A 144179-nucleotide genomic window follows, 5' to 3' on the forward strand; every position below is an offset into this window, starting at 1 on the left:
TGTCATTCTTCAAGCACACACATATACAAACATACGTGCACATCATATACGTGCATGACTGTATATGATGTACCAAACCAACTGATGTAAACAGTGGATGGACTAAATATGTCAGTGCATAGTGAATTTTTTTTTTTTTGTATATGTGCATACCAGTTACAGTGATATTGACAGTGTTGCTTCTTTGTGTTCCTCCATATTCACACCAGTATTCTCCACTGTCAGTTTTTGGATATGCGTTAATAATATTGCAAGGCCCAGTAGTATCCCAGGTTGGAGCACATGTTCTAAGGTCTCCATTTATCTTTTTCATCACTCTCCATCCTCTCAGTCCACGATGTCCCTCACAGCTGATTGTTATAGATTCTAATTCAAAGAACTGCTGTCTGTTTGGAACAACGTCAGGAAAACCTGAATCTAAAACAGAAAATCAAGATGTGTTATTGCTTCTGTCAGTTGGTAATATGGACTTACCAATAGCTGTTTTTAACTTTGTAAGTAAACACAAATGGACAATATTACTATATTTACTGAAACAATAAATGCACATATATGTTATATTTTTCAAGTTTTCTTAAATACGGATTTTTTGTCAAAGTTGTATTGTAATGTCATTTTCATTGTAGCTCTATTTTAGTTTGAAAATAAGTGCAATCATTGCCAAACCTTTCAAGTTTTCTTGAGATATGTTAAACCTATTATTGTTATGTTAGAAATATATCAATATAAATTTTTAACTACTTACTATGTTTTTGAGAGTCACTGAATTCAACGACTGTAACCAACATCAACAGCACATTAATCACTGTAAGGATTGAGAATAACAGTTAAACATTTAAATGTTTTACATATATTTTCTTTATCATTAGTGTTGAGTCACTGAGCAGTTAAAAATTCCATAATGAAATGATGTAAATATATGGGAGTGTTTTTGTTATATTAATTTGCCATTTAATTCCATACATGCTTATTTTAAATAATTAGAAAGATATAGTTAGACAAGGTTAGTACTCACTGAGTCTGATCCCAAGAACTCTGACCTCCATGTTGTCTTTCTGGTGACCGTGTGAGTGTGAGACTGAAATGAGGATGTGTTGTTTGTACGAACTTCCTCTTCCTGTGTTTTTGTCTGACTCACCGACAGGTCTCAGTCTTCCTGAGAGAGAGAGCTGTGCTGTGTTTAAACACAGTTTAAACATCTAGTTTGTTAAAGAATATAATATGGCAAAGGAGAACGCCAAAGTCAAAGGTTGGTTGAATTGAAATTCTTTAAACACAAGTAGTGTGCATAACAGGATAAACAAAGATGTCAAATCTTTACCACATAATGCCACACATTATCACATTAAGAAAAAAGTTTATGCATTTCTTTACAAAATATTACTCTCGAAAGCCTTTAGTTTTATAGTGCTACAGTTGTAGGTATTAACAGTTACGTGATGATCGGTTTCAGATAAAATGAAAAATAACAAAAGTGTCACCTGTCATTGAAAAAAAAAAAACCCACAGGAATAGCTCACCTTTAATGTTAATCTCAAGCTTTAGATATGTTACATTTGTGGAGCCCTTCATCAAAATTGAAAACAGAGGGGTTCATGATGTTTCCTGTTGAGCTGCTCCCAATGGAGCCCCCTTTTTAAGGTCACATTGTTTCCCTCGATCACAGTATAGATATGACAAGTCAAGTCAAACAAAATAACTTTCAAAATAAATGTTCAAATTGTCATGAAATATATCTAAAATATATCACATTTATTACATTTTAAAAACCCCAATACCTTAAAAAAGGTTTTACATTACTGTTTTTACTGAATGTAAAAAACAAACAAAAAACAAACAAACAAACATGCCCCAAAACCATAGTATAACTTGACAGTTACTAAGTTTTATGTATATCATTTGGGATGATATACTATTTTGTGAAATAGTTTATTTAATCCTCTATCCCACATAGCAGAAAGGTCTGGCCCGGATCTAGTGTAAAGCCGGCACTGCTGGCTGACTTCTGGCATGTTAAGTGGTATGTCATCTAGATATGGGCCAGGCCTGACAAAGATGGCACTGTTTATGTGATGGCATGCCACATCTGGCAAGATTGTGGTTTGGTTTATGTGGCCCAGGCTCATAGAAAACAGGTCTGGCCCCGATCTGGCATCAAGCTGGCACTTCTGATTGACTGGTGTCATGGCAGGGTGTATGTCAACCACATGTGGGCCAGGTCTGGCAATGATGGCACTATTTATGTTCCTATTTTAGTTAGAAGACCCAAATGCTATGTTGCAATACTATACTGCTATAGTAGCCAACGTTTCAAATGCAGGTTTGACAGGTTTGTGAGTGTACACTTTATCCAAACCCTAGTGAGGGTTTACTCATGTTTACCACTGGGTGGCTGTAGCTGATCGGAAGCTTATTGGTTCGAAGTTGTGTCTGTAACTGGCCCGTGACTGCACACAACTTACACATTGCCCACATATCGCAAAGAATGACGGCCCTTTGGTGGCCCAGGTCAGGTTTTCCAGAGGTAATCCACACATGGGCCAGCACAGGACCACCAGTGTGTCTGCATCTGGCCTTGTGCTGACCCATGTGTGGGCCACCTCTGGCAAACCAGATCTGGGCCACCAAAGGGCCTTCATTCTTTGCAGTATATGGGCCACATGTAGGCACATTGTGCGGGCCAGATCCGGGCCATACAAATTTTGCTATGTGGGATGTTGCCCTCAGGCAGCAAACCACATTTTTGATGATTATCCAAACCTTAAACTTATTTTTTTTATTTGCTTATTTTGTGACACAAAATACCTCAGTGCTCAGTAAACTGAGGCATAGAGGAGGGTTTGACCTTTGGCCTGTGTGTAGAGCAACAACACAGTGCTAGCTAATGCTAGACTAATATAATTTTTATGCTTGTTTAAATTGAAATAAGTATATTTCAAAATTTTGTCTGAAGAAGTATTTTAGTTGCTTAAAGGCAGATTTAAGCACTATAACAGTGGCTTTTGTTTTGTTGCATTAGGGTAATGTTATGCAGTTAGGCCACTTTTGTTTGGGCAGCAGTGGTAAAGGAGTGATTCTAAATCCTGGTCCTTGTGACTGCTTGTTTTAGGTTTTTAGGTGTTCCCCTACTCAAAAATACCTGATTCAAACTTGCAGGAAATGAGCAATAGTGCATTTTATGGAAGGAAAGATTAAAGATCAGTTGCAGTCCTAAGGCCAACCCTTCTGTTAGAACAGAGCTGGATGAAAGTGACAGGTCTGAGGAACAGCATTGACATCAGGGGTATATTAAATGTGATGTGTTTGGGTAAGCAATAGTGTGTGTATTTAAATGATGGTGTGTGCATGCATGCGGAGACTGTTGGTCACTGGGAGAGGACTTTATGAAGAGAGATGTAAGGTTCCAGGATGTAAAGGTACTCCAAAAGTCAAATAACAGAAATTTGATATTGAATAATTAGACAAATTCAAACACAGAAAAAACACATACAGACTGATGCATCTTGTATGGTATTGGAGGTAACCTGTCCATGAGCACAGACACAACCCCAAGTAATTAATACAGTTCATACAAATCATCCACTAATAGGAAAGCTGCTGGTTCATCAAAATGAAAGTTTAAAGAAATTACACCCATTCTCACTTTATAAAAAGAACTGACCTTTGTTATCAGGCAGTTTGAAAGGGATTATAAAGTCAACACACATTATCGTTTAACAGAGAGTTGGGTTGAGAATGCACATTGTTTTATTACAACCTACTTTTCTTTGAGCTGTGGTGACTCTTTTGACCAGTTCAAAAAGTATGTAGATGTTTATCAAAGAAAGTGACACTGCAATCTTTTTCTTCTGTATTTAATCACGTTCCTCTCAGTTTTCTAGAAGTTTCTTATCACACAATCTGCAATTTTCTTCTTTTCTTTTCATGTTCAATGAGATAACTGTAGTCTACCTAGCATACAACTTTTTTTCATAATTTTTCCCTTTCAGATTTGGGAGCCATTACTTGTAAAATATGCCAGTTGGTCCCATTTAAGCTCAAGTCTATCCAAGCATGCAGTTACCTCCATGAACTAAATTACTTCTCCACAATCTCAAACTCTTTGTTTTTTTCCCCCATTTACAAAGAATAATCAGACTGTGAGAACAGTCATTTGGAATCATAAAATATTTTGTGAAATAGAATAATTAACCTTCTATGGCACAGTTTTGTCCTCAGGCAGCAAACCACATTTTTGGTGATTACACAATCCCTTAAACATATTTATTTATTTTTTATTTACTCATTTTGTGAGACAAAATGTCTCCGTGTTCAGTAAAATGAGGCATAGAAGAGGGTTTGACCTTTGACCTGGAGGTGCAGCAATCCTTTCAGGAGCCCACTCTGACAGACTGCTGCTTACTGCTTTTTTCACACAAATATGTACATTTAAAAACAGTGTGATCCTAGAATCAGGTCTGAGGGTGCAACAGCATTTCCAATTTCATGCCCGAACAACACAGGAAACACAAAACCCGGGCATCAACTGAACTAGGAACACTAATACTAGGAGAGAGCACACAGCCTGGGGTAGGACGGATCACAATACAATGAGGAACAAAGGAAAACTGAAAACTTAAATCCACAAATGAGGTCAGGGAAGAGAGAAAACACCTGAATGGAATGATGAATAAATAAAACAGGAAACCTCGACTGACTACAACACAAGAGCTTGGTACAGATAAAAAAGTAAACAGACTTCATAAGGAGACACACACATGAATAGACTAAATACAAGAATTTGACACAGGTGGGAAGGAACACAAAGAATAACAGAAACTTAACTAAACACGGCACTGGCAATATAAGACAGGAAGTACGGACTACAGAGATGCAACCTTGACACACAGACAGAAATACAAACACAAAGACAAGACTGACTGCATAAGAAGTGATGTGGACCACAGGAGAAAAAGGCTGCAACAGGAGAGGTCACTGGCCCAGAAGTCATGGGACTCACAGCATGAGAGTCAGGAGGTGGGAACTAGTTGGGGCCACATTGTTGGTAGAAGAATCTGTAGGAATGGAGTCTAGGTCTGCTCACAGCCCCGCTGTTGCCCCAGATGGATGGTCATGCCCTGATAAGGGGCCACTCTGTTCCTGAATCCTGTACGCCACCTCCCCCAGGCACTGACAGACTGAAGAGTACCAGAAGGTATTTTCTATCTGACAGATGAAAATTAATTTGTTTTCCTTTTTCTTAACAGTAGACTATATTCATAAACCTGATATCACCCTTCCATTTTTTTTTTCTGGTTGTGAAACTGACACCAAGTAACAGCCAAATTATTGAAATAAATCAAGCCAGATTTTAGTAAAGCACGGTTCTGTTTCATCAGTTGTGATACAAGGTCTGTTATGTAAATATCCACGTGTGGTATCCACAGAAACCTCCGCATCGCAGCTAAAAAGCTCATATAAACCATTTCTACTATCACCAAACACACCGAAAACAACAAAAAATTAAAAGAGCAGTTACAAACTTTCATGAAATTTATTCGTTTTTCTTCACAGATGCTGACAATAGCCTCTATAAACTCATTTCCTGAATACACAAGGTCGTTCACAATGTTTCAGGTAGAAGCAATCAACATTTTCAACATTTTCAGCCCGATTACAGACGTGTGATTGGATGAGCGAGTGTGTTGTAAATTGTTTGTCACGTGCATTTTTTGTCTTAAAACTTTTGATTGGTGGAACTGATGTAAACACCATTATATTAGCGTGACTCTGTTGGCTCAGATGATTAAAAAGAGGGATCAATCATGTAAATCGGCCAATAGAAGCCGAAGTTATGGCCCCTCAGAATTAAAGGGCCGAGGCTATTTTCTAAAAGTGCATTACACAAAGGCAGAAAGATCCAATGTACCTGAATGTGTACTTTGTTCTTCAATAATTATTCAAAAAACAACAATTTTAAGGCATGTACATCAAGTTCAATCATTTCTGTCGTTCAATACCTAAGACATTTCAGCTGACAGATGGTGCCAAAATGCTCCAAATGGAAAAATGCCTGGCAACTAGTTTATTAAAAGCTCGATCACCTTTCACTGTTTCACTTCAGCAGCATCAGTCTTTGCACAGATAATGTGTTGATTCCTGGTTTTCTGGAGTTTATTGTCTACTGAAGCATATTTTCAAAGTGGTTTTATCCAAAACAATCCAAAAATAAATTAGGCAAGGTTAAAATCTCTTTTTTCTATGTTCCAGCCTCAGTAACATTGACACAGTAACATCTGCTGTAATATTTACACCTCTGATGAAATCTCACAAGTTTTCGCTTTATTTTGATACTGAGGCCTCCTGCTTGTGACATTTAATTAATAGCTATTTATTTCTGCTGAAGATATTTGAAAGGTTAACATGAGGAAAGATTAAATAAAAAGCAACTTTTTCTGAATTATTTTCCACAAAATAATTCTATTTATGCTGCAAAGTTCAAAGATTTTGGAATAAATCATGGAATGGAATCATGGAACCGTAAACATGTTTGCTTGTTTTGGCTTGTCTGCTGCTTCTTCATGTTGTGACCTCCTCTAACACTTTGTTACAAAGATTTTCACCATGGCATGAAAGCAGCTCCAAGTGACTCTTATATGCAAGAGTGTTTGAACATGTGTAGCAGGGCTCTTTGACTCTGGCCGGATGCTCAGTGAATATGTGACTACATGAGCTTCACCATGTTTCAAAAACAATGAAATGTTTCATGTTTGCTCTCTGTGGCTCAAGTTATCCTGAGGCGATCGGTTCATCTCATCCAATCGTGGCCACTCATGACAATGATGCCATGCTGCCATGTCAGTTGGAGCCTCCAGTTGTGGACAAGGAGTGGTGGAGACCGGACCTTCCTCCACAGAGCCAGTATGTGCACCGTTAAAACCAAAACCAGGAGGACAACAACATGAAGATGTGGAGGTACGCTGGGAGGACAGAGCTGTTCAAGGATGGCCTGAAAAGCTGCAGCACATTGCACGGTGGAGCTCTCAGTAGAAGGAATATACAGATGTTTCTTCCCAGAGTTATGGGGGCCTGAAGAGAGCTGCAGATATCAGGCTGGTTGTTGGTGAGGTCTTCCAGGAAATGTTTCATATCTTAAATGATGATGTCACACAGAGTTATTCTAGCTTTGATTTTAATTAGTTATGCTGCATTATATAAAGCTTCTTTAAGCCTTCTTAGGAAAATTATTATTTGATAATCCATGTAGTATTTTTATCTGTTATTTATTAAAAAACTTTTTTTTTCAGAGTCAAATGCTGCTAAAATTATGGCGATGACAACAGCGCTGTGATCCAGACCTCTGCAAACAGCAGCTGTGAATGAAAAGAACAAAGTTAGAGGTGAAAGTGATTCTTTATAAAGATCACAACAAACAGTGACGTGACTTATGAACCATGATTTTTGCCCTTTTTCCAAATAAGTTGGAGCTTTGTAGAAAATGTAAATAAAAACAGTAGTGCTGTCAGCGTTAATCTCGTTAAAATGACGTTAACGCCATAACTGCATTAATCTCCGTTAACTAGTTACGGCGGATCGCCCAGTGCGTGGGGCCAGACGGCGTCAACGCATTAACAAGCTAACACTAAACATCACAAATCTCCCACATCTTGAAACGCTCTCTCTCTCTCTTTCACTCGCTCGCTCTGTCTCGCTGCTGTTACCAACACTTCCCAAACTTTCCCCTCTTCCTAAACAACCAAATCCCACATGTTGACTTTTGTTTTTACTTGGTCGACATAGCACATTCTTCCACCGATAGGAAAGAGGTGGCTTTTTTTCTTTCTTTACTGTTCTCGCGTTGTCCTTGCTTTTTAAATGCTTTTTTTTTTTTATCCAAAAAACCCAGTGACAACAGTATTTAGAAGAAATCATGGCTCATATTTTTTTAAATCATAACTCTGGATTTACTGGCCTGTAATTAAAATTTAAAAAACAGTGTATACTTTGAAGTCCAAACTTGTTTTGTTTTAAACAGAGACTCCTGCTCACACACCAGTGTAGACGCCTTAATGAAGAGAGCTTCAGCATGTGGAAACCACAGAGAAGACCTGAACTGTCAGGTCCCAGGGTCCATGAGCAGTGTGGACAGTGTGGTTTTAGCTGGTCTGTGCTGCTGTTGTGTTTCCACATTGTATGTATAGGCAGTTGTGCGTGGGTGTGTGTGCGCAGTGCGGCTGTTTCCTGTAGGCCAGCTGACAGGCACCTGCAGGCCTGGTTGGTGTGGCCCTGCTAGGAGGCTGGCCACACCTGAAGACCTTGCCACACACCTGCTGCTGATCAGGCTCATCGGGGGAGCTATTTAAGAGTATGATGGAGCTCTCACTGATGTGGGATCATTGCGTGAGACTCCACAAAGTGTTTTTAGAGAGACAAGTTCAGTGAGTGTATGCCCACAGTAGTTAAGTGTCCTGACGGCTGCTTCTATTGTTTCCACCAGGAGGAGTGTGGAAAGCCAGAGAGCAGCGAGCACAGGGAGTGCGGACACACGGAGCGGAGAGCACGAGGCATGGACTTATTGGGAAGAAGACACGACACAGGAGTCAGGGGAGCACACGGGAATTAATTGTGTGCGAACGCACTGTTCATCAGAGTCCAGCGTTTGGGTACTAATTCCCCACATCCCCACGGTGTGCAGCTGACCTGGAGCTACAGGCTAGCTCGCTCAAAGAATTCAGAGGCTGAACAAACAGAGCTCCTGCTGTGCTGCGTCCTTTCAGTGCAATACCAGAGATTGACACTAGAGGTCACTGTTGGATTTAGTGTAAAAACAGTAACACTGACTTGTTCCACACGAGTTCCAGCAAACGAACATGTCAAACAGTATTTTAAAACTGATCTTAAACACCTGACATAATTTGAGTATAATTATTTGCTATTTATGTAGATATAGTACAAGTGTAGCATTCATTTGATTTTAAGAAAAATTCATGCAAATATTTAAAAATGAATATGAAGTGAAAATAAGATTTCAACAATTTATTTAAAAAACATTCAGCAACATTGAAAATGTATTAGTTTGTATTTAAGGTTGTAACCTGTTACTGTAATGCACAAAATAAAGTCATGAAACATGTCACCAATATAAAGGCAGCAGAATTTGAAGCATGGATGAAATACATTTTATGCAAGTTTGAACATATTTGACCCTAAAGAAGAGGTCAGAGGTCCAAAGTAACCTGATATTTACAATCCCCATGTATCATTCCCTACACGCTGTCAGTACCAACAGAGACATAGTTTTAAATAAATGGCTCTATATAGCATTATCATTACTTTGACTTTCAGGTTGAGCTGTTGAACTTATCGGAGAGGTCAAAGGTCAAATGTGATATGATATTTTAAATCTTTATACTTTATAAATGTTGGCATTACACAGCACACTATTAATAATCATAGTTTCTAAGTTTTAAGACTTTTTTTTTTTTAGAATGTTAGAAACTGATCCACAGGTTAGAAATAAAATTTTAAAATGAAACCTAAAACTTACAGGCAATCAGTGAAGGGAGGCCAAAACTGGAGTGATATGAGATCTTCTGTTGGTGCCTGGTAAGAGACATGCTGCAGCATTCTGCACAGTCTGAAGATGATTTAAAGATGATTTGTTAAAACAAGTAAAAAACACAACTGGAAAATCCAAATGGGAAGAAATAAAAGCATGAATAATCAGCCTTTGACAACATTATTCTGAGTTTTAAAGTATTCCTTAGATAATAAAAACAGTTCTGGACAAGCCGTTTGGAATGTTTCTCAATCAACATTGAGCTGTCAAATATGACACCGAGGTTTCTAAGGCTTGATTTAACAGGAGGGTCTAAGAAGCTGATATGCTGTCTACTTTCTGAAATCCTATGGTTGGGAGCAATAATTAAAGTTTCTGTTTTATCGAAGATTAGCTGGAGGAAGTTCATGTTTAACCATTGCTTGATTTCTGTCAGACAGTTATTAAAACTAGATAATTTATAAAACTCTCCTTTGAAAATGACTGCTTGAAACCCAGGAGCACAGCTGTCTGAAATGACTGAAGATGAAGCACTTATTCTGAATTTACGTAGATTAAACTGAGTTTGCACCTGTCTGTGTTGAACTGTAACAATCATCAGTTAACACGAGTTTTCAGCTGTTTGAAGGCAGAGTCAGTTTCCTCCTCAGAAAAAATCCTGAAAGTTTGGAGGTGTTTGGTTGATTTTAAGCTTTACAGTCATCATGTTTGTTCTGCACTTTGTCAATCAAAGCTAGAGAGCTCGCCTTTCAAAGGAAAATATAGTAGCGGCTCAAGGAGAGGGGGCACTAGCCCAAAGACTTGTGGTTCATGCTGAAAAAACTCAAATCCTGACGATGACATATCACCTTTGATCATTTGTGGAGTTATGATAGTCAGGCATTGGTACAATGTTACTCTTGTGAGTGAACCACAGGGGTGTCATTACTGTTTACTACACCGTTGAAACCCTCATGCCCCTTTTAGGACTTTTTTTAAAATTTGGCAATCATGTTGGCCGTGTTATAGCTCGTGACATGGATTTTTGAAGGAAATCTTCTTTTTAGTTAAATTTTTAAAATCTTGTGTCCTTTAATCTTACATGTCATCCATACTCTGTTGATGCATTTTGCACCATTTCAACACCTTTGTGCACAAAATTCTACACACACAAAATCTGCTTTTTTTCATAAATCACTAAATCATCTTGAGCCCTTTTCACAATGATCAAACATTAAATTAATTTCAGGATTTTAAGCCTTGAAATGCCAGTTTATTCATTGAAAAAAGTCTAATTGTGTAGTTTTCCATACAATAAATAGAACGAGGATGGGACAGTGGGGGTGATTAGATTCTTGGACATATCAAATAACAGAAAAAAATTTGATTTGATTGTATTATTATTTTTTTTATAGTCTCTCTCGACACAAAAATGCCCCATTCACTTCCATTGAAACCCCATTTTTAAATCTCTCTTGTAATACTCTTGTAATATAAAACCATGCATTCAATAATGTCAGCATTTCTTTTTTAAAGAAACAAAGTGATATTTTATATTTTTACTGTTTTCCATCAGATTCAAACATTTTGCCATTGTAGGCTAATGCATGAATTTCTATTATTTTTGTCACTAACATTATGAAGCCGTGTGACCACCAGGGGGTCCGACGAGTGATTTATATGGATGTGTGTGTAAAACAATTTTCAGATCACCATCTGATTCATCAATGAGCACATTTATTATGCAAACTGCACCAACATTGAAAACCTCAAAAACAAAAGATAAACACAACAGAAGATATGAAGTATGTGTACATTTGAATCTGAAACATCCAGGCTTTGAATATATGATGTATGTGTGTGTTTCCGAGAAAGAGATAAATGGTTATCTCTTTGTGTGTGTGTGTGTGGGGGGGGGGGGGGGGTCTTCTGTGAGATGAGCAGTTTAGAGGATTTAAGAAATGGAAGTCCAAACAGTGAACCCGTGATTTTGTTTTTTGAATGTACATCTCTTTTATTTATATGTGCTCAGTTTTGCATTTTAAGTGATTTGATTATTATTTTGTGATTCTTGCTATTTGATTTTGCTTTGCTCTTGCTAAATTTTTTTAATAAAATATTCTGCAATTAAAGTCTAAAGTGTGGGCATTCACTTTTTAACCTTTTGTGAAACAGTAAAGGTAATGGTCTAAGTATTATTCTGTCACAGTCTGGCTGTGGCAGACTATATGGAGTGATGAGTTGGGCCCAAACATAGACACGTAAAGTGCCAAAACTTGACATAACAGAAGGTGAGCCTTTTATTTAAAGCTGGCAAAAGAACTACAAACAGTGTAATGTTCTGATGACTTCTAGTTGATCTTTTTAAGAAAGAATGAAAGTCACTGTCCATAATCGGTTTAAAGCTGCTTACTTTTTTACTTTTTTTTACTTTTTTGCTCACATCATGTTTACCATTATTTATTTTATACTCAAGCGTAAATTAAACTCTACTAATAATACAAGCACATCTTCCAGCTGATATGAGGACAACAAGGTCAGCAGTTTCTTCCCAACATTACTAAAGTCATAAATATGCTGGTGATACTCTGGTGGAATTGCAGTTGCTGAAATATCATATATTTACTATCCATCCATCCATCCATTCGCTTCCGCTTCTCCCTTTCAGGGTCGCGGGGGGTCGCTGGAGCCTATCCCAGCTGTTATAGGGCGAGAGGCGGGGTACACCCAGGAAAGTCTGTCGCAGGGCTAACACACAGAGACAGACAACCATTCACACTCACATTCACACCTATGGGCAATTTAGATTGATCAATTAACCTATCCCCACTAACATATCTTTGTTCTGTGGGAGGAAGCTGGAGTACCCAGGGAGAACCCACGCAAAAACAGGGAGAACGTGCAAACTCCACACAGAAAAACCCTGGCCTGATGGTGGGAGGTGGAATTGACCTTCTTGCTGTGCGGCAGCTACCATGTCGCCTCATATATTTGCTATTTAAAAAAAATAGTAAATCATATATTTACTATTTTTTTTTAAATAATGAAAAAAATGTTTTATCTTTGTAAGTGAATAAATACCTGAAGTATTATGGAGTTGGCTTACTGAGATGATTTGATGTGGTTATTCTGCAGCATACAATTATTGGTTTATTTTCACTTTTGAAATCTAAAGAGAAAATAATACTTTCACGGAAGAATTTATAACTGCAGACAAAAAAATGCTGGAACCGATTTATGGTGTAATAATTCCAGTGAAATCTTTATTTGATGTCTGAGAATTGCAGGAACAAAACAAAAAAAGACAAAAACAAGAATGATCCAGCCCTAAGTATATATTTAGGGCTGGGTCAGATGACCCTGAACCTGTTACTTATGCCTGGGATGGGGCTTCCCATGATGCACTGTTTCTTCTTCCCTTATCTGTTTTTTTTCACTCACCATGTTTTTATACACCATTCTGCATTTAATTATTATTTGTCATTAATGTAATCTCTGGCTCCTCCACAGCATACCTTTTGTCCTGTCTTCCTCCTTTCACCCTCAAACAGTTGTAGCAGATTTTGATAATATTTTAAAGTAATAAGATTTTCCAAACTATTTTCAAAAATACTTTTTGCTGAAAGAATTATCTTAATTCATCTCATATGTATAGCTATGTAGAGCATCTAAAATTATAAAGCCCATCTGTAACAAGATATCGAGGGCCCCATCCAGAAATTTTCTGTTGCTGTGCAGACTCTTTATTTCACACTTTATTTCCTTACTGCATAATAACACTTTGCAGTGACACCAGCTCAGTTCTTCTCTCTCTGGTCCCACCACACTACTGTTGTACAAATAGGGGAGGCATGATTAGATAACTACTGATAATAGCACCAGCCAGCCTCCCTGGCACTAGCCCTCAACCCACTATACCACCCCTCCCCTGCAGCTGAGCTACAGACCACACTCCACCACTACAGGTTTTTTTTTAATGGATTGTTAACCTGTGGTTGATTTCACTGTTTGATCATTTCTGCAAGTGGTAACTGAACAGACACTCTGAAACTTCTTACTATTTATTATATATAGTAAAAGCTGTCACATGTTGTGCTTGTCTAAGATCAGACAAAATAAAATACCTCAAGCTATATCGGAAATTATGAAAGCACAACCTTATATTTTAGAGAAGATTAGAGAAAAAAATAAGCCTTGGCTAAGCAAGACAAAGACAAAGCTTCTTGCTAGAATATTTCTATTTTGGTATGAAATGAAACCCCAGAAACGATTGTTTGTTTGGTGAAGTGAGTTTGAGTCAGTTCTTTGTAACTCATATATTTCCACGGTAAAGAAGTCCCACGATGAGCAGCAGCAGAACTACCATGATTACAGTGAAAATAGTCCGTACTACCAGGTAACAATGGCAAGAGTTCTGTGAGTAGCTCTGAGCATTTTGAGTGCCTCTTTGAAAGGCTGAAAGAAAGAAAAAAACAAAACATGCCTAATTTACACTTCTTAGAGTTACAAAACCGAACAAGTAGCAGATGGAAAGAGAAGCATTTTAATAGGCACTAAATATTATACTTAAGCTGTTTAATTTTTTAATTTTAAAACATACAGTCGATACATAATCAAGAGAGATGTTCACATCTTACATTTTAAAATTAATAAAACACTATTTAACAGCATTGCAAGAACTGTAAAATTTAGAAAAATCTAGAAAGAGATAGATAGATAGATAGATTTAAATCTGAATTGTTTTTCATAATTACAGTTTATTATTTTTATTTTAATATTTGGTGTTTGAGAATGACTTTTTTCAATTTAACTGTCTTACATTTTTGCTGTGACTTTTCAGGTTTTTTCTTTTTTTTTTAATTGAGCCTAATAGTAAAAAATCTTCACGTCTCACCTCGGACTGCCAGCCAGCTCTCTGGAGATTCTCCAAACTCTGAGATATTGCACTTATAAAGCCCTTCATCAGACTCAGAAACTCTAGTAATGGTCATCTTGCCTGTGGAGCTGCTGCTGATGTGTCGGTCATCTTTGAAGAAATCTGCTATGTGGGCAGAAGGGGCCATGGTACTTCTACAGATAAAAGTCACGACTTCTCCCTCCTTCACAGGAACAACAGGACTTTCCAGGATCACAGCTCCAGCTAAAATATCAACAGACATTACTGAGAGTCAGCTGCTTTGACAAAATGTTGTCACTTTGTTTAATTATGTCATTATTAAAGCAAATGTCTCATCAGTCAATCACAAGACAGCAACTTGGTGTATAGGCATAGGATAATGAGCATCAGAATGGGAGAAAAAAGGTGATTTAAATGAGCTTGATTATGCTTTGGCTCATGACCGTCGCCAACACAATCATCTCTAGGGTTCCTGGAGATGGATCCAAAAGAGAGAAAATATGCAATAAGCATCAGCTCCCTGGGTAGAAATACCAGAGGTCAGACTGATTCAAGTGGATAAGAAAACAAAAGTAATTCAAATACTTACTTTGTTTAATTAAACTGTGCAAAAGACCATCTCTGAATACACACTGAACCTTGAAGCAGATGGGCTACAGAGCAAGAGAAGCCAATCCTGTCAGCTAAGAAGAAGCAAGTGAGACAACAATTTACACAGGCTCGCCAAAATTAGAACTGATCTGATGAATCTGGATTTCTGCTGTGATATCTGGATGCAGGGATCCATCCTGCCTTGTATCAGCAATTTTGCATGCTGCTCGCAGTATAATAGTGTGGGGAATATCTTCTTGGCACACATTTTATATTAGTGCTGACTATGTCCATCCCTTCATGTGTGTGGTGAATCCATCTAACAGGACAACACACCTTCTCACAAAGCATCTTATATTGGTTCTGTGAACAAAAATTCAGTGGAGCCCCTTGTTGCAGAATGGGAGATTCACATGCACATGAAACATCCACTGCAACTGTGTGATGATGTTTTTCATCATGTCAATATAGACATATTATTGTAGGGTCTTTACCTTACATTATAAAACACCTTGAGACAATTGTAGTTGTGACTTGATGTTATATAAATAAAATTTAACTCAATTGAATTGAATAAAATGAATTGAATATAAACCAAAATCTCTAAGGAATGTTTCTAGCACCTTGTTGAAATCTATGGCGTCAAGAATTAAGGCAGCTCTGAAAGGAAAAGAGGTCTAACCCAGTAGTAGCAAAGTAAACCTGAAAAAGTGTCTGGACAGAGCACCTTTTTTTTCTCGTTTGTTTGGGTTTTACTCTAACTTATCTAAGCTTTAATTTTCCTCTGACTAACTTTTTGTAACACACGACTCGCTTTATTGCAGGTAATATACATAGTTTAAATCTCATGTGTTACTTGAGTGAATGTTTTTTTATGAAAATGCATATTACCAGTGACTGTGATGTTGACAGTGTTGCTCCTCTCGCCTCCAATCTCACACCAGTATTCTCCGCTGTCTGTGAGATAAACAGGTTTGATGGCGCAGACAGACGTAGTTGTTGTCACCCAGTTACTGACACATGCACTGACTTCTCCCTTTCGTCTCCTCTTTACAGTCCATCCAGTTTCGGGATTAAGACCCTCACAGTTAATTGAGAGGGAGCTATATTCAAAGAGCTGAAGTCCAGTGGGAACAATCTGAGCAAAAGCTGTATTTGAAATGTAAAAATAACAATGATGATGAAATAAAAAGAAATGAGTTTGACAATATAGTGATATTTTGAAATATATGTAGGTTACTGCTGAATAATAATATGTTAGTGACTTTTTTTCTTTCTTTCTTTCTTTCTTTCTTTCTGCTTTTATGTCTGTGTTTTTCTTTGCTTTTAAGTTGATAATAACTTACACCTGTCCTGTGCATAGTTATGTTGAATTTGTGAAACCACCAACACCAAAAACGCTGTCACTGTAGAGATGAAGAAAACATAAAAGGGTCTTAGATTTTTTTAAATTTGAAGTTTTTTCAGTAAATAACTCCATCAAACAACATGTCATTATCAAATTAGGAATTCAGAAAGGGAGGATAAATTGTAAGGATAAATTACTACATTTTACAAGAAGACAAAAGTACTCACACAGTTTCTTGCAAAGAGCTGTGAGCTCCATGGTGTCTCGCTAGTGACTGTATTAAAATTAGACTGAAATATAACAAAAAAATGTAGGTTAGACCCGCCTCCTACTGTGTGACTGATGGATACCACTAATGCAAAAATAAACTTCGGCTCAGGCTGTGTCACAAAGGGACCCTGTTTTATTATCTTCGCCTAAAACTTTGTTATTTGGGTCAGAGATTTTGAGCCTTATTTCAGTCGATAAAGGGCAGATATGTATGATATTCCAACAACTTTGTTTTTAATAAAGTATGATAGACTAAGGTATGAGAGTGTTAGGTATGAGCTTTTAAAAACTGGCTGCTGGCATAATGGAAAGTAGGACTATTACTATATTATTAGGCCTGTTAGTCTTAGTATTTTTGCAGCTAGACCTCTAGTGGTCTCATAACATGTAAGCTGGTGGCACCTTTACATGATGCAATTCCAAACAAATCTGACTAAGCTATGTAACATGTAGTTAATTTTAGAATGGTGTATTATAACTAAGCCTTGATCTTGTCCTCATTTAACCAAGACTTTTTTTATATACATTTTTTAAATGTTGTGTTACTTTAACAATTAGGAGGTAAAGAGTATTCTTATATTTAAGTGGAAATCCTCAGTCGAGTCCACTAATAAATAAAGCAACTGTATACTAAAACTTGCGACAACGTATGATGTCAACACAGTCTATTGGGAAGACAAATGTAAAAACAGATTAATTTTGAGCAAGAGAGAGACACTTATAACATGCAGCCAAAATTGATAGCCCCTGCCCTTTAAAATCACCTTTTATCCTAGTGGCCTCTTCGTGGTTCCCATTGGCGTACGGGATTCCTGAGTAATTTTTAGCTATCCTCAGTGTTAGCTATTTCACATTCTGTTAATGTGGTCCACTCAGTCCTGACTACCTTAACTCTATTTGCTAACTGTTTGTTAATCTGACTACAGTTCTCCAGTCCAAATGACATTATCCAAGTGTCCAAGTAACACCTCATTCTGAATAAAGAAGAAACAATCTGATGTTGATTTCATAATGTACTTAGTTCTCAATAAAAGTTTTACCTTCCATGTAGTTGAGCCAACTAGCAAAACTGCCAGCAAGCAATCGGACTGACAGAACACTTTTGGTGAGAAAATGTAAAAAAAAAATTAGGTGATTAATTTATTATAAGTGGTCTGTCATTCTATCTCTAAATCTCATTTTCTTTGAAAGACACATTCTTATTGGGAAAAATGCATTTGTATTAATATGCTAGATACTTATAATTAATTTTTCTTATCTAAATAAACTTATTTTCTATAGAAGGTTTTTAAATGTCTTCTCTATTACAAAAACGTATATGGTTACAGCAACTGAATATTTTATTTATCTTTGAAGGTAGGAAACATCAGGCTGGGCACGGCCAAAACAACGAACAAAAAATTCAAGTAAGGAAACTGAACCAACTTTCCTTTCGTGAAAATCCAAAAAATAATCCAGGCCTCTCATTTGTCTCCCTAACCTGAACAGGAGAAAAGGTTTTAAAAGCCATAAGCTTCCTACAAAAATAGCTACCAGATCAATCAACAAAAGAGTCTATTTACAATATTTACAATATATAGAAAAATAACTAATCTAGTTCTTCTAGATACAGGAACTTCATCACACACAGTACATAACTCTGCACGAAGTAGGCGGAGCTACACTGGTCCTAATTTACAGGGAGTTTCATTCAATCGATGGCCAGCCTCCACCTGGAACTTTCATAAGGAAAAAAAAAAAAGAGAGAGAGAGAGAGAAAATTAACAATGCCACCATCAGGAGTGAAAACAATAAACAAAATTATGACCTGGGTCATAACACCCCGGATTTAAAATCAAGCATTTCTACCCCTGAAGAAATGCTCAACCTAAATTCCAACATGGAATAGCGCATCTGACACAATATTATCAGCCCCTCTACGATTATATGATGATAAATATCAAGGTTAAAATCTTGCAGCAATATGGACCAATGCATGAGGCCCTGATGTTATTGCGCATGGGAGACAGGAAATGTTGCAGTGCTAAAAGTAATGCTAAGGTTTCTTTTTCATTTGTGCTGTAATTCTTCTGATGTGTATTGAATTTCTTTGAAAAGCAGCACACTGGGTGAGCAACCTCCTGGAGAAGTGCAGCACCTGCACAATAAGAACTTGCATCCACCTCTAGCTTGAAAGCACAAGCAAAATCAGCAGCAGCCACCACTGGAGCACTGCACAGCCAGGCTTTGGCTGAGTCAAATGACTCCTGACATCCAGAAGTCCACACAAAAGTGTCGGCAGGACTTGACAAATCAGCTAAAGCAGGGGTGTCAAACTCAAATACACAGTGGGCCAAAATTCAAAACTGGAACAAGGTCGCGGGCTAACGTTAATATTTATTGAAAAAAAATCTTCCTCCAGATTTAAGAATGAATCTCTTCTTATGGACTCAAACAAATTTTGCTGAAAAACTGAATATGGAACAAGCAAAGCTTAATACTAAACAATATATATATTAGCTGTATAATACCAGTTGGTCAGCTCTAATAATAATTTGGTATGGCTTTGCGGGCCAAATTAAATTAGGCTGTGGGCCAAATTTGGCCCGCGGGCCAGAGTTTGACACCTATGAGCTAAAGGAACAACCAACAAAGCCCAACTTGCAGAAAGCAGGATAGTAGCCACACATACCCAGAAACTGAAAGCCAGGGTTCAAGCCATTTTGGATTTTCCTGTATCAAATGGCACACTTGCTCTTTTTTTTTTTTTTTTTTTTTTTTTTTTTTTTTTTTTTTTTCTTTTTTTTTAAATGACATCAGAAACAGCAGTATGCGACATTACGTGATGGCAGAGCTTCAGTTCATCCTTTGTCATTTTTTTTTTTTTTTTTTTTTTTTTTTTAATAAATAGGACAGGGGGAATGAATGAGAGAAAGAGAGGGAGAGAAAGAGAGAAAACCAAAGGGGAGAAGAGACGGTGAGAAGGAGGGGGAAGAGAGAGAGAAAAAAAAAAAAAAACTCCTGGGTCACCTGTATGGAGAAAGAAAAAACAAACAAAAAAACAAACAAACAGAGGAGACAGCAAACAACAAAGAGCAACATAATAATAAAGAAAACAAAGCACCATCACAATAAACTAGCTAGTCATAGATATCAATAGTTACTAAATAATAAACGATATTGTGCAGCACGCAAGATAGACAGCGCACAATGTGCTTTGAGGCAGCAGCCAAGAAAGCTGTAGTCCGCGTCTGTGAATACCCGTGTGTACACCTGTGTGCATACCTGTGTGGATCAGCATGCTTGCATTCCAAAGATTTCTCCATGTAACGATCTGCTAGGGAGTGTGGGGAGCCACAGCCCCGTCCTCCAGGGCATGAAGCAGGTATGGAGGAGATCAAGACTCCAGACATCCAGAGGCCCCCAGAACACAAGAGACCAAGGAAGACCAACAGAGGGGCAGCCGCGCCACTGTCCCAGTAAGAGCTGAGGAGAGTCCCAGATGAGGGCTCACTCAGCAGCCGCGGAGCAGAAGCCAGGGGGAGTTGCAGTGACGCGCCCGTGAGCTCCGCCGGCAGCCAGCTGTGCCTGAGTGACCGAGCCCCAGGCCGAGAGGCCGGGGCCACCCCACCTCCGGAGTGGCCCGAGCGAGCCCCAGGCTCCAGGCCCCGATAAGCGGCCGCCAAGGAGTGAGCCGGTGTGTACCCAGACGCCCACCCCCAGACACAAAGAACCACCAACGCACCGACACCTGAGGGAGTCCGCCACTGGCAGGGGAAGTGGTGGTGGGTGGAGATAGGCCTCCAAACCTTGGAGGGCCTGAGATGTCCTCAGAGAGGTGGCGTCTGATACCCAACCTGACATATAGACACAGATATACAGGCACACACAGACACAAACATCCATTCCCACCCTCATGCTCTCATAGGCACTTACTCCACACTCAACCAACATGGAGACAGACATAAAGAGACGCTGTACACACAATCACACTCCCCAAGCGTACTCTACAAACCGGGTCTAGGTACCCTTGCCCCTGGAGGGGGGAATTGCACCCAGACCCAGGTGGCTTTGCGGGCCAAATTAAATTAGGCTGTGGGCCAAATTTGGCCCGCGGGCCAGAGTTTGACACCTATGAGCTAAAGGAACAACCAACAAAGCCCAACTTGCAGAAAGCAGGATAGTAGCCACACATACCCAGAAACCGAAAGCCAGGGTTCAAGCCATTTTGGATTTTCCTGTACCAAATGGCACACTTGCTCTTGACCTACTTGTTTTCCTAGACAGTTGACCACAGCTTTGTTAGACTCACATTTTACACGGTTTAAAGTCAAGCATGCACTCTCTAACCTGGTGAAGAATTCCTGCAAAGTGTCCATGTGCTCTGACCATGTTGATGAATAAACTACAATATTATCTGAGTATACTTTGCAGCTACTGACACCAGAGAGTACTCTATTCATCAGCCTTAGGACATTGGCTGCAGCATTTCATAACCCATATGGCGTTACAGAATACTGTAAGAAGTGGTCCGGTTTCACAAAAACAGAGTAAATAAACAATGCGACCATCAGGTGTGGAGGAGCGAAATCAATACACAAAATCACGACCTGGGTCATAATATAGCATAGAAGATATTTTATCATTACTCTTTTATTCAAGTAGAATAACTGTATTCTTGTGCTAACAATGACAAGCTTGTATTATCTTGTCTTATCGTAATATCATGTGAATTGTATATCAGTGATTGCATCACGTCTCAGTAATTCTATTGTTTCAAAATTGACACACTTTGCTTAAATTTTCTTTTATGAACTAAAGCAAACACTTTAGACAGACTAAATGAAAATACACACTCAGTGGTTAGCACTAACCTTAGAGTGTCTTCTTATAAACTGCATCAGTTCTTGTAAACAGTGTTTTCAGTTGTGTGAACAGGAAGACTGAGCTGAACAAGGTTAAACCACTAAATCTTCAAAACAGACCCTAGGTAGCTTTCACATGAAGGTAGTTATGGACAGTAAATTAAAACCATGTATGTCTATGCAAAAATATATTTAACAGACAAACAACTGAGAAATAATAATGAAGAAGTTTTGTTTTCCACATCCCTATTCAATTTCAAATCTTAGCATCCTGTTGCTCTTGTACAGTTCTATGTATTCCAGGAGTTATAGGCTTTATTGTAGTAAATCCAGCCAGTGCACAGGTTGGTAGCTTCATGTACTCTTGTGGAAAAAAATGTGTACCTCATGATTCAGTAGTTTGTAGACCCTTTCACAGGGCGACTGTGGCTCAGGGGGTTGGGACTCGCATCTGTAGCCGGAAGGTCGCCGGTTCGATCCCTGGGCTCTCTGTCCTGGTCGTTGTGTCCCTGGGCAAGACACTTTACCCTACTTGCCTACTGGTATTGGCCAGAGGGGCCGATGGCGCGATATGGCAGCCTCGCTTCTGTCAGTCTGCCCCAGGGCAGCTGTGGCTACAACTGTAGCTGCCTCCACCAGTGTGTGAGAGTGAATGAATAGTGGTATTGTAAAGCGCTTTGGGTGCCTTGAAAAAGTGCTATATAAATTCATTATCCATGTCTTGCATTGTTGTGGAAGAGTCTTGGCCCACCTTTCTTTGCAACATTGCTTCACTTCATTCAGGTTTGTGAGAATTTCTTTATGCATAGCTTGTTTAAGGTTTTTTATGTTGTAGAGTTACTGGTGTCCTTGTCCTATTGCATGACTCAATTTCAGACATGCTTTACTTATCGGAGTGACGGCCTTACACTTGACTCTATGATGAGGAATTTCATCACCATGCTTGACAGTCTGTATGAGGTGTTTGCGCTGATATACAAAGTAGCAAAACTGATATGCTGATATGCAAAACATGGAGCTGTGAATTATTGCCAAATATTTTAGCTTTTTTTTCTATTTTATCCAATGGACATTGCTCCAATAGTCTTGTGGCTTGTAGTATCTAGGTATGAACACAAAACTGACAACACAACACAATGAAAAAAACCAGCACAAAGAGACTACAAAGCAATCGTACAGTGATTCTACTTTAGAAACACGAACAGGTAGAAACCTAGCAGTTTAACTGCTAATCTGTTTTTTACCTTTTGAAGTCCAGGGTCTGGCTACTGGCCTGGGGTCAGCATTCATTCATCTGGGTTTTTTACTAGCTTAGTGTTAGCATGCTCTCTGTGCAGATGCTTACAAAGAGCTGATGTTCTCCCACCCCTACTTAAATATCTAAATGATCCAGCTAATCCAAACTAGAGTGCGTTTTTGTGTCATTATCAACTACAATAGCAGTTTAGGGTTGTTGAAGTGATGTATTCAGCATCCACCACACACTTAACATTTTATCAAATGTTCAGTAATATATATATATATGGGAGGCCACTGACATCAAGACAAGACTCCTTACTATGCATGTAGGGTTCACTTTAAGTCCAGCACCCTGAGACTTTATGCTAAGCAGAAGGAAGGAGGCTACAGAGTAGTGAGTGTCAGAACCTCTATCCAGGATGAAACAACCAAGATCCATGAGTACATAAAGAAAACGGCCACAACTGGTGCACTTAGTGAATACCTCAGGCAACAGAAACCCAAGAAGGGGAGCAAGAAGAGGAACCATCATTTAAGGGAGTGGCAGTTTTTGATATGGGTGACATGGGCTGTTTCCCAGGGCGGCATCGTGGTGGGGGTGGCATCATGGTCCTTGGCAAAAAAAAAGTTGCTCGCAGGCACCCATACTGCCCCGACATCATGCCAGAGCATTTTTGTGATTGCATGGGCGCCGATTGGTTTTCTATTGCCCATTTCCAGGGCTTAAGAGCACCCTCCTTTTGCGAGGTGCACCTGCTCCTTCCCTCACAGGGAGGAAGGGGGGGGCAGCACGGAGCGGGACACACTAGATGATGCAGACTGGGACCAGCGCAGCTCTGATGACATCCACATGTTTACTGAAGCGGTTGTGGGATTTATCAGGAAACTAGCGGATGACACAGTGGAAAGAACTATCATCCGAATGTTTCACAACCAGAAGCCGTGGGTGGATAAAAACATCCGCGATGCTCTCAGATCGCGCACCACTGCCTAAAAAGAAGGGCTCATCTCCAGTAATATGGTCCAATACATTGTGCGCTTCTTTTTAGTATAAATTTCTATGTTAAAATCTGTAAATTTTGTAGTAAGCTGTAAATCTTATTGCCGGTTCTTACTGTCATTTAATCAGTCGGGCATTGCACAGCAATAAGCATTTCACCACATGTCGTACTGTGTATGGTTGTGTGTTTGACAAAAAAAAATTTGAATTTAAATTTGAATATGCGAAAAGTGAGTGCGAGGACCCTCGGTGAGCCTGCTTGCTGCTGCGCTGAGGTCTCACACACAACCTGTCGAAAGGGGGGGGGCTGCTTGCAAATACATTTCATTCATAATGATGTAAATCAAAGTGTATGTGTGTGTGTGATGCTAGCAGGCAAAACCTAAATGGAACACTATGGACAAGTAGCCATAATATATATATATATATATATATATATATATATATATATATATATTTTAATGACAAGTTACCTTGCTCAGTGATTCTACTTGGTGTAATGTACTGTGAGCGTAGCTTCTGGCAAAGGTTTGTTTTGCCAACTTTTTCTAGTGTAAATGCTTTTTTGTAAAACTATGTTTTGTGAATAGTTTAGACTAGTTTTGCTCTTTCAATAGCCTTCAATAGCATATCTGGCTGAATAAACTTATACTATGATGAGGTATCTGTCGGAGTAGTTATTTTGTGTCATAATTTAATCAAAATTACACATGACGGTCTACTAATCGGTCTTTAACCAAGATTATATTTGTCATTTTTATAAATATGATCACTATTAAAATGTTTTTAATATGTCATAAATGACATTATGGTTAATTTATATTTTATTTAATTATGTATTTTAAAAGATCAACCACATTTACTTTGATATATATTAAGTAGCTTAAATCTACCAAAAGTATATTCTTTACTATTGAACTACTGCTATAATGACTCCGACTCTCCAGCTTTCAGATTAGTAGATTTGTGTCAGTCTTACTGACACTGAGATGAGCCATAAACACAATAGTAATGTTATCCTTTATTAGTTCTTTCTCCTTTCTCACACAGTTATGTGAACAAAGAAAATTATCCTTTTCTGCCCTCTGCTGTCACTCAGCTTGCGATACAGCTACACAGACCAAACATGTCCTTCCTCATAATTGCCATAACTGTAAAAAAAAAAAAAAAAGACTGTAAAAATATCACCCGGTCTGACGGATCTCGTGGTCAATTTTTTGCATGCAGCAAACAGCATGAAGCATGGATCCATCCTGTCTTGTCGGAATTATTTTCTTTGCCTTTTAGCTTCAAGTGAGCATTGTTTAAGCGCCACAGCCAACCTGAGAACTTCAACCGTCTATGTCTATCCCCCATCTTCAGGTGGATGCCTTCAATATGATAACATGCCATGTTATCATACTGGTCCGGGGCACGGTGCAGGTGAGATGGACTCACCTGCACGACATCTACAATCACACCTCTCCAGCTTAAAACCTGTGCTCTTCTTGTGTTGTTGTTGGTGGTGATGTGTAGGGCTGGCAGCGGGAGAACTGCAGCCATTGAATGTAGTGTTACAGCAACCGTGTAATTATTGTAAGAACAAATGATGCTGCGAAGCATGAAAATGCCATCAGGTCTGCCGTGGTGGTTTGGTTATCAAGTTTTTATTATTTATTTATTTATTTAATAAAAATCTTAAAGTGCAAGCAAACCAGTAAACAAATTAAAACAAACAAGTACTGTTGAGAAACTATAATACTAAAATTACAATTAAAATTCTAAACAACAAAAACAACTGGTGTAAAATATAATTAATTAAAATATAATTAATATGTAAGCAACTTAACAACCCCCAAAGCCTCTAAGTCATGTCACGTGACAGTGCAACACCTAAAGACAAGATGGGGGAGGAGGAGCAAAATGTTCCTGTTCTTCGCTGACACGGGAGCGGCGAGTCCAGCAACCTGGCCGTTTCGTCTTTGCCGAAAGCACACGAGCAGAACTTAAAGTAAAGAATCAGTCTGCATGCCAAGGTCCTTGGAACTGATTGGAACACCTGAATTCAATGATCTGGATAGGTGAATAGTTTTGGCCGTATAGTCCCTCTGTCACACGGCATCTCTGCTTCGGTTCAAATGGAGATTTACAAGTAATTTTAGCTATAGCCATAGCAGCAATAGCGCTTAAAACAAAAAGCATTGCAGTATAACTTCTTAGTCTATAATAACCTGCTGCCTTTCAAACAAGCCCTGTTGGTGTTAAGCTGAAGCTCATATGGGAAAACAATTGTCTGAAATGCTCTCAATAGATATTCTATTTTTTTTTAACAAAAAAGAAAAAAGTTAATAACTTCTTCCTTTTCAAAGATAAGTTTTTGTGATTTAACAATTCAAATATTTAGATTGAAAGTCTGCTTGCCTGCATTTGAAAACAATTATTAAAACCAACATTTAAATATGTATTTCTATTTTGTTTAATTAACAAAGATTTATGTCATCTAAATACATAACTGGGTCACATGGTCATGTCTGAAATAATAATAAGACTTAGATTTACAATCAGTAGCACTACAACACAGCCAAAAGAAACAGTATAAGGTGGACATTGTAATGCATCCAAAAAACAATAAAACTTGAAAAAAAAAATTCAAAAGGCTTCAGATTTATGTCTTAACTTTTTCTGTATTCAGATGCATTTTTCTGCTGTCAATAACCTGGAAAAACAAACAAAAATGTGATGTTGTTTGGCTTGCTTTGATATCTACAAATGTCCCATTGCTGTAGTCTGTAAGGCGAAAATTACCTCGGTCTTTCCTTTGATTTGCAACAGTAGCATATGTTGTTTTCTCTGGATCGGATTCATTTGTCCTTTTACAAACTGACAAATAAGAGAAGAACATGACAAACTATATGTATCAGCCACATACACTTAAATACTAAAGCAGTATGTAGACAGATACACTGTAATTACTAAGCACTCAGCTTACTTAAACATGGCTATTATAGTTTCTGTGGTAATGTGCTTTCAGTTTCCTTTTAATGTAGAATGAAGTTCCTGCCACACAATGTTTCTCACTCATCTCAAAATGATCTGTACTAAAATTGCAATATAAGTAGTTCACCACAGTGAGTGCATTTACAAATGACAGCATGTCTATTCTGGTATAAGTAACACTCATGTTTGAACAGAGATATAACGTCGTCGGTTCACTTTATTACCCTCAGGACATCTTAAAAAATAGATGCGATAGATGTGAAATACGTAATAGTGAAAACCAGTGACTGGAATTAAGCAAAAATCTTAATAAAGGGTGCAACAGAAAAATAGTCTAAGTGCCTTTTGGTTTGAGGAACTGCTGTACTTCGAGACCAGCAGGTTTAGGGAAGTCATTTATGGGGTCACACTCTGACCCCACACACACACACACACACATGCACGCACACACACACACACACACACACACACACACACACACACACACACACACGGTACTCTTTGCTTGTATGTAGACGTCATATGTTAATGAACCTATGCATATTCATGTGACCTCAATAAAAGAGCAGTGTTACGGGGGAGCGGACGAGAGCAACTGGGGTCAAGCGAAGGAACGGCATTTGTCCGGTTCTCTCCCGTGCACGAGAAACATGAAGAACTTTGCCTACTTCGTGTCTTGCTTGATGTGTAATTATATTGTCCTCAATGTTCCAGCGAATAGGTTCAAGCTACAAACCTGTCACTAGCCCTTATTAATGAAAAAAATATATTATCCATCCATAAAACATATTTCACATATTTTGTGCTTCTGTCAGCGAACGACACAAAATAACTTAATGCAAATAAGTTACCTCTCTCAATCTTTGGTTTGACTGTGACAGCAGCATATGTAACACTGTCTGAATCAGCTACATTTGCTCTCTGACGTTCTGTAACAATATAAAAATACATTTCACCTCTTAATTCAACACAAGAAGCAATAAATCCTTTGATTAATGGTAAGATGGAGCTAAGACATTATTATTATGGATATTAAAGGCTTTATACACATACAGTGGTGTAAAAACCTGTTTGTCCCTTCCCTGATTTCCTCTTTTTTTGCATGTTTGTCAGACAGCATCTTATCAGAATCAGGTCAGGACTTACTCATTTGTTTTTGATCATTATCCTGCTGCAGAATCTTCAAGTGGGCTTAAGCTTGAGGTCATGAACAGCTAGCTGTACATTCTCCTTCAGGATGTTTTGGTAGACACCAGAATTAATTAATTAAATTTATCACAGCAAGTCTTCCAGGTCCTAAGACAGCAAAACGGCCATCACACAGCCACCACCATATTTTACTGCTGGTATGATGTGCCTTTTCTGAAATATTCTGTTACTTTTACACCAGACGTAATGGGACACACACTTTCTAAAAAGTTCAACTTTTGTCTTGCCAGTCCAAAGAGTATTTTCCAGAGTCCAAAAGTCTTGGGGATAATCAAGACGATTTCTGGGAAAATTGAGAGAAGACTTTAAGTTTCTTTTGTTCAGCAGTGCTTTTCATCTTGGACATTTTTGCCCAGTCTTATTTCTTATGGTGGAGTCATGAACACTGACTGTAACTGAGGCAAGTGAGGCCTGCACTTTTTCGCCATTATAATGGCTGTCATTGTGGTTTGGTGGAGTCCCACAGATTTAGATGTGGGTTAAGCTTTTCCAGTCTGATTGATGCCAGTTATGTTTTTTCTCATTTCTTTCAGAATTTTCTTGGATACCGACATGATGTCATGGCATGGCATGAACAGGTGTGGCAGTAAGTAGGCCTGTGTGTGGTTCACTTTTTCACACAGGGGGCATGTAGATTTGGATCCCCAGCTTAATATTAAACACCTTCATTTAGAAACTGCATTTTGTGTTTAATTACATTTTCTTTGTCTAATATTTAAATTTGTTTGATGATCTGAAACATTTAAGTGTGACAAACACAAAAAAAATAGGAATTCAGGATGAGGGCCAAAACATTTTCACACCACGTTACATTATGCTATGTACATTATACTCTAATACCTACATGCATTACAATAGTATGCTTATTGCTATTTTCAACCACACTATGGTATAAAACAAGATATTATGTAATAAGTACCTGTTTTCTTGTTGTTTTTTCTGTCATTATCACGTTTATCCATGATTAGATCAGGTACCCTGACATCTTCATACACTGAAACAAATAAACATATGACACCAATGTATACACATGTATAGATATAAAGTAATATTAGTAGAGTAGACATAAAAAGATACATACTTTAAAAATAGTAATCTTTACAGTCGATATATCCATTAGACTTCAGGAAAAAGAATTTCAATAAAGTCTAGAGGCTTGAGTTAATGCCTCACTTGAAATTACAACTATGCTTCAAGAGGAGTAATTACTACTACTAGTAATTTTATATAATAGTATTGTTATGCAGTGTGGTTTCTGTTCATTTACCATGTGATTCTCACCTGGTGCTGATGTCCCCGAGAAAGCCCATGCTATTAGATAGAAAAATAAATAAACAGAGAGATCAAATGTGAGAACTACCAAATGTGTTGGGTTTTAGAAGGATTCCTTTATAGGGAAGCATTCTATATAGAATAAAGTAAATCATTTTTTCTATACCTTTATTTTTCCGGCAGTAAAATGCTCCAATAACTACCAGCACAGCTACACCTAATATGGTAAAGACAGACGGCAACAAGACTGAGGGCTCAGTGGAGTTGGGTGTCTCCTCAGGAGTTCTTTCATTATCGGTAGGTATTGTTTCTTGAGGTGTAGTAGGAATATTCACTGCTAACACAATAAAAGCATTAGTATGGCAATATTCAAATTTCCTCCTGGAGATTACCAGTCAAAAAAAAAAAAATCACTTATCAAAACCTCTTAGTATTTATTCTGTGACACTATAATGTTTCATAATTAATGTCATTTTGTCAAACAGATCTTGGCAAAAAAATCAACCTTTTTGTTTTGTCTCAATTGACCTTTTTGTTTTCCAGATTGTCATGCAGGCAATAAATTAAAGATTATTTTACTAGAAGATGAATCCTGGTGAGCCTTGGTTTATATGGTACATTGCAATTTTGTTTTAGCATCCCATTTTTAGACTAATTATTGCGTAAAGCTAAAAGAGCAGAAGAGGGGAAGTACTATGTGCGTGCTCTTTCTTTTATACACAATTATACGTCAAATATGTGGTTATTACTCACCCCCAACAGTCAGCCAACTCTCTGGTGATTTCCCTTGAGATTCAATAAAGATGCACTTGTACAGTCCTTCATTAGACTTGGAAATATTGGGAATGGTTATTTTTCCTACATATCCAGTTTCCAAGTAGTGGCCATCTTTATAAAAATCAGCTGCAAGACTGGAAGGTATTCTTTTTTTCTTGCAGCCCAAAGCAATATTGTCTCCCTCCATAACAGGAAAAGCAGGAATCTCCAGGATCACATCTCCACCTAAAAAAAAAAAAGGACAGCAACAATTATAATGATAAATACAGTGATCCCCCCCCCAAAAAAAACCAAAAAAAAAAACCAAAAAAAATACAAATTCCATTTAATACAAAGTCCATGTGCGAATGTGACTAAAGTGAAGATGACTGTAAAAATATTTTTAACTGAAGGCAATCTTGAGATTTTGACATAATACTGGGATTTTTTAAACTGGCGGTTACTAAACATACTAGTGATGGTGATGTTGACAGTGCTGCTTTTCTCTCCGTCTTCATTTTCGCACCAGTATTCTCCACTGTGTGACTTAAAGGCAGGTTTAATGTACAAAGTTCTTGTTGATGTTTCCCACTGAGTAGAATTTAAACCAAGCTTTTTGATCACTCTCCATTCTGCTGGGCCATGAAACCCCGAGCAGTTTAATGAGATGGAGTCATATTCAAAGAACTGAAGTGTATTTGGATGGACATGAAGATAAGCTCCTTCTGCTGCACAGATAATTACAAAAAGAAGAAGAAGAAAAGAAAAGAAAAGTCAGTTGATATTCACTGTTCAAAGAAAAGTGAAGTGAAAAAGTCACATGAAGTTACACGAAAAGCAAAGACAACCACCATTGTTCAAATTATGAACCTCAGGATAGAAAATACATACAGTAACTACATCCTCATTTTTTTTTACTATTTATATATCAAAAATTGCTCCTTACATTTCTGAACAAAGCACCATTTCTGATCTTCAGCTATGAGCAGAAAGAGTATCATCACCACTGCAGACACAAAAAGAAAACCTTGATCAACACAACTAGTCGATATCAAATTTAGCTTTTAGTGAGATATTTCAACCATTTTCCAACTTTTTCAATAAATACATATTGTAAACACTGACTAAAAGTAGGATTCACGTTTTGATAACAGTAATATATTATGTAATCACACACACTAATTCATAATTCAAACACGTGAAATCTGTGCTTTAAATTTTTACAGTAGTTAAACACGTAGACAAAGGCTGTTTTTGTTGTATTTTAAGATTTTGAAATTGAATTGAGATGGAAAGAAGAATCAGTACTTACTCTGTTTCACACCCAGCCCTGTGACCTCCATGTTACCCCTCACATGTCTCAACATATCACTGAGTAAAAGCACAATATCACAGATGCGAAGGTGCAGTACTTCCTTTTTCCTGTTCAGTGCAGAAGCTACCTCGACTTCTGGGGATTTTTTTTCCTCCACATGATTAACTTTTATGGGGAACAAAGGGAAACTTGTAAATAACTCATGAGAGAATTAAGTTACGTTGAAACCAAGCACACCATTGTTTTTCTTGTGACATTACCAATAAGTTTGATGTGTCACATGGCCCTCTTCCTATTGGAAAAACAAAAGTTAAATCCAAGATGGCCGACTTCTAAATGGCCAACATGGTCACCACCCATCTTGAGGAGTTTGCCCCCTCACATATACTAATGTGCCACAAACAGGTCTTTTATATCACCAACCATTCCCTTGTTATTACGGTGTATCTGTCACGGTCCGCTGTGACAGACCGAGTGGAGAATGCGTGTAATGGACCCAGGTGCGTACACAAGTGAACAGACGGAAGTGAGCTTTAACAGAAGGCGAGCCTTTAATATGGCTGAAAACAAGGTGTGCAAATACAGCAGGGATGGCGTGGCTAAACAAAAACCTAAACTGGGAACAAACTATGGTGAGGCTATGGCTTGGAAGACAACAGACCAGGCATGGAAACACGGAGGGTGGGAACACAGCTGACACACATGAACTTAACGACAGGACAGGAGGAGTGAGCTGAATACACAGACAGTGAATGCAGGCCTTCAAAGTAAAACAGGAAACATGAGACATGAACCGGGGAGACGTAGTACAGGGGGAGGTGACATAACTGACAGCATGAACTTGACAGTACAAGACACACAGACATAAACACACGAAGGGCAAGGGAGACGTAATGCAAGGGTAACATAATTACAAAAAGGACTGGACTACCTTAAAGAACCTAAGCAAACAATAAACATCAAAATAGGTTAAGCATAACACACCATATAAATGGCCCACCCTGTAGTTTCAAAGACCATTTAGAGCGGTATGTAAAAGATTTAAAACCCATTTGCTTATGAATACTTAACTTTCAGCTCCCAAAAAGTTGATTCTGTTCACTGAGAATCCTCAGTGATAGCAACCCCACCAGGTGTGGAAGGCCCTCATCAACTACAAAGGCCAGAACCCCCCAACTTCTGACAGAAGCCTTAAACTCGCAGGGGGGCCTTCCTTTCTCGGTTTGAGACCACCCCTCCCCGACTCCCCCTCACCCACCACACTCCCTCTCCCTCGAGAAACATGAGGTCAGGACGAGACTGAGAGCGCAGACCAACTGGCAGGAATCCTCACCAGGCTGTTCAACCTCTCAATCAGGTCCCACACCTCCAGACTCACAAACAGCTCCTTCCCCTGGGCCATGCGGACTGGCAGTAAACACTATCCCCCACACCCCACTCTTGCCCACCCACCTCACCAATCTGAGCCATTGTTTGAGTAACCCCCATCACTCAGGAAACTCATACAGAGACTTCAGACACAGACTAAGACTATGTGCACTACTTCTGAGCACTTTGAAACTATCTTGTTGTCTAATGTGTGCCTTTATTATTTTTGTATACATTTCTCTTGTTTTGTATATATCACTCTTGGTTGTGTATATTTTTTCTGTTTACTATCTATTCCTGATGTCTACTATTTATATTTTATTCACACACAGTTGGTGTGGAGCACCCACAATTTTGTTGTCCATGTACAATGACAATGAAGGGCTACTCTGTTCTTTTTCTATATGCAATCTCAGCTCTGAACTTCACTATTCACCCCGTGCCCCTCTCCACGCTTCACCCCACCTTATGAGAAAGTAAGACTGTGCACGTATTGCTGTTTATCACCTGGATTTCCCGCCTGGAATTCTCGCCTAACGGCTTTTTTCTCGCTGCAGAGACACTGAGCCTCCTGGGTCCAGTCCCCTGCTTAGCCTCCCTGTTTCCAGCCACTTCTGGGTTCCTGTACCGGCAGTCACCTAGTATCGGGTTCTGTACTACCTCTGTTCTGGACTCTCACACCTCATATTAAATGACTTTGCGGGTTATAGCGTAGCCACATTCATAGAACTGTAACTGTTCATAGCATTGCTTAGTTAATAGTGTTGCTCTTGCTTTACGTACTTAACTATCGCCTGTGCATGGTTTAGGTTTACAGTGTTTAGTGATTATTGTTTTCCACAGTTCTCACTCTGTAAATAAAGCACTGCTTTCACAGGCAGCCTGTGTCTCTGTGTGCTGTCTGCATCTGAGTCCTTATACCTGGTGGCCCCTGTCTGATTGCAGTGCACATACCAAAATTTTGACTCAACATATTAGCTTGGGTATATAACCGGCATTGTCTATAGATGTCCATATCATTAGACAAATCATCATATATGTAGTGACCTAAATATTTAACAGCAGTTTGCACTTTAAGAACAGAGCCCGCCAGAGAAAATTCAGGAATAACTCAATTCTGGTTCTCCTTACTTCTGGCAATCAAAATATTACTCTTCTTGGCATTGGATATCAAACTCCAGATCATATTGAGAACAGGCCGTCAATAATTGTTGAAGGACAGCACTTTATGGGGAAAAGATTACTAAATTATCTGCGTATATCAAATGGTTAACTATGGTATTGCCAATTGCACAACCTGTTACACATCGCAAAAGGTTGATTCTGTTCATCTGTACGTAGCGTTTTCAGTGGCAGAAACATTTCGTCACTCATCCTGTTAGGGTACCTGGGTCGTTGACCCAGTGTTTTCAGTTTTGTACCATTATTTGTGTTCTCATCTTGGTTTATTAATGTTAAGGTTTTGGTTTCTGTTTTGCATTTCTATTTTCCCCGGTTCTTCTTGGTTTATGATTTTGTAGTTCTTAAGTTTGGGTTTCCATACTCCCTCTGTTCTGTGTCCAGTCGGTGTCTGTGTCTGCCCTGGTCCCACGTCTCTGTTCCCTCTGTTACAGTGTCTGCTTGTGAGTCTGTGTCTGTAAGCCCAATCTGTGTTTCCTGTTTTACTTTGAAAGTCCGTGTCCTATGTTAATGTATCTGGTTTTGCGTCCCTCATCTCGTTAGCCCTGATTTGCCCCAGCTGTGTTTCCCTTCTGTTTCTCATTCACTGATTGCTCCCTCTGTGTATTTAAGCCCTGTGTTTTCATCTGTTCATGTTGCTTTCTAGTGTCTTATCATGCTGTGTGTTCTGTCAGTCAGCCTGTTTGGTTTTGTAGTTTTCAATTGAGTTTTTGGTTTTGTTTTACAAAATGTGTTTTGATTACGTTAATTTTCTGCTTCTAACAATGTCCCCAGATGCATACGTTATTTGTTGTTGCGCCCTTCTTTTTTGTCTTGTTAAAATCTCCCAATTCTTTTAATCTTTGGGCTGAAGGAAGGACAATACTCAGTGTATAAATGCTCAATCAACAATCATTTATTTCCATACAATTCAACACTTAAGAGCATTAGAACGTCCAGACGGGAGAGATGATTGCAGAGGGTCACAGCATGTCTCAAAATGGTGACTGGTTACTCAGCTTCTTATAGCCTCTAGTGGCCCCCACCCAGTCGTAAAAGCCTAAACATTCACATTCTTTCTCTGTTACGGCGCCTAAGTTATGACCTCGGCTCCTTGTTTTTCTGCTCTCTGTAAAGGTGGGGGTATGGAATGTGGTCTGTCTCTTCTATAATCGGCACAAGGTCCTCTGCACACAACATTCTCTTCATGATTCAGCAGTATGAAATGTCAAGAAACAGTGTAACACATTCAACAGTGTCAAATAATACAGGTCAATCCAATAGATCTAATGATTTTCACACTCTTTTAAGTCAGAACATAATTCAACTACTTTAACTACAGATATAAGATAACATATGATAACAGAATTATCTCACAGTCTCAAGTAGCCAGTATCGTCGTTGCGCCCACCTTTTTTTCAGGAGTGCAAAAGGCCTCAGACACATAAACGTATGTGCCCCAACTAGTCAGCAAAGTTAAGCCATCAGGCGCTTGATATTTTTTAGGAAAGCGTGAGAACTTCATAGAAGGCGTTTTACAGGTCCAAGGTGTGTTTCTTATGTCTTTTAAAATATACTGATAGCCATCCTGACACAAGAGTATCGTTGTACTGTGTGTCTAATGTTAGAGAAATCATCCCCCTACTTTAGTTCATATGCTAACATAGTGAGAATCTATATCATGCTTTGAAAATGTGATACGTGTAATGTGATCATCAAAGAATATGATTTTAAAAACTTATTCTTATGCTTTAAAAGTATGTCAGACTATCATTAAACACTTATTTGTATGTTATAATGTTTTTCATACACAGTGTGTAATTTTTATACACACTTTGTTCATTGTATCAATGTGTAATTATGTATCTTTGATAAATAAAATATTTAATCTTGTATTTGTGTACTTTTTGGTTATTGAATAAAAATTGGTGACATATTGTACAGATAAACAGAGATGCTTTCATTTCAAGATATAAAAATTTGAAATTTTTTATGTAAAACATAAAAACAACAAAACTTAAGACGTTAAATATGGCCTGAAGAAATTTCTGAATATCTAGATCATTGGCGTTTTCCATCTGAGAGTCTACAAGGCATACGCTGAGGCTGTGTTTTAGAAATACAAGATGGTAACATGAGACATGTTAACTTTGAGAACCCTAATTTAAGGTGTGAGAAGTATATGCATCACAGAAGTTAAAAAGGAGCTACTTCTCCCTAGATTTGTTCAAATAAATTACAAGTGATTTGCATAAGTTTGATGCATAATACAAAAAATTTAAAAAAAAAAAAAAAAAAGGTCCATGAAATAGTTCACATGACCTATGCAAGACTTGTTCGGAATCTCAAATGTTAAAGAGGCGGGCCATCCTAGCCATTTCACTAGTGCCACCTTTTTCCATCCAACTTTTTTTCTAGCCAATATGTTTTCAATTTTAAATGTTTTGTTTGAATCAGCAACCACACGTTGTATCTCAGGCTCATATAATGTCCCTTTCAACACCTCTCCTGCGAGGTCCGCTAGTCTGTACACTGGTGGCTGTCTCCCTATGCGTTCCTTGACGGTAAAGATCTCATCGGTGTAGGTCTGCTCATATTCTTTTCGAAACACGCCTCTCAGTTTTGATATTCGTACAGTGTCACCAACATTAAATTTAAAACACGTTTTCTTCTGTTGCTTCGTCTTGTACAGCGTGTTCAAGACGAACTTCTTCTCCTAAAGCACTCCTACTACAACTACTAACAACCACTGATCAAAACCTTTTACACAGTCATCTAACAGCTTTGACAAATCATCCATGTAAACATTAAACATAAGAGGAGACAAAACACTCCCCTGTCTAACCCTATTCCCTACATAAAAGAGGGCAGACACACGGTTACCCCATTTTATGTGCATGGACTGATGGGCATACCACAAGGACAGAATTCTAACCAAAGATTTGGGAAACCCTTTCTTGTATAACTTACAGAATAACTCTTTAGGATTTAGATATCCATCCCCCATGCCTTACTACCTTTAAACGTTTTTAATTGCGTCTTAAATTACTCTTGATAACACTACAACATCTTCTTTATTATCAGTTTTAACACAAACTAAATAAAACACATCACAGTAATGTTTATGCTACATTCGAGTAATTTCCGCTGAGCCACTAACACCATCAATATTAGCTGGTACAGAGTTCTTAACACTATTCACTTAAAAAAAATTCCAGAAATAACTATTTACTTTATTAGTCTCCAAATGCATTCCTTTTAATAAAACATAAAACATACTTAAAATGAGTATGTGTGCTTTTCCTATGTTCAAATAGAGGGCCATAACGTCTCTGCCCTGACTCCACCCAAGCCTTAAAGGATCTTCTAAAGCTCATTAGCATATGCAGTGGGATGCAAAAGTTTGGGCACCCCTGATAATTTTCATGATTTTCCTTCATAAATCATTGGTTGTTTGGATCAGAAATTTCATTTAAATATATCATATAGCAGATGAACACAATGATATTTGAAATGAAGTTTATAGGATTTACAGAAAGTGTGCAATAGTTACTTAAACTAAATTAGGCAGGTGCATAAATTTGGGCACCCTTGTCATTTTATTGATTTGAATACCTTGAGCACTAATTATTGGAACACAAAATTTGTTTGGTAAGCTCATTGACCCTTGACCTACACACACAGGTGAATCCAGTCATGAGAAAGGGTATTTAAGGTGGCCAATTGCAAGTTTTTCTCCTCTTTGCATCTTCTCTCAAGAGTGGCTACATGGAAGCCTCAAAACAACTCTCAAATGACCTGAAAACAAAGATTGTTCAACATCATGGTTTAGTGGAAGTATAGAAAAAGCTATCTCAGAGATTTCAGCTGTCAGTTTCCACTGTGAGGAACATAGTGACGAAATGGAAGACCACAGGCACAGTTCTAGTTAAGGCCGGAAGTGACAGGTCAACGAAAATCTTAGATAAGCAGAGGCGAAGGATGGTGAGAACTAGTGATGGGATTTCCGGCTCTTTTTAGAGAACCGGCTCTTTCGGTTCGGCTCACTAAAAAGAGCCGGCTCTTTCGGCTCCGAACCGGCTCTTCAGGTTGTTTTGTTGCTTCAATTAATTTATTATTAACAATAATATAAAATTATGCACAAAAGGAATTACTAATGTAAAAAAAAAAGTGGTTTTATTTATATATGTTTATATAGAAATATATGCGGTGGCCCCTAGAGACAAAACACGTACAAACTCCAAAACACATTTCTAGCATGAACTGAACTTCCAAAACAGAGATACCCAGATCACTTAAATTACACAATTGAAAGCATATGTGTATTGTTTGTGTATTTATACACAAGCATTCATATATATAGTCAAATAATTTAAAAAAAAAAATGTTCATTTACCTGTTATTACCACACACCAAATCCGGTCGTTGGTACTTGCTGGCTTGTGTAGCCACTAGGTAACAAAAGCTCAACACTGCCCCTAGCATCCTGGAGCACTTCTGTTGTCTTTTATACGAGTCTTGGAGTTTGTACGTGCGTCGGAGTTTGTACGTGTTTTGGAGTTTTTACGCGTTTTTACGTGTTTTGGAGTTTGTACATGATTTGAAGTTTGTATGTGCTTTGTCTGTAGGGGCCACCGTAAATATACTTTTATTTATTCACTCCACATAAAATGTAATAAATAAATCATAATACAAAAATCAACTATTCACATTTCAACTTTTAACTATTTAAATTTTTAGCTTTTTCCTTTTACAAATTTAAAGTGAAACAACACAAAACACTGCAAACCACAACACAATTAAATATAAATTATAATATGAAAACAAAAAGAACATGCATATTCTCTGTCATATGGGCTTGCATGACTAACTTTCTGAATCCTTTATCATCTGCAACTGAAAATAGCTGTGGATGATTACTATACCTTTCTAATGTGAGGTTGTTGTCCCTGGCTCTTTCTCTGTCTCTCCCTCCCGCTCTGTTCCTGTGCTACTGAATGTAACTACCGCCCCTCCCCCCTCTGCCGAGCATAAAGCACAAGGCTTGCATGTGGAGTGAAACGGAAAAAAAGTGCCAGAGAGAGAGAGGGTGAGAGAAAGGAAAAAAAAAAACCCACGGCTCGCGATAAGGAGCCGGCTCTCGTCGTTCACGTCAAAGAACCGGCTCTAAGAGCCATTTCGTTCGCGACCGACCCATCACTAGTGAGAACAGTCATAATCAACCCACAGACCAGCACCAAAGACCTGCAACATCATCTTGCAGCAGATGGAGTCACTGTGCATCATTCTACCATTCGGCGCACTTTACACAAGGAGATGCTGTATGCGAGAGTGATGCAGAGGAAGCCTTTTCTCCGCCCACAGCACAAACAGAGCCGCTTGAGGTTTGCTAATGCACATTTGGACAAGCCAGCTTCATTCTGGAATAAGGTGCTGTGGACTGATGAAACTAAAATTGAGTTATTTGGGCATAACAAGGGGCGTTATGCATGGAGGAAAAAGAACACAGCATCCCAAGAAAAACTGCTATCTACAGTAAAATATGGTGGTGGCTCCATCATGCTGTGGGGCTGTGTGGCCAGTGCAGGGACTGGGAATCTTGTCAGAGTTGAGGGACACATGGATTCCACTCAGTATCAGCAGATTCTGGAGACCAATGTCCAGGAATCAGTGACAAAGCTAAAGCTGCACCGGGGCTCTCTTTCAACAAGAGAACGAACCGAAACACTGCTCAAAATCCACTAAGGCATTCATGCAGAGGAACAAGTACAACGTTCTGGAATGGCCATCTCAGTCCCCAGACCTGAATATTATTGAAAACCTGTAGTGTGAGTTAAAGAGAGCTGTCCATGCTCAGAAGCCATCAAACCTGAATGAACTAGAGCTGTTTTGTAAAGAGGAATGGTCCAAAATACCTTCAACCACAATCTAGACTCTCATCGGAACCTACAGGAAGCGTTTAGAGGCTGTAATTTCTGCAAAAGGCGGATCTACTAAATATTGATTTCATTTCTTTTTTTTGTGGTGCCCAAATTTATGCACCTGCCTGATTTTGTTTGAACAATTATTGCACATTTTCTGTAAATCCAATAAACTTCATTTCACTTCTCTAATATCACTGTGTGTGTCTCCTATATGATATATTTAACTGACATTTTTTTTTATTGTAACAACCAACGATTTATACAGGAAAATAATGACTATTACAAGGTTGCCCAAACTTTTGCATCCCACTGTAACTTCCAGTCTCATTTAGCTTTATACATTTTAGTCTTAGGCAGTGAGCTGCTCGACATGAGTAGGGACTCCACAATATTCTCATATAAGGAACACAACTCAGCCGCATGTTGGGGATTATTACAATTAACATGTAAATGCATCTTTCGGTAGCTCAATCCTATCAGAATATACCAGAAGATCCTCCTCAATCAGGTTAGACCAATTTTCCCCTCAAATATATTATTAATCGAAGGCAATTTGCCCAAATTTACAGATAAAGAGATACAGGAACATGATCAGTAAGAGCAAGATGCTAATTAATGCTCATAAACTCTAATGAGTCCTGAGCTGTGCAGATACAATGATCTAACCATGATGTTGTGTGCCATGCTTCTCTAATATGTGTGTAGCTATTATCAGGCAAAAAGACTTTACTGGAGAGATTTAAGCCATTATCAGAGCAGCACTGCAGTAAATGACTTGCAAATAAAGATCTACCATCAGATACATGACGCATTCCGACGCTTGCCCCAACCTGATGCAGAAGCCGGGTCGCCTGGATTCCACCAGAGATTCCACAGGAGCCGATGCTGCTATCTACATTGGCTTACTCTAACCCCATTTAGCTACCCCTGGTGCTTGTCATGGGTTTTCATGGTGTTACAGTGTGAACATTTATGTGCTTTTTGTACTAAGGAGTTTTTGTTTTCTGTTCTCATACTGATCCCCTATAAGGAGCTCAGTCTGAGTAGAGTTCTCTTTTTTTCTCCTCCTCTTGCCTACTGTGTTGTACATTTCACTGTTTTTCTTTAATGCTACCTGTTCTGACCTGTCTCCCCAGTGTGATGTTTTTGTAATGTGTGTGTATGATTGGAAGAGGTCCAATTTCACTGCAGGCAACTGCTAGTGACAAATAAAGCTTCATCATTGATTGATTGATTGATTGATTGATTGATTGATTGATTGATTGATTGATTGGTAATTTATTTCCAACATGTGAACAATATACAAGTACATTTAGAAAAGAAATAAGAGAGAAAAAAAATACTATACAAATTACATACAAAAAACCATTCTGATTAATTTACATGTTCCTCATCATCATCATCGATCAGGGGACGACGGTTGGGCACGCAGGCCCTTTTCTACTGTTTAGTAAGCCGCCAGTGCTGTCGGCTCCTGTACGTCTTCATCCTCCCATCTTAATATTCTACGTATTTTTCTATTCTATATTCTAGTTTTTATGTTTTTACAATGCTGTCTCCCTGATTTTTTTTTGTTGTTGTTGTTTTGCAGATTTGTCACACGTTTCAGATCAATCACAATAGACGAAGATAACATGAGTAAATATAAATTGCCGTTTTAAATAATGATTTCATCTATTAACAGAAAAAAATCTATCAAAACCTATGTGGAAAAAGTATGTGACTCAAAAAAAAAAGTTGTGCCACCCCCTTCACCGCCAAGTTTTCTTTTCATCTTTTCTTTTATATTTACTTTTCCTTCTTTGCTCCCATTTATAAATTTTATGATCATTTAGTTTTTATCATTCTCGTGATAATCTGTCAAAGACCACATCTACCATATTTTCCTAAAAGATTCTCTCTCTGGTGTGTTGATTTACCTCCTGTTACTACGTCTAAAGGTCAATTCTAATAAACACAGTTAAAATTAAAGGCAGCTATGTTGTTGCTGCAACATATCTGATTTATAGCAGTCTCAGATTTAATATTATCAGCATGTTGATGGGACTGAACAACAGACAGCCTTCCAATTTCCTACATTTTTTTTAAACTTTTTCTGTGTGTGTGTGTTTGGGGGGGGGGGTTGTGTGCTTTTTCTTTTTGTGCGTTTTAATTAGCTTACAGCAGTTCGTCAATTTGACTTTGAGGAAAAAGTCATAGGTTAGGTATGTATCTGTATTAAATAATTACTCAAGGGTGATAGCAATTAAAAGAGATAGTGTGGCAGACCACCAGGTGGCTCCACTCACACCCAAGGTCAAGGGAAGTGCTGGGGTGGAGGTTTTGGCGCTTTTTGTATGTGGAGTTGTTGTGAAGCTGTGAATAAAGAAGTTGGAGTGAGACATATTGAGACCTCTCCTGTTGTCTTTACATTCCTCCACAATAGCAAGATTTTATAAATGGACTTTGACCAGGCAACTTACTTTCCTCTGAGGTGAGCTGACATTCTGCCACACTCCATGGTATGTACGTATGATTTGATAAAATTCCTGTTAATGATAATTTGCAATGACAGTAATACCTAACAATGCATAACAATTCATAATATCTTACAATTTATTTATTTATTTGTATTTATTTATCTCTTTCTATGTTACTATTAGTTTCTGATGGTGGTACACAGTGATTGTTTTTACAAAAACGGCATTAATACAGATAATTGATATTAAGTATACAGTGCAATTTATAGCAGATACGTTGTACAGTAAAATGACTGCTTACACTAGTGATGGGTCGTTCGCGGGCCGGGTCTTTGACGTGAACGACGCGAGCCGGCTCCTTATCGCAAGCTGTCACGTGGTTTTTTTCTTTGTTTTGTTTTTTTTCTCTCAGCCTCTCTCTCGCACTTTTTTCCGCTTCACTCTGCACGAGAGTCTTGTGCTTTACGCTGGGCAGAGGGGGGAGGGGCGGTAGTTACACTGAGTAGCACAGGAACAGAGCCAGAGGGAGAGACAGAGAGCCAGGGACAACAACGTCACATTAGAAAGGTATAGTAATCATCCACAACTATTTTCAGTTGCAGATGATAAAGGATTCAGAAAGTTTATTCATGCAGGTCCATATGACAGAGAATATGCATGTTCTTTTTGTTTTCATATTATAATTTATATTTAATTGTGTTGTGGTTTGAAGTGTTTTGTGTTGTTTCACTTTAAATTGGTTTAAAAGGTAAAAGCAGAAAATTTAAATAGTTAAAAGTTGAAATGTGAATAGTTCATTTTTGTATTATATGATTTACATTTTATGTGGAGTGAATAAATAAAAGTATATTTACGGTGGCCCCTAGAAACAAAGCACATACAAACTTCAAATCATGTACAAACTCTGAAGCACGTACAAACTCGAAAAACACGTAAAAACTCAGAAGCACATAAAAACTCAAAACATATACAAAAGACAACAGAAGTGCTCCAGGATGCTAGGCGCAGTGTTGAGCTTTTGTTACCTAGTGGCTACACAAGCCAGCAAGTACCAACGACCGGATTTGGTGTGTGGTAATAACAGGTAAATGAACTTTTTTTTAAATTACTTGAATATATATGAATGCTTGTGTATAAATACACAAACAACACACATATGCTTTCAATTGTGTAATTTAAGTGATCTAGTAGCTCTGCTTTGGAAGTTCAGTTCATGCTAGAAATGTGTTTTGGAGTTTGTACGTGCTTTGTCTCTAGGGGCCACCGCATATATTTATATATAAACATATATAAATAAAACCACTTTTTTTTTTACGTTAGTAATTTCTTTTGTGCATAATTTTATATTATTGTTAATAATAAATTAATTAAAGCAACAAAACAACCCGAAGAACCGGTTCGGAGCCTCTTTTTAGTGAGCCGAACCGAAAGAGCCGGATCTCTAAAAAGAGCCGGAAATCCCATCACTAGCTTACACATTTCCTGAATGCTTCAAAAATCCAAGCTAAATAATCCCTTAGAAAAAGGAAAGACCTCCTAAACACATCACTGTGTCTTTTTCTTTTATTCTTATTTAAGTAGACTTTGCTGATCTCTTTAATACTACATCAATTACATTTTTTGTTTTTTTGGTTTTTACATAAGCCAAAAATGAGGACATGTATCTTTTGCTGGGTTTTTCTTTGCATCCTGTTGTATTCAGGTAATGTATATTTAACATACTTGTAACAACTTGTAAAAGTTTTCATCAAGATCTAATGGCATTACTAGTACTACAGTATTGATGGTTTTTCATATGCTAAGACCTACATAAATCTTAAGCACTTGCTAACATGATTTCTTTGATAACTATGCTGTATAATTATGTGCTTACATTTCTACTCTAGGTAATGGGATTGGCCTCCACACTGCAAATTGTGTCTATTTTAGAATAGCCTCTTATATAAGCATTATGTCTAAAAGATATGTAAAAAAGAAAAGAAAAGAAACTGACATGATATTGTTTTAAATCTGTTGGGTTTATATTACCATGCACCCACTTCGGATGCTACCAGTCAATACATTGGGTGTTATTATCAGAAATCATTTCCATAGATATGGGCCAGGAGGGACCTTCTCTACCTCCTAGTGTGTTCATAAGGTTGTTCTCATCCATCCAGATGGAGGATCACTAACAGGAGCGTGGAAGACTCCAGAATCCACTCTGGCTGGAATCCGGTGGATATGCAGTGTGTACAGGTAAGACCATTTAAACGGACAGCATTTATAGAATGACTATTAAAAGTCAGCAAATGTCAGTAATGTTAATGTGGTTATGTTAGTAATACACCGAGTGCTAATATAACAGCTTTATGATGCATTTGTAGATATTATTACGTGTTTTACCGTCTTTATGGTGCTAGCTTAAAGTTACGGTGTAAACGTTAGCTTATATTGGAGTAAAGCTGTTACTGTTTAAACGATGTTAGGACAGAAATATTAGCTTCTGTCATGACTGATGAAGTTACTAGTTAATAAAGTTTCCAGTAAAGTGTTTAATCGCAGCCAGATCGCAGAATCGCAGAATCAGGATTGAGTCAGGCTGCATCAGCTGAATCTGTTATTTGTAAATATCAGTATGTTTTATTCAGGTGTGGAGAAAATACATAAGAGTGCAGTGAAGCGACATACCAGATTAATCCCTGGCCAAAGGTATCGTACTTAAATCAGACTACTGATCCAGCCACATCAGCCTGTTGTGAGGTCTGTTTAAAGTAGATTAAAAATGAACTGCAGGTTCCTGAGAGGTGGACTGTGAGCACAGAGACACATGTTCATACATACAGCTGCAGCATATGGAACGCCAGGACTGACATAATGAATTAATTAAATACACATACATAATTAAATTAATATTTTTGACATATTTAATTAATTATTGGAACATTTAATTAATTGTTGCCACATTTACATAATTAATTAATGTGTATTTAATTAATTAATTTTGGCACACTTGACTCCTTCAGGTCTCACCATGAAATGATTTTATCTGTCAACCTCACCGATCAAACTCAGGGGGCGGGGTTAACACTGATCGAGTCAAAACCATTGCTTTGGCCTGGTGGGGAATCGTTTTTAGAAGGCATTTCTGCACACAAACAACCGGCATGTGGAAACTAACTGAACTGTACTTTGAAAAACCCTGTTTGTGTGTCACCAAATATAGTTTTAATATTTTTTAGCCGAGAATGTAGTGGTTTAATCTTCAGATATCTGGTCGGTTTGTCAAGATAGAGCCTCTTTACAAAAGTGCGTCGATGATTTCGGAGATGTCTGCCCAGCTCAGTCTCACGGCAAAGCATGGGATAGACCCGCTCACAGACACAGACCTTCAAAGTAAAACAGGAAATTCACAAACACAAACTCAGGGAGACAAACAAAGCACCAGGGTAACGACACAGGAAATAAACCTAGAACTGGAAACCCTGACAATGAAACCTACATACTAATAAAGATAACCATGAAGAAATTAAACATCAGATCAGCTAATAATAATAAACATAATGCCAAACACAAAACGCTGGGTCAACGACCCAGCACCATGACAAAACCATTTTGAGCTCCGTAATGCCCAGTGTTTATCTGATAAACATAAAGGAATGTGCAGCAATGAACGTTAGAAACTGGTCCAACCGGTGTGTCTGTTTTGCAGTAACTGGTTGATACTTGTCTCAGTCTTTGTTTCCTGCTCGGCTCCAGTGACTCATTTCACTTTAACAGCGACACTTTGGATTAGTTTGGATCACTGTGTCTGAGTCTAGGGTCTTTATCTGTGGTAAGTCTTTATGTTTATTTGTTTGTTTGGTTTCTTTTTTGTTTGTTTTGTTTTTCTTTTGATTTTGAGTCAGAGAACAAGTAGGAATCTGGTCTGCCACAGATCTGGTTTGCCAGAGGTGGCAAACCAGACCTGGGCCACCAAAGGGCTGTCATTCTTTGTGCTATGTGGGCCATGTGTAAGCACATTGTGTGGGCCAGATCTGTGCCATATCAATTTTGCTATGTGGGAGACTGCTGCTGATTCGTGCAACATAAAAACAACAAATTAGTTGAAAAAGTTTTTATATGAAAATGTCTTCAGCTGCTTTTTAAAAGAATCAATGGAGTCTGTACAGCAGACATTGGGGGTGATTAGATTCTTGGACATGTCAAAGAACAGAAACAAAATTGATTTGATTGGATTATTATTTTTTTGTATAGTTTCTCTCAACACAAAAATGCCCCATTCATTTCATGTCAGCATTTTTTAAAGAAAAGTAGTGATATTTTACATTTTTACTGTTTTCCATTGTAGGCTAATGCATGAAATTCTTGCCTTTTTGACACTTATATTCTGGAGCCGTGTGATCACCAGGGCGTCCCAAGAGTGATTTATATGGATGTGTGTGTGAAACTATTTTTAGATCAACATCTGATTCATCAATGAGCACATTTATTATGCAAACTGCACCAACACGGAAAACTTCACCAACAAAAGATAAACACAACAGAACACATGAAATATGTATACATTTGAATATGACACATCCAGGCTTTGAATCTGTGATGTATGTCCGTGTTTGGGAGAAAGAGATAAATGGATCTCTTTGTGTGTGTGTGTGTGTGTGTGTGTGCGTGCGTGCGTGTGCGTGTGTGTTGTCCCGATTCTTTGTTGATGTGCTGAGAACAAACAACCAATACTCAGAACAGGTCCAGTTAACAACAATAATTTATTTTAGTACATATATGTGGGACATCCACACGACACCGCCCAAAGCGTGGTCCGGTGGATCCCAAAGAGGAAGCACTTTGATACACAGTTGTATACGTCAGGGTTCATGCCTCTTCATGTGTAAGCAGAGTATATTTATCATCCATCAGTTACAGTTAGAGACAGCTAGATATGATTCCTTTTTTGGTGATCTTCTACAATTACTTAAAAATCTATCTTAACTGCCTCTCTCCTTGCTGTTTCCTGTTCTTAATATGAGGCCTATAATAGTCTATGACACATCCTGAGTACATCCTGTTCTGCACAATTTTCAGTCTTGCTAAACAATCTAATGACCTATGACACAGTTTATAACTCAAAGGTGGCCTTTAATATATTGACCTGTTATTAAATGCATAAAACAAAATACACGGCAAATAAGCGCTAGAAAATATATTTTCCCAATAGTGTGTGTGTTGGTGGGGGTTGGGAGAATTGGGTGTGTATGAGAGAGCATGTATGTAAATCTGTAAATATGCACTGATCATTTAATGGGGTGAAAAAGATCATCTTAGCGGATATGTTTGATGTATGTTTGAAGAGGTGCTTAAGCCAAAACATGGCCTCTTATTCAAAAAGAAAAACTGATGTTAGTGTGTATATGTACCTGGCTTGTCCTCTGAATGAGGCAAATTCAAGCACATTAAAAGGTAACCAGACAGCACGTGTGGAAAGCGATATTCCAGTGTTTCTCTTTAAAAACCACACACCAATATTTAAAATGGCCAGTTATGCCGTGAGAGAGCTGAAGCTCTTTCACTCAGAAGAGAGAAACATTTTAAAGACCCAATGCAAATATACCATGTAACAATTTTTTACACCCTTATCATTTCATTTGATGAAATGGGTCATCCAATTACTGAAGTGCTGCTCTTAAATACACACACCAAGAAAACTGTATGCACTATACACAGTGAGTTATATTTGACACCTTTCACGGACATAATGTCCTTGTTCACAACTCCTAAACAAGGAATTCACAGCATGTAGGATGTTGAAGCACATTCATCATGTTAAAACACAGCTTTGACTTAAATGAACAAATGAATCAAATTGAAAGTTTAACGAAATTCCAACCCGTCCTCACTTTATGAAAAGAACTGACCTTTGATATCAGGAACTATAAAGTCAACACACGTTATTGTTTAACAGAGGGTTGGGTTGAGAGTGCACATAGTTTTATTACAACCTACTTTCTTTGAGCTATGGTGACTGTTTTGAGCAGTTCGACAGGTATGTAGACTTTTACCATAGAAAGCTAAGCTGTAATCTTTTCCTTCTGTATTTATTTAGATTACTTAGCCTCAGTTTTCTAGTAGGTGCTTATAATACATAAAATCACATTGATCCCATTAGCATTAGCAGTTAACAGAGGCACAAAAAGGGCTGTGAGTGTCAAGAAGTGAAAGTAACATAATTATTATTTCTGGATACTTGTACATTCATAAATATTTAAAATGTGTATTTTTAATTACATGCTGTTATTAGTTGCTACTTCGAGAGTTTACAATTTAAAATAAAATCTATATCTTCTGTCAGCATTTTATAGACAGTAAGTCTATTAATTGCAAACAGGACAAAAGAAACCATGACCTATGCACAGACACAGCTTTTTGGTTGAGGAGGACCTCATGAATATACTGAACTCAATGTTACTTGTGTCTCTTGTCTCTCTACTTTCATCGCTCTATTATTTTGATCTCTTTATAAGCAGTTACTGGTAAGAGTAGATGTTGAAATCAGACAATGAAAATGGGACAGAAAAAAATCACCAATGTTTTATCACTGTTTATCAATAAAAACTTACTTTTGTGCTAAATTTCACAGACTTAGATGTAGAACTTGTATTGTCATTGTATAGTTACTTGCACCATTAAATTATGTAACAAGACCACAATGTGTGAAAATAAAAGACAATATACAAAAGAAGAAGTAAGAAATATATAAACACTATGTACACTCAAATATAATAAATAATAAATAAATAAGGGTGGAAGGGCTATGAAAATTGCACATCTGCTAAAATATTGCACAAAGGAGAAAAAAAGGGAGACCTTTGATTTAGTAAAAAGTGCTTTTGTTATTTTGCTTGTAGTATAATGACTTCGTAAAGATGAGTAACTGGGCTGTGTCCAGATGACATGTTTGCTCTCATCAAGAGCTAAGAAGAAAAAGTCAACAATTCCCAGTTTGTCTTTCAATTGAATGTCCAGATTTCCTGCATTGTTCTTGATCTCTCTTGTTACTGTTACTCCTGGAAAGGAGCGCATTTCTAAATGATTAAAAATAAATTTTAACATAATTAAATACTTTTTTCAAATGTGATATTACCGTGACAGTCTAAAAGTCAGTCTTTGACTGTTTCATTTTTTTCTATCAGAGAATGGCTTAATATAAAAAGGTGTGTTGCTATGCCCCCCCCGTCCCCTTTTTTTTGTTGCAGACATCTAGAATGAGTCCTCTAAAGAATAAACATCTCTTGGTTTTGCATCATGTTGTTGTCGTCCTCCTTTTTCTAACACAAACTTGTGGTGGTAAGTTGCACACAAACAATTATAAAATCCACAATTTAAAGTGCTTACCTGTAGTCTTACACAGATGATGGAAACACACACTGTAACAGCACCAGTTTATTTTGATGTAGTTAAATAAATCAATTACATATCTTGCTCAGACTAATCTTCACAATTACAAAACTGCTGAACTGTATGTGTCCCTAAATTTGTTAGGTCAGCATCAGATGATTGGTCCAACTCAGCCAGTAGTGGCCATGATTGGTGATGACATCATTTTGCCATGCCACCTGGAACCTGCTGTGGATGCTGTTGACCTGACTGTGGATTGGTCCAGAACTGACCTCAAACCTAGATCTGTCTATGTGAGGCGAGAGGGTGTGGAGCTTCTGACTGAGCAGAATCCTTTGTACACAGGAAGAACATCACTCTCTGTCAACAAACTGCAGTGTGGAGACGTTTCATTGAAACTCTCCACAGTGCAACTCTCTGATGCAGGAACATACAAATGCCTTGTACCTAAATTTAATGCAGAAACTGTGGTGACGCTTGCTGTAGGTAAGTTTCATTTAATTTAGATTAATTTCTTCACTTTGCAATTTAGATTTGAAGGAAGACTTTAAGCAACATAGATATTGAGGGTCAAAGGGCACTCAGAATGACAAGAGGGATAAAGGAAAACTTGGGTCAGCTACAATAGAAAGTGGATCAGTGGACAGTTAGATTGAACAGTTGATGTCACATAGCATTGTGCCTCTCTATAAGCTTAAAAGGACAATTTGAGTTAAGGTCAATAAGAGAGAAATTTGGGCGAACTGTAACTATTTTAAGAATCTTTTTTTTAGATATATATTTTGGCAACTACATTTGAATATTTTGTCTTTCATTCTTTTCTTTGCAGGTTCAGTTTCCTCACCAGTCATAGAACTCACCAATGTCAAAAATGAAATGGTGTTAGAGTGTAAATCTAATGGCTGGTATCCAGAGCCTCAGATGTTGTGGGTGTACGGTGAGGGAAAACCCATTTCTGTGGAACCTACAAAGATTGTCAGAGGTTCTGATAGCCTCTATACTGTCAGCAGTAAAGTGACTGTGGAGAAAGGACAGAGCTACAGCTTCACCTGCAAAGTTCAACAGAAGAATATCAGTCAAATCAAAGAGACACACATCCATGTTTCTGGTAGAAATGCTTTTTTATCACTCACATTAATTTTCAGTTACAGAAAGTAGAATCTAGAACATTTTGTCTCCTTATATTCACAGGTGATCTCTTCATGGTCCAGTCTAATACTGCTGTTCACATTACCGTCAACTTGGCTGTCTGTTTAATAAGCGTCGGGACAGCAGTAATCCTAATATGGAAATGTGAACAAAAGAAAACCAGTAAGTTCAAACTTCATAGCACTTTTTACCCCAACCTCAAATTATCATCAGGCCTTTTTAATGTCTTGTTTTAGTGTAACTGCCTTTAAAATTAAGGGCTAAGAAGTACAAACGTGATTCAAATAAAAATGACACAAACACATAAACAGTTATGTTAAAGACGCTCGAGGGAAAACAGTGGATGGAAACTGCAGAAATTACAGCGATTTACTAGCAAAATTGGAGGCTCTCAGCAACTTTACTTTTATAAAGGAATATAACCCTGTGTCCTGTGTTGTAAAGAGATGTGTTAAGACATGCAGAGTTGGTCCCATCAGTGCAGACTGACTGAGATTGATTGCAATATCTTGACTTTCTGTCTGCATTTATAAACTAAGTGTCAATTATTGGCAAGTGGTTGCCCGTCTGTCGGAGAGTAACTAGACTTAGTTTAAGTCACGCTGTGATTATTTGTTGGCAGTTTGCATCCCATTAGCAACCTGTGCAATTGCCTTGTGATCAGAAGTGAAGTATAGAACACCCTCAACCTCTAGAAGACCAACTGGTTGCCACAACCACCTGCTGAATGTGTAGAAATTCCACACAAGGAAGTTGCCTTCCTATTGTTTTCCTCTAGTGTGACTGAGACATTTTGGGGGCAAAGGTAAAAATATTTGAGGAAATCACCCGACTGTAAAATTATAGTTATAGCAACAATATAAATGAAAACTTTTTGTGTTTTATCCTTGTTGTAGGAATTGCGGCCAAAATGTCATGTTCTCACTCGTTTACTCATATAAACAAAGCACTGAAAGAAAATTAAATGTAAAAATTAGATATGCATGTGTGTGATTTTGAATAAAATTGGCCAAACCTCTCTGATTCACACGTAGCAGTTTCAGTACATCTAATGTTATTTTAAATATCCTTCATTAGTGATTTCTGAACATCTATTTTCACTGAATTTTGAAATACATCTGAAAGTCAGTCCTTCTCAAAAGAAGACTTTTGTTCTAGACTCTACATTGTTGTAGGGTGGTAACCATAGTGTCAGTCTCTATAGTAATGCTTCAAATGTTTAATGTTTATTTCCATTTATATTTGATTACTGGTATAGTATATTAATACTGTCAACACATGTGAACACATAAAAATGACTAATATGTTGTCCCTATTTTCCAAATAATTTTTTCCTGCAATTTTATTCACACAGAAATCAGCAAACATGATGAGGATGAAAATGAACTACGTCAAACAGAGATGGAGGGAAAATTACAGAGAGAATGTGAGGAAAAGAAAAGACTTGAAGAGGAGTTGCAGAACAAGGAGGAAGACTTAAAACATGTCAGACAAACCATTGAAAAAGTGATGGAGCAGAAGACATTTCTGAAGAACCAGAGAGAAAAACTCCACAAACTACTGCAGGAGGACAAGGCAGGGATGAAAGAGGTCATGAAAAAAGAGACAGAAACCCCATTCCTTGACAAAGAGAAAAAAAAGAATAAGCTTGTAGATAAAAAAAACTGACCTGGAAAAGAGAACAGAAGTACATGAAGAACTGTTAAAGATGACAGAAGAGCTAATGGAGGAAACAGAGAACATTATAATCCAAATGACAGAAAGAAAAGGAAAGCTAGAAAAAGACAAGGAACAAATTATTAAACACTTGACAGAGAAACAAAAAAATTAATATATTTCTCTTAATATATTTCTTGCTAAAGTCACACGTACAAACTGTCGTGTTGTGTGTTCAGTTGTGAACCTAAAACCTAAAACCCGTTTTTTTGCTTTTCTTCCTCAGCAAAGGACAGAGCAACACGACAAATAAAACATGGATTTTGCTGTTTTTTTTTTTTTCTCTTGCTGTCATTTTGCAATGTGATGCCTAATGTTTCTTTATTCGTTTGCTTTAAATTTATACTATATATGTTTAAACAAGAAATGCAGTTTGACTGTATTTTATCATAGGAGATTTTGTTATGATAAAATGTATAAACATTTTTGTGATCCTTTAAATCTTTTGAAAGTAAGAATTACACTGTGAAAACAAGAAGAAAATATGCTCTCTGTATTGTCATGAGACCTGCGGTAGAAAAACTCCCCCCCTGGCCGCCTCCACATCACAGCTAAGAGATATTGAAGGTCTTAATAGTCAGACTTATGTGAGTAAAAGTGATCAAAGTTCTAAAACAGAGCTTTCATCTATTTCCTAATAATTAAACATGTTATTCTTAATCAAGATAAATAAAATACAAATGTAATCAATATATTAATCACAAACATAGTTTGAGTAATTGAAATAACTGTTTTAATGTCTGAGTTTTGTGGTGAAATGTGTGAGTGCTCATCAGCAGCTTCAAAGCTTTAAAAATTAATTTTAAAAAACAGTTAATTAGCAGAGTTTAAAACACAGAAAAAGTATTCCTCTGTATTTTGCTGTTCATGAGCAGCTTCAACCGTGGCAGTTTTGTGTTTCTAATAACAGGCTTCACCAAGAATCTGACCTTGGTGTGTGTGTGTGTGTGTGTGTGTGTGTGTGTGTGTGTGGTGCAGGATGGGGGTGAAAGTGACAGCCTGGGGCCAATTATATTAGAAAATGTCTGACTGCAAAATGTATGATTCAATAAAATAAGTTATTAAAATAAATAAAAAGTAAAAAAGGTTAATTAACAGATTTTAAAGAAAGTATCCCTCTGTATTTAAAATGAAGAGGGATTATGCTGCATCAAATGTTCATGTTAAAATGTCCCTCAAATTCTTCATGTTAAGAATAACAAAGAAAATGCAATGAGTTGATTTTAAAGGTTTAAAAAGTACAAACTTTGTGTTAAATCATGTAAGTCAGACAGACAGAGAGTGACAGATGTGTGGTGGACAGCGGATGATAAAATGTCAACAACTTGATTGGATGTCCAAAATGTGAATATGTGATGCCCAGTAGGAAAGGGGGGAGAAAGGGTGAACAGGTATAAAAATGGGGTGTAAAGGAGACTCTGGGTTCTTCCCTTTTGTCTTCTGTGAGATGAGCAGTTCAGAAAATTGGATCTAAGAGGTGAAAATTCTAGCAGGAACACTAAAAAGGGTAAAAGGTCCAAAGTGCGAATTGATTTTGGAATTTATATCTGCTAAAATATCTGCTCAGTTTTGCCTGTTAGTTAATTCGGAAGGATTTTGAGTTGCATCATACTTCCACTCAATGCCCAGCTGCTTTCCTGTTGGGTGATTATCATTAACTCAGAGCATGGGGATAAGTGCATCTTCAGATCTAGTTGCGCTCATCCTTTCTCCAACGTCTCTCCACCAAAGATAAGAACAAACTCAGCATTAGCTCAGAATATGTTTTTTAGATAAGTATAGTTTTAGCCCTGCGACAGACTGGCGACCTGTCCAGGGTGTACCCCGCCTCTCGCCCTATGACAGCTGGGATAGGCTCCAGCGCCCCCCGCGACCCTGAAAAGGATAAGTGGAAGCGAATGGATGGATGGATGGATAGTTTAAGTGTTTTGATTATTGTTATATTGTATACTGTCCATCAACAATATAACGGTGTTTACTTTTTGCTCAGATCTTTTTTTTTCTCCACACTTACCATGTCATTATTTATTTTACACTCATGCATACATTAAACTCTAATAATACAAGCACATCGTCCAGCTGATATACAGCATAATTAGGTCAGCAGTTTCTTCCTCCAACACTTCTAAATATGCTTGCAATGCTGGAATTACATTTGCTGAAATATCCTATATTTGCTATTATTTAAAATAATTTTATAAATTTTATGTTTGTGAGTGCATAAATACCTGAAGTATTATGGAGATGATTTGATGTGGTTATTCTGCAGAATTTAATTATTAGATTATTTTCAGTTTTGAAATCTAAAGCAAAAATAATATAATTGTCATAACTGCAGACAAAAAAAATGCTAGAACTGATTTATGGTGTAATATGTCCAGTGACTTTTTTTTTTACTGTATGTCTGAGAATTGCAATTAATTATAATAAAACAAAAACAAATGCAAGAATGATCGGCCCTAAGTATATATTTAGGGCTGGATCAGATTACCATGAACCTTATGTTACTTATGCCTAGGATGCTAGGGGCTTCCTATGACACACTGAGTGTCTCTTCTTCAATTATCTTTTTTCCAGTCACCATTAATTATTATTTGTTATCAATCTAATCTCTGGCTCACTTCCACAGCCTTTTGTCCTGTCTTTCTCCTTTCACCCCCAAACTTTTGAATTTATTACGTATCATTGATTCCCTATATTAGTATGGAAGTTATGTTACTATCATCTGGTTGTCTTAAGCCCCTAGGTTGTTCAGTTTTTAGTTCTCTGCTATCAGATCCCTTTTGTTATTCACCCCCTGAGATTTAGTCTCCCTTGTTGGTTCATGTAGTTACTTGTCAGGTTTCATGTCTGTCATTTGTTTTCTTGTTGTCAAGTTCATGTCATGTCTGTGTCTTATGGTTCCTGTTTTACTTTGAAGAGGTTTTGTTTTCTGTGTTCATTGTTTTAGTTTCACTTCCCCCTGTGGTGTCCTCACGCTAATTTGTATCAGCTGTGTCCCCATGTGTTTCCCGTTCCCTCATCGCCTCCATTGTATTTAGTCTGTGTGTCTCCATTCGTTCTTCGTCACATGGTCATAGTTAACGCATCATAATTCATAGTGATAATGGTCATCATAGTCTGGTCACAGTGTCATAGTTTATTCAAAGTTTTCTTTATTTAGTCTTAGTCTGCACAATCTAGTTGTTGCTCAAGTTTGTTTCTTGCCTTGATTTATGTTTCATGTGTATAAACACCAAATAAAGCTTTTTGTTCGAGTTAATTCCATCTTCTTGCCTGTGTCCGCACCTGGGTCCTCCACACACACTCTGGCAGACCGTGACACAAACAGTTGTAGCAGATGTAGCTTGGTTGATTTCACTTCTGACTGTTTGATAATTTCTGCAAGTGGTAACTGAACAGACACTCTGAAACTTCTTGCTATTTATTATGTATAGTAATAGCTGTTACATGGGCTCCTCTAAGATCAGGAAAAAAAATTACCTGAACTAATACCTGAAATTATGAAACCATAACCTTGTATCTTAGAGAAGATTAGAGAAATAAATAAGCAAAGCAAAGCAAAAGTTTCTTGTTAGATTTTTTTCTATTTGGTAAGATATGAAACCCCAGAAATGATTTTAATTTTCTGGTGAAGTGAGTTTGAGTCAGTTATTTGTAACTCATATATTTCCACAGTAAAGAAGTCAGAACTACCATGATTACCGTGAAAATAGTCCTTATGACAATGGCAAGAGTTCTGTGAGTAGGTTTGAGCAGTTCGAGCAGTTTTGTGAAGGGCTGCAAGAAAACAAAACATGTATAATTCATTATTATAGTTTGTTATTTTTTTCTTTTTCTTTTAATATTTAATGTTTGAGAAGTACATTTTTCAGTTTTACTGCCTTATAATTTTTCTGTGACTTTTAAGGTTATTTTTTAATTGAGCCTAATAGTAAAAAAACTTCGTCTCACCTCGGACTGCCAGCCAGCTCTCTGGAGATTCTCCAAACTCTGAGATATTGCACTTATAAAGCCCTTCATCAGACTCAGAATCTGTGCTGATGGTCATCTTGCCTGTGGAGCTGCTGTTGATGTGTCGGTCATCTTTGAAGAAATCAGCTATGTGGGCAGAAGGGGCCATGGTATTTCTACAGATAAAAGTCACGACTTCTCCCTCCTTCACAGGAACAGCAGGACTTTCCAGGATCACAGCTCCAGCTTAAACATAAGCACTACTGAGAGTCAGCTGTTATGACAAAATGTTGTCAATTTGTTTAATGTGTTCATCATTAAAGTGAATGTCTTATCAGTTAATCACAAGACAGCAACTCAGTGTATAAAGGCACTGGATAGTGGCCAAGTTTACCTGAAGCTCAAACTGAGCATCAGAATAGGGAAAAAAAAAGTGATTTAAGTGAGCTTGACTATGCTTTGGGTCATAACCAACACAACCATCTTTGGGGTCTACAGAGACTGATCCAAAAAAGACTTGTTGATGCCAGAGGTCAGACGAGAAAGGCCAGACTCATTCAAGTGGTTAGGGAAACAAAAGTAACACAAATAATTACTTGTTTCAATTAAGCTATAGAAAAGACCATCTCTGAATACACACTGAACCTTGAAGCAGATGCGCTACAGAAAGAGAAGCCTCTCCGTGGGTGACTCCTATCAGCTAAGACGAGGAAAAGTGAGGCCACAATTTACAATTTGATATCTAGATAGAGGGATCCATCCTGCCTTGTATCAGCAGTTTTGCATGCTGCTTGCAGTATAATAGTGTGTGGAATAATTTCTTGGCACACCTTTTGTATTGGTGATGACTATCCCTTTATTTGTATGATGAATCCATCTAACAGGACAACACACCATGTAACAAAGCATTTTAGACTGGTTTTGTTACGAAAAATTCAGCAGAGCACCTTTGGGATGTTGCAGAATGGAAATTTCACATTCACATCAAACAAATCCACTTTAACTTACAATAAGAAACGCCTTGGGACAATTGTAGTTGTGACTTGGTGTTATAAATAACATTGAATTGAACTGAATTGACTATGGACCAAAATCTCTGAGGAATATTTCCAGCACCTTGTTGAAATCTATCCCATTAGGAATTAAGGCAGCTCTGAAAGGTAGCAAAGTATACCTGTCCAGATAGGGCACCTTATTTCTCCCGCTTGTTTTAGTTTTACTATAATTTCTCTATGCTTTAATTTACCTTTACATTTCAGATTAGATTTATTGCAGCTAATTAACAAAAATATATTTTTTTACATAAATGCATATTACCAGCGACTATGACGTTGACAGTGTTGCTCCTCTCGTTTCAATTCTCACACCAGTATTCCCCACTTTCTGTGAGATAAACAGGTTTGATGGCGCAGACAGACGTAGTTGTTGTCACCCAGTTACTGACACATGCACTGACTTCTCCCTTTCGTCTCCTCTTTACAGTCCATCCAGTTTCAGGAGTAAAACCCTCACAGTTAATTGAGAGGGAGCTATATTCAAAGAGCTGAAGTCCAGTGGGAACAATCTGAGCAAAAGCTGTATTGGAAATGTAAAAATAACAATGATAATAAAATAAAAAGAAATGAGTTTGACAATATAGTAGAGCTGGGCGATAGAACAATAAAGATATGTATCGCGATATAACTTTTACTCGATAGAGAAATTAAACTATCGCGATAGACCTCGCCGCTCTTGTCCTCTTAAAAAAAAAAAAAAAAAAAAAAGGTCAGCCAATCCAAATTAAGTAGCGCAGAGCCGAACCAATCACAGCCGCAGCGTCACGTCGCGTGACTTGTTACGTACAGCACAAGTGCCAAGCCGCACGTGTGTTTGTTTGGGAAGCAGCCAGCGGGTAATGGAGCCAGCGCGTAATGGAGGAAATGAGTGTGCCGACTAGAAAAATCAACCGAGCGTGACCGAAGAGAAAACAGATGATGGTTCCAATGCCGGAGAGATTGTCGAACGGAAGAGCCATAGAAGTTCCGTAGTGTGAAGGTATTTCGGCTATTTCAAGTCTGACAAAAAACAGAGTAGCGTGCACTGTAAATTGTGCCGAAAGCAAGTCTGAAATACAATAAACTGGTGCATGCGTCACACTGTGCGCCACGTTATTGTTTCGGTGAAATGAATTTCTACAATACTGTTACTGTTAATTCTACTCTCTGCAGTGTTTAAATGCTTACATATACACACAGTTACTGTCCCTCCACACATACGACTCGGTTCTGCTTCTATGCCCCAGCTTTGTTTACTTTTTCCCACCGAGGCTTCTAGACTTCTGATTGGCCAACATTTCTGCACGGTTAGGAATCTAGCGCCACCTGCTGCTTTGGCATGTTCATAGCAGCGTTTTCCTTCATTTCTGCCTTTATGTGTGGACGGGATTATTTTTTAAAACGAAAACGGAAAATCTCCGTTTTCAAAAATACCCGTGTACGTGTGGACGTAGCCTCAGTCTCTGACTGGAAGCGCTAATTCGTCATTCGGCTTTTGTCAGACTAAAATAACTGTTAAAACTGTTTGAAAAGCTAAGCTATACAACAAGGAGAGATTGAGAATTTCCTTTTAGTTCTCAGTTTATTTGATATTGACAAAAGTTAGTCAGTTTTCTCTGTTCTTCTGTAAAACAAACTAAGATTTATTTTTAGAATTAATATTTTGTTTCTAAGTGGAATTGACAATTTAGTAGTCTGTTTTGTTTGTTCTGTTTTGAAACTTAAACGCTTTAGCGGCTGCCTTTTGTGTAGTTTGCAATATTTGCCTTTATTTATCTGAAAAAGTCTTATGTTCCTTAAGTACATCTACCCTGTTGAACTTATTATGGGAAATAAATATTTAAATAAAAATATTGATTATTATTATATGCTGATTATTTCACATTTTACTTGTGAGCAACGGCACATTTAAATCTTACAAATATAGTTATTTGGCTTATATCGTGATAGATATCGTTATCGCCTGAAATGAAAAAAACATATCGTGATATGAAAAAATCTCATATCGCCCAGCTCTACAATATAGTGATATTTTGAAATCAACAACACATATGTAGACAACTGACCCTAAAAACTTGTTTACCACTGAATAATAATATTTAATGACTTTCTTTTTTCTTTATGCCTTTATGTCTCTGTTTAGTTCTTTTGTTTTTGTTGTTTTTTTAAGTTGATGATAACGTACATCTGTCCTGTGTGTAGTTATAGTCAATTTGTAAAACCAGCAACGCCAAAAAAGCTGTCACTGTAGAGATGAAGAAAACACAAAAGTGTCTTAGACTTTTTATTCTAAGCATCATGATTGTAAATAACCCCATCAAACAACATATTATTATCAAAACAGGAATCCTGCCTCCCTATAAGTAATTCAAACTGTAAATTGTTTAATATTTTACGGATAAATTGCTACATTTTACAAGAAGACAAAAGTACTCACACAGTTTCTAGCAAAGAGCTGTGAGCTCCATGGTTTATTGCTACTGCTGTATTAAAATTAGACTGAAATATAACTGAAAAAATGTAGGTTAGACCCGCCTCCTACTGTGTGACTGATGGATACCACTAATGCAAAAATAAACTTCGGCTCAGGCTGTGTCATAAAGGGACCCTGTTTTATTATCTTCGCCTAAAACTTTGTTATTTGGGTCAGAGATTTTGAGCCTTATTTCAGTCGATAAAGGGCAGATAAGTATGATATTCCAACAACTTTGTTTTTAAAAAAGTATGATAGACTAACTAGTGCTTTGTTAGGTATGAGCTTTTAAAAACTGGCTGCTGGCATAATGGAAAGTAGGACTATTACTATATTATTAGGCCTGTTAGTCTTAGTATTTTTGAAGCTAGACCTCTAGTGGTCTCATAACATGTAAGCTGGTGGCACCTTTACATGATGCAATTCCAAACAAATCTGACTAAGCTATGTAACATGTAGTTAATTTTAGAATATTGTATTATAATTACGCCTTGATCTTTTATTTAACCAACACTTTTTTATATACTTTTGTAAATGTTGTGTTACTGTAACAATTAGGAGGTAAAGAGTATTCTTATGTTTAAGTGGAAATCCTCAGTCGAGTCCACTATTAAATAAAGCAACTGTATACTAAAACCTGCGACAACGTATGATGTCAACACAGTCTATTGGGAAGACAAATGTAAAAACAGATTCATTTTGAGCAAGAGAGAGACACTTATAACATGCAGCCAAAATTGATAGCCCCTGTCACGGTTTGGCATGGCAAACCGTGGGGGGTGTGGGGAAGGAGCACCCAGGCGCGGTGCTCTATGTACAAGCAGTGCGTTTATTTACAGTGATGGAACAAAATAACAAATAAATTTCCCTGACTCCTGTGTCGTGTCTCTCCGTGACCAGTCCGTGTCTCAGCACTCCTCGTGCTGGCTGCTGTCTGGCGCTCCACACTTCTCCTGGGGACACAATAGACGCAGCCGTCAGGACACATATAACCGCGGGCGGACACGCGGGCAGCCGGCCGACTGGCCGGCCGGCCACACACAGACACAGACACAGACACACAGCAGACACCTCAACAGGATGACTAACATGGAGTCTCACGGAATGATCCCGCGTCGGTGGGAGCTCCAAGACTCTCTTAAGTAGCTCCCCCGACGATGCCTGATCAGCAGCAGGTGCGTGGCTTCGGGTGTGGCCAGTCCCCAGCAGGGCCACACCCACCAGGCCTGAAGGCGCCCGCAGAAATACACACACACACACACACACACACACGCAAACAGGGAGAAGGACAACAACACCAAATATACAGGGAGTGCAGAATTATTAGGCAAGTTGTATTTTTGAGGAATAATTTTATTATTGAACAACAACCATGTTCTCAATGAACCCAAAAAACTCATTAATATCAAAGCTGAATGTTTTTGGAAGTAGTTTTTAGTTTGTTTTTAGTTTTAGCTATTTTAGGGGGATATCTGTGTGCAGGTGACTATTACTGTGCATAATTATTAGGCAACTTAACAAAAAACAAATATATACCCATTTCAATTATTTATTTTTACCAGTGAAACCAATATAACATCTCCACATTCACAAATATAGATTTCTGACATTCAAAAACAAAACAAAAACAAATCAGCGACCAATATAGCCACCTTTCTTTACAAGGACACTCAAAAGCCTGCCATCCATGGATTCTGTCAGTGTTTTGATCTGTTCACCATCAACATTGCGTGCAGCAGCAACCACAGCCTCCCAGACACTGTTCAGAGAGGTGTACTGTTTTCCCTCCTTGTAAATCTCACATTTGATGATGGACCACAGGTTCTCAATGGGGTTTAGATCAGGTGAACAAGGTGGCCATGTCATTAGTTTTTCTTCTTTTATACCCTTTCTTGCCAGCCACGCTGTGGAGTACTTGGACGCGTGTGATGGAGCATTGTCCTGCATGAAAATCATGTTTTTCTTGAAGGATGCAGACTTCTTCCTGTACCACTGCTTGGAGAAGGTGTCTTCCAGAAACTGGCAGTAGGACTGGGAGTTGAGCTTGACTCCATCCTCAACCTGAAAAGGCCCCACAAGCTCATCTTTGATGATACCAGCCCAAACCAGTACTCCACCTCCACCTTGCTGGCGTCTGAGTCGGACTGGAGCTCTCTGCCCTTTACCAATCCAGCCACGGGCCCATCCATCTGGCCCATCAAGACTCACTCTCATTTCATCAGTCCATAAAACCTTAGAAAAATCAGTCTTGAGATATTTCTTGGCCCAGTCTTGACGTTTCAGCTTGTGTGTCTTGTTCAGTGGTGGTCGTCTTTCAGCCTTTCTTACCTTGGCCATGTCTCTGAGTATTGCACACCTTGTGCTTTTGGGCACTCCAGTGATGTTGCAGCTCTGAAATATGGCCAAACTGGTGGCAAGTGGCATCTTGGCAGCTGCACGCTTGACTTTTCTCAGTTCATGGGCAGTTATTTTGCGCCTTGGTTTTTCCACACGCTTCTTGCGACCCTGTTGACTATTTTGAATGAAACGCTTGATTGTTCGATGATCACGCTTCAGAAGCTTTGCAATTTTGAGACTGCTGCATCCCTCTGCAAGATATCTCACTATTTTTGACTTTTCTGAGCCTGTCAAGTCCTTCTTTTGACCCATTTTGCCAAAGGAAAGGACGTTGCCTAATAATTATGCACACCTGATATAGGGTGTTGATGTCATTAGACCACACCCCTTCTCATTACAGAGATGCACATCACCTAATATGCTTAATTGGTAGTAGGCTTTCGAGCCTATACAGCTTGGAGTAAGACAACATGCATGAAGAGGATGATGTAGACAAAATACTCATTTGCCTAATAATTCTGCACTCCCTGTACATACAATAATAATATAATTCATAACTGCTCAGGGATCCTGGGTCACTCCGACCCAGGACCCAGACAGCCCCTGCCCTTTAAAATCAACCTAGCACCTGTCTCTAGATGCTAGGTTAACCACTGATCAAGTACAGGTTATCAGAAAAAGGTAAAATGAAGATTTCAGGAAGCTTTAATGTCCAAAGTGCAATATCAGTCTCCTGATACGGCATCTTAAATTCGAGAAGAAACTGCAAGAATGTACTTTTTCCTGCTTTTTGGCTCTTGAAAAGGTCTGCAGAGTCCAATAATTAGCCCTAAGCAATACATTCATGTATATTGTACCTGGCACTTATTGTGCTATTGTTTGAAATCGTGCACAGAGCATGAATCTCGCTGCTGCACAATGTGAAACATTTGTCTTTCCTTGTTTTAATTGACAAGCAGGCAGGGATGATCAAAGTTCAGTTAATATATGGAACAAAAAGGCCTATTCAAACAACACTTACTGTCACGACCTGCGGGGTCGGCAAGGCACTGATCAGCAATCTCTCTCCCTCTCCCCTGTTTTGCCGGGGCGGAACTCATGGCGGGTTCACGCCCTCGGCCCACGCCCTCCCAGATCATGCACACCTGGGCCTCATCAGACCAGCTGGTATATCAGAAGGAGGAGATCAGCTGTTCAACGCTGGATTGTTGTGAAGACTCCTGTCAGTACACGTCGAGCCCTAGTTTCCCACACTTCCGCCTCAGAAAGTAACATTTGTCTCTCTGTTCTAGATTCCCCGGACCCGTCCCCGTGTTTCCCCGTGTGGAGCGTGTAAGAGGTGGCTGGTCACTAGCGGAGAGAGGTTGGCGTGAGCGTGTGTGTGATCCCCTTGTTTTCCCTGGAGCCCCTGGAACCTGTCCTCGCACATCTTGTATATAGCACTGTCCTCGCACTGCCTGTAAATACACTTGGTGAAGATTTTTGTGAATAAACTGTCTCTGTTACAACACACTCCGGAGTCCTGCGAGTGGATCCTCAGAGCAACCCGTGACACTTTCTATAAAATCAAATATCTGTGGTACACACACAGGTCATCATGATGTTGATCTTTGGCTCATTTTATGTAAACCCTAACATGAGGTCAGAAGGCAACTTGCCAAGTGCAGGACAACATTCATTTCTCACTACATTCACAAATATTTTAGGAGGCCCAGAGGATAAAACTGTCCATGTGGTGGTTTTACATGAACTTGTGGACTGGAGTCAGTGTGCAAATGTCCTGAATCATATTTCACATAATGGCCAGCGTGTGCAAAAATAGTCTTCCTGGAATCCGGCGAACTTAGAAGTTATTTTCAAGAAAATGGAACACCATATTTGAGCTTCGGTGCTCTGCTGTCACAAAAAGTATCGGAGCACATTCTTTTTCAACTGCAGCTATTCTAACTCTTGTCAAGCACAAGATTTGAATTGGCTTTTTTTACCTTACTTTAAAAAAAAAAAAAAAAAAATGCACATCACCTAATATGCTTAATTGGTAGTAGGCTTTCGAGCCTATACAGCTTGGAGTAAGACAACATGCATGAAGAGGATGATGTAGACAAAATACTCATTTGCCTAATAATTCTGCACTCCCTGTACATACAATAATAATATAATTCATAACTGCTCAGGGATCCTGGGTCACTCCGACCCAGGACCCAGACAGCCCCTGCCCTTTAAAATCACCTTTTATCCTGGAGTTCTCCAGTCCAAATGAAATTCTAATGTCACTGCTGTAAAATCAAGTCGTGTGCATCAATCAACCAATGTCTCGTTCACTCCTGGAATACAGCAATCTTCTCTATATTCATCCATGCAGAGGAGGCAGCTTACAATTGTTCCACTTCATAGTTGATATCCATAGCCAGGTGTTTCAGGCACATGCAGAACAGCAGTGGGGACATAGCATGTCCTTGGTTAATCCCACAATTTATGGTGGCTTGTACAGTTGGCTTGAAGTTAGCCTCCAGTGTTGTTTTCCATATCCCCAAATTTAATTCCTGATCCTTAATCAAGCATTCCAAGAGACATGGGATTTGTTTTAGTAACTCCAGAGAGTGCACGGGACTGGTCTTTTCTTGGGATCCTTGGGGATCAAGATCAAGACCTTCTGCCCTTTGGTTAACCATGCCAGGTGTGTCTCATGCATTAGCAGCTGGCTGATTTGTGTTGTCAAGTGATCATGCAGTGGAGTTCGTTTCTTTAGCCTTTAGGTTGGAATCATTTCAGAGTAAAGAAGAAACAAAGGTTTACCTTCCATGTAGTTGAGCCAAGCAAAACTGCCAGCAAGCAATTGGACTGACAGAACACTTTTGGTGAGAAAATGTAAAATGAGGAATTTCAGGTGATCAATTTATTATAAGTGGTCTGTCATTCTATCTCTAAATCTCATTTTCTTTGAAAGACATTCTTATTTGGAAAAAATGCATTCGTATTAATATGCTAGATACTTATATTTTTTTTAAAATCTAAAATAAACACATTTTCTATATAAGGTTTTAAATGTCTTCTGTATTAAAAAAAACATATACTGTTAACAGAGCAGTAAGTTCACCGTTCATGTGCGTAATTTCCAGGGGGGGTTATGATCCCCCCCGATAATGAGATCCAGCCAATATAACCCCCCAATATAATTTCATCATTCCAGTTTATAAAATTATGAATTATCTTGCATAAATAGCTTGTTAATTTTCTTTAATCATTTTAATTATTGCCAGCAAAACAGTTGCATGTTTAATCATCTAGTAATGTAACCCCCCCTCCTTTGCTGAATACTTGGTATTAACCAACCGGCTTTCTCTACCAAACCTTCACTATTTGCTGTATGTCTGTTTGTGCAGTTGCTGGTGCTAACTAAATGCTTGCTAACTGAACTGTGGAGACATCGGACATGAAAAGTGGCGGCATTGTGCTGTGTGATCAAGCTGCATATTTCAGAGTGTGGCCTTTTATTGTGCGCAGTTTAAGGCACACCTGAGCGATATCAATGCTATCTAATCAGCACCTTGACATGCCACACCTGTGAGGTGGGATGGATTATCTCGGCAAAGGAGAAGTTCTCACTAACACAGATTTAGACAGATTTGTGAACAATATTTGATAGTAATGGGTCCTTTGTGTATGTAGAAAATGTTTCACATCTTTAAGTTCAGCTCATGAAAAATGAGAGCAAAAACAAAAGTGTTGCGTTTATATTTTTGTTCAGTGTATTTTAAGCATCCGTTTGCTTCGACCACACAAAGGCAAATGTGTGTAAAATGTGGAATTCTCTCCATGATAATCGTAAGGGTTGCACAAATGTTTTTCAATTTAAAATGTGCTGTAAGAATAAAATGATAAACCAATATGAAGAAGATGAAAATAACAGAAGTTAACTATAGAAAGAATTATCCTTTTAGTTTTATATTTAGTGGTATTGCTTGTTGTTGAGTATATTGTTTTCTTTGTTTTGTTTAGCTGTGTGTAGGATAGTGTCAGAGTGTATTTTGGTTGTAAGTGCCTACTTGTACTATTACAGATAGTGGGCAGGTGTTAATACGAATTTATTCTTCTTCCTGTTCCTGTTCATGCATGGATACAGTGTTATTTCAATTGAAAGGAAGGTTTGTGTATAGGAAATGAATTACTGCTGTACCATGTGTGAAACAAAATAAAATGAATTGAAATGAAATATTTTATTTATTTTTGAAGGTAGGAAACGTCAGGCTGGGCATGGCCAAAACAACAAACAAAATATTCAAGAAAGTAAACCGAATCAACTTTCCTATCATGAAAATCCCAAAGAAAATCCAGGCCTGTCATTTGTCTCCCTAACCTGAACAGGAGAAAAGGTTTTAAAAGCCATAAGCTTCCTACTTAAACAGTTACCAGGTCAATCAACAAAAGAGTCTATTTACAATACATAATAAAAATAACTAATCTAGTTCTTCTAGATACAGAAACTTTATCACACACAGTACATAACTGCCTGGTTGGAAGCAGGAAGTAGGTGGAGCTACACTGGTCCTAAATTGTAGGGAGTTTCATTCAGTCTTCAACCGATGGCCAGCCTCCACCTGGAACTTACATAAGCGGCCAAAAGAGAGAGAGAAAGAGAAAGAAAGAAATTAACAATGCCACCATCAGGAGTGATAACAAACAAAATTTGATAAATTCACTCCTTTGTTATCATATTTGAATTTGTTATAATAACACCCGCGATTTAAAATCAAGCACTGGATCTAAAATGTAGTAGCCACATTTCCACCCCTGAAGAAATGCTCGGCCTAAATTCCAACATGGAATAGCACATCTGCCACAATATTATCAGCCCTTCTATGATTATATGATGCTAAATATCAAGGTTAAAATCTTGCAGCAATATGGACCAATACATGAGACCCTGATTGTTATTGCGCATGGGAGACAGAAACACCAGGGGATTGTGGTCACTATAAACAACAACTGGGTGGAGCTGGAACTAACATACACTTCGAAATGTTGCATTGCTAAAAGTAATGCTAAGGTTTCTTTTTCATTTGTGCTGCACTTCTTTTGATGTGTATTGAATTTCTTTGAAAAGCAGCACACTGGGTGAGCAGCCTCCTGGAGAAGTGCAGCACCTGCACCATAAGAACTTGCATCCACCTCTAGCTTGAAAGCACAAGCAAAATCAGCGGCAGCCACCACTGGAGCACTGCACAGCCAGGCTTTGGCTGAGTCAAATGACTCCTGACATCCAGAAGTCCACACAAAAGTGTCGGCAGGACTTGACAAATCAGCCAAAGGAACAACCAACAAAGCCCAACTTGCAGAAAGCAGGATAGTAGCCACACATACACAAGGGTACACTTGCTCTGGTCCTACTTGGTTTCCTAGACAGTTGACCACAGGTTTGCCAGACTCACATTTTACACGGTTTAAAGTGAAGCATGCACTCTCTAACCTGGTGAAGAATTCCTGCAAAGTGTCCATGTGCTCTGACCATGTTGATGAATAAACTACAATATGTCTGTGAAGGTTCTCAGTCATCCAGGTAATTGTAGTCAAAGGAGTTTGTGAATAAAAGCGTCTGGACTTCTTTAAATTACTTGAAGACGTTTCACCTCTCATCCGAGAAGTTTCTTCAGTTCTAAGGTCAAATGGTGGGGAGTCCCAGATTTAAACCTAGTCCTAGTATCCCCCCACAGAGAGACAAAAGGACCCCCTGATGATCCCTTAATCGCCTGAGCCAAGGTGTGAAAGCGGGTGTGGGTCCCAATCAGCCAGGGTTTGGGGTGAGTTCATTGTGAAACCTGGCCCCACCTTATCATGCGAATTCCTGAGGTCAGATGGCCCAGGATGTGAGTGGGCGTTAAGGCGTCTGGGAAAGGATCTCAAAACTGGATTATAGATGGCAGACAGTTGGTGTCGTAAACCACCGCCTCTGTTCAAAGATGGTCGCTCACAGTGGACATAGATGGCTTCTTTCACTCCTCTTTCAAACCATCCGAAGCTTCTCGGATGAGAGGTGAAACGTCTTCAAGCAACTTAAAGAAGTCCAGACGCTTTTATTCGCAAGCTCCTTTGACAATAAACTACAATATTATCTGAGTATACTTTGCAGCTGCTGACACCAGAGAGTACTCTATTTATCAGCCTTAGGAAATTGGTTGGAGCATTTCATAACCCATATGGCATTACAGAATACTGTAAGAAGTGGTCCGGTGTCACAAAAGCAGAAAAAATAAACAATGCCACCATCAGGTGTGGAGGAGCAAAATACAGTACACAATTAGTACACAAAATCGTGACCTGGGTCATAATACAGCATAGAAAATATTTTTGTTACTCTTTTATTCAAGTAGAAAAACTGTATTCTTGTGCTAACAATGCCAGTAAAGCTTATCTTATCTTGTCTTATCATAATATCATGTGAACTTTATATCAGCGATTGCATCACACCTCAATAATTATATTGCTTCAAAATTGACACTAGTGGTGTGCGATACTGCATATTTTGGTATTGGTATCGATACCAAGTTTCATTTTTAGGCTGCGTGCAGGCAGAAGTGGTGATATGGAGGACCCAAAGTGCAGACACTCGGAGGCAAAACGCGAACTCAAAAAGTAACAAAACTGAGAATCCAAAAGTAAACTTAGCAGGCAGACAGACAGAACACACAGCAAGATGAGGAAACAAGACACACTTTACTGAGACGCAGACTAGACAGAGAGAGACAGACTAGACACTAAACTAAACCTGCAATAACAACAATAATCAAAATAGTATCACTAAATATTTAGAATATAAATCATAATCCAAAGAAATACCAAAAACATAAGAGCTGAAAATGCTGGGTCAGAATGACCCAGAACCGTGACACCAAGTAAATACGGGCCAGTATTGCGGATACCAATACTTTTTGAATAAATGAGGCGGATGCGTCATTAAATTGCTAAATCTCAATTAATATTCATGACCTTAAGTGTTTTTTGTGATGTTTCCTTTTTTATTATTAAATAGTTAAAACCCCAGACATAATTAGGACAAAGTTTATAATTAAATAGAAAATTCTTATCGAAAATGAATTTTTTTAGAAAAATCTTAAATAAAAAGTGCAGGCAAACCAGTAAACAAATTAAAACAAACAAATACTGTTGAGAAACTATAGTACAAAAATTATAATTAAAATTCTCAACAGCAAAAACAACAACTGGTGAAAATATAAATAATATGTAAACAACTTAACAACCCCCAAAGCATCTAAGTCATGTCACGTAATGGCGCAACATCTAAACACAAGAGGCTGTTTCGTCTTTGCCGAAACCACAGGACCGCAAACAAGAGCAGAACTTAAAGTAAAGGATCGATCTCACCAGGCTAGTATCGATCCGATACCAGTGCCATTGCATCAATACCATTGGTATTGATGTATGTGTGTGTGTGTGTGTGTGTGTGTGTGTGTAATATGTGTCTGTGCACAGTGTTGGGAAGGTTACTTTTAAAATGTATTCCATTACAGAATACAGAATACATGCCCCAAAATGTATTCTGTAACGTATTCCGTTACGTTACTCAATGACAGTAACGTATTCTGAATACTTTGGATTACTTAATATATTATCATGCTTTTTACAACAACGTGAATGTGATTTATTACTATTACTGAAGGTCCGCGACTCCGAACTGTAGTAAAGGGACCTCTGACTAATACGGCGGGGTCCCTGTCGTAGCCGAAAACTAGCTTTACTTTGTTGTGTGGGTCAACTTTTCTTGCGAGAGACAGAGAGAGGCGTTGAAAGACTGCTCCAACGGAACTTATTGTTTTCGGAGGAAAACACGAACACGGTGTACAGTCGAGTCTTAATAGCTTACTTACAACTGGGCTCGTCAGGCACTCTTCTTGGCTGAAGTGGTTATTATTATATTTACATGCTTCCAGCTCCCGTTTTTCCTCGATGACAACTCGTACCTGTCCACTCCCCTTTTTCTCCCTCCTCGCGCTCACAGACCCATAACGTGTATGGCAGTCCATTCTCCCTGCAACACGGACTACACTGCCCATGATGCTACATTCTTTAGAGCTATGCTTGTAGCATTCTGCCTGTTAGCTTAGCACAACAACAACAAAAAGGCGCTCTCTCACCCAGGAAACACACAGTCGCAGAGAGAGAGAGAGAGAGAGAGCGCGTCGCCCTGTAACCATGGCAACCGTAACGCTGCCGCCTGGAACAACAGAACGTAGCTGTCAAACAAAACCCAAACAGTCCTGACCCGCGACAAAATGAAACAGGAAAGTACCGCAGTGTAATCCATTTATTTCAACAAAGTAACTGTATTCTGAATACCACCTTTTTAAACGGTAACTGTAACGGAATACAGTTACTCATATTTTGTATTTTAAATACGTAACGGCGGTACATGTATTCCGTTACTCCCCAACACTGTCTGTGCATCCATATATGTATGTACACTGAACGAAAATATAAATGCAACACTTTTATTTTTGCTCCCATTTTTCATGAGCTGAACTCAAAGATGTGAAACATTTTCTACATACACAAAAGACCCATTACTCTCAAATATTCTTCACAAATTCTTCACAAATCACAAAATGTCTAAATCTGTGTTAGTGAGAACTTCTCCTTTGCCTCACAGGTGTGGTATGTCAAGGTGCTAAATAGACATATTGCACAGGTGTGCCTTAGACTGCCCACAACAAAAGGCCACTCTGAAATATGTATTTTGATCACACAGCACAATAGTGTTGCATTTATATTTTTGTTCAGTGTATGATCACTATTAAAATGTTTTTAATAATATGTCATAAATTACATTATGGTTAATTTAAATTTTATTTAATTTTCTATTTTAAAAGATCGTCCACATTTACTTTGACACATATTAAGTAGCTTAAATCTACCAAAAGTATATTCTTTATATTGAACTACTGCTATAATGACTCCGACTCTCCAGCTTTCAGATTAGTAGATTTGTGTCAGACTTGCTGACACTGAGATGAGCCATAAACACAATAGTAATGTTATCCTTTATTAGTTCTTTCTCCTTTCTCACACAGTTATGTGAACAAAGAAAATGATCCTTTTCTGCCCTCTGCTGTCACTCAGCTTGCGATACAGCTACACAGACCAAACATGTCCTTCCTCATAATTGCCATAACTGTAAAAAAAAACATGTGAAAATATCACCTGGTTTGATTAATCTCGTGGTCAAATTTGGGTATAAACAGCATGAAGCATGGATCCATCCTGTCTTATCGGAATTATTTTCTTTGTCTTTTAGTTTCAAGTAAGCATTGTTTAAGTGCCACAGCCAACCTGAGAATGTATGCCCTCTGTGTCTGTCCCCCATCTTCTAGCGGCTGCCTTCAGTATGATAACATGGCATGTTGTATTTCACATTCATTTGACTGGCTGGCATGAGGACCCCCACAGGAAAGGAAGACCAGGAGTCACCTCTGCTGCTGAGGATAAATTCATCCGAGTCACCAGCCTCAGAAATCACAAGTAATGCCAAGAGTGTCCAAAGCAGTAATCACAGCAACGGGTGGCTATTTTGAAGAGTCTAAAATATAAAACATGTTTCGATTTATTTCACAGTTTCTCATTTACTTCATAATTGTGTGTGTGTTCCTTCATAGTTTTGATACCTTCAGTGAGAATCTACATTGTAAATAGTCATGAAAATAAAGAAAACACACAACATTGAATAAGAAAGTCTTTCCAAACATGTGACTGGTATATAACTGTAATCTCTTTGGTTCAATACATAGATATATTCCACCTGTGGCAGAGAAAAAAATAAATATAAAGAAAATGTATTTTATACTTGGTAAAAGAACAAATTCTTTTTTGTTCCTTATGATGACGTGGAACCCGTGACCGTCGCTGACCTGTGTGAAGTTGATGGTGAAGATGGCGTGTGAGGGGCTGCTGACATCGTGCATGCCGGCGCTGGCGGTGGTGCGGTTGATGTTTCCAGCCTCCATCAGCTAAGTAAGGCCCGCCTTTCGGGTGCTCAACCTTTCATAGAAGCGCCTAATTGTTTTCCATCTAACATTTAGACACTTCCAAGCTTCTGGGGTATCTTGGTATCTTGCCTAAGGACGTGTGGCATGCCACCCGACTTGATGATTGATGACCTGCTCTTCCTCCTGAGGTACTTTGCCATGAATTGGCGTTTTAGTTACTGGTTTCTAATACAGTATGGTGTATATTGCATTTGAAATTATTATTATTATTATTTGGTAAGTATTTTTAACATATTTGGTAACCAAATCATAGTTGTATGTTGTTGTAGTTGTAGCTCTTGCACTTGATTAACTGATAACCAACAAGTGTGACCACACCAATTAAAGCAGTTTTGGCATTTTGCTCATCTATTCCAACAAACTGCTTGTCTGGGAAACTCCAAACTGGTATATGTACGCGTAAACACCAAAAAAACAAAAGAAAACCCTTCACTTTCACTAGACACATCTAGGCGTGATTGCTGAGGAATTAAGAAATCAGTTAAATAGAACATGACTGATAAAGTGAAGTAGAACGAGAATTCTCAAAAAGCAACACCACACTACAAGAAACACATGAGAAACATAGTCATTGAGATCTAACAATCTGGAAAGGGTTACAAAGCCACATCTAAAGCTTTGAGACTCAGCAACAATGATGTAGCTATCATCCTCAAAAGGAGAAAAAGTGGAACTACTGAGAGATCTTAAACAGGGTGTTCGTGTGCAAAATAATGAAAAATGACAGAAATTTAGCAATTCTGCAAAGAAAAATGGGTCAAGATTCCTCTCCAGAAGGAAATGCTGCAAGGGTGGTATAACGAGTCATAGGTTTAGGTGATTATTATTTGATTATTTTATGTTTTCACTTTTGAAATCATGTGTAAATGAATAAGCACACATAATTCTGCTCTGCAAATATTTATTTGTCAACATGATTTAAATGCTACATGTTTATTTTTGAAGATCACACTTGTTCTATCATAAATGGATTTCATATCACACCTGCTTATAACCTGAATTTATGTAAAAATGAACATTTAATGGACCATATAGCAGGTCATGTGTGTAATAAATTGCCAAAATAATGCACGCATCTGCTTTCACACACATATGAACTTGAGTGACATCCTTTTCTTATTCCATAGTGTCTAATAATGTTGACCCATTCTATGCAGCTATCTCCACTCTTCAGGGAAGGCTTTCTAGAGGTTTAGGACTGTGTTTATGGAAATGTTTTGACTCTTCTTACAGAAACTCATTTGTGGGGTCTGATACTAATGGACAAAAAGATCTGGCTTGCAGTCTGCACCCTAATTCAAACCCCAAGGTGTTCTTTCGGGTTGAGGTCAAGACTCTACAAGCCAGTCAGTTCTTTTACATCAGAATTTCCCATCTTTGAGGTCCTTCCTTTGTGCTCTGGTGTACAGTTATGTTGGAACAGGAAGGGGCCATTCCCAAACTGTTCCCACAAATTTGGGAGCTTGAAAGTGTCAAAAAGTATATTTGTTTGCTGAAGCATTAAGAGTTCCTTTCACTGGAACTTAGGAGCTGAGCCCAACTCCTGAAAAACAGCCCCACACCAAAATTTCCCTCCTACACCAAACTTGGGACAATGCAGTCAGACAAGTAACGTTCTCCTGGCCTGAACATGTCTCCACTACTCTAAAGTCCAGTGGTGGTCTGCTTTACACCACTGCATCCAATGGTTTGCATTGTACTTGGTGATGTAAGGCTTAGCTGCAGCTGCTTGGCCATGGAAACCGATTCCATGAAGCTCTCTATGCATTGTTCTTTATTTGATCTGAAAAGTTCTGTAGTGACTGACACTGCAGAAAGTTCACAACTTCTGGTACACTATACACCTCAGCATCTGCTGACCCCACTCTGTGATTTTGTGTGGCCTACCACTTCATGGCTGAGTTGTTCCCAATCTCTTCCACTTTGGTATAAGCACCCATTCTTTCTCAAACGTTTGTAGGAGCAGTCTGCATGCCTAAGTGATTGATTTTATAAACCTGTGGCAGTGAAAGTGATTGGAACACTTCAGTTCAATCATCTGAAACTTTTGGCAGTATAGTGTATCTGTCGCACTGCATCTTTGCTTCAGGTCAATAGCCACAACAGCAATAGCACATTTTGGTATAACCTGTTAGACCAGGGGTCTGCAACCTTTAACACCCAAAGAGCCATTTGGACCTGGTTTCCACGCAAAAGAAAACACTGGGAGCCGCAAATACGTTTTGACATCTAAAATGAAGATAACACTGTATATATTGTTTTTTTTACCTTTATGCTTTGTGTGAACAACTAAGGTGTGTTGCTTATGAAATCCATGAAGTGCTACAGAGAAAATTACATTTTATTTACGTAATTAACGCAGTTTGAACTCTTAAAGAAATATAACCAAAGGAAAGACACCCAGCTGAACTAAAATGATCCAGCAAACAAAAACTGTTGTGAGCCGCCACCCTTATATCGCCTTTGGGATTTTGGAGCCTTGACCTGACTTTTAAAAAAATAACTGGAAAAAAGCACAATGCTGCTGAAAAATGAAAAATAGATATTTGCAAAATTCTGTCTAAATATGTATTTTACCTGGTTAATGTGTGTGGCAGGGCGCGGTCTGCAGCGCCGCTGCAGGGGAGGCGGACGCACCTGAGTGGCACCCGCAATTACGCCTCGCCGCCTTAAAGTCTGTGCTCTCTCTGCTGTTGTGTTGTTGTTGGTATGTGTCGGGCTGTGAGCTGAAAAGCTACAGCCGGCTGTATGTGTACAGCAACTGTGTGTGAAAAGTAGTCAATAAAGAGATGCTGAAAAGCAGCGGGTCTGCCGTGGTATGTTTACAATGGGACTTATGCTCCTGAACCTCTGCGCACAGCGTCTGCAAATCGGGGCTGTATGAAGTCACTTTCCATCTTTACGCAGGACTGTAAGCTTTCACCTGTGAGGCGTGAGCGGTGTTTGTTTTTAACATAGTTCACAGGTGGAGAACAGCTGCTGACATAATGTGGATCCGAAGATCCATTAATGGCCTACCTGGGATTGAAAGTCTCGATAAATTCACAGCATTTCGCCCGGTACACCGGCTTCTGCGAGTGTGACGCTTATTTTGAGCGATGAAGAAATAATAGAATATAATTTTATTTTTATATTTCAATATCTCAATAATCTTCCAATTTAGAACTACACGTTAAAAAAGAACTAATATAAATAAAATACACTTCAGCTAAATACTTCTAATTTATTTTCCCAAACCACGTGGAGCCGCAGTATAAGGACTAAAGAGCCGCATGCGGCTCCAGAGCCGCAGGTTGCCGACCCCTGTGTTAGACTATAATAACCCACTGCCTTTAAAAAGAGGCCCTGGTGGTGTTGAACTAAAGCTCACATATGAAGACAATTGTGAGTCTGAAATGCTCTCAATAAGTATCTATTAAAAGAAAATTTGTTATTTAAAAATTAAAGTTTTTAGGTTGCAAATCTACTTTTCTGTATTTGAGAAAATTTATTAAAACCTATATTTAATGATTTATTTCTACTTTTTTAATTAACAACAATACATTTTATCTGGCAAGTCTGAAGTAATAATACAACTTAGATTTACAATCAGTAGCACTGCAACACAGCCAAAAGAAATACTTTAAGCAGGACATTGTAATGCATCCAAAACACAATAAAATGTGTCAAAAAGCTTCAGACTCATGTCTCATTTTTCTGTATTCAGATGTCTTTTTTTTTTTTTGCTGTCAATGACCTGCAAGATAAACAAAAAGGCAATGTCAAAAATTGCGTTGATACCTACATGGCCTGTTGATGTAGTCAGTAAAGAGAAAATTACCTCTGTCTTTCCTCTGATTTGCAACAGTAGCATATGTTGTTTTGTCTGGATCTGATTCATTTGTCTGTTTACAAACTGACAAATAAGAGAAGAACATGACAAACTATATGTATCAGCCACATACACTTAAATACTAAAGCAGTAAGAAGGCAGATAAGCTGTAATTACTAAACACACAAATACAAAACTTGAGCAATACAAAACGAATCATCTTACTCAAACATGGGTAATATGGTTTTTGTGGTTATGTCCTTTCAGTTTCCTTTTAATGCAAAATAAATTTCCTGTCAAACTGTTTCTCACACATCTCAAAATTATCTGTACTAAAACTGTAATATAAGTAGTTCACCACAGTGGGTGCATCTACAAATGACAGCATGTCTATTCTGGTATAAGTAACACTCATGTATGAACAGAGATATAACGTTGTCGGTTCACTTTTTTACCCTCAGCACATCTTAAAAAATAAATGCAATAGATGTGAGGTACATAATAGTTTCACTTGAAAAGGATAGGACTAGGGGTGACTAGGATTAAGTCAAAATCTTGATTGACTTTATTGGGTGCAACTGAATGATAAAATCTAGCCCTAATTAATGAAAAATGAAATTATCAATCTACATAACATATTTCACATGTTCTGTGCTTCTGATAGTGAACAACACAAAATAACTTGCAAATAAGTTACCTCTCTCCCTCTTTGGTTTGACCGTGACAGCAGCATATGTAACACTGTCTGGATCAGCTACATTTCCTCTCTGATATTCTGAAACAATATAAAAATACATTTTCATGAATTGTTCAATGAGAAATTGAACTGAGTTTTCCAAAGTTGTGATACATTACAGCTGATCTCTGTAGGGGAATTGCTCTCTGCATTTAACCCATTCACTCAGTGAAGCAGTGTGTAGAGACAGTACCTTGCTCAGGGGTACCTCAGGGTATAAAAAAGATATTATGTAATAAGTACCTTTTCTCTTGTTGTTTTTTTCTGTCATTGTCACATTTATCCATGATTAGATCAGGTACCCTGACATCTTCATACATTGGAACAAATAAACATAAGACATACGTGTATACACATGTATACATACATAGTAGTCGTAAAGTAGACAGCATACATATACTTTTAAAATAGTAATCCTTACAGTCTTTACAGTCAAGTTATTCATTAGACTCCAGGAGAAAGAATTTCAATTCCTTTCCAAAGTTTAAAGACACTGTTTTTTGAAATTACTGCTATGCTTCAAGAGGAGTAATTACGAGAAAAAAATACTGAATGCACAGTATTATTAATAATCATTTTATATAATTGTATTATTATGCAGTGTGGTTTCTGTTAATTTACCATGTAATTCTTACCTGGTGCTGATGTCCCAGAGGAAGCACATGCTATTAGATTAAAAAAATAAATAAAATAAACAGAGATCAAATGTGAGAACCAATATGAAACTGCTAGCTCAACCATCATTTTTGTATTACTTACTTAAATAAACCTTCTTTAATCTACCGCACAAATGTTTACCCTAAGCTCTGCTACCCATTGCACACACTAAACTTTTGTTTGCTTTATTTTGAATGCATCTCTCAGTTTTCCCTATATTGGCTATATAACAAAAGTGAATTAGGCAGTCATGAAATAATGTCAAAGGCTTGAGTACAGTTTTCAGACAGTAGTAGTGGAGCTCAGTGCATGCTCACTTTTAATTATACTTAACATCCTGTGGCCACGAAATGTGTGGGGTTTTAGAAGGATCCCTTTTATAGGGAAGCATTCTATGAAAGACAGTAAATAATTTTATTACTTCTAATTTGCAGCTGGATGAAATATTTTCTATACCTTTGTGTTTCTGATGGTAAAGTACTCCAATAACTACCAGCACAGCTACACCCAAAGTGGTGAAGACAGCTGACAACAAGATGGAGGGCTCAGTGGAGTTGGGTGTCTCTTCTGGACTCCTTTCATATTCATATTCATATTCACGGGGTATTGTTTCTTGAGGTGTGGTAACAATGTCCACTGTTAACAAAATAAAAAAATTGGTGTGGCAATATTCAAGTTTAATTTGCATGGAAATTACTGGTCAAAGAAAAAAAAAATATGTATCAAAACCTCTTAGTATTTATTCTATGAAACTCTGACATTTGATAATTAATATCAGTTTGTCCAAAAGATCTAATCATAACGTTTGAACTTTTTTGTTTTGACTCAATTTAGGTCTTTAGTTGTGCAGATTGTAATTTATTTTTTTCACATCATAGTCACTAGAGGTCGAATCCTGGATGAGTCTTGGTTTGAATTGTACATTGCGATTTTGTTCTGGCATCGTATTTTTAGCCTATTTAATGCATAAAGCTAAAAAAAAAAAAAAAAAAAAAAAAAACAGAAAATGTGAAATACTGTGTGCGTGCTGTTTCTTTTATACACAATTATATGTCAGGTATGTAGTCATTTCTCACCCCTAACAGTCAGCCAACTCTCTGGTGATTTCCCTTGAAATTCAGAAAAGATGCACTTGTACAGTCCTTCGTTAGACTTGGAAACATTGGGAATGGTTATCTTTCCTCCATATCCAGTTTCCAACTTGTGGCCATCTTTATAAAAATCAGCTGGAAGATTGGAAGGCATTCCTTTTTTTCTACAACCCAAAGTGACATTTTCTCCCTCCATAACAGGAAAAGCAGAAATCTCCAGGATCACATCTCCTCCTCAAAAAAATAAAAAACAAAAAAATAATTATAATGATGAATACAATGATACAAAGTCCATGTGCAAATCTGACTAAAGTGAAGATAGCTGCAAATATATTTTGAACAAAGTACTATTTTGACTTTTTCTGGAGCCATGGCAGCATATTGAACTTTTTAAAAAATTGTTAATTGTGGTTTACTAAACATACCAGTGATGGTGATGTTGACAGTCATGCTTTTCTCTCCGTCTTCTTTTTCGCACCAGTATTCTCCACTGTGTGACTTAAAGGCAGGTTTAATGTACAAAGTTCTTGTTGATGTTTCCCACTGAGTAGAATTTAAACCAAGCTTTTTGATCACTCTCCATTCTGCTGGGCCATCAAACCCTGAGCAGTTTAATGAGATGGAGTCATATTCAAAGAACTGAAATCTATTAGGATGAACATGAAGATAAGCTCCTTCTGCTGCACAGATAAGCGGGAAAAGAAAAGAAAAAAAAGAAAGAAAAGAAAATGAGTTTATATCCACTGTTCAAAAAGAGCAAAGTGAAAACTCACATTGATTAACAAGTTTAATTTTAGTGCAGAACGAATACTCTGTGTTACATTGAGAGCAAAGACAACCACCACTGTTGAAATTGTGAGACTCAGCATAGAAAATACATACAATAACTACATCCTTATTTTTTTACAGTTTATATATCAAAAATGTCTTACATTTCTGAGCATGGCAACATTTCTGATCTTCAGCCATGAGCAGAAACAGTGCCATCACCACTGCAGACACAAAAAGAAAACCTTCATTACACCGCCACTCAAATTATTAAATTTAGCTTTTAGTGGCATATTTCAATCGTTTTCCCCCTTTTTGAATAAATACATATTGTAAACACTGACTAAAAGTAGGATTCATGTTTTGATAACTGTAATCATACACACCAATATCCTTATTGACTGAATTAAACTCCTTTAAATGCAAGTTAATAAAAGTTAAAGGAGTTTCTATCACCAATACTAACTGACTGGTTAAAGAAAATCTGACTCTAACAAAAGTATTTAGGTAGTAAAGTTTTAATACTGTCTAATAGACAAACATCTTATTTTGAAGATTTGATTTTGAAGTTGAATAGAGATGGAAAGAAGAATCAGTACTCACTCAGTCTCATACCGAGCCCTGTGACCTCCATGTTACCCCTCACATGTCTCAACATATCACTGAGTAAAAGCACAATATGATAGATGTGAAGGTGCAGTACTTCCTTTTTCCTGTTCAGTGTAGAAGCAACAGTGACTTTTTTTTTCCTCCACATAGTTTACTTTTATGGGGAAGTTCTGTTTTGTTTACATTAGAAAGTACAGATAAGGCAAAGAAAAACAAAAAAAGTGATAGATCATGACTTAGCTTAATCATCACTGAACAGCATAATGTTACAGCTGCGGTGGCAGATGTTGTGGGTGTCGATCGAGGGGGGTTGGGAACGCCTTAACTGAGTGCCAGGACTTGGCTCTTGCTGGCGTTGTGTCGGAGTTTATTAAACCGCATACTGTGAAGGCGGATAACCCCTTCGTATCTGCCCACAGCGGGTACAACCTCACCTCCAACTTTATTAAAACTAGTGGCATTAAAGCCTTTGGGGCCTGAAAAGTGCGAAAATCGACATGATTATAATATGAACTGAACCCTAAACTGGCTCAACAGATGATGACATGCGAGTGGAAAAACAACTGGGGACTCACCAAGACGTTAAACCTAAACTGGAAAACATGGAAAGAACCCAAAGATGCAGCAGGAAACACACTGGGGACTCAAACAATGAACACAGGAAGAAGCAGAGAAACACGCAAACGGTACCAGGAAAAGGTAGAAGAAAACGCACGACTGAATGGGAGACAGAAAGGAAACAAGCTAAATCAGAGCTGACAAGACCATGGGAAGCAAAACCAGACACACTATACACAGGACAGGGACTATCAAAGTAAAACAGACACGAGCTTAAGACAAGACATCAGACATGGCAACAGGGAGGAAACACATGGGCAGACACAAAACAGAGGAAGCAGGGAATCAAAACCCTAGAACTAAAAAGTCTAAACCCAAATACTTAGACAGAATACACTAGAACACAAGATCATAATAATAAACACAAAACGCTGGGTCAAATGACCCAGGACCATGACCCAAAATCCATGTAGTTTCAGACCACCTAGAGCAGTATGTAAAAGATTTTAATTAAAACCCATTTACTTATGAATATTACCATTTCTGCTGTTTTCATTTTATGTATTGCGTCATTAATCAGACATAAACATTGACTTTAGTTAACCTCACATTGGGAAAATTCACTTATTAAAGCAACAGCAAGAATGGAAAGAAAAAGTGAATTCGGGATATATTATAGAATGTAAAAACAGAAAAAAAATTGTGTACAAAAAAAGCTGAACTTTCACCTCCAGAATCCCCTATGTGAATCACCACTTTATCTTCGTGGAGGGTTTGTTGAGGGGATTTTGTCTCCTGGTAGGGTCTCCCATGAGAAATTGGCCCTGGGAAAGGGTTTATTCCCTGTGCCTTCGGGTTGGGGCACAGGTGTTGACCGCTTATGTGCAAAACAAGGGTTCAGAGTACCCGGCCTTATTGGATTCACTGGGCATGGTGCTTGAAGGTGCTCCACTTGGGGATTCTAATGTCCTACAGTGTCCCAGATCTGAACCTGAGTGGTATTCTGTTACTGGACTTTTGTGCAAACCACAGTTTGGCCATAACAAAATTATTTTCGAACCTAATGTTGTCCATAAGTGCATGGCACCAGGATTTTGTAATCGTATCATCAGATCTGCAGCTGTATGTTCTGGACACTCAAGTGAAGAGAGGTGCTGAGCTGTCAACTATTCACCACCTGGTGTTGAATTGGATCAGGTGGTCATGGAGGATGGTGGACAAACCTGGTGCACCTACATGTACAGTGAGGGAACACCTAGCAGAGGCCTCAGTCCACGAGATCTTTAACTCCTCCACCTCCTGCAGAGCTTTGACCGCATTATGAAAGAGACTGGGGACATTGAGTTCAAATGGACAATGTTCAGCACCTTCATTGCTGAAGCTGCTGCGCTGTGCTGCTGCTGCTGCAATGTGGTTGGTAAATACAAAATTAACAGAAAAAAAATTAACAGAAATTCTTCAGAAAAAATCTTGTGAAAAAATATGTGATCCCCCAAAAAACCTTCACAGCAGTTTTCTTTTCCTTTTTTCTTTCGTATTTACTTTTCGTTCTGTACTGCCACTTGTTCATTTTATGGACATTTTGTTTTTATTATTCTCATGATAAGCTATCAAAGAACATATCTAAAGTTTTCTTAGAAGAAGTTATCTCTGGTGTATTCATTTACCTGCTGTTATTATGTCTAAAGGTCAATCCTGGTAAACACACAGTTAAAATGAAAGGAGCCAGTTTGTTGTTGCTGCAACATAGCTGGTTTATAGCAGTCTGGGATTAATTATTATCGTAGCAAATACTATCAGCATTTTGATGGGACTGAACAACAGACATCCTTCGAAGCTCCTACATTTTTTAGACTCTCAGTTTTTTGTGTCTTTTTTGTGTTTTTTGTGTGTGTTGTAATTAGCTGACAGCAGTTCTTCAATTTGACCTTGAGGTAAAAGTCATAGGTTAAGTATATATCTGTATAAAATCATTACTCTAGGGTGATAGCATTTAAGAGAGATAGCAAGATTTTATAAATGGACTTTGACCAGGCAACTTACTTCCTATCTTTCTGAGATGAGCTGACATGCTGCCACACTCCAAGGTATGTACGTACCATTTGATAAAATTATTTTTTATAATAATTCACAATCACAGTAATACTTAAATTTATTTATTTATCTGTTTAAATATTTGTATTACTTTCTCATGGCTGCACATGTTGTTTGTTCTTACACATTTCCTGAATTCTCAAATAAATTCATGTTAAATATTCCTTTACAAAAAGGAAAAGCTTATCTGCTGAACTTATCGCTGTGTTTTTATTATTCTTATGTAAGAATATTTTGCTGATCTATGTTAAACTACATCAATTACATTTTTCTTTTAGTTTTTACAGAAGCCAAGGATGAGGACCTATATCTTTTGCTGGATTTTTCTTTGCATCCTGTTATATTCAGGTAATGTATATTTAACAAATAAACTTGTAAACATTTTCATCAAGGGCTAAGGACATTACTAGTACTACAGCATTGGTAGTTTATCATATGCTAAGCCCTACAAAAATCTTAAGCACTTGCTAACGTGATTTCTTTGATGACAATGCTGTATAATATATATGCTGTATAATAATATGCTAACATTTCTAACCGAGATTATGGGATTGGCCTCAGCTCTGCAAATTGTGTCTATTTCAGCACATCCTCTAGTATGAGCATTATTTCTAAAAGTAATAGTTAAAAAGAACTCACATGGTAATGTTTTAAATCTGTGGGTTTATATTATCATGCCATCTCCACTCACTACTAATAAAAAAGGTAAGATATGAACATGTCCTAAAAGTAAACTATGTAAAGTTTTATGACCATAATTCACATTATTTGTGCTGGCACTAGAATCTTGTTTTAAAAAACCCTGCTGACTAATGTGAATTTTCCCCAAGGGTCATTGATTAGGACCGTGACTTCCAAAAGTGACACAGAGGATCAAACTGATACAAGCAGCAAGCACACAGAGAATGGTACATATTCTGCTTTGTCCTGGACTTAGCATAAAGATATATATATACATATATATATATATATATATATATATATATTAGGGGTGCAACAATACACAAAATTCACGGTTCGGTTCGATACTTTGGTGTCACGGTTCGATATTTTTTCGATACAAAAAATGTTCATGCCTTTTTAATTTGTCATTTATTAAAATTATAAATATATATTTTAACTCAAAAGTACAGTTTTTAAATTTAACCCTAACCCTTGTGCGTGTTTTTTATTTTGACAGCGAATGCGCACCTGCGGACCACTTATGTGCAGCCCTGGTTATTTAGCTCATCATATTGCAGCCACAGAAATTTTGTCCATGAAACCATAAAGCTGCACTTTCTTTTTGCCTTATAGTCTGATTTGTCATAACTTCTCCGTTTTGTGGTAAGCTTTTCTTTGGCTGTCACTTCTTCACCCTGACCTGGCTTATTTGGCTCAGCAGAACTGAAATGCTTTTACACGCACTCACATAAGCTCAGCGATTCTCTGCGCGATCAACCTCTCACATGTTTAAGCTTGCTGCAGGAGATTTCACTTGTCATGTTTGCGTAGTAAGCTAACGATTAATAAGACGATGTCAGAGGAATTCGTGCACAAATTATCATCACTCACCAATCAGTGCTGTCGCTCTCTATACACAGTTCGCATGATTGCAAAGTGAAAGCAAAAAAACAAGCGCAAATTCAAACGCGACTTCAATATGTCACATATTGACAGTGGCTCACCAATGCCAATGACATAATTACCCAGCTACATTTCTGAAAGAATGCAAAAGCATTAACATATATTTTTCCTTCTTACAATAGCCCGACGGGCAGGGCAGAGATATATTTTGGTAGCCCGACTGAAAAAATCGCTAGCCCCTGGACGTCGGGCTAGCGATATTGCAAGCCCTGTATCTGATTGAGGAATCACTCATCTTTGGAAAAGAGAGTTTATTACAGAGAAATGTCTCTTTCCAAAATAAAAGCTATACTATCCGCTTCTTCTGGGCTATATTCTCAGCAGCATAAGGAGAATCATGTGCTAACAGCTGTCTAAATGACTCGGCTAAAGTTAGTAGCATGCTTGTTGTTTTTGTCTTTGCACTAGGATGATGTCGGCGTAAATGTGCAGTCATATTCGTTGTGTTCCCACTAGTGCTTTCAGGTTAATCTCGTTGAAATGACCTTAACGCCACAACACGGCAAATCTCCGTTAACGAGCTACCACCGATCGCCCCGTGCATGGGGCTAGACGGCCAACACGTTAACGAGCTAACTGCGCTAACACACTAGTTCCCACCCATGTAATTAAGCATTGCGTGGCACATCCAACATACTGTTTTACTTTAGTCCATGACTCGCTTACCTTCAGGGTCATACGTCACATGAAAACCAAAATAATTCCAAACGCCAGATCTGAATGAGAGTGGGGGAGGTCCATCTTGCAAGGAGAGCTTAACTTCTGTCTTGCTAGCTTGCCCTGCACTCTTCCTTCTGACTATGCTGTCTGTGTTGAGCGCTCAGTGGATCTGCGCTCGACAGTGCAGCCTAGGCGGAGTAGTCGAACGCAGATTCACTGAGCGCTCAACACAGACAGCATCGTCAGAAGGAAAGTTGATAAAATAAATTACAAATGTTGTATTGTTCGATACATATGCGTACCGAACCGAAAGCACTGTATCGAACGGTTCAATATCGATATGAATATCGTTGCACCCCTAATATATATATATATATATATATATATATATATATACACAGTGGGGCAAAAAAGTATTTAGTCAGCCACCGATTGTGCAAGTTCCCCACTTAAAATGATGACAGAGGTCAGTAATTTGCACCAGAGGTACACTTCAACTGTGAGAGACAGAATGTGAAAAAAAAATCCATGAATTCACATGGTAGGATTTGTAAAGAATTTATTCGTAAATTAGGGTGGAAAATAAGTATTTGGTCACCTCAAACAAGGAAAATCTCTGGCTCTCACAGACCTGTAACGTCTTCTGTAAGAAGCTTTTCTGTCCCCCACTCGTTACCTGTATGAATGGCACCTGTTTGAACTCATCATCTGTATAAAAGACACCTGTCCACAGCCTCAAACAGTCAGACTCCAAACTCCGTCATGGCCAAGACCAAAGAGCTTTCGAAGGACACCAGGAAAAGTATTGTAGACCTGCACCAAACTGGGAAGAGTGAATCTACAATAGGCAAGCAGCTTGGTGTGAAAAACTCAACTGTGGGAGCAATCATCAGAAAATGGAAGACATACAAGACCACTGATAATCTCCCTCGATCTGGGGCTCCACGCAAGATCTCATCCCGTGGGGTCAAAATGATCATGAGAACGGTGAGCAAAGATCCCAGAACCACACGGGGGGGACCTGGTGAATGACCTGCAGAGAGCTGGGACCAAAGTAACAAAGGTCACCATCAGTAACACACTACAACGGCAGGGAATCAAATCCCGCAGTGCCAGACGTGTTCCGCTGCTGAAGCCAGTGCATGTCCAGGCCCGTCTGAAGTTTGCCAGAGAGCACATGGATGATACAGCAGAGGATTGGGAGAATGTCATGTGGTCAGATGAAACCAAAGTAGAACTTTTTGGTATAAACTCAACTCGTCGTGTTTGGAGGAAGAAGAATACTGAGTTGCATCCCAAGAACACCATACCTACTGTGAAGCATGGGGGTGGAAACATCATGCTATGGGGCTGTTTTTCTGCCAAGGGGACAGGACGACTGATCCGTGTTAAGGACAGAATGAATGGGGCCATGTATCGTGAGATTTTGAGCCAAAACCTCCTTCTATCAGTGAGAACTTTGAAGATGAAACGAGGCTGGGTCTTCCAACATGACAATGATCCAAAACACACCCCCCGGGCAACAAAGGAGTGGCTCCGTAAGAAGCATTTGAAAGTCCTGGAGTGGCCTAGCCAGTCTCCAGACCTCAACCCCATAGAAAATCTGTGGCGGGAGTTGAAAGTCCGTGTTGCTCGGCGACAGCCCCAAAACATCACTGCTCTTGAGAAGATCTGCATGGAGGAATGGGCCAAAATACCAGCTACTGTGTGTGCAAACCTGGTAAAGACCTATAGTAAACGTTTGACCTCTGTTATTGCCAACAAAGGTTATGTTACAAAGTATTGAGTTGTATTTTTGTTACTGACCAAATACTTATTTTCCACCCTGATTTACGAATAAATTCTTTACAAATCCTACCATGTGGATTCATGGATTTTTTTTTTCACATTCTGTCTCTCACAGTTGAAGTGTACCTCTGGTGCAAATTACTGACCTCTGTCATCATTTTAGGTGGGGGAACTTGCACAATCGGTGGCTGACTAAATACTTTTTTGCCCCACTGTATATATTAGTATTGTAGTCTTGACCTGTGTAGTCTTTTAGTGCTATCTTGTATATGCTAAATTAATTGCAAAATAAAATATATAATTATTTGTTTGATCATTTCATTTCAGCTTTGGCCTGTTCTCCATGTTCTTGCGTCTATTGTATCATTATTAGCACAGTTAGTGGCTTAGCTTTTGGCTTTGTGCTTGTTGGAGGTGCTTTTATCTTCTGGAAATGCAAGAAATCAACAATTAGTAAGTATGAAATATAATGTCCAGTTTTCTGCTGCCATTTACAGACTACCATTAAAAGACTCGGATGTTCAGGATTACTGGCAGATTGACATCAAATACATCATAATTCAAATACTTTTTCTTTCAGTTTTAATTTAATATTTGTTCTACTAATCAATTTCCTTTGTGCCCTCTGTAGTGCAACGCATTTTCTCAGCAAAAAAGGATGATGGTCAACTAAAGACGGCCCTGCTGCAGAGACGAGCTGAGAAGACACATGAAGAACTGGACGTATTATCAGCGCTGAACACTCTAATGAAGGAACTGAAGAGGGGACATCACCAGCAAAAGGAAGAATTCAAACAGTTAGAGGAGACAAATAAAGAGCTGGCAGAAAACAAGGAGAAACTTTGTCTGGTAGAAAATGAAATAGTAAAGAGTGAGAAAGAAAAAGAGACGGACAAAACACAAAGATACTTGGAGGAAAAACAAAGTCTATTAAGTGTTCAGCGTAAACTGGAGAAGAGAAAGGAAGAACTGGAGAATCTACAACTGAACATGGAGAAACAGCTGCAACAAACAGAGGATATAATGAGCATGATGACAGAAAGGAAGACAAAAGTAGAACGCGCTTTGGAGGCGATTAACTTGCAGCTGGAGGACGCAGAAAGTCAAAGTGATACGGCTCATCTTCACACACAGTAGTGACAATAACCTACTGCTACTTCACTGTTTATTAATTGTCCCTTGCAACTAAACTTAGGTTTATAATTTGGATAGAAAATTTTGTTTTATAGAATAGAATTTCTTTTCTTTTAAACTGTTTACACCACGATAGCAGATTTTACCCAAGCAACCAATATGTAATTGAAAAGCAGAGTTTGCATCATTAATTCAAAACATTTAACCAAGAATTTTGTATTAACATTATCTTATATTCAGTGGTTATATACAGTATGCTGCTTACACAGTGCCCCATTTTCAGGGGCTCAAAAGTCACTGGACAAAGTAACACAGCTTTAAACATAAGGATTGCTTCTAACAGCTGGAAGACTTTCTGTTGTTAATGGCTGTTTGAAATCCAGAAACCATGGACAACAACAAGCTGTGCTTTTATCCTTTGAGAAGCTCTGCAGGGCCTTTGTTACAGCGGTCTTCAGTTGCTACTTGTTGGTGCGTCTCTCTGCCTTCAGTTTTCATCTTCATTAACTGAAAATTCACTTTCTATTTGTTTTTAAATCAGGTGACTGTAATGACCTATATTTTTTGACTTGAGAAATCGTTAGGCCTTCGTCTTCTTGAGTGTAACTAGTGGCTTATACCTTGTTGTAAAGTTCCTGTATTTTGATTTTAACAAAAGGCACCAAAAAAGCGGTTTAAGTTGAAATATGCCACTGAGAGTAACAATACATGTTCAACATCACGCTCACCTAGGTAATTTATATGTGGTATACAAAAGAAAACCAACAAGGTTAATAAAACTGTAATTCAACAACATAAACATTTATTAGAGGAATTTGTCATGAGATTGTTTGTAGGATAATTTTGATAATTTTGCTGCTATAAGTAAAAAAGTAGATTTGGTACTTTTATGAATTAATATACATTTTGTGTTTTGATTACTTTTTAAAGATAGTCTGTTAGTCATTGAAAAAAATTGATTTTTTTAAAATGAAAAATCTGTTCTTAATTCTTTATCTGCGTGTTATTATAGAGTTTAAGAGAAACTGAATAAATAGACTTGGATAAATATGTGAAGAATAAATGTCTTTCTTATTTACTTTGAAATTGTGTGATTACCAGTAATGTCCTCCCAATAGGAGCAAGATCAGCGACATGTAGACAAAGTCTGACATGTCATCAGATTTTCCATTATCTGTTTTATTCAGAGTCAGTGTGCAGCAGTATTGCTTCTTTAATCAGTGACCATTTATTTAGTTATATATGACAGTTAAACATTAAACTCTGGTTGAACCCTGGTTTAACTGCTGTACTGTGAAGGACAAGACATTTATACTGTTCCGACCTCAGCGGAAAGCCAGTGTCATCATCAAGGACCCCTCGCACCCTGTGACTTATATATCATGTTTAACTTGAGTAGTGAAAGACCGCGGGGGTCTGAAAACGATGTGCCGGGAGGTTTTCACTGGCTCTAGTGAGCCTCAACCTTCAGGTCAGCTATCGAGCTGGTGGGTAACAAATGTCTCTGAAAACATTAGAGCAGTTTTGCAAATATGTGATGTTTTGATAAATCGAGCAGATATTATAAGTTTACACAGCTACAGTCTCGCCTTAAAATATCTTAAAGGTTTATTTTGTGACCCAGAAAGAGTAATATTAAAACTAAGTAGCTGTCGCCATTGTTGAAAACTGGAATTGGCGGGGTTGCGCTATGAATTCTTGGATAGGTTGGGCCATGAAGGATACACCCAACCAATCCTTCAAATATGGGGAAATAAGGGACGCATTTGTCGGCTGCATTTAGAGCAGCCTTTGAACTAGGACAGCCTTCTTCGCCTGGTTGTGATGTAATCAGCCTTCAAACGCAGCCTCCAAAGGATGCGACCTATGAATTGGGACATACCTCCTGATACAGACAGACAAAATGGTGGTGGCTAAACAACTGGACATAGTGGTGGTAGACAAACAGAAGAAGACGGCCGTAGTATTAGATGTAGCGATTCTGAATGACAGCAACATCAGGAAGAAGGAACAGTGGTCGCAGTGGTAATCGGAGCACTAGGTCTGGTGACTCCTAAGCTAGGCAAGTGACTCCAGCAGACCCCAGGAACAACATCAGAGATCTCTGTCCAGAAGAGTGCAGTCCTAGTAACAGCTAAGTTACTGCGCAGGACCCTCAAGCTCCCAGAGAGGACCTGAGCTTGAAGGATAGGGGCAAGAGGGGAATTGTTATATATATATATATATATATGTATATATTAAGGGGTGCACATAAGTGGTCCGCAGGCGCGCATTCGCTGTCGAAATAAAAGGCGCGCACCAGATAAGAACTTGCAACGCGCTTTTGCATACATAAGATTTTCTGGAGGAGGACAGACATTTGTTTAGAACTCTTAAAGATGTCGAAGAAGCTCCTTTAAGCAATTACTGTGATGTTCCTCCACCTCCAAAGAAATGTTAGAAGGAGTCCGAACCACAAAAGAAGCACGTATTCTTGGAAAAGTGGTTGCAAGGGGTGAGCTGGCTTCAAACAAATGATGAACGCACAGAGATGTGGTGCGGAATATGCCGTGAAAATCCCACTCTAGCGGACAAAAACAGTGCCTGTTATATGTACGCAAACACGCGTTGCAACTTCTTATCTGGTGCGCATCTTTTATTTTGACAATGAATGTGCACCTGCGGGCCACTTATGTGCACCACTGGTTTTATATATATATATGACACTAAAGATCTATTCTGTTCTATTCTATTCTATTCTATTCGATTCTAGTAAGTCTAGTAAGTCTGTGATTTTATGATCATTATAAATACTTGCACATTCTCTATAGCAGTGTTTACAGTGCATGCTGTGTGATTATTTTAGTCCAACTTAAAAGCTTGCACCAAAGAAAAAGACACTGCATTAAAGTGCAAAGTCTTGCATTGTACAATGTTGAATGGCAGTGCAAAGTCTCTAAGAGACGGAAATGGTATGCACTTCTTCTTATTTAAACATCTGCAGGTGGTAACATAGTAAATGACCTTTAAAATAATGAGTGATTTATTAACACTTTATTTGTATCTGATAGATTTTTTTTTCTGCTTAGTCTGGAGCATTCTATCAGTCAAAGGACATATCACAGTATCACGAATGGGATATTGCATTGAAACAAAATGGTTTGTGCTGTTGTCTTCACTTTTCATTGATGTCATCAGCTGGTATTTTAGCTTGTTTATTATTTTTATTTCCTTATAGTGACTTTTATGTTGTTATATATTTGGCTTTAATTAATTGTAAAATATTTCTTTCTACAATGGCCTGTTGTCTGTGGCTTAGTAAAAGAAAAGAAGACCCAGCTGCAGAAACAAGCAGAGAGAACACAAGAAGAGCTGACTGCATTGTCAGAGCTTATCACTCTAATGTTGGAACTGAAGAGAGGACATCACCAGCAAAAGGAAGAATTGAAACTGTTAGAGGAGATAAATAAAGAGCTGACAGAAAACGGAGAAACTTAATCTGGTTAACGAACCGGAAATAGCAAAGAGTGAGAATGAAAAAGAGACAAAACAGAAAGATACTTAAAAAAACAAACAAACAAAGTCTATCTGCTTCTTCAAATCAAAAGTGAAAGGGGGCCAGGGTTCCAGGGTCCGGGAGTGAAAGGTACAGGAGTCCAGGGAGGGGAGATTTCCATACAGCCCTCGCAACCACACACAGCTCCTCTTCTTTCCTCTATCACTCTTGCTCACTCACGCTCAGTCACCGTGCACAGGGAAAACAGGTCCAGGGGAAATCTATACACAGACAGAGAAACAGTTAGTCTCCTGGTTCAGACGTACTCACGAACAAACTTTGCAGAGTGCAGGACGACTGACGCTGATGGCTCAACGATCCAGCGACGAGTAGAGCAGATTCGCCATCTTAAGTAGGACTCCCATTCTCATAATCAGTGGCAGGTGTGCTGATCATCTCCAGGTGCGTGGGCCAGGAGAAGCAGCCCATACTGAGCTCCGCCCCGGCAGGAGAAAGAGAGAGTGGGAGAGGATGAGAGGGAAAGGGAGAGCAGAGGCGAGAGAGGAGAATAAACAAAACAAAGTGCCTGACTGCTGTCAGTTGGCGAGGTGCGGGGACCATGACACTATCAAGTGCTCAGTGTAAACTGGAGAGAGAGAAAGGAAGAACTGGAGAATCTAAAGCTGAACATGGAGAAACAGCTGCAACAAACGGAGGACATAATCAACATGATGACAGAAAGGAAGACAAAATTAGAAAACAATCATAAAGGTGATTGACTTTCAAGTGAGAATAACCTACTGGTACTTCACAGTACCAGTAGGTTATTCTCAGATCAGCTGAAACACTCAGTTTATTTAAATCCAGGTTGAAGACTCACCTGTTCTCAGCTGCATTTGAATAAAGCACCAAATCCACACTTTAAGCTTAAATTTCAAAACTTACATTTAACTACTGATTTTATCATCTGTTCTGATTTTATCTGTTTTGATTTTATATACTGCTGTTTGTTTGTTTGTTTGTTAATTAGTTAGTTAGTTTATTTGCTTGTTTTAATCAATTTTAAATCATGCTTTTTATTTGTTCTTGTTTCTAATGTCTCTGTAAAGCACTTTGAATCACCTTGTTGTTGAATTGTGCTATACAAATAAACTTGCCTTGCCTTGCCTTTATTAATTGTTCCTTGCAACTAAAATTAGGTGCATAATTTGGATAGAGAATGTTTGTCTTTTTAAGTTTTGCTGTACACCACGATAGCAGATTTTAACCCAAACAACCAATATGTAATTGAAAAGCAGAGTTGCCTCCTTAATTCAGAGCATTTAACAAACTGTCTAAGGAGTGGAGAAGTGTACTGGTACTCAATTTCAAGTACAAGGATGATATGCAGAGCTGTGGAAATTAAAGAGTTAAAGTTGATTAAGAATATACAAATCTACAGTACATGGAAATTTAAAACAACCAAAATGAGAAAAAAAAGCAAAACATCGGAAATATATTTCAGAAAAGATGATCATTCCATTGAGAAGGATTAGATTTTTTTAATGATTCTATTTCTAACCCAAACAACTTAATAGAGTAACCAAATATCTTAAAAAAAATATGTTATTAGTCAAACCATGTAACAAGTGAAATAAAAACAGGACAAAACACATCAATTTCTGTGTTTTATGGTTTGGAAAATTTTGTTGATCTAAACGCAAATGTGATTTTTTCCATTTATGTGCTGCCATATGTTTTGCGTTGTGATTACATTTTACTGATAGTCTGCTAGTCAATAAATATTTTCTGTGATTTTATGCCAATAAAATTCTCTTTACTCCTTTTCTTTATATGTTTTGCAAAGATTAAGATACATGGAATAAATAATTCTGTTATGGCCCTGGGTCATTTGACCCAGTGTTTTGTGTTTATTATGATGAGCTTGTGTTCTAGTTTATTTTGTTTATGTATTTGGGTTTAGACTTATTAGGGTTTTGGTTCTGTGCTCCCTCTGCTTAGACGAGAACAGAGGGAACACACTGCCCGTGTGCTCCCTCTGTTCTCCATCTGTACTGTGTCTCTGAGTCCAGTCTGTGTATTTCCTCTTTTACTTTGAAGGTCCCTGTCTGATGTCAGTGTGTTCAGTTTTGCACTCTCCCTGTTTTGTCATGTAAATTAGGTTCAGCCGTGTCTCCCTCCTGTGTGTATTTATAGTGTGTGTTCTCTTGTGTGTGTTACTGGTCCATCTGTGTTTTTTCCATACAGTTCCCCCAGCTTGTCATGTTACCCCAGCTCTCCGTTCCCTCATGTTTCAGGCTTGTAGGTTGGCTCATAGTTTTTCCCAGTTTAGGTTTGCTTAGTTCTGTTCATGCCATCACCGCCTTTTGTTTGTTTGTCACCATTTGTCACCCCATCAATAAAGCTCACTCACTTCACAGCAGTATCCGCATGTTGGGCCCTTTATTAAATTCCACAAGCTGCCACACAGCCGTGACAAATTCATTCACAATACCACTTTTAAAAAACATAAACAGGACTCATCAACATGCTGTACAATTAAATCAAGCATAAAAGACAAACAGAGGCCAGAAGGTAAATGATAACAAGACACAGCATCTCTGAAATTAGAAACGTTCTGTCTCAGAGTGATGCTGATGCAGATGGCTACCTCTCCTTGACACGGATTCTGCTGCTAGTTTCTTCCTGTTAAAAGTTATGAAGTAATTGCTCACAGGGGCTCACCTGATTGTTGGGGTTTTCTCTCTAATATTGTAGGGTCTTTAATTTACGATATTAAGCAACTTGAGGCAGTTGTTGTTGCTGCTATTTAAATATAACTGAAATATACTGAATTGAATTTAACATAAGAGCTGTAGAAGTTAGTGCATTAGCTATTGCAGTTCCAAAATCACTTGCTGTTTTTTAATCTTGTTTACAAAACACATTTTTGGGCAGCACGGTGGTTAGCACTGTTGCCGCACAGCAAGAAGGTCCTGAGTTCAATTCCACCATCAGGCCGGGATCTTTCTGTGTGGAGTTTGCATGTTCTCCCCGTGTTTGCGTGGGTTCCCTCCAGGTACTCCGGCTTCCTCCCACCATCCAAAGACATGCAACTGGTGGGTTAGGTTAACTGGATAATCCAAATTGTCACTAGGTGTGAATGTGCGAATGAATGTGAGTGCGAATGGTTGTCTGTCCCTGTGTGTTGGCCCTGCGACAGACTGGCGACCTGTCCAGGATGTACCCCGCCTCTCGCCCTATGACAGCTGGGATAGGCTCCAGCGCCCCCCGCGACCCTGAAAAGGATAAGCGGAAGCGAATGGATGGATGGACATTTTTACTTTTTAGTGTGTGTTGCGTTATTGGAACTAGTAAAAGCATCTGGTCTGGTGATCTGAAAGAACGAGACAAGCCAGTGAAGCATGCAAAATTGCACCCAAAAAAAATCCATGAAACAGCGAGATCGTGAAAAGTGAATCACAATATAGCGAGAGACCATTGTATTGTTGTATATTTGCTGCTATGCCAACTCAATTTCCCTTGGGGATTGATAACGTTTCTCTGATTCTTATCATCAATTTTACATTTAAATCAACTGACCATTCAAAGTCATTGTGCAGGTGGAAAATGTACAAATGTAAGGAAACTTTCAGTTTTTAATTATCCTTCTTATTCTGAATGAGTGATGTGAAAAGGCCACTGCTGTATGATCTGTAACCGGAGAGCTGTAAAATATAATTACTTAAAACCATTTGATTTTATGATAGTTGCAACAGATACACAACTTTGGAGCAGCACTAAAGAACACACAAGCGGTCAAACGCTTCACTTTTTTTTTCATGTTAACCTTTTAACCCTTTAAGACCTACCATAGAACAAGTCCGCCAGACCTTATGTTTACATTTTTACATACCGTAGGCCCATTTTTTTTGAGTATTTTAACTTACTATACATCAATACAACCCTTGTATCCCACATTTTAATAATATGTGTGTAACAAATCCATAGTAACTATAGAAATTGCTAAAAAAAAGTGCAATAAACCACGAAAAAATTGAAAAACGTTTTTTGTTTTTCACATATTTTTGTTGATACAAAAATATCAAACCTATATAGCTCAAAATTGTAAATGAAAAAAAGTTGCACAAAGTCCTTTCAAACTACACAAAATTTATTTGGAGTTTTTTCATCAATTCATTTTTGAGATATAATCATTTTTATAAACAGTACTAAAAAACGAAAATCAATAAAATGCATATTGGGCACAATTTAACAACATGACAATAAAAATACAACATCAAAATGAACTATTTATAATAGTACAATACAATAATAGTACTTATAAGTGTCACAGGAATTTATATACAGAAAGGCACAGTCAAATATTGCTGTTCAGTAGCCCCGGTGGAGCATAACCAATAAATAAATAAATTAATATTTTGCACAATTTGGCAACATGACAATAATTTAAAAAAAAGTTTACAATAGTGCAGTAAAAGTTCTAAGTGTCACATTACTTTTAGAGAGAGAAAAAAGTCAAATATCATTCTTCAGCAGCAGTAGTGGAGGTGTGATAGGCCCTGTGACAGTTCCTGTCCACAATGACGCACAGAGCCACTTTGCATGCCTCACACTTGAAGGGTGTGCACTTCCCACACAGCCTGCACTTCCGGCGCCCCTTTGTGGCTTTGTTTTGACCAGATGCCCCTTCAACAATGGCAACTGGGATGTGTTGGTAGCTCTTCGCTCCTGATTGTGAGGACACCCCACACTCTAAGAAATGATACATTGATGTTGCTGGCATTATGTAAACGTTTTATGTTAAAATTAATGTCACCAATTGATTTTTAACTCTAAACACAAGGATATTGTTTTGATTTTAATTAATAACACAATATTTCAATACAACAAAATGCAGTACATTAAATACAATGTAAAAAGTTCATTTAAAATGAACAGCACTTTAATTTGAAGAGGATTGTCCTAACAGGCTCTCCGTACTTCTCAGTTTGCACATGTGCAGTGTGGAAGTTTGAACAACCGCCATTTTCAACCGAAACTTGCATCATGCTCAGAAGCCTGGATAAAATCCATTGCCATTTGAGGATTATTTGGTAAGTACAACCATTTAAGGATGACAAAGTTGGTTAATGTGTACTAAATGATAAACATCCGACATTTTCGGGAGTACTTCTGTATGTTTTATTTTAAAACAAATGATGTCTGGTAAAAAAAATTTAGCATTCTAGCTTGTATGCCTCTCACAGGTGTTAGTAGTCAGGCATTTAACAAATATTATTGGGCCCACTTCGGTGTAATTTCCCAAAATGTTTTACGATTCATGTTAAGCTGCAACTTGTCTACTAAGAACTGCAGCTTTAAAATTACTCCCAGCATCTACCGCGCATGCTCCCTGGTGTCAGTAATGAGCACCAGGAGCGCCAGCGATCCTATCCGTTTAAAGAATGAAATATATGTATAGTGTATTTTAGAAACATGCATCAAATAAGTTGCTACATTGTTTGAAGGAATTCTACCCCGTGTTGATATCTGGTTTAGTGTTAATATCAGTGATTAAAGTGTAAGACATGCATTTATCTTGTGTCATTAAAATGCAGCATTATGTGTAATACAGCTATATGTAATGCATTTAACTCCTTGTATCAGTTCCATTGATTATCAAAGTGACAATTTGTGTGTTCCCCCCTTCATTTTATGTTGGTCAGCTAGTTCTGTCTGTCAGTAGATGCAACAAAAGTGGCTCAGATGTGATTGTGGTTACTGTTATCTTTTATTGTAACTCTTGTTATCGTAATAAATACCAGAAAATATTGTGATAGGATTTTGAATCCATATTGCCGAGTTCTAATCTTCTATTTCATTTTAACATTTTTAGGGGTACAATTAATAATTATATTGTTGAACAGTCTAGAATTGATTAAAGCAAAAGTGAAAGCTTTCATGTATTGTCAAAATTGAAAAGCTTCTAGTTTTGTGTTCATATATTTGTTGATCTGACTCAGAAGAGTCAGTGCCTAACCAATCATTAACCTCACTGAATGTCACTAATGTGAGATGTGTATACATTGTTTAATTACTCATCGCTAATCACTCATCTGTTAATATTTTTGACTTTGGTTTGGGAAGAGGTGGAAAAGAACCAAAATCTTGTCTCACACTGAGTTCTTATCTCCACCAGAATATCAGCATTGATGTTCGACGGGAATGCGTCCTAAAAACTATCTGTGTCTACTTAAATAAAAAGCCAGATGACCTGTTCAAGGAATTCTTGGTAAGTTAGAAAAGGGGAAAGATCAGTTTGTTTGTTTGTTTTTTTTTAATTTGGGATAGTAAATTGAATGTGGGCTCATTTGTTCATATGTATCTATATGCAATTAGCTTTTTCCCCCTTTGTTTTCATTTTAAGGATGTGGATCTTAGTGCAAGAAGAGAAACGGAGCAGCTGACTTTAGGAGTCTGTGTTGTCAGACATGAAGGAGCAGACTCTGCAGATACACCTGAGGACATTGGTGTCATCATAGAAGGATACACTGTGCTGAAAGCTCTTAGTGATGTGGCAAAGGGGTGTGCCCTCCTGCTTGGACTAATCTACAGTCTAAATCTGAGGTACCCAAAGCACCTGAAATACATATTTGAATTTCTGCTTGAGTGAAACAGCCTGCACTGAACTATAGAGGACACTGAACTGGTTACAAGATTCTCAAACCCATCTCCTTGCACTTTATAAACTGTTCAGTTTGAATTCCGCAAGAACTTCTGCAAGGCCTCATACTTTTTGGCATGCTTTGTTCAGGTTGAACTTTTACCACCATCCAGCTACATTGAACAAGACTGCTCCTAAGTTTGGACTTCATTTTAAGTTTTGGAAAAAAAAAGAAAGGTTTTTTAAATATGGACAAAAATGCCACTAAAGTCATTTCTACTTGTTGTTTATAGGACTGTATTGTGAGTTTTCCATTGTACCCGAAGCAAGTTTAAATTAAGTCATGTTAATGTTAAAAATGTTGGAATCACAACACTTTCCAGTTTTAATAACTTGATTTTAACATTCTGTATTATGTCTTCTTGAACTTAATATGCACTTGCATATATGTGAAGATATTGTTGTTTAGGAAAAAGGCATTGATCTAGAATTTTGAACAGCTCAAAGTTTGCTTCAGCACATTTTACACCAAGTGTTATTAAAGTTGGGTTAACTGAATAAAATTGTGTTTGATTTATTCAATTTACTTTAAATAGAGTAAGTAATTTAATCCTATAGTTTCAGTAGAGCTCGTGTAGGGTTAGTCAATTTATCAGATGTACTTAAAATTTGTTGTTCAAATTAAATGTGTCATACATTTTAGATTTCACTAACCCAGTTGTGTGGAACCGGTTGACATAACTGGGTGGAGTAAATGCAACATCTTATTTTATAGAGTAAGTAGGGCTTGTTTTGGTTGAGTAGATTTTATTTAGTGTTGTCAATTTAAGTCAACATGTTAGTTAGATCAACATTATGATATTTAGTTAATACAACACCATTCTTGTGATTTGCATTTAATTAGCCAAAGCTTGACAGATGTACTTAAAATTTGTTGTTCAAATTAAGTGTATCATACATTTTATATTTCACTAACCCAGTTATGTGGAACCGGTTGACATAACTGGGTGGAGTAAATGCAACATTTTATTTCTTAGAGTGCACAGAGTTCAGCGACCAACTGCTCCTGGAAATCCTGGTGCGTCATTGGCTGCTGCTCCAGTCTGCCACAGAGCTCCTTGCTGACCAAGTAGCTGTTTGTGACAGCAATGTCTATAAAGTGGTGCAGAACTGTCACATACCACTTCCTGCTTATTCTCCATGAAGAATAGGAGCCAATCAGCTGGTGTGACAGATCAACTCCTCCCATAAAGCGGTTGTAGTCCTTTACAGCTGATGGCACTGGCACCTCAATTGCTCTGTGTTGTCCTTCAGCCTTGCACATCCTTTTCACGGTGTCTCCTGAGAAGGCACTGTGCAGAGTTGAGCACACACTCACCTCCCTTGTGTCCATCCACTTGATAAAAATGAGAGGGCCCTCTCTGATCCACCTGATTGTCCCTCGTGGAGATTTTTTTGTCAGGGCGTTAAGTTTGGTTTTTGGGACTCCAACTCTAGTGTCCCGAAATGTCCCACATGCTCCAAACCCCAGATCATAAAGGTGGTGAAAAAGTGCTGGGTTTGTATAAAAGTTATCACAATAAATGTGATATCCTGTTCCCAGGTAGTTTTTGTTTATAAGTGCCATCACAGCATCAAATGACAGCCCCTTGCCAGTTACCAGAGTTGACCTCCCTGTATAAATGTTAAAATCCACTGTGTAGCCTGTGTTGTCAGATAGCACAAAAAGTTTTATCCCCCACTTTGTTGGCTTGCTTTTTATGTATTGCTTCAGGAAAACTCTGGCTTTAGTGGAAACCATGCGCTCATCCACAGAGAGGTTTTGCTGTGGGTGGTATACAGCTTTGCAGGATACACGTAAACTGTCATACAGGGGACGTAGTCTGTGCAGGCAGTCATAATCTGTAGTTCCTTTTTTTCTGTCATTGAGAGTGTCTTCCGCAGGGTCACTCATATGAATATTCCAAGTGATGGTGAGGAACCGGTCTCTGGTCATGACCTCAGAGGGATATTGCACATGAAAAATCGAATTCACGCGCCAAAAATCTCTCATTTTAGGCAGCTTTAGAACCCCCATGTAGAGTGTTATGCCAATGTAATGGTACAGTTCAGCCTCTGTGAGATCAGTCCATGTGAATTTTTTGCCTGCAGCAATATTTTTAGCTGCATTTTTGTTTGTGTTGACACACAGTGTTCTTATAGCAGCATGGTCAAAGTATATCTTGAATAGTTCAGATGGCGATGGAAGGTCCACACATTCTGAAAATGGCAGCTGCACACCTGGCTTTCTTTTTGGACAGAAATTCGGTAGAGAATGAGGCAAGCTGTCAGGGTCCTTTTCACTCATCCAGGCAGCTGCATCACCGGGAAGTGACCTGGAGCGCTTGCCTCTTTTTGCCGGAGGACAATTCATCCGACTCCTTCCCCTCCCTCTGCTTCCCTCTGGAGTAGGGGCTGCTTCAGTTGAGCAGGAGACTTCAGTTCCCTCCTCTTCAACATTATCAACACTATACACAAAAGAAATTATACCATCTGTTCAATTTGTAAGGCACGAGAGTTATATAACGGTGCGTAATTTGGGCAAAATTGTGTCGCGGTGCGAAATTCCTCTTTTGCACTGCAAACGTAATTTTTCCTACGTTTCTCTTCCATAAAAAACATTATTTTATTTCAAACAATATACATACTTGTCTTGGCAAGGGTCAATCCCTTCAACGAAGTCGGCCTCATCCTCACTGTCGGCAGAATCAGGATCCGACAAATGGCCAGAAGCTCCGTATTGAGGAGGGGCGGTAATCAGATCCAAAGCTTCGCGCAATGTGAAGTATTTGGTGTGTCTGGATTGTTGCTGCATAATAATGTAATGGGTGGATGTGTTTGAGTGTGTAAAAAGTGTGTGTTCTGTGTTTTGTACGTGTATGTTTCTAGAAAAAGCGACAATATACACGAGCGAGAGAAAAAACTAAATTTCCCGGGTGAAATGACGTCACTTCCTGTTGTTGTTGTACAGGTCCACATGATAGGTCACGGTGACAACGTGACGAGGCATAATCAAAGTAGGAAGTGATGTGTACGGCTGATCAGATCGATAAAGAGTCTGGCTGAGGATTATGTTTTTTTTTTTATTTGTTCGCTTTTTACATGATTTCTGCAAACATATTAGAGGAAGGAAACATCTCTCTGGGAAAAGCTGCATGTGCGATATGTAAGTAAAAGTTCTCCAGTTTCATATGCAAAAAAAATGATTGCGCTAGCTTACGTGGTTGCAGTTCTACTGGGATTTAAAAATAGTTAGGCAAATCGGAGCGGGACCGCTCTGCTCGGTTCTAAAGGGTTAAGACCTACCATAGAACCAAGTCCGCCAGAGCTTATATTATATTTTTACATGCTGTTCTGCCATTTCTGGGAGTATTTCAAGTTGCTATACATCAATACAACCATTATAGCCCAAATTTTAATAATATGTATTCATTAAGTGCATAGTAATTAAATAAATTGCAAAAAAGTGCAATAAACTACAAAAAAATTGAAAATCGTTTTTGTTTTTTTTAAACATATATTTGTAGTTAGAGAAATTTAAGAGGCTTATCCTTCAAAACTGTAAATACATAAAAGTTGCACAAAATAGTTTACCACCACAGGAAATTTATTTTGAGTGTCTTCATAGTTTTATTTTTGAAATACACCAAGTTTTATATACTGCAGGAAAAACGAAAAAAAATAATTATAATGCAAATTTGCAAAAAAAACCCAGCATGTGCCTCAAAATAAAATATTTCCAGCAGTGCAATATGAGTCCTAAGCATCCCAGAAACGACACAGAAAGTCATAAAGTCAAACATAACTTTTAAAAACACCAGTATAGGCTCGCAAGGCCCTGATGGTAAAAAACTACATTTCCTCAAAATGGGGTCACTTCCGGTTTCGGGCAGGTCATGCGGTCATGTGATAGTTCACGCTGATGGACGTAGGAAGTGTTATGAACAGCTGATCGGATCGGCAAAGCGTGTTTCTGGAATATTATGTTTTTGTTGCTGCAAGTGCTTTTTATGCAGTTTTTGCAAAGCTTTATGTGGAAGGAAACCGTGACCTAGGACAAGCTGATGGCATAAGATGTAAGTACAACTCCTCCGGTTTCATATGCAAAAAAAGTTATTGCGCTAGCTTACGTGGTTGCAGAGCTACCGGGATTTAAAAATAGTTACGCAAAATGGAGCATGCCAGCTCCGACCGGCTTTACAGGGTTAAGCACAGCTGAAGTTTCCATGTACACTGTTGAATCTAGGTGCAAACTCACTCAAAGAAACAACTGGTAAGTATGTGATGTTACTTAACCCTTTAAAGGTGGTTTTTTTTTTTTGGGGGGGGGGGGGTTACACATATTTCTAGTTAGAGAAATTTCAGAGGTATATCCCTCAAAATTGTAAATGCAAAAAAGTTGCTCAAAATAGTTTCCAGCCACAGGAAATTTATTTTGGTTGTCTTCATAGTTTTATTTTTGATATTCACCAACTTTTATATATAGGAAAAACAAAAATAAATATTACAACGCAAATTTGCAACAAAAAACAGCATGTACATCAAAATAAACCATTTCCAACAGTGTAATTTGAGTTCTAAGCATCCCAGAAACTATACAGAAAGGCATAACCTCAAACTTTAATTTTAAAAACACCAGCATATCTTTGTAAATGCCCTATATGAAAAAACTACATTTTCTATGAAAATGATGTCACTTCCTGTTCCGGGCATGTAATGGCAGACATCAGATAGATCGTACTAATGTCTATTCCAATGTAGAAAGTGTTATGAACAGCTGATCAGATCGGCAAAGCGTGTTTCTGGAATATTATGGTTTTTTTTGCTGCAAATGCTTTTTATGCAATTTTTGTAAAGCTATATGTGGAAGGAAACCGTGACCTATTACAAGCTAAATGCGTAAGATGTAGGGGGCAGGAATAGTTTAGTAGGTAGAGTGGTAGCCCCTATGATCGTAGGGTCGGGGGTTTGAATCCACTGAACGGCTACCCTGCGGTACCCCTGAGCAAGGTATCGTCCCTACACACTGCTCCTCGGGCACCCAATGGCTGCCCACTGCTTCACTGAGTGAATGGGTTAAATGCAGAGAGGAATTTCCCCACAGGGATCATTATTTATTTATTATTATGTAAGTACAACTCCTCTGGTTGCATATGCAAAAAAAAATATTGTACTAGCTTATGTGGTTGCAATTCTACCAGGCTTTAAAAACAGTTACGCAAAACGGAGCATACCCACTCCGATCAGCCATAAAAGGTTAAACTGCAGGAATATCTGGACCTGGATGGCCTCTAACTTTCTGCTTTTAAATTCAGATAAAACTGAAGTTATTGTACTCAGCCCTAAAAATCTTAGATTCTTACTCTGGATACCATAGGATACCTAGGCCATCAGTAATACTGTGAGGAACCTTGGAGTCATTTTAGACCAGGATATAAAATAGACATTTTAAACAAATATGTAGGACTTATAGTACCATATCACCCAATCAGAGCATTTCACTCTCAGACAGCGGGCTTACTTGTGGTTCTTGTAGAGTATTCAAAAGTAAAATGGGAGCCAGAGCCTTCAGTTCTCAGGTCCCTCTTCTGTGGAACCAGCTTCCAAAATGAAGACAAACACAATCGCTACTTTTAAGATTAGCCTTAAAACTTTCCTCTTTGCTAAAACTGGATATGGTGACCCTGAATCCACCCATAGTTATGCTGCAATAGATGAAGGCTCCTGGGGGATTCCCATGATGCATTGATTATTTCTTTTTCAGTCATCTTTCTCACTCACTATCTGTAAATAGACCTCTTTGCATTGAAGCATACCTGTTATTAATCTCTGTCTCTCTTCCACAGCATGTCTTTTATCCTGTCTTCCTTCTCTCACCCCAACCAGTCACAGCAGATTGCCCTGAGCGTGGTTCTGCCGTTGGTTTCTTCCTGTTAAAAGGGAGATTTTCCTTCCCACTGTCACCAAAGTGCTTGCTCATAGGGGGTCATATAATTGTTGGGTTTTCCTCTGTATGTATTATTGTAGGATCTGCCTTACAGCATAAAGCACCTTGAGGCAACTGTTGTTGTTATTTGGCGCTCTATAAAATAAATTGAAGGATGTGTTCAGGAAAAAAAAATACATGCACTTGGATAAATATGTGAACAATAAATGTCTTTATTATTCATTGACTTTGAAATCACATGATTACCGGTACTGTGCTTCCAAGAAGAACAACTTCAGTGGAAAGTCTGACATGTCATCAGATTTTCCATTATCTGATTTATGCAGAGTCAATGTAATCAGTGACCTTTTATTAAGTTATACATGGAAGTTAAACATTAAAAGGCTGTGATTTTATGATAGTTATAAACTTAAACTTAAACTTAAAAGCTTGCACCGAAGAAGAGGAGATTGGATCAAAGTGCAAATGTCATTCTATGGTGAAAGTCTTGCGCTGTACGGTGTTGACTGGCGGTGCAAAGTCACTCAGAGAAACAACTGGTATGCACTTCTTCTTATTTAAACATCAGTAATTAGTACCATAGTAACTGACCTTTAAAATAATGATTGAATTAACAGACTGTATTAACAGTTTATTTATATCTGATAGATTATTTTTTTCTGCTTAGTCTGGAGCATTCTATCAGTCAAAGTACGTACCACAGTATCACAAATGGGATATTGCATTGAAACAAAATGGTTTGTGCTGTTATTTTCACTTTTCATTGATGTCACCAGCTGATATTTTAGCTTGTTTATTATTTTTTATTTCCTTATAGTCAATTTTAAGTCACCTTTATGTTTCCAGCACTGCAGGATACTCTAATGGGATTGACTGATCTTTGCACGATATCAATGCTCTTCGGTTCCACCATGCTGTGACCCTATTCCTGTCAACGGATATTGGGGTTTAGTTATCGAGGTATACAAACTTTAACATGCAGTTTGACATTTTTACATTCAGTCTGGTTATTATAGTTGATAGTTCAAGTGTATCTTTATTTTTCATATCAAATCTATCATGATAGCATACAGGCAAAGCGTTGACAAATATCACCTACAAAAACTTCCATGATTTTGTTTCATGCATTTTATTCATTTAATTATGTTTTTTTTTTTGATTTAAAGGATGAAGTATTTACATTACTATCAGCGCTGGGTGGTGTGTGGCTTAACTTTTGGCCTTGTGTGTGTTTCCTTTAAGTGGTGGATCTGCAAAAAGTCAACAAACAGTAAGTATGAAATAGGAGTTTCATTTCTCTGCTGCCATTAGATAATTAATATGATTTTCTAAGAATGGTGCTGAAATCAAGGGCGTAGATTTGGCATGGACGGAAGGGACATGTCCCCACCAATATCCAGTGATTATTGAATTGTCCTCATCAATAATTTGATCTCTTCGAGTAAAGAAAAACAGACCGGATAGAAAGAAAAACACAATCTGTCCACGTCTCATTCAAAACCAAATCTACGCCCTTGGCTGAAATGTTAAGAGAGATTTCTGTGTATTCATTTGCTTATCTATATCAAATATATTATAATTAAAACAACATTTTGTCCCAAACCAGGCTGCACGGCCATGACAAGAACCCAGAGATGCATTTTTCAAATGCAATATTATAGTATTTTTGAAAAAAAAAAACAATTTATTTCAAATAAAAGCAACAAAAAAGAAACCTTACACAAACCATGGCATGTGTAGTCAATCATTTTTGTAGATTAGTGCATGGGTGGAAGAATGGTGTTTGCAATGTCATTTAGTGCAGAAACAAACTAAAGGCAACCAAATTTCAAAGGGTTGTCTCTGGGAAAAGCACCATACAGTAACTGAGCAAGGATGTTTTTTTCTTACTAATTGTGACTGAGCCACTCCACCTATCCAAATCAAATGAGACATGCAATACAAACAGACCAAAAGACATGCAAGGTGGAGTGGGTCGTTGTATTGTAATGAGTAATTTAAATTTTGTATTTGGCTTTAATTAATTGTAAAATATTTCTTTCTACAATGTCTTGTTGTCTGTGAAAAAGAAAGAAAAGTAAAAGAAAAGAAGACCCAGCTGCAGAAACAAGCAGAGAGGACACAAGAAGAGCTGACTGTATTATCAGAGCTTATCACGCTGATGCTGGAACTGAAGAGGGGATATTGCCAGCAGAAGGAAGAATTCAAACAGTTAGAGGAGATAAACAAAGAGCTGGTAGAAAACAAGAAGAAGCTTCGTCTGGTAGAGAATGAAATAGCAAAGAGTGAGAAAGAAAAACAGACGGACAAAACAGAAAGATACTTGGAGGAAAAACAAAGTCTATTGAGTGTTCAGCGTAAACTGGAGAAGAAAAAGGAAGAACTGGAGAATCTACAACTGAACATGGAGAAACAGCTGCTTCAAACAGAGGATATAATGAGCACGATGACAGAAAGAAGGACAAAATTAGAAAACAATTATGAGGTGATCAACTTGCAGCTGGAGGAGGTAGAAAGTCAGTGATTAGTAGTGAGATGAGTGGTGAGAACAAATAAATACATGATGTACACTGATTTATTAACCTTACTATCTGACGTGGTATCTTAAATAAGACAATATAAATAAATAAATAAATAAATAAAATAAAACAACCGTGAGCTGCAAAGAAGAATAATCTAAGAAAGATAGCAATATGTTTTTTCAATTTATGATAAATTATATTCATGTTGTTTAAGTAAGAAAGTTTGAAAAGAAAGAAATTATCTCAATTGACTAAACAGAGAGATGGTGCTGGAAAGGATGCACAGCAGGTCGAGTAAGAAGGAAATGTAATAATGCGTGAAGAGGGCATGCTGAGAAAAAGAAAAGAGTACTCTGAGGAGATGATGAATGAAGAAAATGAGAGGGGATGATGGGTGGAGGGAAGTGAAGGGAAGGGAAATGAATCAGGCAGTGCAGAGGATTAGTAAGGAGGAAGTTAGGGCAGCTATGGAAAGACAGTTGGTCAGGATTCCTGTAGAGGTATGGAGAAGTCTGGTAAAGAGGCCTGTTGACTTTTTCACTAGATTTTTTGTTAACAGTCTTGGAGAGTGACAGGAACCATGAGGAATGGAGAATTGTACTGGATGATGTGCAGAGCTGTGGAAATTAAAAACAGTTAAACTTGATTAAGAATATTTTGTTAATAAAAAAAAACAGAAAAAAGAACTGCTCAAGCAAGGAAGAAAGCTGAAATGAACAAATGTTTATTTAAATGAACACATAATCAAGAAAAATGCAGACACCGCAAAACAAGCAAGAATATTAAGAAAACAGAAGAAAATACAGTCAACTTGGATGTCAGATTGTAAGATATTCATTAAATTAAATGGAACACCAGAGCAGGGAAAAGTTCTAGTCATCAAAGAGATGACGGAACTAGAAACATATAACTGATAAATCAGAACGCAAAGCAGTGCTAAATATGATGGTACTTGTCTAAGTTGCACAACCAACTCAGATGTCTGACAGTTTTCATGTAACAATAGATATATATTGACAATAGGATATATGTATGTCCTGGTGTATGACAGCAATATAGATCCTGATTGTAATTTCTTTAACAATAAGATAAATGAACGCAATTATTATAGACAATTTAAAAAGAAAATAAAGGTAGAAAAGGGTATAACAATGGTTCACTTTAATAGTGGGAGCCTATATGCAAACTTTCAATCCATCAAAGAATACATTACACAATTTAAACAGCTATTCAAGATGATAGCCATATCAGAGACCTGGATGACTCCTGAAAAAGAAGCAGACTTAAATAAATAAACGGATATGAATTCCTTCATTTAGACAGGGTCAACAAAAAAGGAGGTATTTCAATATTGCTTCGAGGTAGCAAAAAGCACTCCTGGAGCTGGATTCTCCAAACCTTTCAACCAAGGTTCAGAGACTGAAGAATCACCTCTATGCATTGTAGATGACTACATTTCACAAAATGGGACTTTTTAAATGGATATCCATCAAAAGGTTCATGCATTGCCTTGATATGATGTCATTTCCATTGTCGAGAAAGCATTTTTGGACTAAAAAAATCTCAAATATGTCAAAAAAAGCGAAGGGAATTGTTCTAAAAAAAATAACCATAACCTGAAGATGTTTTTCATACAGGCCAGTAACCCGAGGAAGGGTCTAAGCTTGTTCTTGTGTTATCACAGTTCTTGTGTAATTTACTAGGGAATGGAACGTAAACCATGAGCCCCTTTTCATTGTTTTGTTCATTTTGTTTTTTAAATAATCTGACCTTCTGTGTTTGCTCTCCTGGTTTGCCATTTATCCTTCAAGTATGTAAGGCTTTGAGCTAAAAGGGGAAAGACCCTTGTCTTTTTAGTGCTTGTTTATTTCGAGTTATTGCTATGTTCATGAAAATAAATTGTTCATTTGGAAAAATGTTAACATGTGGTCATTTATTCATAAATGTATTACAAAACACACAACTACATATTAGTTTGTTTGTTTTTTTAGACATAGACTACCAGTGAAATACAATAACATTCATATTTGAATGTTAGGGGGCGATCGTGGCTCAAGAGTTGGCAGTTGGTGTTCGTCTTGTAATTGGAAGTTTGCCGGTTCGAGCCACAGCTCCAACAGTCTCGGTCATTTTTTTACAATTTATGAGCTACCATAAGATTTGGCTTGGGATCACCTGATAGTCTGTCGATAGTCATCTATTTGTGTGATTTTTCTTTTATGGCAATAAAAGTTCTCTTTCACCCTTTTCTTTTGTCTTGTCCTCATTTAAAATAAGAACATTTAGTGGCCTCCATCCCCACTAAAAAATCCATGTGTGAGAATTTGTGAAATTTGAATTCACAGTTTTAACAGAATTCTAACAAAAGCATTGGCTTTCTCTCAAATTTCCAAAAACAAACAAACAAAACCTGTTTTCACATTTCCATTCAGCTCTCCCACACTTCCATTTAATGGTACAGGTGTTGTCATTATACTATTACTCTGATCTGGGCTGTGATAGTAGGCTTTTTTTCTTCTTTATTTGCCTGTCTTTTGTGGCAGAGTAGCAATCAGAATTATTGTCTGATCTGGCAGAGGCTTACAACACTTTCTCATTTGGCCCAACATGAAAAGTCTAACCCACGCAACAAAGAGAATTTGAACTACTTGTTTTGCACGAGAAACGCTAGAAAAATAAAGGTTGTCCTTAGCAGCCAGAAGCAGGAAGGATGCCACACCGAGGATGTGGAATAATGGGTGAAAATTTTCTTTGAGAGACAACATACTCAAGCAAAAAATAAAAATAAAATAGTGGCACTGATCACAGCCACAGAAACAGCAATTTGAAACAAAAATCAGAATCAGCATACTTTATTAATCCCTAAGGAAATTATGTGGGTTACAGTTGCTTCAAATACAGTAACATTAACAGAAACAGACTAGACTATTTAACAATACAAAATATTACAGATTTACAGATTTAAGAAATAGCACAATATATACAAATCACTCAATAGTAAAAAAACAAGAATTGACAGAGGCGATTAATAACAACATCGCAGATGTGGAAGCAGAGCAACTGCTGCCGAAAGTTTTGTCCTTTCTCAGTAATGCAAAGCCCCCAGCATCCAAGATCAGCATGGAGGAAAAATAGTTATGAGCCCCTGACATGATACCGAGGAAATAGTTACAGGAAGAGGGTGATAGGCTGTCTGAATCAGCTAGAACAAAATTAAAAATGCCTTTCGGGAGCTGGGCTCATTTAAGATAGACTAAAGCAAAGTAAGACAAAAAACTGTCCTGCAAATCAACTTGTGCTGCCACCCAGATGATGTCTTTCTCAGGTAATGTCCTTCTTATTTCACCAAGGACAACACAAAAATGCTTTTTGCATACAATCAGAAATCATGCCAGTTGTCTAAAGGTCTGTGTAACACACTGAGATATCTGCAGTTCAGACCCCTCACCCACTGAAAACATTTGGAATTTCATGAAGCAAAAACAAAATGAAAATTCAAAAAATAATAATTTTAACTACTTAAATAGCACGTTTCTATTCTAAACTCACAGAACGTTTTACTACGGGGCTCATTTACCTAATCACACTTACATTTATACAGGAACTTTTTTCTGTAACTACGTGGATGGACATATCACAGGCAACTCAAAGTTATGTATCTTGCACCAGAGTACTTTGACATGCAGACTGGAGTAGCACAGGATCTTAGCTTCGTCATTCTCCACAACCCTTGGGGGCGTCTCCCATTTAGACCTTGGGACTTCCAGGCTGTATTCGGCACAGATGTTTCTGTATACTATACTTGATTATGGTGTTCCATGTACAGTGGCTTGCAAAAGTATTTGCCCCCCTTGAACTTTCCCACATTTTGTCACATTACAGCCACAAACATGAATCAATTTTATTGGAATTCCACGTGAAAGACCAATACAAAGTGGTGTACACGTGAGAAGTGGAACGGAAATCTTACATGATTCCAAACATTTTTTTAGAAATAAATAACTGAAAAGTGGGGTGTGCGTAATTATTGAGCCCCCTTTGGTCTGAGTGCAGTCAGTTGCCCATAGACATTGCCTGATGAGTGCTAATGACTGTGTGTAAAGTGCACCTTTGTGTGATCTAATGTCAGTACAAATGCAGCTGCTCTGTGACGGCCTCAGAGGTTGTCTAAGATAATATTGGGAGCAACAACACCATGAAGTCCAAAGAACACAGCAGACAGGTCAGGGATAAAGTCATTGAGAAATTTAAAGCAGGCTTAGGCTACAAAAAGATTTCCCAAGCCTTGAACATCCCACGGAGCACTGTTCAAGCGATCATTCAGAAATGGAAGGAGTATGGCACAAGTATAAACCTACCAAGACAAGGCCGTCCACCTAAACTCACAGGCTGAACAAGAAGAGCACTGATCAGAAATTCAGCCAAGAGGCCCATGGTGACTCAGGACGAGCTGCAGAGATCTACAGCTCAGGTGGGGGAATCTGTCCATAGGACAACTATTAGTCGTGCACTGCACAAAGTTGGCCTTTATGGAAGAGTGGCAAGAAGAAAGTCATAGTAAAAGAAAACCATAAGAAGTCCCGTTTGCAGTTTGCCACAAGCCATGTGGGGGACACAGCAAACATGTGGAAGAAGGTGTTCTGGTAAGATGAGACCAAAATGGAACTTTTTGGCCAAAATGCAAAACGCTATGTGTGGCAGAAAACTAACACTGTACATCACTCTGAACACACCATCCCCACTGTCAGATATGGTGGTGGCAGCATCATGCTCTGGGGGTGCTTCTCTTCAGCAGGGACAGGGAAGCTGGTCAGAGTTGATGGGATGATGGATGGAGCCAAATACAGGGTGATCTTGGAAGAAAACCTCTTGGAGTCTGCAACAGACTTGAGACTGGGGCAGGACAACGACCCTAAACATAAAGCCAGGGCAACAATGGACTGGTTTAAAACAAAACATATCCATGTGTTAGAATGGCCCAGTCAAAGTCCAGATCTAAATCCAATCGAGAATCTGTGGCAAGATCTGAAAACTGCTGTTCACAAACGCTTTCTATCTAATCTGACTATGCAGTCAGCTTCTTCAGCCAGTAGGCGTGAACCATGTTGAGGCCTGGTGCTGTCCAACTATTCATACTGGAGACCCTTTCTTGGATGTCTGCCACTGTGAGGGTCACTGGACTCTGTTCAGGCTGGTTGCTGTGGTCTGCCCTCAGATCCACTAGCCACTGACCATTGCCGTCGTTCTCCCATATGCTCTTCCAGTATTTCTCCATCTCCAGCCTTGGTGGTAGCCAAGCATCTCACTGATCACTGCTGCCGTGTTGCAGATCAGCTGGTTAGTCTCAGTAATGTATATCCATATTTCATATATATATATATATATATATATATATATATTAGGGGTGCAACGATACACAAAATTCACGGTTCGGTTCGATACTTTGGTGTCACGGTTCGATATTTTTTCAATACAAAAAAAATGTTCATGCCTTTTTAATTTGTCATTTATTAAAATTATAAATATATATTTTAACTCAAAAGTACAGTTTTTTAATTTAACCCTAACCCTTGTGCGTGTTTTTTATTTTGACAGCGAATGCGCACCACTTATGTGAACCCCTGGTTATATAGCTCGTCATATTTCAGCCACAGAAATTATTTTGTCCATGAAACCATAAAGCTGCACTTTCTTTTTGCCTTATAGTCTGATTTGTCATAACTTCTCCGTTTTGTGGTAAGCTTTTCTTTGGCTGTCACTTCTTCACCCTGACCTGGCTTATTTGGCTCAGCAGAACTAAAATATATATCCTGCTGCTTTTACACACGCACTCACATAAGCTCAGCGATTCTCTGCGCGATCAACCTCTCACATGTTTAAGCTTGCTGCGGGAGATTTCACTTGTCATGTTTGCGTAGTAAGCTAACGATTAATAAGATGATGTCAGAGGAATTGGTGCACAAATTATCATCACTCACAGATCAGTGCTGTCGCTCTCTATACACAGTTCGCACGATTGCAAAGTGAAAGCAAAAAAACAAGCGCAAATTCAAACGCGATTTCAATATTTCACATATTGACAGTGGCTCACCGATGCCAATGACATAATTACCCAGCTACATTTCCGAAAGAATGCAAAAGCATTGACATATATTTTTCCTTCCTACAATAGCCCGACGGGCAGGGCAGAGATAGATTTTGGTACCCCGACTGAAAAAAATCGCTTGCCCCGGGACGTCGGGCTAGCGATATTGCGAGCCCTGTATCTGATTGAGGAATCACTCATCTTTGTCTTTGCACTAGGATGATGTCGGCGTAAATGTGCAGTCATATTCGTTGTGTTCCCACTAGTGCTTTCAGGTTAAACTCATTGAAATGACCTTAACGCCACAACACGGCAAATCTCCGTGCATGGGGCTAGACGGCCAACACGTTAACGAGCTAACTGCGCTAACACACTAGTTCCCACCCATGTAATTGAGCATTGCATGGCACATCCAACATACTGTTTTACTTTAGTCCATAACTCGCTTACCTTCAGGGTCATACGTCACATGAAAACCAAAATAATTCCAAACGCCAGATCTGAATGAGGGTGTGGGAGGTCCATGTTGCAAGGAGAGCTTAACTTCTGTCTTGCTAGCTTGCCCTGCGCTCTTCCTTCCGACGATGCTGTCTGTGTTGAGCGCTCAGTGGATCTGCGCTCGACAGTGCAGCCTAGGCGGAGTAGTCGAACGCAGATTCACTGAGCGCTCAACACAGACAGCATCGTCAGAAGTAAAGTTGATAAAATAAATTACAAATTTTGTATTGTTCGATACATATGCGTACCGAACCGAAAGCACTGTATCGAACGGTTCAATATCGATACGAATATCGTTGCACCCCTAATATATATATATATATATATATATATATATATATATATATATATATGGATCCACGGTAGCCAGTTACTGGATCCCCCTTAGCCGATTACCAAGACTACGTTAAGTACCCTCAGAAGGTCTACTAGATGATGTGAATGCAGCACTACGGTGAGCAGAAATGGATACAGAAAAGGGTCTTTTGAATGGCAAGTTCAATTTTAAATTAATGCCAGATGGTTCTTTTGATAAGACCAAAGTAATTTGGACGTACTACGGTGATAACTCAGTTCACATCAACATTAATACAGTCTCAAATACCACTTGCTAGCCAAGCACACAGCTGAAGCAGAGAGCCTTCCTACCCCTCGCCAAAGGCAGACCATGCTGGATAGCTTTTAAATGAGACATCTGGACAATTCTACAAGCAACAAACTTTCAACAGCCATAGCTAAATGGGTGGCTACAGTTTGCAGGCCGATTAACATTGTGGTTGATGAGGGGCTACTTGAAATAATTCACATAATATTCAACGACTGCACATCTGAATTTCCTTTGAGACCCTCCACTGTAACCAAGATACACAACTTGTATGAAGATAAGAAGGCCAAAGTCGAGGAGTCTTTGGGGCACACTGACACGGTTGCACTCACCAGAGACAATTGAACTTCTCTAAGCAATCACAGTTACCTTGGGGTAACAGCACATTTTTTTTCAACTCAGTGGGAACTTCAGTCACATGTTGTGACTGTTATGAAGATGGGGAAGAGGCACTTCGCTGACATATGACCCGAGTACTTTATGCAGGTAGCTTGACAGTCATTCACCATGTGAGAGGTTATTTTCCCTTTCTGGGCATGTTGTTCAGAAGACGCAAGCTGCCCTGTCACCTGAAAATGCCAAAATGCTTGTCTGTTTGAGCAACTGGTTCATGGCAAAGAAACAAAATAATAGGGAAAACCCATGTACTGTATGTTTTAGATCTGTTTTGTTGTTGTTTCTCCTGTTTTATTACGAAAAAAGAAGAAGGAAGAAGCTTGGGTTGCTCAGTCTCTGCTAAATACAACTGGAGAGCAAAAAGAAGTATAGCCAAACAGTTTTATTCAAAGACACTGAAGGTATAAATTATAACCTAACTGCACTTTATAGACTTATGTATTGCACTCCCCATTGTTACATATGCATTTTATTTATTGTATTTTTATTTTAAGTTTTTTTATTGTGTCTCCCTGTTTTGATTCTACATAGATGGGAATATATTTTGTGAGCCTTAACTGTGTCTAATGGTAAATTAAACAGTTACATTGTGTGGGGGTATAGGCTAAAGTTTCCTTTCAGCATATTTTTGAGTACTCAGTACCTTTGAGGTTTTTCTGAAGAATATTTTGGACTTTTCATTGTATTTTTCATTGTTTTGAATTGTTGCAATAAAATAAACATATTTGCATAAAGCAAGTTTATTTTTTCCACTCCCATACTGTTAAGATAGAAACATGAAGTATATCCTGTTAAAATTCCTTTAGAACAGATTAAAAAATATGTGATTAATTTGTAATTAATCATGAGTTAACTATTGATAAGTATGCAATTAATTGCGACTAAATATTTTAATCAACTGACAGCTCTAATATGTAGGTTTTTCCAATGTAGAAAAACATTTTGATATATTGTTTTTAACCCTTTAAGACCTACCATAGAACCAAGTCCGCCAGAGCTTATATTATATTTTTACCTGCTGTGGAGCCATTTTTTGGAGGATTTCAAGTTGCTATACATCAATACAACCATTATAGCCCAAACTTTAATAATATGTCTGCATTAAGTGCATAGTAATTACATAAATTGCAAAAAAAGTGCAATAAACTACAAAAAAATGAAAATCGTTTTTGTTTTTTTAACATATATTTCTAGTTAGAGAAATTTAAGAGGCTTATCCTTCAAAACTGTAAATACAAAAAAATTGCACAAACTAGTTTCCCACCACATGAAATTTATTTTGAGTGTCTTCATAGTTTTATTTTTGAGATTTGAGAATTTTCATATACTGCAGGAAAAACGAAAATAAATATTATTTGCAAAATAACAGCATATGCATTAAAATAAACTATTTCCAGCAGTGCAATATGAGTCCTCAGCATCCCAGAAACGACACAGAAAGTCATAAAGTCAAACATAACTTTTAAAAACACCAGTATAAGCTCATGAGGCCACGATGGTAAAAAAAAAAAAAACTACATTTCCGCAAAGGCCAGGTCATTTTGGACATGTGACAGTTCACGCTGATGGACGTAGGAAGTGTTACAAACAGCTGATCGGATCGGCAAAGCCTGTTTCTGGAATATTATGTTTTTGTTGCTGCAAGTGCTTTTTAGGCAATTTTTGCAAAGCTATATGTGAAAGGAAACGGTGACCTAGGACAAGCTGATGGCATAATATGCAAGTAGAACTCCTCCAGTTTCATATGCAAAAAAAAATTCTTGCACTAGCTTACGTAGTTGCAGTGCTACCGCGATTTTAAAATAGTTACGCAAAATGGAGCGTGTCCGCTCCGACCGGCTCCAAAGGGTTAATAACAGATATGATTCAGTGCACATTGTACAGTGTTTGTTTTATGAGTTAGGGTAAACTCAGTAAGGGCTCCTCCCATTCGTTAGTTCTGAGAAACTATCCTTTCAAGATGGCAGTCACTCTCTCTCTCTCCTCTCTCGCACCTTTCTCACCATAATACATCTTGGAGAGCTAGGAGTGAGCCAGCTAGAAAGACTGGAAAAAGTGGTGGTTTCAAGTTCCAAGGCAAAACTGTGTTTCTTCTGCCACAAACTTGAACATGTTGTAGCTGATTGTGTGAAACTGGCACTTAAGCAGAAAGCGCATCCAAAGGGAAGAAGGCCTGATTTGAAAATAGTCAGTCATGGTTCTCAAACTGACAAGGTTGTCAGGCCCAGCAAAGGACCACACTTGGGGCATAGTTGTTTAAGGGGCTCCTGTGGTCAGTGTAAGGGGTCAACTAACCCTGAGCTGCCGCTGGTTGACCATTTCTCAGGTCCTCAAAATGACTTGCAGGGAGACAGATCTTGTATAAAACCACCACTCAGACCTGCACCCCTTGCTAACAAACATGTCTGTGTTTCAGTAAAGCCTGCTAGCTGCCTGCTGGGTTCTCCACATGTGATGGTTCGAAGCCCTGGCTATCACATGGGACACTGTTTCGAGGGTCTGGGGCCACTCTCTGTCAATGTTGCGAACCCACTGAGATGGGGTTGGCAGCCTCCGCAGGAAATGCCTGACCGTTGCGATGGGGTTTGGTAGGTGGAAAGCCTACAGCTTTGGTGTTGAAATGGTTATGGACTTGATTAATTGTTTTGGTTTATCATAATCATTTGACAAACCACAGGTTTGTATTTATGGGAGGGGGTGTTACGGCCCTAGCAGGGCCTCCTTCTGAAGTCAAAGTCAAGTCAAAGTCAACTTTATTGTCAATTCTGCCACATGTACAGGACATACAGAGAATAGAAACTACGTTACTCTCAATCCCTAGATAAAAAAAGCAAATGAACATTTAAATATAAGAGTGATTAAAAAATGCAGGTAAAATAATTAAAAAGTAAAAATTTAAATAAATAAATACAATACAATTTTACATATAACAAGAAAGCTATACAATATACAATATAATGGGTGCCTGTGTGGGCGTGTCCCACCACCTCTTCTGCCTGAGGTGCCACCTTTCCCTTTTGTGCAGCTGACTCTCATCAGTAATTAAAGAGATTTAAGCCCAGGGAAAGGTGAGCTCTGGGCCAGAGTGCCATTAGTGTGGTTACAGCTAGTGAGCTGAGTGTTTGTGGTGTTTGCAGCTAGTGAGCTGCACTCTTTTTGACTTACTTTGTACTTTATTGACCAACGCTTGAGTTTTGTTTGTTCCTTTAAATGGTGATAGCGGCTTGTCCGTCTCTTTTAGTTAGTTTTAATAGAAACTTTAATAAAACTCTTTGATTTATGGCCTACAAGCTGCTCTCAGCCGTGGCTAAATGACTCTTTACGCGCTTTACAACGCTTTACGACATGTTTGCCGCCAAGCTGACGGTGGAAAAAAGATAGGCTCCAGGTGTCTTTTGATATCCTTCGCAGGACCCGCCTGGAATTTCAGAAATCTGCTAAGTTGGCTAAATCGGCTTCTCTGTCGGGTGTCATTGCGGATAATAGTCACAACCCACGTATTTTATTTAAGACTTTTAACTCATTGATCAATCCTTGTCCTGAAACGCCTAGATTGGCTTCCTTAGCCCTTTGTGAATTTTTTTTAACTCATTTTACAGGCAGAATCTTATCTCTAAGAGTCTCACAACCCCCTGTGATGAGTCAGGCCCCAGCATTACGATGCTCTACTAACCTCAATCAGTTTGATCCAGTTTCGCTCCCTACTCTTAAGGGTATAATTGATCACCCAAAAAACTCAAATGCTGCTCATGACATCCTTCCATCTCGCATTATTAAAGATGGGTTTAACATTATCGGGCCCTGTATTTTATCATTAATTAACCTGTCACTGTTATCGGGTTGTGTTCCGGCTGCTTTTAAACACGCTGTAGTGCAACCTATACTTAAAAAGAGCTCCCTTGATCAGAATGACCTCACTAACTTTAGACCCATTTCCAAACTTCCGTTTCTGTCTAAAATCCTAGAGAAGATTGTTCATTTCCAACTTCAAACTTATTTGGATGCAAATAATATTGGGGGAAAATTTCAGTCGGGGTTTAAGCCTCGCCACAGCACGGAAACTGCATTACTCAGAGTCTTTAATGATCTTCTTTCAATTGCTGACTCAGGGCGCCCTGTGGTGTTAATTTTTCTTGATTTGTCCTCTGCTTTTGATTTGGTGGACCATAATGTCCTTTTAATGAGGCTTGAGCATCTGGTGGGCATCACGGGCAGTGCCCTTAGCTGGTTTAAATCCTATCTCTCAGAAAGAAAAAACATAATATTCCAGAAACACGCTTTGCCGATCCGATCAGCTGTTCATAACACTTCCTACGTTGGAATAGACGTCAGCGCGAACTTTTGCATGTCGGAAGTGACGTCATTTTTGCGGAAATGTAGTCTTTTTTTTACCATCAGGGCCTCAGGGCCTATACTGCTCTTTTTAAAAGTTATGTTTGACTTTATGACTTTCTGTGTCATTTCTGGGATGCTTAGGACTCATATTGCACTGCTGGAAATAGTTTATTTTGATGCATATGCTGCTTTTTTGCAAATTTGCACTATAATATTTATTTTCGTTTTTCCTGTAGTGTATAAAAATTGGTGTATTTCAAAAATAAAACTATGAAGACACTCAAAATAAATTTCCTGTGGTGGGAAACTATTTTGTGCAACTTTTTTGTATTTACAGTTTTGAGGGATAAGCCTCTTAAATTTCTCTAACTACAAATATATGTTAAAAAATCAAAAACGATTTTCAATTTTTTTTGTAGTTTATTGCACTTTTTTGCAATTTATGTAATTACTATGCACTTAATGAATACATATTATTAAAATCTGGGCTATAATTGTTGTATTGATGTATAGCAACTTGAAATGCTCCCAAAAATGGCACCACACCATGTAAAAATATAATATAAGCTCTGGCGGACTTGGTTCTATGGTAGGTCTTAACCCTTTAACATCTATTCCAACGTAGGAAGTGTTATGAACAGCTGATCGGATCGGCAAAGCCTGTTTCTGGAATATTATGTTTTTGTTGCTGCAAGTGCTTTTTATGCAGTTTTTGCAAAGCTATATGTGGAAGGAAACTGTGACCTAGGACAAGCTGATGGCATAAGATGTAAGTACAACTCCTCTGGTTTCATATGCAAAAAAAATTATTGCGCTAGCTTACGTGGTTGCAGAGGTACCGGGATTTAAAAATAGTTGTGCAAAACAGAGCGTGCCCGCTCCGACCGGCTCTAAATGGTTAATAAAGGGAAACTAAATCTGGTCCACCAAACAGTAAAGGCTGAAGCCGTCTCAACACAAAGTTGACCGTGTAACTTTATGAATGACCACATGTTTTGTGATTTGTTTACCTTTCAATGATAATCTGCTATTATCTATGTATTAAATATGTTTATGCAATTTTTTTTTATTTCAATAAAAAATTATTTCATCCCCTTTTTTATCTTCATGTATGGATTTTTGGAGAAACAGAATAAATATACTCTTTCCTATTCGTTTCTGGATCAAACTAGCATAGACATTGTGTGTTTAAGGTTAATGTTTTATCAAATTTGTCATGTTGGTTCTTTTTCATAATGCTAAATGATGTCAGGTGTCCACCAACCACTGCTGTGTGATCTGTAACCCAAAGCTGTAATATACAGTTATACATTAAAAGATTGTATGATAGTTATATGGTAGATGCTGATGCAGCAGTGTAAAACAAATAGTAGTGTGATCATCTATCCAATTTAGGAGCCGATGCTACAACCAAAGAGCACACAGGAGTTTAAAGTACACACTTCCTTTTTCACATTCAAAACAGACGAGGATTCTGTGTATAGTGTTGAACAACGGTGAAAACTTACTCAGAGAACCAAATGGTATGTGCATAATGTTATTTTAAAAAATATTTCTATCTTTACTTTCTTTTGTGTGGTTCTAAATTAATAAATGTAAATGCTGTAGTAGCTCTACTGTTTTGTACTAGTATTAGACTTACACATGTTTACATGCAAGTTTTCTTCCTATATTTCTTCTTAGCGAAATACAATGTTTGCTGCAACCCCTGCTAATTTAAGGTTTAAAACAAAAGATGTCCCAGAATTTTGTCATTTTAACTACACTACTTTGCACATTAAAACACTTAAAATTTTAACCAGAATGGCAAAATGTAATTTGAAACATTATTTTGTGATTGACATTTATGCTTCAGTACAGGCACTACAGTAGTATTATATATTAGTTGTTTTTTTCCTACTTGATATAAAATGGTCATCATGATATAATTGTATTTATAAATTTCTAAATAAATGAATCATAAGAGATATGTTGAATTGCAGTGCATTGAAATATCACTGTTTAAATTTCTCTTAGATTTCCTATTCAGCTGTCAGTATTGTCAGTTGATGAAGCTATACGCTTGTATGTGCTTTTTACAGTAATTAAATAATAATCATATCCATGTTTTTGGACTTCATTTTGCAGCAATCCAGGATGTTGCCCCAACTTTGCCAACTCATCTTTAAACCTCAGTTGTGTTCTTCTATTTTACGCCACACTGTGATCCTATTCATTCTGACAGATATTGTGACAGGTAACATTGTCTCATACTTTGTCAACTAAGGTGAATTATTTATACAGTTATTGTAGGTCTGGAGATATTTTGCACTTTTTCCTCGGTACACCGCAACAATAAATATGAAAGTGTCACAACTGGCTGTGTGCAGGCAGGAAAAGACCCAAAAACAAACTCACAGAAATGGGACTTAAACTCAAAATAAAGCTTTATTTGCTGAAAGAGGAAAAAAAGGCAATACAAAACTAAACTGGAAAAACCAAGGAATCTAAATACATGGGGAAACAGGGAGGGAGCAAACTAAACATAACACACGAGATGAGATACCATCAAAGTAAGAGGAGCAACAGAACACATGGTGCACACAGACAGGGGATTACCAAAGTAAAACAGGAAGTAACAGGAACACACACACAGACAGAAACAGAGCCATGAGCCTCCACAGTTACATTTCAATAAAAGCAAAAGAAAAGGTTGTTCTCCCAGCAAGAGGTTAACTACTAGCAGAAGTAAATTACTGTAAGAACACATGACTGCTCTTAGACCATTTTGTGGTTGAGTGAGGTATTGGACACAATAAATGAACAGTTGGAGTTTTTATCAAACTTGTCTCCATACTGATTAAAACATTGTATTGCTGAAATAATTGAACAAAACACAATGCAAGAATGCATTAACACCTCTCTGTAACAATCTCTGTAACAAAACCAAAACACTGACATGGTCAAAATCTCATAAACGTCACCCACTATAGGTATCATAGACCTTTACCGCCGTAAAAGTAGGATTTTTCAGCTTACTAAAGTAATCTCAGATCAAACCCTGGGTTTGATTCAACATAACAACTAACCTGCTCTGAAGGAGGTTGCATTCAGGATGATATATCCATAAGTATAAAACCTATATCAGCTAACCAGTCAGACCTCTGTAAGAGTGTGCCACCATTAATTTACTTTTTAAAGTTTAGTGTGTAGAAGTCTTTAGGTTTCAAATACTATATACAAACATTTATACTGATATCTTCATGTATTTTAAAAATGGTACTTGACAATGATAAGTGGATTAACTTGCAAAGTCAACATTTTTTTGCATTCTTTTTCTCTTGTTTGGTTGCACATGTTGTGCTGATTTTAGCCTTTTTTTTCAGTCTGCATATTTTATGGATAAAACTTATTTTTGTTATATTTCTCTTCAAATTCAAGAAAAAGGCATATAGGGAGTGGGATATGGGTAAAACAGCAAAGAGGATCTGGTTCTTTTGATGTAGCTCAAGGATTACCTGCTAGCAGTAACAATCAAGCAGTAACAAATTCATTACACTTTTTTGTCTTTTAAGCATTTTTACAGAAAGTATTAAGCATTTTAAGACATGTACTGCCAAATGCAACGTGTTTGTTTTCTAACCTCTGAGAATTATGGGTGAGATATAAGGATGTCTTAAAAGGAAAACTATGACTATATTTAACATTATTTACACTGAACTCTCTCCCTTTTCAGTGACTAATGTCAAAAGTGGCGTAGAGGTTCCACCTGATGGAAGGAATGGTACATATTCTGTTTTGTGACAGACTTTTAGCATACAATATATATAATGCGTGATTTCATTCTTAATATACAATTTGTTTAGCGTGTTCTTTCATTCAGTTCTTAATAGGAAGAGCTTAAATGCACACAAAGATAATGGTAGATTTTATGTTTAGTGCTGGTCTTTTTATTCATATTTTGATAGTCTGTCATCTTATGTGTTATTTTTCAAAAACATTATTTTATGTATTTTATCATTTCAGGTACAGACTTTGCTGAATCCTTTTACATCCTCGATGTGGTGGATGTTACTTTTAGTGGCTTAGGTCTTGTTGTTTTGTCTTCCGGAGGTATCGCTATTTTCTGTAAATGCAAGTCAAAACTCGGTAAGTATTAAATATTATGTTCAGTTTTCTTCAGCCACTTTGAGATGTTCCTCTATATTAACTGGCATTTCCACATCCACTACATCATAATTTAAACAACGTCTATGTTATCAAGAGTTTCAATCTGTATTTATCTTTAATTAAATATTTCTTCTATCCTGACCTTTCTTCTGTGCCATGTTTATGGCAATACATTTTCTCAGCTAAGCTGCAGAGACGAGCTCAGAAGACACAGGAAGAGCTGAACGTATTGTCAGAGCTTAACACTCAACTGTTGGACCTGAAGAGGGAAAATCACCAAGTAATGGAAGAATTCAGACTGTTAGACGAGACAATTAAAGAGCTGGCAGAGAACAAAGAGAAGCTTCTGCTGGTAGAGATCAAAATAGCACAGACAGAGAAAGAAAAAGAGACAGACAAAACAGAAAGATACTTAGAGGAAAAACAAAGTCTCCTGACTGCTCAGCGTAAACTGGAAAAGAGAAAGGAAGAACTGGAGAATCTACAACTGAATACGGAGAAACAGCTGCGGCAAATAGAGGATATAATAAGCAAAATGAGAGAAAGGAAGACAAAAGTAGAAATCATTTTAGAGGTGATTGACTTGAAGCTGGAGGAGGTAGAATGTCAAAGTGATACAACTCGTCTTGTCATAGAGCAGTGAGAAAGAAATAATTTACTGCTGCTTTACTGTTTACTACTAATACCACTACAGTTGATTTTAAACCAAGCAACAAACATGTGACTAAAGTGCAGAATTTAACCTTGACTCAAATCATTTAACAAAACCTTTTCACTATCATTAAAAATAATACAGTGTCTGATTTTCAGGTGCTCAAATGTGATTGGACTGTTGATAGTTGTAAATGCAAGATTGCTTCTAATAATTGGAAGAACCTCTTTTTTCTATTAATGCCTGTCTAAACCCAGACTCCATAGACATCACTGAATGCTATGTTTCCTCCCTTCAGACGCTTTGTCATGCTTTTGCTGCAGTTGCCTTGCATTGCTGCTTGTTTGTTAATCTCTTTATGTTCAGTTTTGTCTTCAAAACATCTGAAAACCATGCTCTGTCGTTTGTACGCATTTACTGATTTAGCTGCTTTTAACTTGTTTTATAAAAAAACCAAATTCATCAACATGAACATTTGTTAGAGCAATCTTTTAAAATTATTTACAGGTTATATAAACTATAAATAAACATTACATAAAAAATAAAAACAAACAGTAAAGAATAAAGTAACAATAAAGTTAAGGTTGACAATAAAGAAAAGACAAGAATTTGCTAAAAAAAAAAAAAAAAGGACTTTTTTTCAGTGAAATGCTTCCAATTTGATTGATGGTGTTTTTGTTTTTTAATTTTTTCCTTAAAAATTATTATCCCGAGGATATTATCATAAGATGAATAATGCTTCTTTGTAGTTCATCTATTAACTGCTCAGTGTAAACTGGAGAATCTACCACTGAACATGGAGAAACAACTGCAGCAAACAGAGGATATAATGAGCGTGATGACGCAAAGGAAGACAAAAGTAGAACCAAAAAAGTGATTAACTTGCAACTACAGGTGGTAGAAAGCCAAAGTGATATGATCCATCTTCACACAGACTATGGAGAAAGAAATAATACACAATCTGCACTGAACCTGTGTTACGTAATGATTAACTTTATTATGTGAACTATGTATCTTAAACAATGAGTTGAATATAAGTATCATCTACAAAAAATCGATACATTTGATTCACTTTATGATAAATTGTATTCATTTTGTTTAGTACGACAGGAGAAAATGACTTATCGCAATTGTATTTACAGAGAGATTGACAGCAGGTTAAGGTAGATGGGAATGTACTAATGCATGAAAAGGCTGGGAGGCTGGGAGAAAATAATGGGTAATTTAAAAAGCCGAAGAATTAAAAAAAAGAAAAAAAAAAAAAAGATGGATGATGGGAAGTTAATGAATCATGCAGAGGACTAGTAAGGTGGAAATGAGAGCAGACTGTTCCCTGAAGACGGTAGAGTAAAAGTTCAGTTATTCCAGATGACACACCCTGTGGAAAATTTATCAAATAAAAATGAGCCCATAGCAGTGACCCAATAATTATTAAATAAAAAGAAGAATTATGAAAACTATTTGGATGTAATTATGACTTCCATTTCTGTGTGCTGTCATTGTCACAATCCTGTGTCGAGTGACCCAGCGTTTTGTGTTGTCTAATTTTTTGATGGTTTATGATTTATGTTTAAATTCATTTAGTTTATCTTAAACACAGGCAGTGAAGACACAAGGAGTATCTAATAAACAATGAACTATAAAAGAGCAAATTAGCCAAAGCAGACTGAGCTTAAGTCTCCCTCGCCCTCCATTTGTTTCAGTAATGTCTTTAGCTGTGTCCCAATTTAGGGTCTGCGGAACAGGCCTTCGTAGTCTACGTTGGCCTCCAAAGACCGAGAAGGCCGGAAGTGCGAGGCTGGGAAATGGGACGGTCTAGCTTCTGTTGCATTGCTTAGGTTGCAACTATGAAACGCTTCATACAGCATTGTTTGACAGAAATGAAGGAGAACAATTTTTTGTTCATATGTTTGCTTTTGTATGAGCTTTGTTTGATTTGATAAGTATCTGAGGCTGAGCCCACAAGACTGTAAAAACATGAACAATAGATATTTATATTTCCTGTCAGCTTAAATCTTCACTCAAAGACAAGTATCTTTGACAGTGTATATATAGATATATTATACATAAGAGATAAATATTGTTCATTTATTATGTTGGCATTACTAAATTTGGCTCAATGCTTTCATATATGTGTAAAAAGAAAATGTACGAGCTGTGATAACTGTTTCTGATAAAATGAAGAGTAGACTGATATATTAAATATTTCTTTATTGGGTGAGAAAATCAGACCATGTCATAACTGCTTTTGTCATGGCGAGTGAGGTGAGCCGTGTGGAGGAAATGAAGGAGGATCCAAATGCAGGCAGTCGTGAAGGTGTAAAGGTGGTTTATTGAACATGAAAGTAAATACAAACGGCAAATGGAGCTAGAACTAAACTATACTGGGATCAACTAAACTACAGAGCACAAACCTTAACGAGAACGACCAGAAGAGACTAACGGCGGACAGCAGGGAGAACACACGGGTGAGACATGGTAGAAACGCAGATGAGGCAGGGTGGAATACACAGACGGACCAGCAACTACAATGACGGAGGACATGACTTAAATACACCCAGAGAAACACAGGGGAATTACACACAGGTTGTGGACACAGCTGGGAATGATCAACAAGACGAGACAGAGGTAAAACTAAACACACTCACATGAGACCCAGACCTTCACAATAAAACAGGAAATGAGAACACCACACCAAGACGCAGACCTGACACTGAGAGACAGTCAGAATGACACATGGAACCTGAACTAAACTAAACGTGAGATACAACCGAGAACAATTCCTTAAACATGAAACTCAAATAATAAACATCATAATCATCATCATTATAAACACAAGAAGAGAACAAGAAAACAATCCCTGATGCGAACTAAAACCAAAACATAATAACCTCAAACATGGAATAACAAAAACATGAAACTCCACACTCCACTCCAACGGACCCAGACCCGTGACAGTACCCCCCCTCAAAGGGCTGGCTCCCGACAGCCCCAAACAAAAAGCACAAGCACCAAGCCAGGGCGGGCGGAGGGGGCCCAGGAAGGAGGGCCCGAAACACAAAAAACCAGGAGCACGAGAGTCCAGAACCAAAACACGACTGTTCACTAGTCCGTAACACAGTCAGGGGGCCGACCGTGCACACAGCAACGGCGGCAACGGGCAAACAGTTCCGGAGGCCGTCCCCGAAGGCCATGATGCCATCTTAGAGGCCCGGAAAACGGCTGGCAGAGGCGAGGCGGAACGGGTCGAGCTGGCACTGACGGCGGCGTGGCAACCACAGGACCAGACGAGGGCGGAGCTGAAGCTGGACCAGGTGTGGATGAAGACACGGGAGCTGAAGCTGGACCGGGCGTGGATGAAGACACGGAGGCCGAAGCTGGACCGGGCGTGGATGAAGACACGGAGGCCGGACCAGGCGTGGATGACGGCAGCGGGACGGCTGCGGGACCTGACGGCAGCGGGACGGCTGCGGGACCTGACGGCAGCGGGACGGCTGCAGGCGGTGGCGTGAATGCTGCAGGCGGTGGCGTGGAAGTCGTGGGGGATGAGCCAGCAGGTGACGGCTGAACGGACTCCCACGGACTGTCAGCGGATGTGCGGATGTGCTGGCTGGGTCCTTCAGGACCCTCAGCTAACGAGACGTGGTGCTGGGTGGGCTCCTCGGGCCCTCCAACAGACGTGGCGTGGGGCTGGACGGGCTCCTCGGGCCCTCCAGCAGACGTGGCGTGGGGCTGGATGGGCTCCTCGGGCCCTCCAGCTGAGATTGATGGCTGAATGGGTCCCTCTGGTCCTCCAGCAGAGGACAGGGGCAGAGGGGCGGACTCACTGGAGCTCTCAGCAGGGGATGACGGCTGGGACTGCTCAGTAAAGTCCTCTAATGAAGCCACTGGTGCTGGCATCTCGACCTCTAGGGGTCCAGAGGTGGCTGGTGACTGGCACCCAGCCTCTGGGGAGGTCCTAGAGGGAGCAACTGTCTCCGTAATGGCCAGCTTAAATGAACCAGCTTAAGCTTGTGTGGAGTGTGTTCCCTGCTTGTAATGAGGCTGTGAGGATAAAGGCTGGGTAAATGAGTGGACAGGCTGCTGAACTGGTGGCCACTGAGCTACAGGTAGCGAAGTGGTAACAGGTGGTGGAGTGGTTGGCTGAACTGATAATAAGGCTGATGAATCTCTTGCCAACTGAGCTATTGACTGGGCTATGGACTGTAACATGGTGTCTACTGGGTCTGACTGTGACTGTAATGGAGGTGATGATTGAGCGGCTGACTGAGTTAGCGACTGCTGGGCAGCTAACCGAGCTACCGGCTGAGCAGCTGACTCAACGAACACAGCCCTGGTATAAACAGTCATATGAACTGGTGAAACAGACGGAGCGTCTCTTCCACTCACCACAGCTGGCAGTTCCGAAGTCCTAATCTCCGGCTGTGGGGCGACGCGCCGACGGCGCGATCGTCGCTTCCTCCCGGGCAAAACCTCCGGCAGGCCGGGCAAAACCTCCGGCATCCGGCTGGGTTGGGAAGCGGTAGCGGCTGGTGGGTGTAGGTGAAGTTCGTGAAGGATGAAGTCTTGCACGAGTGGGTGTAGCGAGTCCAATAGCCAGGGATAATCCGTGAGCAGCTGTTGCAGTCTGGCTTCCAGAACGTGGAGGAATGCTTCCCCCTCATGCTCTAGCCACAGGTTGATTATGTTTGAGGCGGAGTTCGTGATGAGGTCCCGAAGCTCCGTGGGTGGGGTGAATGCCGCTGGATCCATATCTGGCTGGTCCGTACTGTCACGGCAAGTGAGGTGAGCCGTGTGGAGGAAATGAAGGAGGATCCAAATGCAGGCAGTCGTGAAGGTGTAAAGGTGGTTTATTGAACATGAAAGTAAATACAAACTGCAAATGGAGCTAGAACTAAACTATACTGGGATCAACTAAACTACAGAGCACAAACCTTAACGAGAACGACCAGAAGAGACTAACGGCGGACAGCAGGGAGAACACACGGGTGAGACATGGTAGAAACGCAGATGAGGCAGGGTGGAATACACAGACGGACCAGCAACTACAATGACGGAGGACATGACTTAAATACACCCAGAGAAACACAGGGGAATTACACACAGTTGGTGGACACAGCTGGGAATGATCAACAAGACGAGACAGAGGTAAAACTAAACACACTCACATGAGACCCAGACCTTCACAATAAAACAGGAAATGAGAACACCACACCAAGATGCAGACCTGACACTGAGAGACAGTCAGAATGACACATGGAACCTGAACTAAACTAAACGTGAGATACAACCAAGAACAATTCCTTAAACATGAAACTCAAATAATAAACATCATAATCATCATCATCATAAACACAAGAAGAGAACAAGAAAACAATCCCTGATGCGAACTAAAACCAAAACATAATAACCTCAAACATGGAATAACAAAAACATGAAACTCCACATACTGGGTCCAACGGACCCAGACCCGTGACAGCTTTAAGTCATACAGAATAGATATCAGAGCCTTAAACAGGATGACTTCTGCTAAATGGGTCAAACTGGGCAGAAAGTCTACAAACACATAACATCCTTATAGAATATGATGTAACACTATAGATCAACTTACCTCAGAATGTATAAAGCATATAAACAATTACAGCAATATGATGCAACAAACACAGCAGTGCTACTAATCCAAAATACTCAAAGCTTCATAGAACTGAAACAAACATTTATTTTTAGCTCCATTCTGCTGCTGATACATACTTTAGGTTTCTGAACATTAAACTTGTTACTGCCTTTCATAGTGTGTAACTTGAAGGCCCTGAGTACTTTCTCCCACACTGAAAACACTGGGAGGATAAAATTATTTGAACATTACCTAATAAGACTGATTCAGGACAGACAGACGGGTGGCAGTCTCAGGTGTTTACACTGCTACAAAACAGCACAAGAGAAGGAGGATTTAGTGTTTGTGTTATTACAAAACAAGAAGAGTTCCCAGATGGTACAGTGGACACATGTGTGACTGCTGTGATTAAAGCATCTTTCTTTCATCTTAACGAGTGAACCGTCAGCTCGTTCAAACACACGTTAAAGTCTGTTTGGCTCGACACCACCGAACAGAGGCAGCAATATAACATGGCTAACATTAACAGTGCAGTGGATCCTGCTTGTGCCGTGATATTCAGGACTGCAAACCGAGCAGCATCACTGACTTTCAGCTTGTTGTGTTGAGCTACTGTTAATATCAGAAATGTCTGGAAATGTAATCTTGTCCTTTGAGATTTCAACATAAGACTGAAGATGACATAAAAGTGAAGATTTAAACAGGTTTAGATCTATTACACTCACAGAGCACTATAGCCTGCTAACATGGAAACTTTGAATAAAAATAAGTGTCATTTGTTCTCTTTTGATGTAATAATAGAGTCCACATAATTATCAACAGCTATATCCACCCTGGGGGAATACTGGTGAGGGAGACCATCAGGACCAAGCTGAGTTTCCTGGGTCCAGAGGTTTGGAAAAGCTTCTTCACTTTCTTTCATCACAGCTGTCCTGTGATACAAGTGATGACCTTTGACCTTCATCAGGTTTTATTTAATGTTGTCAAAGAAAACATCATATGCTCTTCATGCAGCCGAGTACATTCACTGTTTAAAACAGAAGCTGTGCAGGTCTGATATTCCTGACACACCAAACTGAGTTACTGTTAATGCTGATATATGATGATGATGTGTACTTCATTGATCCCCGTGGGGAAATTCCTCTCTGCATTTGACCCATTCCCTCAGTGAAGCAGAGGGAGCAGTGTGTAGGGACGGTACCTTGCTCAGGGGTACCTCAGGGTAGCCGTTCAGTGGATTCAAACTCCTGACCTTTCTATCACAGGGCCACCACTCTACCTACTGAGCTATCGCTGCCCATATAGTGATGCAGTTACATAGATGATTAATCCCTTTTAATTTTTGTCTTTAAATTTATCAATAAATAGAAAAGAAAGTTGCAGTTTTCCCTGACAGCACATGTGGTACTTTAACCATTGTACTGTTTTCATCAGTTAACTTTGGAGTTACTACAAAGAGTGAACATATAGGATGATTGGTCTGTTGTCACTGGGTGGTGCTGAGGTCTGAATCTGAGGGCAGCTCCTGCAATCACAGAGGTTTGTTCTCTGCTGAGAGCTCGGAACAAAGGTTTTAGATCTGGCGATGCAGCAGTTTATAGTCTAGCAAGGACAAATCTGTCACAGAGGTTAAAAGAAGCAAAGACGCTGTATGCGCAAAAAACTTTCTTGAATCTTGAAAATAATATTGAGTATAAAGTTGTCTTTATATTTAAAGAATACTCTGTCTGTATCCCAGGGCCTGGAATTCTGTCTAAACTGAACACAGCCTGGTTTAATTACCAGAGACTCAATTAGTACCACTTTTGTCAAACTGAACCTCAAAGAATTTCTTTGTTTCATGTGATCATTCCTAACTTTTATTTTGTCAATGAGAAGGATTACTGTTGAAAAATGGACATGTTTGAGACCAAACCACTGTGGTTACTGAAACCTAACCAAAATGTTTTTTTTTAAATCAAGAGTGAAAGTAAAAAGTGCATAAGGTGATTTTACAAGTATCTGGAGTTTTATTGAATAAGTTGTAAACAAATAAATGTTATCTCTGCTATGTTCATTTACCCAGTTTTATTATGATTAAAGGTTAATCCTGATAAAGAGAGAGTGAAACTGCAAGGAGAATGCTTTTGCTGCTGTATACTTGTTTTATATCATTTACAGATTAAATATTATCCCTGGCAGTTTGGTGTGATGCCTGACAGCCTTACTGGTTTACTCTTTAATAGATATTTTTTTGTCTTTGTGTCTTTTCTTTTAATCATTCTTATTCACTTCTGGTGGTGGGGGAAAGGGCACTGATAGAGGGTACTGATACTAAATATATAGTACAACATATAGCATGTACACACTGTGTAAGTAGAAAAAGATATATGTGAGAGCAGCTACTCACACATTACATGACTATAAAAACAGATCATTTAATATTTCTTTCTCACATAACGGCATTGTGATGATCTGTATTATTACATGAATTGTACTTTTTTTTTAGAACGCAAGTATTAGCAAGTGTATCTTTTTCTGTCTTTTTCTTTGTATCCTGTTATATTCAGATTGTATTTAAGGGATCTTTGAGGATACTTAAAAGAATCATCAAGGGCTAATCGTATTAAATGGCCTGCATTTGTATAGCGCTTTACTTAGTCCCTAATGACCCCAATGTGCTTTACACGTTCAGTCATCCACCCATTCACACACACACACATTCACACTGGTGATGGCAAGCTACACTGTAGCCACAGCCACCCTGGGCCGCACTGACAGAGGCGAGGTTGCTGGACACTGGCGCCACCACCAGTAGGCAAACATGGGGTTAGTATCTTGCCCAAGGATATTTGGCATGCAGCCAGGAGGCAGGCTGGGATTAAGCAACCGACCTTCTGATTAGTGGCTGACCTGCTCTGCCACCTGAGCTACAGGGTTCGGGTTATTAAAAACTCAGTAACAATATTAGTAGTATATCATATACCAAGACCTATGTAAACTTAAGCACTTAAAAGATTTTACTTAAAATCTCTGGATTCAAATGGACTCGCGTGCACATCCAAATCACACGACCACTTTAAGATGGCAGTTCAGACATCAAACTATATCACAGTTATTAATCATAGCAGTGGTGTGGATTTGATTGACAGTTTGATACAAATAAGTCCTACACCTTAAAAAAATAGCACATATGATGACAGACCTCAGACGGCTCACTATTTGATAACTATGGTATCTAATTATGTGTTTACATACTTTCTCTAGATTTTGGGATTAGCTTCTGCAATCCTGAGATTTTCCCACTACTACTGTGTCTATATAAGGACATCCTCATATATGAGCATCATTTCTGAGACTCCTGTACCCAAAAGAAAAACACTGACAATCCACTGACCTCACCCTATGTCATCACATATAATCACATACCTGTGAGTTAGTTGGTTAGTATCCACTAACCAAACAGTACAATTAATTTAATCCTCAAAGTTTAGCATGTTGAATGTAATAAAGTAAAGTTTAAGACTCTGTATACAAGCTTTGCCATTTCAAACTCAGTTTTTCCTATATTTTCTCTCCCTCTCCCATAACCTTGATACTGCCTTGTCTCCTTTGATCTCCTTTGAGATGTGAGAGATTTGGGATGTTTAGCATATTTGGAGTGTGTAGTTACTGTTTTGTGTTGTCAGTGTGTAGTGTAGTCAGTAGTTTTGTTTTGTGTGTCAGAACAATTAGGCCACTGCTAATTGTAACAGTTGCTACCAATAAGCCACCAAAGACAGACTGCAGTGTAAACGCTGTTATCAGGTGGAAAAGAGGAGGAGTGATACAGGCCAGCAGGTGCAGGTATCAGCTTGTGATGTGCTCCTCTTTCTAATGGTGGACACAATTTTTTTTTGGAGTGGCACAAATAATTTGTGTGGCATATTATTTGATGCAGAAAACCTGATTGTTCTGTAAATAATGGCCTGTATTTATATAGCGCTTTACTAGTCCCTAAGGACCCCAAAGCGCTTTACACAACCAGTCATCCACCCATTCACACACACATTCACGCACTGGTGATGGCAAGGTACATTGTAGCCACAGCCACCATGGGGCGCACTGACAGAGGCGAGGCTGCTGGACACTGGCGCCATCGGGCCCTCTGACCACCACCAGTAGGCAACAGGTGAAGTAGTTTGAAATGGTTATAGAAAAAACACATAGGCTGCATTTTTAGCTAAATAGCTGCATGTAACTTTGTGTTTTGCAAAACTTGTACATATATTTTTAAAATGCACAATTTATTTTTGCATTTCAAGTTGTGAAAATGATTCATTAAACATGTTTGTGGTTGTTACAGTAAAAAATATGACTTTAACTCAAACTTTTTTGTCTCATTTTAAGTCAGTTCTTTTAATACAGTATGTCAAAATCAAAAAATAACTGTAAATTCAGACATGTGAGGTTCCAGTTTAGATTAGGGAGACAGACACTATAAAGAGTAGGCTTTAAATGTTTCTTTTTGCTAAAGCATATAGTTAGGTCTGGATCAAATGACTCTTAATGCAGCTGATTATAGACATCACGCAGCGAGTGTTTCTTCATCATTTACCATGCATTTATGTATTACTCGTCATTTAATTATTAGTTAATATTCATGTCTGTGTAAATGTGTTGCTGAACAACCGTTGTCAAATACAATTATACATCATAGCCTGTGATTTTATGATAGTTGGAGCAGTTCCTTCCACTAAATGGTACGCAGGCGGTCAAAGTACACACTTGCCTTATTCACGTTCAGCACAGCCGAAGATTCTGTGTAGCATGTTGAACGCAGGTGCAAACTCACTCAGAGAAACAACCGGTAAGTGTGTGATGTTACTTAAATACAGTTTTATTTTATTTCTAATGGTGGTTCTTTATTGTAGTTCTAATTTGATGAATTGCAGACTGGTTTTCTTGTTTTATAAACTGTGTTAACTTTATTTGTTAGCTACGTTTTCATTATATAGAGAATACTTTATTTTAAGTTTTTCTTCTGTTAGCCATCATAAAAATAACGGCCAACCAGTACAGCTTTCTTTTCTTAAACAGGAAGTAGTTTAATGTCAGAATCTAAACACTTTTCTTCTTCCTTGTCTTAGTCCACCTTTATTTTTGGTGTTAATGTATTACCAGGCTGTGCTGGACTTTGTGATCAAGCGTATAACTAACACAAAATGGCAGTCTTGGTAAGTTGTCTTTTGTTTTGTTTTGTTTTTCGATTGACTAATTTACCCTTGTAATCCAGTTTAAAGTATATTTGTTTTTGCTGATCAAAAAAACAGATTGCCAAAGGAAGGTCTGTGGCAGAAAAAAAAAAAGGAAAACAAAATAATTAGCTTTGCAATAAAAGCATTTTATTTAGTGCACAGTCTACATCAGTATTCAAATTGGTATTTTGTTTCATGTCATTGGCTAAATTTTACAAGATGATCAGTATTTTTCTGTTCACCTGTTATTGGTGATCTCAGCTGATATTTTTACTTGTTTATGCTTTTTGCTGTCTTAAAGTCATGATATACTTTTTAGTAATTCAAATTTGGCGGCGTTATGTTCTTTTTTCAGAACTCCCAGTGTGGTCAACTCACTTTGAAACGTCAACCATGCACTTTGTTTTTTCACCACACTGTGATCCTACTCCTTCTGACAGATATAAGGACAGGTAACATCTACACAAACGTTATCAGCTAAAGTAAATACGTTACACAAAATATGTCATTTTTGGAGGTCTTTGTATATTTTATAATTTGTTAGGTGTACAAAAATATAAATGAAACTGAGCAGTCAAGCTTAAGCTGCAGATAATCTAAGAACATTAGATAAACATGACTGTAAGTTATGAAAACTTTGTCCTGCCCTTTCAGGTCAGTCTCAGACAGTAACATCATCTCAAAAAATAATCACAGTAGTTGGTGAGGATGTCATCTTACCATGCTACTTGGACCCTGCGACAGATGCTGTGTCTAAGATTCTGGAGTGGGGGAGACCTGACTTGGATCCCAGATTTGTCCATGTGTGGTTTGAGGGTCAAGACCATCTGGTTAATCAAAACCCATCTTACAAAGGAAGGACATCACTGTCCACTGAGAAACTGAAGCAGGGAGACCTTTCACTGAAACTCTCTAGAGTCACACACTCTGATAATGGCAGATACAGATGCTTTTTTCCCTCAGAGTCCAAAGAATCTATCATTGAACTTCTTGTTGGTAAGTGGACATTTTTCATTACACTGTGAGATACAGATGAATGACAAATAATTGTCCCTGTAGTTAGGAAATCCAATGCCTTTATTATGCTGTTGGGAATGTCTGGATGCAAAGGTTTGAATCCAATTGTGCATTTACAGGGAAGGGTCACTGTTCATATGAAGCTGTTTTATATGGGATCACCTTTATTAAGTGATTACACATTTCTATCCTGAGACAAAAATGAACACCTATGGAAGATTTTTTACCATTGAGTTAGACAGGGATCTTCACAACCATCATCAAAACACCAAATGACAGTATGTGTTATTTGGTGTAATAACTGAAGGTGTTTATTCCTCTAGTTTACGTCAGTGGAGTTCAGATGGTGCTTGGTGGCCCAACTCCTTGCTCATTTTTCTTTTATCACACCCCAGTATTGCTACCCTTTATCAACTACACTGGAACATGTTTTGTTTTCGTCTCCAGTAACAGCTTTAGTAAAAAAGCCTGCTGGAGGTAAATTATTGGCAGGAGTAAATTATTGGAACATCACATGGCTGTTCTCACGTTGTGGTTGAGTTACCAAGTATGTTACAATTAGAGGAAGTGAAGTATTGGTCGGCTTTGAAAAAAGCAGTCAAAGTTTTTTTCCGCACTGATTAAGACATGTTTTACTGCTGATATCATTGATCAAATACACTGTTCTGTGAATGCATGAACACATCTCATCTTTGCCATCCTCAGGTTCACTTTCCTTACCTACAGTAGCAGAAGTCAACATAAACAGGAGTGCAGTCGCTTTACAGTGTAAGTCTGCAGGCTGGTATCCGGAGCCTGAGCTGTTATGGATGGACAGTGATGGAAACGGCCACTCTGCTGGACCTACAGAGACCCTCAGAGGTCCTGATGACCTCTATACTGTCAGCAGCAGAGTGACTGTGGAGAAGAGACACAGAAATACTGTCAACTGTATAGTCCAACAAAGGGATATCAACCAGAGCAGAGAGACACAGATGCATGTTTCAGGTAATGTTTTCTTCTGAAATTTGCAAAGAAATTAAATGCAAATCTAAATTCATTTAAAATTTGATTTAAGAAACATTTCTATTTTCCTAAACTGAAAGAACAATACTGGATAATTGATATGATGATAAATTCAAACTGTTACAAACTGACTTTGTCTGTATGGGGCATGAGAGGTGTAATACAAGGGTAATAGCACAAGCTCAAGCTCAGACTACAAACAATAAAGTGTGTGTCAAAATTTATTTAGCGGTTTTTAAAAATTCTTACAGTTTTACATGATTAAATTATGTAGGAGTGGAAAAGGAAGCAAATTAATCTCGAGGGTCTCCAAAACAACAAACAAAAACTCAAAGGTTCACATAAAAAAAGAAATGGCAGAGAACCCCTACCAAACGTCCACTAACTTCTAAATAGCATGACTAAATCGTAAATTTGGCTTCCAAAGCACAAATCAAAGAAAGCAAAAACAGCACTAATGTTTCCCAGGACTCAGTAGCCAAAAGACAAAGAGAGTAACACACTTGCTGCTGGGGGGATTATGCTGCTCCACAAGTGATCTTGATGCTGCTCAGCTGTGTCAATCAGGTGTAGAAACCTGGAACAGAGAGCGAGGGAGAGAGCAACTGTCTTGCAGGAAGAGGCCAAAAGGTCAGTGGATGTAACACAAACCAATCCAATATCTGACAGTTGATGAAGTTACTTCACAATTGATATTTGGCATTAAAGAAAACCACCCAGTGAGGCTGAGTATTTCTGAACTGAAGAGGGACGAGTTTTCCAGTCTGTGAAACATTGACTGGCTGTGATTTCTAGACCATCTGGTAGCAGTGCCTTAAAAATTGTCTAGATTTTGAAGAGAAAAACATTTTTGTGGTCTGAAACAACTCTGAAAACCATTTTCAGTGAACACAGTTCATTTCTGCATCAAAATAACATCTGAGCTCATTAAACATATATTGAAGAGAAGTGGGAAACTGTACTGCTGTTTTCAGCACACAGTCCAAAGTAATGTAAAGTGATGTATGTGGCAGCTTGGACATCTGTGAAAGCCAGCCAGTCGGTACATAATGATACATACTGGTTTTGGAGTAACATCGGCTGCCATCAGCTGCCATCTTTGTCAGGGAAGGTCCTTCATGTTTCAACAGGTTCTCTTTGTGGTATTTCTTTTAAAGTATAGGCTCTAAGTGTCTCATAAAATGATTATCTGTTTTATTTACAATTTGAATGCAGGTCTGAGCATTATTGGAAGTTATTATGAATTTAATTATCTTGTCTTTTTAATTTTAGGTGATTGTGTTGCAGTTCCACCTTCTTCTGCCCTCCGTGTCAGTATTATTTTGGCAGTTTTTCTCATTTGTACTTGTACAACAGTCATTGTTCTCTGGATATGGAGACAAAACAAAATCAAAGGTAATCATATTGGTCTATCTGCTAGGTGTCACCAAATCTGTACTAACTCAAGTTTTTAACAACTAAAATCACCTTGATTAACAACTTAATCAAGGTGTGTGTACCATTGTTCATCAGACAACTTTTACATAACTAACTCTGTACTTATGCAGAGAAAAAGAGGCAAACTAAGGATGAAGCTGAGGAGAAAGAGAAAGAGCAGCTGTTGGCAGAAAACAAGAAGTCTGAAGAACTACAGCAGAAAGAGGAAGAGCTGAAAGACCTGGAGGAGCTGGTTAATATACTGATTGAACAGGAAAACGAACTGAAGAAATTGAAAAATGTACTCAAACAACAAAGGGATGTGGTGGATGGTGAGGTGGAGGATATTGAAAACAAGCTTCAGTCAGTGGATAAGAACACAGAAAGTGACAGAGCAAAGGGATACATGGATCTGAAAGAAATAATAACAGAAAGCAAAAACAAATTACTAGAGAAAAAAGCAGCAAATTCAAAGCTGCAAGCAAACATTGAAAACAGTCTGCTTAGAACGCAGCACATACATGATAAAATGACCCAAAGAAAACCGGAAGTGGAGAAACAACTGGCAGAGTTACAGAAACAGAAAGATGAGATTAAGAAGACACTTAATTTAGAGCAAAGTCAGGAAACTTTAAACATTTAGAAAAATTCTCAAACCTCATGTAGAGAGGTTTGAAAATTACTTCTTGTATCTGCTGATGGTACGTACCGCCAGCCTGTCCTTCCATGATGGCTCATCTCATCCCCTTCTCCCCTTCTTTCTCAGGTGTCTGCTACCTGAGGTATTCACTAAGCACATCATCTGTTGTGGCCATCTTCCTGATGTACTCATGGATGTTTGTTGTCTCATCCTGGACGATGGTTCTGCCACTCATTAATGCACGGTCACCTTTCTTTGGTTTAGCATACAGTCTCAGGGTGATGGATTTGGGGTGAATAGGAATTAGAATAATAGTTTATTAATCCTTAATTAAACTATGTGCGTCCTCCTTCTCCAAGATAATAAGAACAGTAACCGACTGAAATTAAATAATACAATATATAACAAAGTTACAAAATATAAGAAATAGCTCTAATATATAACAATATATAGATTATAAATACCCAGAATATTACAGGGATTAAATATGTATGGTTTTAATCTAAACTGTAAAGTGTAACTCTAACCCCATGGATGGTAAAGAGCTTCCTTGTCTTGATGTCAGTGGCTTTTATCTCTGCCTTTGGCCAGCTTATTATCCCACCTGAGAACCTGATCACGGGTGAGATACAGTGTGTAGGTGTTGATTGTCTGGATCTTGTTCTTTCTATTCAGCTGACTCTTCAGGTCTTACCTGACTCTCTGCAGGTATTTCCCTGTTACAGCTTTCCTGGCAGCCTCTTTGAGGTTCCCATGTGTATGGGCTCAAATTGTGGTCATAAATATTTTGTACTTGTAAATCAGAATGTGTAGTTGTGAGTTTTGTAACCTTCAAATGAAAATATATGAAAATATGATGTTTTTGCATCTGTAAATTAGAATTTGTGTGTGTGTAAAAAAGATTTGTGTTTGTAAAACATATTTACACAAGTTACAATTTTTTTTGGTAAGGTCTGTTTACATATACAGAGCAAAAAAACTATGTGTAAAACTCATGTTTCCCGGCTGCGTGTAAGTTTCAACTTACAAGTACGAATTTTTACCCGATTTTTCGTCTTTTCTTCAATTTAAACTCCAGTTTAAATTTATAAAGTCATTTCCACCTCATGTTCTGTCAAATATTTACATCGTCTCCAAGATCCAACTGTGATAAACATTGTTCAGTCAGTGTGATTGATAATAATAGGACAAATGATCATCAATCAGTGTGTAATATGCAGTCCTGTGTAATATAAATATATACATACACACACATACAAACACACACACACATATCCCCAACTAGCCATCCTCTCTGAGACTGATTCAAGACTTATGTTATTATTGGGTGACAGCATCTCAAAATACTATCACCCTCAACATCTTCTCAGATCCATTTCATGCAAAAACGGAGCAAAGTAAAAATCTGTGTCGTTTTAACCCAGTGTTAATCAGAATCAGAATCAGAATCAGAATCAGAATCAGAATGGGGTTTATTGCCAGATGTTGAGGTTTACAACATTAGGAAATTGCTGCGGTGCTTCAGTGCAAACAATAAGAATTAAAGTGCTATGTAGAAAGAAAGATATGTGCATGAGATATACATGAGATATATACATGAGAATAAGACTTATGAGTGCTACGTAGAAAGATATATACATGAGTGCAGGTGGTGATCAGTGCCAAACATGGAATGATGCAGTGAACACAGCGTAGGGTCATGTGTTAGTGGCGGGGACAGTCATGTGGTTATTGTTCATGTGTCCAACAGCAGAGGGGAAGAAACTGTTCTTATGGCGAGAGGTTCTGGTGCGAATGGACCGGAGCCTCCTGCCTGAGGGGAGCAGGTCAAACAGACTGTGTCCAGGGTGAGAAGGGTCAGCTGAGATCCGGGCTGCACGCCGCAGTGTCCTGGAGGTGTACAGGTCCTGCAGAGATGGGAGTTTGCAGCCAATCACCTTCTCAGCAGAGCGCACAACACGCTGCAGTCTCTGTTTGTCCCTGATAGTGGCTCCAGCGTACCACACAGTGATGGAGGAGGTGAGGATGGACTCGATGATTGCAGTGTAGAACTGCATCATCGTCCGTGTTGGCAGGTTGAATTTCTTCAGCTGCCTCAGGAAGTACATCCTCTGCTGGGCTTTCTTGATGACGGAGGTGATGGTGGGCTCCCACTTCAGGTCCTGGGTGATGGTGGTACCCAGGAAGCGGAATGAGTCCACAGAGGTGATGGGGGTGTCAGTCAGGATGATGGGGGGGAGTGGGGCTGTGTGCTTCCTGAAGTCCACAATAATCTCCACTGTCTTCTGGGCATTCAGCACCAGGTTGTTGTGGCTGCACCAGGTCACCAGACGTTCAACCTCCCTCCTGTAGGCAGACTCGTCGCCGTCCGAGATGAGCCCAATGACGGTGGTGTCATCTGCGAACTTGATTAGCTTGACAGACTGGTGGGTGGAGGTGCAGCAGTTGGTGTACAGGGAGAAGAGCAGAGGAGAAAGAACACAGCCCTGAGGGGAGCCAGTGCTGATGGTCCAGGAGTCCGAGACATTCTTTCCCAGCCTCACGTGCTGCTTCCTGTCCGTCAGGAAGTCAGTGATCCACCGGCAGATAGGATCAGGCACATTCATCTGGGAAAGCTTGCCTCGGAGATGATCTGGAAGGATGGTGTTGAAGGCAGAGCTGAAGTCCACAAACAGGATCCTGACGTAGGTTCCTGGGGAGTCCAGATGCTGCAGGATGAAGTGTAGGGCCATGTTGATGGCGTCGTCTACAGACCTGTTGGCTCTATATGCAAACTGCAAGGGGTCCAGGAGGGGGGCGGTGAGGGTCTTGAGATGGGAGAGAACCAGGCGCTCAAATGACTTCATGACCACAGATGTCAGAGCCACGGGTCTGTAGTCATTTAGTCCAGTGATCCTAGGTTTCTTGGGGACAGGGATTATGGTAGAGGACTTGAAGCAGGCAGGCACATGACATGCCTGCAGTGAGGAGTTGAAGATGCCAGAAAACACTGGGGCCAGCTCGTTTGCACAGTGTCTGAGGGTGGCAGGAGACACACCATCTGGGCCGGGAGCTTTTCGAGCATTCAGACTCCTAAACTGCTTCCTCACATCTGCTTCATGAATATGAAGAGTTGTGGTCGGAGGAGGTGGTGTGAAATCCTCTTTTGTGTGGGGTGAGGGGGCGGGTGTTGCAGGTGAACAGTTTGAAGGCGGTGATGGCTCTATGGAGGGGGGAGAGGTGGGGGAATGAGTGTCCAAAGTGCCTCTATTGTTGGGGTCGTTGGAGGTGTGAAGGCTGCCTGATGGCTCGTCAAAACGACAGTAGAAGTCGTTTAGGGTGTTGGCTAAGAGCAAGTCATCAGTGGAGTGGGGGGTTTTAGGCTTGTAGTTTGTGATATTCCTAAAACCTTTCCACACAGAGGCCGAGTCATTCTCTGAGATCTGCTGCTGCATCTTCTCAGAGTGCTGATGTTTGGCAATGTCCACTTCTTTAGTGAACCTGTACTTGGCCTCTCTGTAGCAGTCCCTGTCTCCGCTTCTGAACGCCTTTCTCTTTTCCAGCCACAGCTTTTTGAGTTTAGGAGTAAACCAGGGTTTGTCATTGTTATAACTCACCCTGGTGCGTGATGGCACAATGCTGTCCTCACAGAAGTGGATATAGGAGGTGACAGTGTCCGTAAACTCGTCCAAGCTGTTAGAAGCAGCCTTCATTGTGTCCCAGTCTGTGGACTCCAAACACGTGCGAAGCTCCTCCACAGCCTCGTTGCTCCACAGTTTTTTGGTCCTCACGACAGGTTTGGAGAGCTTCAGCCTCTGTCTGTACGCGGGGATCATGTGGATCATGACGTGATCAGAGAGTCCGAGTGAAGCGCGGGGCACCGCACGATAGGCCCCGCTGATCGTGCTGTAGCAGTGGTCCAGTGTCCTCTCCTCTCTGGTCGGGCATTTAATATACTGCTTGTATTTCGGAAGCTCATGGCTCAGATTGGCTTTGTTAAAGTCCCCAAGAGCAATGATGAGAGAGTCCGGGTATGTCCGCTCCATGTGGAGAATCTGCTCCGCGAGTGCGCCCTGAGCTGCTTGCGCATCCGCGTCTGGCGGGATGTAAACAGCGGCCAGGATGAATGAAGCAAACTCCCGCGGAGAATAAAACGGTTTGCAGTGAATGAAAAGATATTCCAGAGAGGGAGAGCAGTGCTGAGCAATCACTGTTACATCTGTGCACCAGCCACTATTGATGTAGAAGCAGACACCTCCACCTTTGGTTTTACCGGAGAGAGCGGCCTGCCGGTCCGCGCGCAGCAGATGAAAACCCTCCAGCTTGAGCGCGCAGTCCGGGATGTCCTCACTGAGCCACGACTCCGTAAAACATAAGACACAGGAGGAGGCAAAGTCTCTGTTCATGCTTCTCATCAGGGCCAGTTCGTCTATCTTATTTCCGAGTGAGCGTACATTAGAAAGGAAGATCCCAGGAAGGGCCGTTCTCAGTCCGCGTCTCCTCAAACGCACGAGTACGCCGGCTCGCTTACCTCTCTTTCGACGTCTCACTCTCCTGATCAGAGTCTGCAGTAAATCTGCCGCAGATGCGACAAATATTGGGAATAAATCCACAGGCGTTGTAGTCCTGCAGTTAAGGAGCTCTTCTCTGGTGTAAGAGTATCCAGAGGAGTGCCCAGACACAGAAGAAATGCACAAAAACAAGACAAAAGTAACGCACTGAAGCACCAGGGCATCCATACGCGGCGCCATCTTGGTTCCAAGATCCAAGTTAAGTTAGTCTTTTGATATTATGTGATATTCAGTTACATCTATTGGTTGTTTTGTTAGAACGTGCCCTACAATAATTGCAAGTTTTACAATGTCACTGATTTATGCCTGTTTCACCACAGTCAACTGGGGAGTAAACTCTGGTGGGAGGGGCGGTAAACTCACATGGCCTGTGGCAGTGGCAGAGTAAGCTTGTGTGAGCCAGCCATGATACCTGTACAAGCAGTAGCCTTAAGATATTCACTATTCATTCTCCTGCTAGTGGTGGAGGAGACTTTTCTTATGGGGAAGAGGCCCTGCTGTCCTGCCGTCTTAATGGTGCCACTGAGAGATTAGAGGCAGCTACATATTCTTCTGGAACATCGAGTTTTGGACCCAAGTAATCACAGACACGTTTCACAATTTATTCAGGGTCTGACAGCAGTTCACCATCTGTGTCCAATATCTAATACAAATTTCTGGATTGGAGCATGTATGTTCTTGAGAACTGACCGTGTCCTCCCCACACCAGGGGAAACCATACGGTCCTGATGCATCGGAGATTTAAAAAAAAAAAACTCCTGTGAGTTAGGCCAAATTCATCTGCCAAGACAGCAGCGTTTGCAAGAGACTCAACTTTTTTTTCATTTAAATAAAATACCACATGCTCTAGCAAGCATTTCTTAAAACCCCCCAAAAGCACTAGAAACCTCAGCTGTGCGAAATCTTTGACTTGCTAGCCTGACACCATTTATCAAAAAGCAACCTTTTTTTACGTGCAAACTTCATATATATCTCATTGTCCCTTTTCCCACAATGTCAGAATTTCTGTCGGTACGCTTCAGGCACCAATTCAAAAGCAAGCAATACTGTAGCCCTAACCACGTCATAATCCAAGCTTTGGTCCACCGAGAGGCTAGCACACACCTCCTGAGCTTTACACACAAGCCTAAACTGCCCAAACCTCCTTCAGCCAGTTCAAAGCCTCGTTACATCCTCAGCCAATGGTATGGCTCCACCTGGAACTTACATAGGTACAAACAAAGAGAACGAATAACGCCACCCTCAGGTGTGAGGAGCACAAACAACACACAACATCATGACCTGGGCCATAACAGTTATTCTTTGTTAAACTAATATATTGGTTACATCTTCTGAACTGCTTGAGTCAGATAACGGGTCTTGTTTATCTTTGGTTACTTGATATTCTAAAGAATTATACAGACCTCGACACAGGCTTCATTTGGACACGCCCCATTTACACATGCCTCAGGGCTTCAGTGTCAGACGTAACATCATTACCCCCACCCATTGTCTGACTGGTTGACCTAGCAACGTGCAGCAATAACCCCGACGGTATCATCTGTAATCAGAGAGCTGTAAAATACTATTGTATATCAAAGGCTGTGATTTTATGATAGTTGGAGCAGAT

General features: G+C 38.7%; 8 protein-coding genes and 1 long non-coding RNA gene across 11 annotated transcripts in view; 6 read left to right on the top strand and 3 right to left on the bottom strand.

Moving 5' to 3' along the window:
* Window positions 1–12451: 12451 nt before the first annotated feature.
* LOC120746502 (low affinity immunoglobulin gamma Fc region receptor III-like) lies at window positions 12452–16630 on the bottom strand. Its single transcript, XM_040051920.1, has 5 exons — window positions 16581–16630; window positions 16352–16411; window positions 15897–16154; window positions 14412–14657; window positions 12452–13972 (listed from the first exon to the last, which is right to left on the bottom strand). Exons 1-5 carry the CDS (start codon window positions 16609–16611, stop codon window positions 13830–13832), a joined length of 738 nt encoding a protein of 245 aa, XP_039907854.1. The 5' UTR covers window positions 16612–16630; the 3' UTR covers window positions 12452–13829.
* Window positions 16631–25375: 8745 nt separating this feature from the next.
* LOC120746501 lies at window positions 25376–31438 on the bottom strand. The gene is made up of 10 exons (XM_040051919.1): window positions 31232–31438; window positions 30866–30925; window positions 30393–30647; window positions 29917–30165; window positions 29330–29497; window positions 29173–29202; window positions 28811–28885; window positions 27534–27611; window positions 26491–26565; window positions 25376–26401 (listed from the first exon to the last, which is right to left on the bottom strand). The coding sequence occupies exons 1-10, from the start codon at window positions 31284–31286 to the stop codon at window positions 26394–26396; spliced, it is 1053 nt and encodes a 350-aa protein (XP_039907853.1). The 5' UTR covers window positions 31287–31438; the 3' UTR covers window positions 25376–26393.
* Window positions 31439–44351: 12913 nt separating this feature from the next.
* LOC120746486 (butyrophilin subfamily 3 member A2-like) lies at window positions 44352–53878 on the top strand. Of its 2 annotated transcripts, none has more exons than XM_040051901.1 (6): window positions 44352–44381; window positions 49373–49463; window positions 49659–50000; window positions 50344–50622; window positions 50706–50825; window positions 52018–53878. In XM_040051901.1, the coding sequence occupies exons 1-6, from the start codon at window positions 44367–44369 to the stop codon at window positions 52329–52331; spliced, it is 1161 nt and encodes a 386-aa protein (XP_039907835.1). In that variant the 5' UTR covers window positions 44352–44366; the 3' UTR covers window positions 52332–53878. The 2 variants fall into 2 exon arrangements, with proteins under 2 accessions (XP_039907835.1, XP_039907836.1); XM_040051902.1 differs by lacking the exon at window positions 44352–44381 and adding an exon at window positions 45679–45957.
* Window positions 53879–75728: 21850 nt separating this feature from the next.
* On the bottom strand, window positions 75729–80193 carry LOC120746477 (low affinity immunoglobulin gamma Fc region receptor II-like). 2 transcript variants are annotated; one of them, XM_040051892.1, is made up of 9 exons: window positions 79899–80193; window positions 79460–79519; window positions 78953–79207; window positions 78513–78761; window positions 77893–78072; window positions 77415–77444; window positions 76741–76818; window positions 76053–76127; window positions 75729–75968 (listed from the first exon to the last, which is right to left on the bottom strand). In XM_040051892.1, the coding sequence occupies exons 1-9, from the start codon at window positions 80050–80052 to the stop codon at window positions 75961–75963; spliced, it is 1089 nt and encodes a 362-aa protein (XP_039907826.1). In that variant the 5' UTR covers window positions 80053–80193; the 3' UTR covers window positions 75729–75960. The 2 variants fall into 2 exon arrangements, with proteins under 2 accessions (XP_039907826.1, XP_039907825.1); XM_040051891.1 differs by having other exon boundaries at window positions 75959–76127.
* Window positions 80194–82837: 2644 nt separating this feature from the next.
* Window positions 82838–88768, top strand: LOC120746478 (dynein regulatory complex subunit 4-like). Its single transcript, XM_040051893.1, has 4 exons — window positions 82838–82904; window positions 83387–83464; window positions 86958–87083; window positions 87262–88768. The coding sequence occupies exons 1-4, from the start codon at window positions 82853–82855 to the stop codon at window positions 87765–87767; spliced, it is 762 nt and encodes a 253-aa protein (XP_039907827.1). The 5' UTR covers window positions 82838–82852; the 3' UTR covers window positions 87768–88768.
* Window positions 88769–96025: 7257 nt separating this feature from the next.
* Window positions 96026–97878, top strand: LOC120746498. The gene is made up of 3 exons (XR_005698865.1): window positions 96026–96335; window positions 97421–97513; window positions 97649–97878. It is a non-coding gene; the product is annotated as an uncharacterized LOC120746498 (long non-coding RNA).
* Window positions 97879–133737: 35859 nt separating this feature from the next.
* On the top strand, window positions 133738–135205 carry LOC120746480 (myelin-oligodendrocyte glycoprotein-like). Its single transcript, XM_040051895.1, has 3 exons — window positions 133738–133921; window positions 134298–134394; window positions 134597–135205. The coding sequence occupies exons 1-3, from the start codon at window positions 133910–133912 to the stop codon at window positions 134965–134967; spliced, it is 480 nt and encodes a 159-aa protein (XP_039907829.1). The 5' UTR covers window positions 133738–133909; the 3' UTR covers window positions 134968–135205.
* A 122-nt stretch (window positions 135206–135327) lies between these two features.
* Window positions 135328–138838, top strand: LOC120746479 (butyrophilin subfamily 2 member A2-like). Its single transcript, XM_040051894.1, has 3 exons — window positions 135328–135946; window positions 137237–137359; window positions 137512–138838. Exons 1-3 carry the CDS (start codon window positions 135631–135633, stop codon window positions 138021–138023), a joined length of 951 nt encoding a protein of 316 aa, XP_039907828.1. The 5' UTR covers window positions 135328–135630; the 3' UTR covers window positions 138024–138838.
* Window positions 138839–143698: 4860 nt separating this feature from the next.
* LOC120746496 (butyrophilin subfamily 1 member A1-like) overlaps window positions 143699–144179 on the top strand; it is a 7648-nt gene continuing 7167 nt past the window's right edge. Inside the window, exon 1 of the mRNA XM_040051913.1 lies at window positions 143699–144179. This exon is cut by the window's right edge and continues 121 nt beyond it. The gene's annotated coding sequence lies outside the window, so the exon portion shown is untranslated.

This window comes from Simochromis diagramma, unplaced genomic scaffold, assembly GCF_900408965.1.
Source record: "Simochromis diagramma unplaced genomic scaffold, fSimDia1.1 OVJJ01000672.1, whole genome shotgun sequence".
Classification (NCBI taxonomy): Eukaryota; Metazoa; Chordata; class Actinopteri; order Cichliformes; family Cichlidae; genus Simochromis; species Simochromis diagramma.

Bases quoted from the DNA above. Each gene is read 5' to 3' on its own strand.
- LOC120746502 (XM_040051920.1), bottom strand. From the start codon at position 16,611: ATGGAGCTCACAGCTCTTTGCAAGAAACTGT. The intron at 14,658-15,896 runs GTAATATGCATT...TTGATATTTTAG, and splicing joins TGTCAACATCACAGTCACTG to CTGGAGCTGTGATCCTGGAA. The intron at 13,973-14,411 runs GTGAGACGTGAA...TCTTTCTTTCAG, and splicing joins GAGCTGGCTGGCAGTCCGAG to CCTTTCAAAGAGGCACTCAA.
- LOC120746501 (XM_040051919.1), bottom strand. From the start codon at position 31,286: ATGTTGAGACATGTGAGGGGTAACATGGAGGTCACAGGGCTGGGTGTG. The intron at 30,926-31,231 runs GTAAGTACTGAT...TTGTGTCTGCAG, and splicing joins AGGGCTGGGTGTGAAACAGA to TGGTGATGATACTCTTTCTG. The intron at 26,566-27,533 runs GTAACTTATTTG...CTTATTTGTCAG, and splicing joins CAAACCAAAGATTGAGAGAG to TTTGTAAAAGGACAAATGAA.
- LOC120746486 (XM_040051901.1), top strand. The intron at 50,001-50,343 runs GTAAGTTTCATT...TTTTCTTTGCAG, and splicing joins TGTGGTGACGCTTGCTGTAG to GTTCAGTTTCCTCACCAGTC. The intron at 50,826-52,017 runs GTAAGTTCAAAC...TTATTCACACAG, and splicing joins ATGTGAACAAAAGAAAACCA to AAATCAGCAAACATGATGAG.
- LOC120746477 (XM_040051891.1), bottom strand. From the start codon at position 80,052: ATGTGGAGGAAAAAAAAAGTCACTGTTGCTTCTACACTGAACAGGAAA. The intron at 76,819-77,414 runs GTAAGAATTACA...ATATTGTTTCAG, and splicing joins CTCTGGGACATCAGCACCAG to AATATCAGAGAGGAAATGTA. The intron at 76,128-76,740 runs GTAACTTATTTG...CTTATTTGTCAG, and splicing joins CAAACCAAAGAGGGAGAGAG to TTTGTAAACAGACAAATGAA.
- LOC120746478 (XM_040051893.1), top strand. From the start codon at position 82,853: ATGAGGACCTATATCTTTTGCTGGATTTTTCTTTGCATCCTGTTATAT. The intron at 82,905-83,386 runs GTAATGTATATT...ATTTTCCCCAAG, and splicing joins TTGCATCCTGTTATATTCAG to GGTCATTGATTAGGACCGTG. The intron at 87,084-87,261 runs GTAAGTATGAAA...TGCCCTCTGTAG, and splicing joins ATGCAAGAAATCAACAATTA to TGCAACGCATTTTCTCAGCA.
- LOC120746480 (XM_040051895.1), top strand. The intron at 134,395-134,596 runs GTAACATCTACA...CTGCCCTTTCAG, and splicing joins TCTGACAGATATAAGGACAG to GTCAGTCTCAGACAGTAACA.
- LOC120746479 (XM_040051894.1), top strand. From the start codon at position 135,631: ATGCATGAACACATCTCATCTTTGCCATCCTCAGGTTCACTTTCCTTA. The intron at 135,947-137,236 runs GTAATGTTTTCT...TTTTAATTTTAG, and splicing joins GACACAGATGCATGTTTCAG to GTGATTGTGTTGCAGTTCCA. The intron at 137,360-137,511 runs GTAATCATATTG...GTACTTATGCAG, and splicing joins GAGACAAAACAAAATCAAAG to AGAAAAAGAGGCAAACTAAG.